Below are 144179 nucleotides of genomic sequence, written 5' to 3' on the forward strand. Positions count from 1 at the left end.
GAGGTTTGAACAATGGAAGCAAGACTTTCTGTCTTCTCAAAGCTAACTTTCTAGTAAAGAGAAAGAAATAATAAGTAAGAAATAAGTAAAATATGTAGATACTAGATAGTAATGAGCATCTGGGGGAAAATAAAACAGGAAAGAGATGGGCATAAATTTAGTGTAATGTAATTAGGACAAGCCATCTGAGAATGTGACATTTGGGGGAGAAAAAAGATGAGGAGGAAGTGAGCCATGAAGATATCCAGGGGTAGAGGGCACATTAGGAAGAGGTTCCAGCAATACAAAGGCTCTGAGGCAGAAGCATGAATATATGTCAGAAGAACAGCAAGGAGTCCAGTATGGCTGGAGTGAAGGGAAAGGCAGGAATCAGAATTTGTGAGTGGGTTAGTGTTGTCGATTTTATAGGTTCACTGTTAAGACTGACTTTATGTTTAAGTGATATGGGAAGGTTAATAATTTCATCCCAAAATTTTTACTTCTTGGATATATTAACCTTATTTTAGCAGTAAGATTCATTTGATGGTTACTGTTTTTTTTTGGGGGGGGAAGAGACAGAGAGAGAGACAGAGAGAGGGACAGACAGACAGGAGGGAAGATAGATGAGAACATCAATTCTTTGTTGCAGCTCCTTAGTCTCTTTTGTAGTTCATTGATTGCTTTCTTATATGTGCCTTGACTGTGGGGCTACAGCAGAGCAAGTGACCCTGTGCTCAAGCCAGTGACCTTGAGCTCAAGCCAGTGACCTTGGGCTTCAAGCCAGCGACCTTTGAGCTCAAGCCAGCAACCATGGGGTCATGTCTATGATCCCATGCTCAAGCCAACAACCCTGTGCTCAGGCTGGTTAGGCCATGCTCAAACCTGATGAATCCATGCTTAAGCCAGTGACCTCAGGATTTTGAACCTGGTCCTCCTCGTCTCAGTCTGATGGTCTATCCACTGTAGCACCTCCTGGTCAGGCAATAGTTATTCTTTCAACTGTGAGTTCAAAACAAGGTTATTCCCCATGACTTCAGCTTTCTCTGAGTCAGGAAGAAGGATTTTATTATATTTTGTCACATAGCTATCCATACTGTCAAAACCTATATGAGTATGAACATTTGATGAAGGAGACTAGAAGTAAAACAATGTAGTTGAGGTCTAAATTGGACCCAGAAAACCGAGATGTAGTTCTCATCTTGAAAATCTCTAGATGGGTTCCTTGGTGAAGTAAGTTGATCAAAAGGGTGAGGTAAAGAAGAGAGTGAGAGCCAATGTCTCCATGTCCAGACCTTTAGCACAGAGCCAGAATGAGGGATGAACACCTACTGTCTGACTCTTTAAGAAAATATGGACTCAGGCCCTGGCCGGCTGGCTCAGTGGTAGAGGGTCGGCCTGGCATGCAGAAGTCCCAGGTTTGATTCCTGGCCAGGGCACACAGGAGAAGCACCCATCTGCTTCTCCACCCCTCCCCCTCTCCTTCCTCTCTGTCTCTCTCTTCCCCTCCCGCAGCGAGGCACCATTGGAGCAAAGATGGCCCGGGCGCTGGGGATGGCTCCTTGGCCTCTGCCCCAGGCGCTAGAGTGGCTCTGGTCGCAACAGAGTGACACCCCTGAGGGGCAGAGCATTGCCCCCTGGTGGGCAGAGCGTCGCCCCCTGGTGGGTGTGCCGGGTGGATCCCGGTCGGGCGCATGCGGGAGTCTGTCTGACTGCCTTTCCCCATTTCCAGCTTCAGAAAAATAAATTTAAAAAAAAAAAAGAAAGAAAATATGGACTCAAAAAAAGGAGCACTTGCTCACCAGTGACAATTTAGAACAAGGGGACCATTATTTCCTGCTTGCTGAATTCTAGAGGTCTAGATTTTAGAACAAGGTTTTGCCATTTGTCCTATATCTTAGTGCAACTGTTATGTCAATATGGACAATCAGTATTTTGCTCTAAAAGGAGTCCTCAGCATGCCTCTTCAGATGAAATGCTATCTATTCTGGATCATTGGCTAGTGGTTTCTATTTTTTTTATCTCATAATTGCAAATAAAGGAGCTTAGATTTAAATACATGATGAAATGTTTTCTGTCTTTTTACACAATGTTTGTGGCCTGACTGTGTGGCCAATGCTAGATTACTCAATAGCAAGACAACCAGCTTGATAGGGAAACAAATTTATTTTTTAAGAATTTAATAATTGACTCAAAAAACATATAAACCTATCTTAGGGACTTATTTACTTTTTATAGTTATTTTTCTACATAACAACAGTTCTTCCATTTTTGATTACATATGGAAGGACCATATAATTTTCTTTTTTTTTTTTATTCAGTGAGAGGAGGGAAGGCAGAGACAGACTCCCATATATGCCCTGACCAGGATCCACAGGTAAGCCCACTAGGGGCATTGCTCCATTGCTTAGCAACCAAGCTTTTCTTAGCACCTGAAGTGTAGGCCATGAAGCCATTTTCAGTGCCTGGGGCCAACTTTCTCCAACCAAGCTATGGCTGCAGGAGGAGAAGAGAGAGAGAGAGAGGAGAGTTCTTAGCCCCAGACCTGGTGCCCCAGCCTAGAGCCCCAGAGCCTAGAAGAGGTACCCAATAGCATTTGGTGGTGATAAGAACCAAAGTTTCTGTCTGCTAGGAAGAGACAGGAGCTCTCAGAGATGCAGGCTCCATCTTAAAGGGTCAGCCCAGAAAATCTCATTCACAGCTACTTACCTTGGGCTCCAGCAGAGTTAGGGCTGAGAGGACTAGAGTTGTATGAGGAGAGTGTGAAGTTATTGGCCCAGGGAGAGACACCGTGGGGGATGGCCACTGAAATCCTTGTGCTGGGCCATCTTTCTTCAGTGGAGCAGTCCCCTCAGAGTGGCATCAGCCTGGGGGAAAGCAACTGCCCTGCCCTTGGGAGTCTCCTGCCCCACCCTATGGAGACTGGGCCATTCTGAGAAGTAAGCCAAGAAGTGTGTGTGTGGGGGTGTCAGTGACTCATTTTCCTGACATTAAGGTCAAGTATCACCTTGCCCTCTTATCTCTTCCCACCCCCTCAACCCCTCCACTCTCCTGAGACTATGACTTTGGCTTTCACAGGAATCTCAGTAGAAATTGTCTGGACTGCAGGCAGACCAGATCACACCTCTGGGTTTCAGAGGCCACATCTATTGGACTCCTGGGGATCACACACTAGTGTGAAAAATTTCTGGACAGACTGACACCTGGGGCCAAAGGGCAGGAATCACACCCACCACCCTTCTTTATTCCTGAATTGCTGCAGGCTCTAGTCTCTACCAGAGGTTTTATTTCAGTGGCTAAGCCCAACAAGCAGCCAGTAGACAGAGGCTGCAAGAGGCAGAACTTAGGGAACCTTGGCCTTTTTAAGATCTTCCCTTGGTTAGTGTGGGTAAAAGCCAGTCTAGGTGTGCGGCTTGGTATTTGCATGTGCACCTGCACCCAGCAGAAGCTTGCTGAGGGCCTATTGGGCAAATAAGTGTGTTAGGCTTGCTTGCTTGCACTTTGCCTGATCGGTGCATAAGCATGGGGCATCATGTATATACATAAGTCTATGTAAGGCTGAAGATGCTTGCCCTCAGGGTGGCAGATTGTAAATTGCAGATTTCTGGCTGCCATTCAGCGGGGCCATTTTTTGCTATTGTTTGCCAGAGAAGAGGTTTCTCCCCTGTTCTGTTTTTGCCTATGAGCCCAGAGAAAAAGGAAAGCAGTTTTCCCTGCCTGATTGCTCATCTGTGATTGTAAGACTCTAATAAATGGAATGGTCCACAATCCTCTGGATCCACAGTTCCTTTACCATCTGTCCGAATCCAATGTGAACCTGCATGGCCATGGTCACCAGCCTTACAGGGCCAGTCAATGATGGTGTTCTGCACTGGTCTGTGCCAGGTTACCTCCAGGGAGGACCAGGGCTGGCACATTCAGAGGCCAGAGAACATCAGTTCAGGACCTAATGACTTTTGCCAGTGGCGTGACAAGCCCAAGTGCAGTGGCTCACACGCATTGGATAGGAGAGAGCTTCACAGTCAGCCAGCACCTGGATACCCTGCCCTGCTGGGCTAGCTTCCACAGGGGGAAAGGAGAGAGACTTGGAACATGGACATTCAAGGTGGGGGTTCCCTGAAGCCTACTGTTGGGATCAGTCGAGGAGCTTAGTCACTTTCTGGGAGGGGCACTGTCAGCCCCAGTGGAAGAGTCCCTCAGTCTTTCTTCCTGAGACCAGGGGCTCCCCAGCTGGAAGTACTTGTGCAGAGCAAGCTGTTGGCCCTACCCAGTCCAAACATGCTGCTCACCTCAATGGGGAGAAATAAAAGTGGAGTATCTAGTAGTGTGTGAGAGATTAGGCTCTGGACTATGGGACACTTTCCTTGTACTAAATGTTGGAATGAGATGGCACTCAAACACCAGGTGTGCAGGCTTTATTAGAGGAGAAAGATCTGCTGGGGCACTCCTCCGGGAGAAGTGCACTGAAACAGACTCTAAGGCAAACATTTATTAAGGTGGGGAGAGCTTTGAGCAAGTGTGCGTTGAGTCAGCAATTCTGGTATGCTCCCTTCTGCAGTCCTACAATTTCAGCTTCCTGGAACGCTTCTCCTTGGGGCAGCTGACCAGCTTCCTAGAACTTTTCTGTTTCAGGGGTGATAGTAAGTAAGCAAGGGTGAGGTCAGATAGACAAGTGGAACAGCAAAAGTTGGAAGTTCTGGTGAATTCATATATCTGTCACTAAACTCCTGACCAAGAGACTCCTGAAATAGGGGTTCCCACTAACGTTGCCATCCTGACCTCAGCTGACCTAGCCCACTAAGTTTGCCACCTGTAGAGGGGTTGGTGGGATAAGGCCAGTTTGAGCCCATACTACTTTATTTCTATAGAAGACCCTATGAGAAGATAAGACAGCAGCAAGAGGAGATAGAATAGTTGAAAAGTGTAGGCAAATCTTATGGAACTTGGATCCTTTTATGGAGCTGTTGTTAGCTTTAAGCAGGAAAAAGCTGATCTTTATACATAGGTTGCCTCTTCCCAAATTACCAAGGCATAAAAAATGGAGACATAATTAGTGAATAGAGAGGTAGCTCCAGACAGATAGTCCACTGCAGGTTACAAACAATGGTTGATGTCAACCCATACCAGAACCCTACCCAAGAGAATCCAGAACCAACACAACCAGTAGTGGGTGGCAACCATACCAATGCTAGACTCAAGAGAAAGAGGACTATAGGTTCAAAGAATACAATGGCAATAAATGAGTACATATCAATAATAACCTTAAATTTAAATGGAATAAATGCTCCAATTAAAGACAGGGTAGCTGCATGTATGAGAAAACAAGACCCACATATATGTTCTGTCTACTAGAAACCCACCCAGAACAAAAGATATACAAAGACTGAAAGTAAAGAAATGGAAAGATATATTTCATGTAAATGAAAATTAAAAACTAAACAAAACACCTTTGGTAGCAATACTTATATCTGACAAAATGGCCTTTAAACAAAGGCTGTATAGTAAGGGACAAAAAAGGTAACTACATAATGATAAAGGGAGCAATCCAACAAAAGAATATAACTATTTTAAACAGTTATGTAGCCTATATAGGAGCACCTAAATATATAAAGTAGATTATGATGGACATAAAGGGCAAGATTGACAACAAAACTATAATAGTAGAACATTTTAATACCCCACTAACACCAATGGATAGATCTTCCAGACAAAATAACAACAAGGAAACAGTGGCTTTAAATTACACACTAAATACATTGAATTTAATTGATATCTTCAGAACATTTCACCCCAAAGCAGCAGAATATACATTCTTTAGTGTTCACGGTACATTTTCTAGGATAGATCATGTATTAGGACACAAAACAAGTCTCAGTAAATTTAAGAAGATTGAAATCATATCAAGCATCTTCTCTGATCACAATGACATGAGACTTGAAAACACCTACAATACATAAACTGAAAAACATATAAAAACTTGGAAGCTAAAGAGCATGTTATTAAATAATGAATGGGCTAACAACAGGATCAAGGAATAAATAAAAAGTTTCCTTGAAACAAATTAAAATAAGCATACAACAACCCCAAATCTATGGGATAGAGCAAAAGCAGTTCTGAGATGAAAGTTCATGGCATTACAGGCATACCTTAAGACAAAGCTCTTATGACAACCTAACCCTGCACCTAAAAGAACTAGGAAAAGAACAACAAATAAAGTTCAGAGGAAGTTGAAGGCAGAAAATAATAAATATCAGAGCAGAAATAAATGACATAGAGGCTAAAAAGACAATACAAAAGATCAATGAAACCAAGAGCTGATTCTTTGAAAAGGTAATCACGATGAACAAATCTTTAATTAGACTCATCAAGAAAAAAAGAGACAGGACCAAAATAAATAAAATTAGAAGTGAAAAAAAGTAACAACTGACATCGCAGAAATACAAGGGATTGTAAAGAAACACTGTGGAAAACTATATGCCAATTAATTGAACAACTTTTGTGAAATGGATGTAAATTCCTAGAAACAAATAATCTTCCATAACTGAATCTAGAAGAATCAGCAAACTTGAGCAGATTGATTACAATAAATGAAATTAAAACAGCAAAAAACTTGCAGGAAACAAGAGTCCTGGACCAAATGGCTTCACAAGCAAATTCTATCAAATACTCAAAGAAGAACAAACACCTATTCTTCTCAAGTTATTCCAAAAAATTCAAGAGGAGGGAAGATTTCTTCCCAACTCATTTTATGAGGCAAGAATTATCCTCATGCCAAAACTAGGTAAAGATACTACAAAAAAGAAAGCTGTAGGCCAATATTGCAGATGAACATAGATGCTAAAATTCTCAACACAATATTAGCAAACCAGATCCAGCAATACATTAAAAAGATTGTACATCATTATTAAATGGGATTTATTCCAGGGAGGCAATTCTGGTACAATATTTGCAAATCAATAAACATGATTCATTGCACAAACAAAATGAAGGATAAAAATAACATGATCCTATCCATAAATGCAGAAAAAGCATTGAATAAAATTCAGCACCCATTTAAGATAAAAACTCTCAGCAAAGTGGGAATACAGGCAACATATCTCAATATAATAAATACCATATATGCCAAACCTACAGCCAACATTATACTGAATGGGCAAAAATTAAAAGCAATCCCCTTAAGATTAGGAACAATATAGGGTGTCCCTTTTCACCACTCTTATTCAATATAGTTCTGGAAGTCCTAGCCACAGCAATTAGAAAAGAAGAAATAAAAGGCATCCAAATTGGAAAGGAAGTAGTAAAATTTCCATTATTTGCTGATGACATGATACTATACACAGAAAAACCTAAAGTTTCAGTCAGAAAACTCCTCTTAGACCTGATAAATAAATTTGGTGAGGTAGCAGGATTTAAATTAAAATTCAGAAATCAGAGGCATTTTTATACACCAATAATAAACTGTCAGAAAAAGGAATTAAGGAAACAATTAGGAAATCCCCTTCATATTACAAAAAAATAAAGTGTTTAGGAATATATTTAACTTATGCAGTAATCAACCAATAAGTTTTATACCCACTTGGCACCATCCATATCTACTACAATATTATTGGCTGTATTTTACATCCTGTCCTGTGCATCTTCATGACTATTTAGTAACTGCCAATTTCTACTTCTTAATCTCTTTACATTTTCATTCAACCATCCAGTGCCCCCATTTGACAACCATCAGTTTGTTCTCTGTATTATATTGCTTTTCAATATTGCCTTTTAATTAGCAATAACTTTTTATATATTTTTCTAGGACATCAGTTATGATGCTTAACAATAGCCATTCAATCCAATTTTCCTTGTTTCTCTTATACTGGTTATGTGGCACCAGTATACCATCTAAATTCTCTGGGTGACAATGAGGTCTATGTCATTCTAGGATGCACATAAGTTACACAATTATGTGGTCCAAATTCCATGCCAATCACTAATATTGGACCATTGTTTATCCATTAGCTCACATCTATGACCTCTCAGGGGGAGGTCATCTACTACCAAGTGACAGAAGGAAAATTTAGGTTTGGTTCTCAAATGGGTCAGCTTAATGGATTGATGTAAGTTGAAAATGTTCACCTGTTGTACTTTCGCCTAATTCAGGTATGGTCCTATAGGACTGTAGTGAGCAGAGTTGGAAGTAGTCTCTTTGGTCATTCACTTTGTATCAAACTGGCAAATGATTTGACTAGTTGAATAGGGAACTAAAAAGACAAAGATTGGAAGCGAGAAAAAAGAAAGTCTGGAGTATTATATGCAAACTGATTTTGGAGGAGGCACAGTTTGTGGATTATTGTGCCTCACATTAAGGTCTGAAAGAGACAGAAATCCTCTATTACAAAAGAGAATTTCAACAACCTAAGGGAACAAGATCACTTTTACTACTGATGTCAGTAAGCTTACTTCTCAGCAAGCACAAGCTGTTTCACAAGAAGCTCGTGAACAGGTTATCCATGGAGGCTAAATGGAACTATTCATAGACCTAACAATGTGAGTTCCCTTTCACCAAGGCTGGATTAGGTATTGCCATAGCTGAATGTGCAATCTGTCAATGACAGCAACCAATGTGGGCCCTCAAAATGGTACCAATTCAAGTTGAACAATTTGGAAGCATGATAGAAAGTAAAATTCTTTGACCTTTTCCAATTAGACATTTTCAACCCTGGCAAAGGCTGCCATTTAATCTTACCAGAACTGACATAATTCTGGACATATATTTTCTTTCCTATACATAATACTTTTGCCAGCCTCACCATCAGATTCTTACAAAATCCCTAATTCACTGGAATGGGATCCCGCCAATTTCCTCAGACTAATAAGACAATTTTATGGCAAACAAAGTGAGGCAATAAATGCATTACTATAACTATGGAGTGAATCTACTTGTCTCATTACACACCTTATCACCACAAAGTGTTAACATAATGTGGTAAAGGAATGACTCCTTAACTACTCAGTAAAAAAAACAGCTCAGAGTCATGGCACCATGCATCTGTGTGCTGGCCTTTATGGTGTGTAATATTCATTAAAGTAATGGCCAATACACCATGCTATGTTCCTAATATCTAGAATACTAGTTTCATAACCAAGTAACAATAGTACCATTGGCTTCTCTTCCCATTTTTCCTGTCAATCCATTTTGAAAATTTGTGTTTCCTATACTTACAATTTAGACTCTGTTAGATAACAAGTCCTGGGGAAATGTTTCTTCGAAGAGACACAATAAAGATTTCACTGAACTTGAAGCTAAGATTACTACCTTATCAAATTGGGCTGCTTATACCAGGAAGCCAATAGGCAAGGAAAAGAGTTACTCCTGGTAGGAGTAAACAAATTAGAGTTGGTGATACACTATGGGGAAAAGAAGAGTATGGCTGAGTCTCAAAACCTTCACTAGGTGTCTCTTGGTGCTCAAGTGTCCAGAAATAAATCTGAGTGGACAATTGTAGGAATAAGATCCACCACAGACAAGTCAACTAAGTGCTCACACTTCTTGAGAATTTGGGTTACTCTTAGGCAGGAAATCCATACTAGCCGAAGTGAGGGGTCTCTGTAAAAGGAGGTGCTGAATAACAATTTATGACTCGAAATGATTCACAGTTGAAAGGGCTATAGTTGCCAAACTAATCCTCTTATACAAATTCTCCTGTAAAGTTATAACAATCTAATAATTTAGAGAGTTTGTTATAGATTGGAATTATGGAGGCCACAAACCTATGCAAATGGTGCACTAAAATGACCATATTAAACATGTGCACTACCTCCGTTTTTTCTGCTTCACTTCTAATTCCAGTCAGCAAACAAAATTCAGCAAACAAAATGCTGACAGTGTCCCTGTCAATCTGCCTTGTCTGTCTTACATACTGCTTGGGTGCTTTTCTGGGCTATGCTTTGAAATACCTGTGGGGGCTAGTTTAGAAGTCAGAAGAAGTTCTGGGAATTTATGACTCATAAAGAAACTCTCACTGAGGAAAGGATCTGATGTATAATTGCTTCCTCTTTACAACCTTTGAACCCTGAGATCCCTAATAAAAATTTGCTCAGTCCAAGTGGGATTGGGCACCCAGGGTCCACAGAGCAAGTCAATTAAAAAAAATCTTTATTTAGGTTTTCTCTCCTTTCCTATTATAGTTCTCCTATGTCTTAGTCCATTCAGTCTGCTATAACAAAATATAATAGACTAGGTGGCTAAACAGTAAGTTCTGGATGCTGTGAAGAGCAAAATTTGAGCCACCTGCAGATTTGGTGTCTGGAGAGAGCCTGCTTCCTGGTTCAAAGTCAGTTATCTTCCTGCTATGTCTTCAGATAGTGAAGGGGGCAAAGCAGCAATTTGGGGTTCTTTATAAATGCACTAATCTCATTTAAGAGGGCTCCATTTTCTTGACCTAACTGGCTCACAAAAGTCCTACTTCCAAATACCATCACTTTGGGGATCAAGTTTCAACATGAATTTTGGAGGAACCCAGATATTCAATCTATGGGTACCTTAGTTCCTCACTTATGCTTCCTAGAAGCATTTGCCTAGTAGACTATGTGCATTAAAATGTTTGAGCTGTGTTTTTAAGGGACACTGAATTATGTATATGACATATATGTGTGCATTCTTCTATGAATAGATTCCTTAATTTTATTATTATCTTTGCTTATCCAGGTGTCTGCCAGTTTGCAAAGCATCAGAATAGATAAGATCTCTAGAGTGGAGATAAAAGAAGACTAAAGAAAATCTTAAAGATATATATTTTAGATAATATAAAAGAAGGAGCTGGTGCCCTGGCTGGTTGGCTCTGTGGTAGAGCATCGGCCCACAGTGTTGATGTCCTGATTTCATTCCCAGTCAGGGCACACAGGAAAAGCACCCATCTGCTTCTCCACCTCTCCCCTCTCTCAATTTTCTCTCTTTCTTTCCCTCCTGCAGCCATGGCTCAGTTGGAGCAAATTGGCCCTGGGCTCCGAGGATGGCTCCATGGCCTCTGCCTCAGGTGCTAAAAAGAGCTCTGTTGCTAAGCAACCGAGCAACACCCCAGATGGGCAGAGCATTGCCTTGTAGTGGGCTTGCAGGGTGGAATTCCTGGAGTGCATGCAGGAGTCTTTCTCTCCCTCCCCTCCTCTCATTGAATATTAAAATAATGAATTAATTAATAAAAGTTATAAAAAAAGAGTTGGCAAAGGAGAGAGAAGTTGTAATTGTTGAATGAAAAATAATATCAGAAGGTTCATATTCTCTATCTTAGAAAGTTTGGGTAGGTAAATTTTCAGATTCCGGGTCATCTCAAAATCAAATATAAAAGTTATGAAAATTTGGTTACATGTATTGAAGTGACAGAAGTAGGTCAGTTTTAAAAGTCATTACTTGTAAGCGAGTACAGAAAAATATTTTTATGGTGCATTTCTTTTAGCTGGAAGCACAAAGTAAATACTAAGACCGATATTTGGAAAAAGAGTCTTGTGCCATGGATAATTTCAATAGGTCTGCAATTACGTGGTCTTGATGGTAAGCACTTGGTTTAGGGTGGACTTCAGTTTTATTTAAACTTATAATTCAACAGTGATTCAGGAGAAGTATGGTCAGGAGCAGGGGTAAAAACTGTGTAATTTTATAAGCAAGGATTGTTGGCTATTTCAGTTTTTGAAGATAATGGTTTCTCATACCTTAGTGATTAGATTATTACAAAATAATCAAAATCTCAATAGTGTTATTAGGGTCTTCACTCTTAATGGAGTGCTTGCTACCTGAACACAAGCCATGCTCAGTGTAGCCTGTGTCCTCTGGCTGGCTTCCTGTATGTTCCCCTGACTCTCTATGCTCCCCTAGCACTCTAGAAATAGAATATTGTCACCAAACGATACGATTATTTATTTTCTTGCATGCCTTTCTATCTAAATTTTGATAACCATGAGGAAAGGTATTTCTCATGTAATTGAAAGCTTAGTAGGTAGGATTACTTTATAAATGCTAAGTAAATGTAACCATTTGTAAGATAAAGTGTTTTTAAATTTTATATACCATCAGGAAATTTCAAATATATTCATATTAAATGAGCTGATAAACTTACATAAGAAAAACATTCCATCAGTATTTTTAGAATTAAATCAAATTATCCCATAAATAAATGCTTAGTATATTGATATAAAGTATGATTGAGAACTATGAATACAGATAACTATTAAAACAACTCACAAGAACACTAACCATTGCAATAATGACCATAGAAAATCAGAGAGTACATTTATTTATTTTTTAAGCCCATGTTTTACCTTTGAAGTGCTCAGCAAAAAATTCTTATAAAGGCTCATATATATTTTTTTAAATTATGATTTATTAGGAGAGTTTTCAGAGGCATTTCTGCATATATCACATAGTTAATACCGAACAGTTGAGCCTGCATCTACCCTGTTATGTTCTGTACCTGAGAGACAAATGATCTATTTGAACACAGTGACCTTATGCGCAATCATGGAGATCAGCTAACATAGAATCCAAAGCAGAACAACTCCAGTGATAGCAATCTCTCCTGGAAAACATCTGCTACCAGCTGAGCATGTTTACACTGTGGCAGCGCTGGCAGATGTGCTCGTAGACAGCCCATCTGTGTGGTGATGGGAGGTTGGAGGTAAGGAAGCTAGGCTGGACGGAGAGCAGAGAGAAAGCTTACTGTAATATACTGAGTTGTTCTAGAAATGAAAATTAGCACGTCATTGTATGTGTTTCCTTCCTGTGTTGTTAATGTTTTAATGCTATCAAATTTGTGCTATCGCTTACAATAAGCAATAAAATGTAGCTTTGGGAGGAACTGCTCTTAGGAATTTAGCCATGGTATGATTAACATTTTAGAATAATTATTAGTGTAAAATAATATAAAAAGTTTAGAGAATAAGCATTAGTTTAAATTAGTTTCATATTTGAAAAAATATTAAGAAAATATTTTGGTCTATGCAAAAAGACAACACTGAATAAAGTCAGCTTCAGCCTTTCTAAATGCAGCTCTTACTTTATCTCGTATTGTTTGTTATATTCAGAAGTGTTTTTCCAAGTAGGGTCTGTAGAACATAATTTTATACTCCACAGAAGTTACGTACAAAATTATGACTTTTTAAAAACAATAATTTTTTTCTTTATTGCTAAAGTTCTCATATATGTTTCTTATGCTAATGCATTTTCTGAATATCTAAATGAGACATACAAGATTGTTATTCAAGAATTATTAAATGTTATTCAAAATTGTTATTTTTGTAGAGCATGTTCTGGACACTATTATCTCGTGTTTACTTGAGAAATTTTACTTTGATGATTGAATAAGAAATTAGCAATCTGAAAGCAAGAAAAAAAGGGGGAAGATATTAATATTGGCATTCAATTTTTTCACATACATATTTATTGAGATGTCAGATATGAAGCAACAAAGTGACAGAAATCTATCTTTTGGGAATGGATTGAATTATACTTTTATTTCCATATCTGAGTTTTTGTTTGTTTGTTTGTTTGTTTTACTTTCATAGGCTTGTGCACAATGAAGGTAGTATATAAGGGAGTCATTAAGCTGTCTCCTTTCTTTGGAGATAAAGTTATATACATTTCTGAAAAGATAGGGAAATTAGTTTTTTTAAAAATTGATATAAAACTGATCAGTTTAGCTATCTATAGAAGTTCAACCTTAAGATATTTCTGTAAAAAGCTGCTAAAAGAGGTGAACAAACACCCAAATTCAATCAAAATATTTCTATAGGAATCTCACAATTAGACTTTAAAATAGCTGTAATGTAATAAATTTGTGATACAAAACATCAGATTCTTTTTTTTTTCCAGGTGATACTGCTCTTTGTTTAATTTTTTTTAAATCTACACAACATATAAATTATTATTTTTTAATTTTAAAAAGTTTAAATAAAATTTAAACCTAGAGTTAGAAGCAAAAACCTCACCCTTCCTTTACCCTTACCCCAACCACAATCTTATTCCCCCTATTCTAGTCCCATGAATATATATACTTGCTCTCTATTTGCAGGAAAAGAGTTAGAAGTGAAATTGCTGGGCTGAAGGGTATGTATACGTTCATTTCAGTAGAAACTGCTAAATAATACTCTCAGAAGGGCACACCACCAACAGTAGAGTCTGAGTGCTCCGGGGTGAGATAGGAAATACACTGAACACCAGTCAGTACAGTTGTCGGCCATCAGCCTGGAGTCCGAAGCAGGTCCTGGGGAGAGGAGACGACCCGAGAGAGGGCAGGGTGGCCGGGTCAGCAGGGCACACTGAGGAAGTGTGAGTCGGTAGGTGGTCATCGGCTGTCATGGAAGTCCTCGACCACCTTGTTGCCTATGTCCGTTTCTGCACCAGGACAGGAACATCAAAACATCAGATTCTAACATAAGTGCAATTCAGCTTGTATAAAAAACATAAAAAAAAATTTGAATCAGTAATTAGCAGTGTTTATGCAGCACCATCAAGGGGGAGAGCCACTGAACTAGAGGCGCACAGCTTGTCATTACAGTTGATTGTTCTACTTAGGGAAGGGATCACCTATTACGTTGCCCTAAAGCTTAAATTATATATCCCTCCTCCTATATGTATGTACCTATATTTTGATCTGTGTTCATTAAAACATACTTTATTTGTAAACTTAAGGAATTTTTTTCCCAGGGAACTCCTTGCCAGTTTTAAAAGGCAGCATCAAAACATGATGGGTAAGACAGTGAACACTGAAGTCGGGCTGACCACTGGGGTTCAAATCCTGATTCTCTTGCTTCTGAACTATGTGACCTTCAAAAGTCACACAGCCTCTCATTTAATCTAATGTGTATTACCTGGATATTTTCAATATCAATTTCATAAATTTATAGTAAGATTTGTTTAAATCCCCAGAATAGATAGAAATGACCCTTAGTATATGAATCTTTTAAATTGGAAGGTAATTATGTAAATATGAGTAAGATATATATTGATTAACCCTTGTCAATGGTTTTCTGTTGGTGTCCATCAAATGTTTCAAAATTGCAGAATATTAAAAGGGAACTTATGTAATAATTTCTGGGAAAAATAGTGAAAGTATGAAAACATAGACTAACCAGTTATAGAAAGCCATGAAAGGAGATTTAAACATGTAGTTTTCCAGAATCATCTCCTGGAAGGTGAACTGCAAACAGTAGCAAGTGAATGTACTAGCAATTGAAATCCCAAATCAAAGAGCATCCTTAAGAATATGCAGTGTAGGCCCTGGCCGGTTGGCTCAGCGGTAGAGCGTCGGCCTGGCGTGCGGGAGTCCTGGGTTCGATTCCCGGCCAGGGCACACAGGAGAAGCGCCCATCTGCTTCTCCACCTCTCCTTCCTCTCTGTCTCTCTCTTCCCCTCCCGCAGCCAAGACTCCATTGGAGCAAAGATGGCCCGGGCGCTGGGGATGGCTCTGTGGCCTCTGCCTCAGGCGCTAGAATGGCTCTGGTTGCAGCAGAGCAACGCCCCAGAGGGGCAGAACATCGCCTCCTGGTGGGCATGCCAGGTGGATCCCGGTTGGGCGCCTGTGGGAGTCTGTCTGACTGCCTCCCTGTTTCCAGCTTTGGAAAAATGAAAAAAAAAAAAAAAGAATATGCGGTGTATAAAAAGCCTTTAGCCTCTCCAGCCATGAAGCTGTAGTGACTAACAGCAGTCAGAAGGACTATAAATTGAAAAGAAATGACTATAACTTGTGTAACATTTCATTCATTCAACTATAAACAGAACACACCACACATAAAATTGTTAAAGATTTCCTGATATTCATGGGACTTTTGATTTTGTTCATAGTCTCACACATACACTTTAGAATAAATTTCAGATTGCCAATGGCTGAGAAACAGGAAAAGCAAAAACAACAACTAAAGCTTGTTAAAAACTATTGCCTGGCCCTAGCCAGTTGGCTCAGTGGTGGAGCATCAGCCTGGCATGTGGATGTCCTGGGTTTGATTCCCAGTCATGGCACACAGGAGAAGCAACCATCTGTTTCTCTCCCCCTCTCCCTCTCACTTCTTTCTCTCTTTCTTTTCTCTTGCTGCAGCCATGGCTTGACTAGAGTGAGTTGGTCCCAGGTGCTGAGGATGGCTCCATGGCCTCTGCTTCAGGTGCTTAGAAGGGCTTGCTTGCTGAGCAACAAAGTAATAACCCCAGATGGGCAGAGTATCACTCCCTAGTGGGTTTGCTGGGTGGATCCTGGGAGGGCTGCATGTGAGAATCTATCCCTGCCTCCCCTCCTCTCACTGAATAGAAAAAAAAAAAAAAGGTATGGCCTAATAGTGATGTGCAAAGTAAAACTGAGAGCTTGGATATAAGAAATACGAGAAAAATTGAAAAAACAGATTTAATTTATTTTACAATTTTACAAATGATAAAACTGGAACACCAAATTGCTTACATAAACAATAGGGAAACAGTGTTGAACAGAATGAATTTGACAGAATAAACCTCATCTTTCAATTCCACAAATTATGTAAGAAATATCCAGTAGCAATTATTCTGTGCAGCAATGCTATATCTCTGTAAACTTCTCTTGCTATATACATTTGAACCACTTGTGCTTTTGCCTACACAAAGAAACAGTGTCTATTAAAAGGTGCTATTTAAATAGGTGACTCGGGGTGCAGGGGGCTGAAGCCACAATCTGAAAACTGCAATTCAAATACACTGCCAGCTTGAAGACTTTATTTTTTTTTTAATTTTTAATTTTTGTTTGTTTTTTTAAAAGATTTGGACAGACTAGACCCTTACTGTAACTGTAGGTATGAACAACATAGAATTAAGTTATAAAGTAGATAAAGCAGATTAGTAACTGAAGTCTCAAAAGAACTTCTTTACTCTAACGTGGTCTTATCTCTAGAGTGCTTCACAGTGCTGCCCCTGATGACATTAGCGCGTAACACGAATCTAATGTGTGTATATTACAGACCCAGTGCATATACACACGAACACACATATATAGCATTTTATATATGCATCACACATGTCTATTTGTACTATATAGATATATTATAGCACATATATAATAAAATATCTATTTCTAGGTGGTCTTTATTTGGATTTCTTTTCATTAAATACAAACAATAACCTCCTCTCATTCAACTTTTAAAACATTGGTATATTGATTAAAGTCTGATAGGGAAATTTTAAAATTGTAGAGGTAACAACTAACTCTATTTATTCTTCCTACACCCCTTCCACAATTATAGCTACTCCCAACAATAACCAGGTAAAAACAAAGCTTTTATGAACCAAATACCACATTGTGTGCACTGTGACTAACTGGCTCAAATAGAAATAAATTATTTTGTTACTACGTGAAAACAAAGCTTTGATGAGCCAAATACCACAGTGTATGCATTGTGACTAACTGGCTCAAATAGAAATAAATTATTTTGTTTACCCTTTTCCTGCGTAGTACCTTAACAACTAGTTGGTATGTACACTACCCATAGCATATAGAAGGCAGCTATGTTCACCACTAGACCACCAATGCAAGCATAGCATTACTGAAATAAATTGCTTCTGAAAGCATCTAGGTAGAAATTCCCACTAGCAATTGATATACATTCCATATGATACACTTGAATGCCCAGCACCTTCTTTCAGATAGAAAAACTTCCACAGTAATTTTGTCAGTCCTGTGGTCTGAATAAGTAGATTTGTCCAGAAAAGCTAGGCAATAGGTTTTCTGTAACTGACTCATTCTTTTTTTTTTTTATTCCAACAACTTAATATCAAGTATAAAAAAGGATGGGGAATAATGGTGAAAATGTTTCCAGCCTATTTATGTCAACAGCACAGTAACAACCATGTTCTCTAAAGCACAGAAATATTTTATAATCACCTACTTGAGCATTGCCAGGTACATGGTTAAATTGTGAAAAAGAAATAAAACTAAAGTTGTGAACACATAATAGTACAAAAGAAAAAGAATCCTCAAGATACTTCAAGTTTGTAATTATAATTTGATTTTATCATGATCCTTTTTGCTCCCTTGTTAGCTAAATCTCAATTTTTTTTCTTATTCTTGCTGTTAGCCTTCAGTGATCTTGCCTAACCCTGTAGGAAGGTCACAGTAGATCTTGAAGTATGTGTATGGCAGGGGGGATGGAATGTTATACGATAAGGAATGAGATGATCATGTTCAGTTTGCATTCTTTGAATACTAAATGCCTTTAATTGAATTCATTCTTGAGTATTGAAAGTTCCCTGAGATGAACAAAAGTAGTCTCAGTTGATACTGAAGCCCTTTTTATATGCTGAACATTTTCAAAACTGGGCAACGTATTTAGTGAACACAAAGCCTACAGTAACAAAGCAATGTGAAGCTGAAAAGGCACTACTCAATGCATCTATGAGATCAACTTCAATGCACAGAACAGTGAGTGGCTGGGATGCTTTTGTGTGGCCTTAAAATTGTTTAAACACATTTGTTGAAAATGTAGTAAGGATGGCAAGTTACCTTGCTGCTGCTTTTTAAGACAAATTTTGCATGAGTTCTGAAATGAATTTTATCTATAAGAATTTACCTGTGACTTCAAAATTTCTATTGAATTTAAATTAAAGGCTACTCAAACAACTTATTTGCAAATAGTCAAAATTAAGGTTCAGTAAACAAATCACCTCTTACCTTTGATTTATAGAGTCAATCAGATTTTTCAAATTTATATTCAAAACATGTCTAATTCTTCTTAAATTTCCAATAGATAAGAGGTTAAGGATAAAAGTACATTATATTCTACCCATTTTTATCTTTGCATCTTTTATGCATTCTACTTTGTTTTCTAAGAGACATATGAACTCTCAGAAAAACACTCTCTATATGACACAGTTCAACCATATTTTTAAAACAATACCACATACATTAATATATTGAGAACTGTACTTCTGTGGATATCCTTTTTCATGATAACAAACATATACATTCTCCATGCTATTTATCCTTTTCTCAGACTGTCTTCCCTAAAAAACCAAACATACATAGTCTGCATGCTACAGACCACCTTGCCCAAGAAACAGGAAGTCATCTAAGTTGTTTCAGGCCAAGAGTAGAAGTGGGAAAACAGCACTTCTGCTTTCAAAAGAAACAATTTACAATCAGAATTACCTAGAATAAGTTCCCAGCAAATAGGCCTATTGGTCAAATCTGTTATATGCTAAAACATTTTAAATCACTTTATTACTATTTCATGTGCTTCTTTGAAAACACATTATATGACAACATGAATAAATTTAACCACAGTAAAAATATTGGTCAATTTAATTCATTCAAAGTGCAAAATACTGACATAGTTTCATTGTTAAACTCTTAAAATGAATCATCTCTGTTATGAAAACAACACTCTGTTAGTCATGTTATTTTTGAACCAAGAAAATTTAACTATGATATAAAGAGCATGCCAATATTTCCATTTGAATAAGGGGGATATCAAAGAATTGAAAGTCACATTTCAGCCCTATTCAGTCAAACATTTATTCTAAATGGGAAAATGCTTCCACAAAATTATTATAAATTGTAAAACCTGTGGAAGTCTTCCTTCAAATAAAAATAAATTTTGAGTTTGGTAAATTTAAAATATCTAAAGATAACTTTCAGATTAGTAGAATAACACACTGTTATTTTCATGAAATAAGAATGGTTTGTTGTGTAGAAACATCAGTATTTTCTTTGGTACCAAAAGTTTTTTGTGTTTTTTTCAGCTAATGTTACCATCTCCGGTGACATAGAATATCTTTGCTTTAGAATGGTCAAGATTACTGCACGGTTCAGATTAGCAGGTACCTTCTACACCACTGGAAAACAATTCTGGAGGTTTAGAGTTGTGTAAAATTAAACTTTTTTATGAAGTCATTGTGTGAGTGCTCTTAAAAATTTAAGAACCTTAAAAATAATTACTTGAAGGTTACTTATCTCATTCAAATTGGTCTTAGAAAAGATTTCTAAGCACCCTAATACCCAAAACAAAAGATTTAAGATAAACAAAACAGAAATGTAAGATTAATGATCAGACTCAGAGTCCTGACTGAAGGCATTTACTTGAGTTGTTTAATCTTATGAATCTCACTGCTTAGTTTCCATCTCCATATCTGCTGACAAGGATGGTTAATTTCCCCAAGGGCTCAGTTGTGTTCCTGGGTTCCTCCTTTCATGTGCTTGGCATTGCTGGGGCAGCCCGACAGTGATGAACGAACGTCTCTGCTTTAGTAACTAATGACAAGTGCATTGTTGGATCTTGTAAACACTACTGATTATACATTCAAACTGTGTTCTTTGTGGAAGTGGCACTTACAAGGACCCTTGAAGTCAAAATATTTAATTTTTAGAGCACTTTGCAGGTATTTCATCAGCTAGTAGTAGAGTTCTCATGAATGTTCTTTATCACCTTTCAGGTAATTGGTCGATGCTGAAACCCAGTCTTGTTTTGGATCCTACTTTCAAATCTTAGGAAGCATCTTCAGAAAAGAAGTGCATATTCAGTTTGTTTGTCTGTTTTCAAATGTACTTCATTGCTTTACACACTTTCCTGTTGTCAGTTTCAGAGCGCCTCTATTATGCAGCACATTTAATGTTTTGAATTCTAATGGCATTCTGTGAGGACTTGCATTAGAAAAGTATCTATATTTTAAGTCATCATAGTAATGATATTTGACGGCTTTTCCATTCAAATCCTTAGGGAATGGCCAGAATCCATACAAGTGAATTTCATCACAGAATCTTGTGGCGAGTGTATACATGAGGAGACCTGTACTGGGTCTTTTGATGGGAACTTTGTTTGTCAGCCAGTAACTGGAAAAAACACATACAAACAAAGAGAAAAAGAATTTAGAGAAACATGTAACACCATCTATAGCAAGTTTAATATGTAGAAATAAAGTAAATAAAATTTAAAAAGTATTTTTATGAATAACTCTCAAAAGATTACTGAAAACACTTTGTAAGCATTTAGAATATTAATGCACTTTTTCTTTATCTTCTATTTTCTTGCATTTTTTTGGATGGCATATAATTAGTCAGGGGACTTGAAATGTAGGTAAATATTGCTGTGTAATCTTGTATCCAAAGTAAATTACTAGCAAACATTTATATACTGTACAGAGCAGAAACTTCCCAGAAAGTGTTAAGTATGCTGTGAAAGGCACAGTAATTGGGCAATGACTAAGTAATTCTGGAAAAAGAGAATTTGAAACTATGCCTACAGTTTTTAAAATCTTATTCTAACAGATTTATTCAAACTTCACTTGTCCAAGTCAGAAGTTATTAAGGCTAATTAAAAATACTGCCTCAATTCATAGAAGAACAACAAGATAAACAATGTATTTATAACAAGTTCACCATTTATGCAGTTTAACACTTTGCAAAATTGTACAATGTATTTCAGTGCTGATAAGCATTTTGTACTATTCATTTTAAAAGGCAATAGGATACTCCAAAATGTTCAGACCTATCATTGTTGCCACACTTTGTTCACCTGACAAACATATATACAAATTGAGAAGTTAATTATCACTTCCGGTGTGGAAGGGGTTTCTAATAGTTCTTCAGATACTCATTATCTTATGTGGAAAATGCTTTCAAAGTTGTCTAATAATAAATGTCTGAGCTTTACTTTTGTTTTTATTAATTTTATTAATTTCAGGAAAATACATTCCCTGCTATCAAATGTAAAGGGAAGATAATATGATTCTGGTTGTTGCTGTATTTAAATACTTGTCTTAGATTTTACATATTAATTCCTTTTAAAAATAATACTTTATGAAGCTTTTTAGAGGGGCACCAATAGACCTAGATGATTGAATATGAAAACAAACTAAAAAACTTTTATTTTAATTCATTTGACAGAAAAATATTGGACTTTCAATATGCATCTGAAATAAAAAATATATATACTTTGTCATTATCAATCCCTTTTTATTTCCTTTGTCCCACTCCTTCAAACAGGATTGACCTTTTATATATTTTATTTTTCTTGGGGTTCTGAAGGCCACAGGCTGAAATGTCAGAGCAACAATGTGAAATGCATTATTGACCTTTTGTTATCACAAGTTTTAAGAAAGCCTATTCTCAGTAAAGAAGGTTCATAAGGAATTATCAGAGAACATCAAAGAACTTTTTCACAACCCAAAGGTAGCTGAACGAGCGAAAAGCATACCACACGTATTGCTAACATCATGATGAGAAGACAACGATAGATTTCATGACTATAGTTTGAAAACTGAAGATTCTCACAGCTTTGAGAAAATAGGTGTTCTTAATGTGAAATGATTATTATAAGAAAGTCTTGTGAGTGTTATCTGTGTGTGGTTACAAATGTCAGTTAATGCAGTTGGTTAGTTTTATTTATTTATTTGGTGACAGAGATGGGGGGGCAGGTAGAAACAGACAGGAAGGGAGAGAGATGAGAAGCATCAATTCTTTGTTGTGGCATCTTACTTGTTCGTTGATTGCTTTCTCATATGTGCCTTGAATGGGGGGTTACAGCTGACCGAGTGACCCCTTGCTCAAGCCAGTGAACTTGGGTTCAAGCCGGTGAGCTGTGCTCAAACCAGATGAGCCCATGCTCAAGCCAATGACCTTGGAGTTTTGAACCTGGGTCCTCAGCGTCCCAGTCCGATGCTCTATCCTCTGCTCCACCATCTGGCCAGGCTGCAGTTGGTTAGTTTTTTAAAAAATGCATGTTAACCAGTGTCACCCACCTAATAAATTCAACCAAAATAAATGCATTTCTCTAAAAAGTTTTAAAGTGGGTGAATTTCAAACTCACTCAAAAATGTGTGTTTCCATCAGGGAGTGTCAATGATTGAAAACAGTTTGGCAGTCAGAGGTTTTGCTAAATTATGTGTGTTAATCTTATTGTAAGATGACAAAAAAAACTAGTAGGCAATAATATAATGTTACTTGTAAGGGAATAAAGATCACATTAAATGTAACTCCTTGATCACATTATAAATAAATGCTTTCCATTTCTTATTTCTGATGAAATTTGCTGGAATTCACTTAACTATAGTGGGTTATAGACAAAATAACAAAGCAGTTTCTATATGTGGTACAAATACACAACTCTAACGTTAGAAAGAAGTGCTTAGGCAAAATTATTGGCTTAAATATTTCAAAAAGGTGTCAGAGATGTATAATTACTCAGCATTTTTAGATCCAGGCGCCTTATGAGATACCACAGACAATTAGTGAGGCTGTCTTCTTACCTGAAGTACCTGACATCTAAATGCAGAGCAGGCAAATGAGTATTATGGAAACATCAGCACATTCAGAAACTACGTAATAGAAAAATTTAATTCTTGTGACAATTCTCAATTTATTGTGATGTCAGTGAGAATTTTTGTGGAGGAAATAAATATTTGAATTTTTAATTCTAGGATTTTCCTAGAATATTAATTAATATTAATAAAAATTGTGTTTTAAACACTAAATTCTGATCACAAAGAATTTTACTGGAAAATAATAGGTAGAAATACTTTAGAAACTTGCTGTGTTTTATTTAATATAATTAATTAAGTTATTTACTTTTAGAGAGAGGAGAAAGAGTGAGAAAGGAGGGAGTGGAAGAAGAAGGAAGCATCAACTCATAGTTGATTCTCATATGTACCTTAACCAGGCAAACCCAAGGTTTTGAACTGGTGACCTCAGCGTTCCAATTGGAAGCTTTACCCACTGCACCAACACAGATCAGGCAACTGTGTATTCATCTGTGCAATTAAAATATTGGTGTCAACAAACTTACCTTTGGAAATGCTAACAGAAAAAAAAATAAGTTTTATGATGTTTGGCTTGTAAAAATTTGAATTATTGCAAAGGAAAATACCTTTGCAAGACATTTTTGGAAAAAAGGCACAAAATAAATGCCTCTTATCCTGTTGAATTCTAAAAATAATCACAAGAAAACAGATCTTAATAAATGGCATCAGCATGTAACAAATAGATTAAAAAAATAACACTTTTTGAAATTAAAAAATCATAGGAGCTATTCCAAATACAGTCAGTAAGAGTTTAATATATATATATATATATTTATTATAAATCTAGTGTCATGCTTGAAATTGTATAGGCCTGAGTTACCAGGATTCATTATTTTCCCAAAAACAAATTCCACATGTGAAAAAGACAAAAATGAATATTCTTTTTAAATTCCATTAGCATAATCAGGTAATATCAGTCAACTTTACAAGCCAAACCCCAGAGTACAATTTTAAAAGCCACATTTGAAAGTATCTGCTTATATACAAGCTGACATATGAAAACTGTAAGTTTGTTGTGAGGAAGTTATTTAAAAAGATAGACTATTAACTTTTTAATATGAATTAGGACAAAATTGAATTGAAAAGATTGCATTGATAAAATAATGAATTACTCATACTGTAATTCAGTGCAAGCTGGCCTAATTTTATCTCAAATTCTTATCTGTTGTAGCTTAAAATTTAGTAATATTTTCAAGTCAGGAAATAATCTAGTTTCCATGTATGTATTTATTTTTATAAGTAAATTAATTTATAAAGTTATAAAATAAATGCAGGTTTCTGGTAGAAAACTCAAAGGAAAAAAATAAGTGAAAAAAATATATAACCTATAATATATCATATAGAGATAATTATTGTCATAATGTGCAGCATCTTTTTATTTCCCTGACCATTTTGGATATTAAAATATATTACCATTATTTATAGACACAGAATATTTTTTGTCAGCTAGGTTGTTTTACTGCAGATATTATTAATTTCCTCTCAACCTCCTTTCCTTTCTTTCTTCTTTAATATTGTAATACTCTATCTTGTATGAAACAAACTCATTCTGAATTTTATGTTAAATTAAACGTATATATATATATTTTAAATAAATACAATCAACTCACTACTTTCTAGTATGGAAGCTCTGTTCTTGCTGAGCAAGGTGTCTTATCTATTATTACTCCAATTCATCAGTCCCATTTTTTATTTCTGATGAACTCAACACCAGGGATGCCTTTACTCACTGAATCAGGGTGCTATCAAAGGCCACATTATGGTATGAATATGTGTTATAATGCTTTTGCATCCTTGGGAAACTTATTTTATTTCCCCAGACATAGGTTAATAATATTTAACATATGAGTTTGTTATGATCACGTAGAAGAGAATATTAAGTGTGGAAAAATACAGCATAAAACTTGCCACATAGTAGTAGTAGCAGTTGAATTTCAACATATCCCACAACAACTCATCCTTCAATCCTACTCACACATCTCACCTCTCTCTTCGCACCTTCTGTAACTACATACTGATGGACAAGTGAGGCCATGTCATTTAACCTCAATGAGCATATTTTCTTATTTAAGAAACAAAAGCATTTCATTGTCTGGCTTTGGGGTTTTCTCCATTGATAAGATTCTACTGCTGTTTTAAATCTTCTCTCCTGGCGAAACTGCATGTTTCCTGATACACTTTTGGACCTGTTCTGCTCTTTCCTTCTTATTCTGTTCCATTTATTTTCTTTCAGGCTTTAATATATTGCAAAGCAAAGAAGTTACTCAAAATTACTTGATTTTAAAGCCAGTAGTATGTTAGCTTTTATCTCATTATAAAGTTAGATAATAACCACCTGATGAGTCAAAATATACAATTATTTCAAGCAACTGACATTTTAGAAATAAAAGCAAAAAATGTTATATTCAACAAAATTTAATACACTAGGGAGAGTTCACACTCAACATATTGGCAAGTAAGAAATATTAATTTGTGTTTATATTTAAAAAAAAGTCTAAAATATAATTTTTAAAATATTACTTATGATAATTAAACATGAAAATTTACAGAAGAATTTGAATAAAGAGTATGAAATCTTATTGTGCCAATAGTTTTTTCCCTCCAACAGTTTTTAACTTAATATTATTTGCATTAAAAGTTTCCATTTATGAGCCCAGAAATTCTTTTATCTGGAATATGAGATGAAGGACACAGCATAGTGCACTCTTGGTTCAGAAGTCTTTTCTATTTCTCCTCATATATTTAACCTTTCCATAACTGAGCTTTGTGCTTGGTTCTACAGGAAGATTCTGCTTAGGGTATCACATGGCTTCTGGTTCTAAAAGTCTACAAAAATTAGGGATATTATAACAAAATTAGCTTTCTATAATTTATCATCCAAATTCTAAACCCTATCCCCAATACTAATTCTTTTATAATATCTAAATAATATGTATAAACTTTCAGAGGTTCTGTCTTACATATTTGTCAATATGTTGGTTCATTTTTCGGCAGAGTATATATGTAGAGGATATATAATGTAAAACATAAAGATGTCATACCCGGGCATATTAAACCAGAACATCTCTGGCATTTTTCTTTCAAGTGTTTAAATAATCTTTTCATTGAAGTCCCAGTCTGTAGTATGCTACATAACATGCATTGATTTTTTTAAAGTGCATAAAACTTAATTTTCTTTTAAAATTGTTTTGGTAAATAAAGTTCATGACATTTTTTAAGACTATGAGATAATTTGTCTTGCCACAAAATTAAGGTTGGGGATCATTTATTAAAAAACAAAAAAACAAAAAACTAACAAAAAAAAAAAACTTCCAGCACAGTACTTATTGAGAATAATTTTGTCTACCATGAATTAATTAATCCTTATATTATTCCAGGGAAGCAAAAAGTTACAATCTTAAATCTGCTTCTTGTATGGGGAAACAAAGAGATAGAATGATATATTTTATGTGATTTAGCAAATGAGGTAAACCCAGGAGTAAAAGCAGAAGCAATTTATTAAAAGGTAACAATTATAATAATAAGTTACTGAGTATTCATAATGGCCAGAGACAGTGTTAAGAGTTTCAGGTTTCCTGTTTGTTTCTTTGTATGTTTTCATTTAATCCTCACCACAAACCTATGAACAGATGTTATTTCACAGAGGAAGAAACCAAGGATAGGAAAGGTTAACCAGTTTAAGATTGTGGAGATTGTAAATGATGGAACCAAATTTAAGCCCATATCTATCTGATTATGACTTTATTTATTTATTTATTTATTTTTGTATTTCTCTGAAGTGAGAAGTGGGGAGGCAGAAAGACAGATTTCCACATGTGCCTGACCAGGACCCACCCAGCATGCCCATTAGGGGGTGATGCTCTGCTCATCTGGGGCATTGTTCTGTTGGAATTGAAATCTTTCTAGCACCTGAGGCGGAGACCATGGAGCCATCCTCAGCACCTGGGGTCAACTTTTACTCCAATGGAATCTTGGCTGCGGGAGGGGAAGACAGACAGTGAAAGGAGAGGGTGAAGCTTGGAAAAGCAGATGGGCGCTTCTCCTGTGTGCCCTGGCCGGGAATTGAACCTTGGACTTCCATATATCAGGCCAACACTTTACCACTGAGCCCCCCTGCCAGAGCCTGATTTTATTTTTATCTAAAAAGGAACTGATTTATTTAACTTCTTAAGAGCATTCAGCTTGAAATGGCAAATCTTTGGGACTATTTTCAATATTGAGTTCACATGGGGCAAAATAAAAGATTTGTCTAGTTTTTTGGTGATTAATAGTCTGGTGTTGATGATGTGTTCTATACAGAAAGTTTCTGGCATTTTTGTTTTATTCAAAGGTAAATAAGAGCTGACCTATATACAGGACTCACTTTTCCCAAGTACACTCTCAATAGTCTTTGAAATCAGAAGAGGATTTTGTAGTTTCAATATATAACTTACTTAACCACATTGCAAATGCCAAAGGCAGTGACACTATATCAAAGGGTAGGGATTTCCATACAAATTTGAATAAGATTTCTTAGAGAAGCATTTTGAAGTGTCAAGAAAATGAAATCAGAAACTTGTAACCTCAACAGGTCAATGTGTCAATAATATTTTTCTATGAACCCTTTGTATGCAGAGGTCTGTATTAAGTAGTTTCGAAAAAGAAAATAGAAAAATCTTTTCTACAGAGGCCTAGATAGCCTACATACAGAAAATGTTTTTATCCATCTCTTAACTCTAATACATCAGAAGCATAAAGGAATAATGACAAGGGGAAAGGAGTGGGAACACTACTCTAGGTTCAATAATCTCTATATTTTATTAGATAAATATATATGTGATTTGATGTCCAGTATAGGAAACAGACTTTGACCTTAACTCTGATATTCATCCTTTATCTTTTTATCTGATCAGGTCCATAGTCCATATGTATAGATGTATTGTTAATTCATTACTGTGATATTAATCATCCTACACAAAACTCAGTTTCAAAGTACTGTCATATAAACTTCATAAAAACCTGTGATATATGCTATAGAATATATTATCATCCCTATTTCACTGAAGGAGCAATTAATAGCTCAAGAAGTAAAATAGATTGCTCAATTTTACTCAACCAATTCATTGTACATTGGTATGTCGGTAAATGATTAATAGCAGACACTGACTAGGGAGACAATTACTGACTTGCAGCATTTGCCACTTTCTGTGGTGTAAATGTTCCCATTATGGCTAATTTCAAGGTTCTAATGTGACATCAGTGAACTGTGAGATGGAAGAAGCTGGCACAATTAGTTCTTGTAAGCCACTACAAGCCAGCTTCAGTACACCAATGACTTCAGAAAAGATAAAAGAAATATTAGTTTGTACAAGGAAATTCAGTTAAAGGAACTTGATTCCAAAAAATTTCCAGGAAGTTGTCTATTTTTACCCCATTTGTAAAGAGTGAAGAGGGGGAAATAACTTGCATCTCTGTGAAGATAGCTCCACTACATACTAATAGAAAAGTTTAACATTATTTTATAATAAAAACAGGTACATCTATTTTATCTCATGACATTCTAGCACAGTGCTGGATACACAATCTGTACTTAATGATTGTTTATTTAATTTCTTCTTGCTGGCATTTTAGAGTGTAGTATTAATAAAATGGAGCACAGTCATGGCTTGGAAACCTCTAAGTAACAATACTCAATGGTAAGAAATCCCTGGAAAAGCTGTAGTCCTAGATTTGCTTTGCCTTTAGCTAACTCTGTGATCTTGGGAACACCCAATAAACTTATTCAGCTTCAAATTACCAACAAATAAAATGAGTTTCTTAATATGGTTTCCACCACATCTAAAACTCTCATTTATTAAAAGTCACAAGTAATCTGAGTTCAGATTGAGGAATGTCAAAGTTCATCCAGTTGTAGCAGTAATCTTTATGTTTTGCTTCTAGTTATTAACTTCTAATACTTTTATAATGTATGATCTGAGTTAACATGCAGCATTTCCCTTCAATGACATTATAGAGCTATTTGATAAAGTCATCCTTGCTGAGAAATCTAATATTATTTCTAGTTTTCTGTAATACTTATAACTACAGGTCATAAAATGTACTTATAAATTCATAATAAATTAATTTTTGATTATCTAAAATAATTAAACTATCCACTATAATTTTAAAAATAAAGCTGATGAAAGAGAATGATATCATATAGGAAAGATAAGTACCATATAATTTCACTTATATGCCTGATCTAATGAATAAAATAAGCTAACAAAATAGAAACAGACTCACAGTTACAGAGAATAGACTGACAGCTATCAGAGGGGAAGGGGGTTGGAGGTTGGATGGAAAAGGTGAAGGGATTAAGCAAAGAAAAAAAAGCTCACAGACAACAGTGTGATGATTATGGGAGAGAAAGGGGGATAAAGAATGTAGAAGAAGGTAAAGGGGGAATTAATAATAAGGGAAGGAGACTTGAATTGAGGTGGTGAACAAACACTACAATATACAGATGATGTATTATAGGATTGTGGAATTGAGATCTATATAATTTTATTAACCAATATCACCCCAATAAATTCAGTAAAAATAAGAAAAAGAAAACGTTGCTGAAAAAATAAAATAAACAGATGAATCTTTTAGACTTTATTTGCTATGTCAGAAAACTAAGTGAAATTTAAGTGGATCACATAAAAACATGATCATATGTAGTTAGATTTTGATGAAGAAGAATTTAAAAATAATTATAAAATAATTATAGTATAAAAATGGATTTTAACTGTATTTTGGGACATTTCAAAGATAATGCTTAAAAACTTGAACTGGTACATGGAGGTTATGGAAAAAAATAATGTGGTTGTAATGCCATAGTTCTTAATTAACCCAAAAGAATTCTGAAGGACAATTCAAATCGATAATCTACACTGTCAGTATGAGGAAGTGGTGACGTTCAAATGGTGAATTACTGGCAACACAGAAAGGGAGTTTTTTGAACCATGATGGAGGAGTTAAATGAGGTTAATGCTGAACTTCTTTTTGTATGATTTTTCTTATGAAATCAGATTGCTTTCTGAACATCAACAATTATGAAAACCTTAAAATTTTCTAATTAAGATTAAAAAGTAGTAAAACTATTGATCATAAGACACAGATTCTTATAAAAAAATAAAATGGGGGTTGGTAATCCCAAAGCCTAGCAAAAATTGGTTGGATATTGGAAGCTAAAAATGATAGTGGTACTTTTTCCATTCAAAATTTTCCTTTACATAAACATATATTCCTAGCAGGCATTTAGAGATTACACTTCCACATTCCCCAGCCAACATAACAGTTTCCCAATAAAAGCCCACTTTACTATGGTAGCAAAATATAGAGAATTCTTCTAATGGTCTGATGGTCATATTTAAGCTTGATTTGAGCCATTTTCAAATGTATATGCTTAGGTTACATCAATAAGTCAGGTTACATTAACCTTACAGATAGAATTTGTGCTAAAATCTATTTCAGGAAGAATAAGGACCAACAAAATGAAATTTATAATCCATTTTTGTAAAAATGCTTATTAGCAAAGTATACAATTGTCAGCCGATAATCAGAGTTCTTCTCAAAGCCTAGTGAAGTAACAGAATCAAGATAGCCATAAGCAAGTTCAGGGTAGTTCCTTAAAGCTTTCCCAGCAAGCATCAAAATTACAGCAGATATGGAGGCTAGTCAAACTTAGGTCATTATTTTCTATTTTAATTCCTGTCATAAAGGATGTAATGCTGAAGAGACTGAGCATTAGACAATCGCCTTGTCTTTGGCATAAACTTATCACTTAGTATAGGACATTCTATGTTGAGAAAGGGGTTACCAGATAAAATGAACAAACAAAAACAAATATATAAAAAAACACCCAGAATACTTGCTGAGGCGATCCCAGGGATGCAGGCTTTGGTCTCTGAATTAACTCCAAACCTACTTGCCACTAGAAATACTACTGTTGTAATTCTGCTCCACAAGATTAATTAGAAGATAATTTTAATTTTTTATACTTTGAAGAGTTATAAGGTGATATAAACTATTTTTTACCAAATGAAATGTTAGTAAATTCTTGTTTGTTTTTCCCTCCAGATGTCAATCTTTATTTGATACAAGTTCTATCTAATGGAATCAATGCAATGTTCCTCTCTTTTATCTTTGTTACTTTTAATTAATGTTGGTCACTTCAACACATTTTTAAGCAGAATGAAAATATAAATCACATTTATAAAGTAGCTGCTAAATGGAAAAACATTAGTAGAGATTTTTAAAAAATGAATGGTCTTGTACTTCTGAATAAATAAAACAATCAGAAATAGAGTCGTTAAGACAATTACCTTATGTAATATACTAATCTTTTCAATGGAAGGGTATGAAAGTGAAAACAGTACTACAAAATCAAGCTGTTGTTTAACAAACTGCACTTTGCCTGAGACTAGCCCCTTATGATATTTACCATAATATTCAGTCAAAATTCAATGTTGAAAGAATTAAATTGGGTCCCTTTATTTTTTCTTTGCAAATAATAACTCAAGGGCCCTGGCCAGTTGGCTCAGCTGTAGAGCGTCGGCCTGGCGTGTGGAGGTCCCAGGTTTGATTCCTGGCTAGGGTAAATAGGAGAAGAGCCCATCTGCTTCTCCACCTTTCCTCCTCTTCTTTATCTCTCTCTTCCCCTCCCACAGCCAAGGCTCCATTGGAGCAAAGATGGCCTGGGAGCTGATGATGGCTCCATGGCCTCTGCTCAGGCACTAAAATAGCTCCATCTGCAACGGGAGCAATGCCCTAGATGGGCAGAGCATCGCCCCCTGGTGGGCATGCCAGGTGAATCCTGGTCGGGCTCATATGGGAGTCTGTTTGACTGCCTCCCTGCTTCTAACTTCGGGAAAATACCAACAAAACAACAATAACAAAAAACAAACCCTCAAAAATGAATCATAGACATAAATGAAAAGCTAAAACTCTTAGAAGAAATAAAGAAATAATATAACATGACCCTAAGCAAAGTGTTCTTAATATGACAGCAAATGCACAAACAATAATAGAAAAAATAAATGGAGCTTCATCAAAATTAAAAATGTTGTGTTTCACCCTGGCCGGTTGGCTCAGCGGTAGAGCGTCGGCCTAGTGTGTGGAGGACCCGGGTTCGATTCCCGGCCAGGGCACACAGGAGAAGCGCCCATTTGCTTCTCCACCCCTCCACCGCGCTTTCCTCCCTGTCTCTCTCTTCCCCTTCCGCAGCCAAGGCTCCATTGGAGCAAAGATGGCCCGGGCGCTGGGGATGGCTCTGTGGCCTCTGCCTCAGGCGCTAGAGTGGCTCTGGTTGCAACATGGCGACGCCCCGGAGGGGCAGAGCATCGCCCCCTGGTGGGCAGAGCGTCGCCCCTGGTGGGCGTGCCGGGTGGATCCCGGTCGGGCGCATGCGGGAGTCTGTCTGTCTCTCCCTATTTCCAGCTTCAGAAAAATGAAAAAAAAAAAAAAAGTTGTGTTTCAAAGGATATCATTAAAAAATGGAGAAAACCTCCCATAAGATACATGGAAATATTTGCAAATCACATATCTGATAAGGGACTAGCATCTACCACACATAATAATATATACACAAATAATACTTTGTTTGAAAAAGGAGCAAAGGAATAGTCATTTTTCCAAAGAAGATATAAATTGTCAATGTGCACATGAAAACATGGTGAACATCATTAGCCATCAAGGAAATGTGAGTCAAAACAACAACGAGATATTTTTTTCACACCAACTAAAATGGTTATAATAAAATAGACAATTAATGTGTTGGTGAGGAGATGATGCAGTTGAAATCCTCATACATTGCTAATGCTTGTATATGAGGGTAAAGTGATGTATTCTCTTTGCTACAAGGTCTGGAAGTTTCTTAAAGGTTAAACCTTGAAATATCATATGATGCAGCACTTGTATTCCTAGGTACAAGATTCTTTCCTCAATCAAACTTTAGACTCCATTGTACCCTCTTGTCAACTAAGCCATTTTGTCTTGTGTGTCCATCCAGTTTTAGAAAGATTCCTGCCAAGTTAGTTTTGGAAGACTCCCTCAACTTTTGGTATCAGATCACCCTTGCCATCTGATCAAATCCTCGTTCCCCACATTTTTCCAGTTTACTGTGAAATATAAATTTATAGACAAGTAAATTTAGTATATTATGCTTATGCAATTGTATTAGGAAAGGTCAGTCACATTACTTATAGACATAGCTACATAATATTCAACTAGTGAATTCAAGTTCAATTTAGTTCTTGTTTAAAGAATTTGATGAAGTATTGCTTCAGGGGTCCCCAAACTTTTTACACAAGGGGGCAGTTCACTGTCCCTCAGACCGTTGGAGGGCCGCCACATACAGTGCTCCTCTCACTGGCCACCATTGAAAGAGGTGCCCCTTCCGGAAGTGCGGTGGGGGGCCCAGATAAATGGTTTTAGGGGGCTGCTTGCGGCCCGCGGGCCATAATTTGGGGATGCCTGTCAGGGCTTAGAAAACATCCAATCAAATGAAACAAAATAAACAAAAAAAAACTTAGAGTTTCTTCTTTTAAACTTGATAAATTTTGAAAGGCAGAAAGAAATAATCATTAGGTTTCCATCTAGAATGTGAATTATACAGTTCAATTGAATCAGCAATCATGAAACACATAGATTTAGAAACAGTGGCCTACAACAACCATTTATTTCATACTGTTTGGTTTTTTTTAGCTATACTGATGTAATAGAAATTCCAGGAATGAGAGGAACAAAACTTTTTTTCCAGACACTTTGAATAAGAATATAAGTTGATGGAGATAATTAGCTCAGACTTCATAACAATAAACTTATCAAGAGGGTGAAACATAACTTTCTTTAAAATGAAAATGTAATTGAAATGGTTTTTTGTTGTTATTGTTGTTGTTCAAGAGAAATATTTCCATAATAAAGCACCTCCAATCACTTGTTTAATAACTGATTCTACTTTGAAAACAATTTGAAGACAGGCAATCTGTTAGAGCTAGCTCACATAGTGTGTGTACAGTATTCGGGACCATCTGTTTTACTTGGTGTTAAGACATTCACATAATATTGTTTTGTATGCTGACTCAAATTTCATTTGGAAACTTCCTGAATACACAAAACACCCATAGAGGTAGAAAGCGAGAGATAAAACTGGGGAATATACAGGTTTAAAAAAAGAGTATACACTGCTGAAAAATAAATTACATTTAAATTTTGGAATAAGAGTAATTAGGTTTAAAATATTAAGAAATCTCATACTGATTCTCCTATGTATTTCTTAACTAATAAAGACACCTCTAAAATGTCTCAGTTGCTATCTCTATAGTCATTCTTTCAGGTAAAGAGGATAAATAAAATGTAACACCCAAAAGGTTACAAATCATTAAAAGTCACAGGGAATCTGTAAGAGCTGACTGAAGTGTCCTTTACTTTGTATTGGCATGAAAGCAAGCTCTTTTGTCTTTGGCCCGGCAATTATGTATGAAAGCAAACTTAGGAACTCATGGACTGAGCTCTAGGTCAGAGGGACATTAACTTAGAGAATCTAAGAGACAAAAAGGCCAACCTGTAGACTTCCATACTAAATAAGAAAATATTCCTATTATAAGTTTCTTCAAATGGCTGCCTACATCAGAGACTTTGGTAAGTTAAATCTTTAATCACCTTATTAGACCAGTGATTATTCACAGAAGAAGTGAATTTCTGGAGTGGAATTAGAAGAAGTATAATAAATATTCTAATTGTTTTGATTGGGTTTAAGTCATCCGATTTAATTTATTGTGAAATTCCAAAGGAAGTGTAAGGTTGGTGGATAATGGGGGATGGTCATGTGGGGAAACCAGACCCCGAACTTTGGATAGGACCGCCCACAACCAAGCGCACCTAAAGAAACTTCCGAGGAACCCTTTGGAAAACAGCGACTGTCTGCCAGCCAGTGAGATTTCACCACGTCATATTAGCTTGACCACCCTAGGGACCCTCTAAATATCTCCCATGCGGGTCACCCCTTGCGACTTCCTTGGCGTCCATCTTTCCTCGGGGCCAGGGAACCTTGTCAGGAGGAATACGTGCTGTACTCAATAAAGCCTTTTATTATCCACACTTTGTGGCTCTGGCCCCTTCCTTCCTTCTCAGCGGGGAAAAATACCTTACCGGAAGTGTGTGAAATTTCATAATTTTCTAAAGGAGCAAGTTTAAAAAATTTGGGCGATGCTCTATAAATTCTACTTAAGAAAATTTCACAATATTACATTAAACTTTCTATGTAGTTGGTGTTGAAGAAATGTACCTTATAAGCAGGGAAATAAGTGCACTAGTGGTTATTTCATACTTTGCTTATTCTGTCTGCAGCAAATTATTAAGTGTTCAAGATTCAGTGCTATTTCATCAACTCTGGCCATTAGGTGGCCTTTTAGGCCTGGCAACTGATTATTATAAGAAAAATAAATTATACTGTATTCAAATGGAATATTAATACAAAAAATAAATGTGCATTTTATTTCCATGAAATTAATGTCTGTCTTAGGTAGTTAGCACTGCAATGAATGTAGTTCCAATTTCTTTAGTAAACATGTAATGCATATGTAAATATGCCTCTAGTTTGCTATGCAAACTAGATATTTTAAATAACTTTTTAAAAGAAAAGATTATTTAATTTATAGATTGAGAAAGCTTTCCCTGAAATTGAATTGCCACTAGGCTCAATTTAAGTTGAGTATCTTAAAGTCAAAAATATAATTGTAAGTTGTATAATTTGTATAAAGTTAATTTGGCAGAATAAACAAATCTTTTCCTTCTCTCTTAGCATTTCAGCAGCACTTTCTGCATTTTCAGAACTCAAGTCCTTTGAAGAGTCTCTGACCAGAAAGGACATGGGCACTCTGATATATACACTACTTCAAAACCCTCTTTTCAAAATATGACAGAAGTCTGGTTGGTTTGGGATGACCTAAGACTATTTTTTTTTTATATGTGGTTCTGTAGACTAAAGAAATTGGAACTACACTGCAGTGCTAAGTGAGGATCTTCATTTGTCTTGTCACACAGTCTGGTCAGTGGCTCTGTTCCCTTACCATATTTAAGAGCTGACTACATATTCCAATGTGAGAAAACACTGCTCCTTTTCAAACAGAACTTGTACATAAGTTTCAATTTCCAGTTGATTCATCAAAACAAAGCTTGTTCAGAAAGGGGGAAAATTACAAATTACTTACATCTGTTCAACCTAAAACATTATTCATACTCTGCCAGTGATGACTGCTAAACCATCTGGGGAATATGATAGGTGTTCGGGGAAAAAATCCTGTCACAGTGCAATGAAGTAATGACACGTGTGAAAGCCTCAGTGTTATCTCATAGTGCTGTGATGGCTTTTGGGTCTTTTGGGATAGACAAGTTCTGGATTTATATGCACACAAATGGGAAGCACTTACCTACTAAACAATGTTACATAGAAAGCATGATCATAGTTGTTAAATTAATGAGTAATTGGAATCAAGAGATTCTGAAATAAATGAAATTATTACATGTTATTGGAAATAGAACATTTCATTCTAATTAATAAAATAAATATATAAGTATACTATCAAGTATATCTATATAATGTACATAGTTATATGTCACATATTATGTTTATATATACAAGTATACCTATGTAAACATAATATGTAGAAAAACACACGGAAATAAACATGTAATGCATATGTAAATATGCCTCTAGTTTGCTATGCAAATATATATATATATACACACACATACACATAAACAAACATGTAATAATTATCTAAATATCAATACATAGTTGATGATATTGCCTTATAAATAGTTTGGTATAGCAAGCCTTTTTTTAAAATCTAATGTAAGCTAAATCAAAGTTCAATTTCCTTTTAACAATGAAGATGTGTTGATAAAACTCTGCCTAAGATGAGACATTTTTGTTATAAGACTTATTTCAGCCAGTTTTTTCAAGAATGTGCCAAATATGAATCTGATACTTGACCCTGTTTCCTACTTTTCAGAAACTTTTAATAGTAACTTAAAAAAATAAATTTGCTCTAAAATTGATTTATTGCCAGCTATTTGGACACACCTGAGGGAATATACATTTTAACTTCCTATTAGGAAAATGCTTACATAATCACTAATCTATTCACTAACCTTCTCTTGACATTTGTGTTACAAGTTAGAAATTCCTGAATTATATTATAAATTTTGTTGTGAGTGCCATAGATAAAAATGTCGAATAGAATAAGTTCAGTGTCAAGAAATAAATATGAACTAAGTCTCTTAAATCTGAATTGTGAAACTATCTGTTTTTAAAACTTTTTTACAGAAACATCTTTGGGAATTTATAGCAATTTTGTTTAAATGAGGAAAGAGAAGAACAAAAATGCATATTTTAATTTGTATGACATTCAAATACTCCATGTCTCTGTCAACTATAGATCAAGAGAAATATTGAACCAGTTTGCCTCCAGAAAATGCCCAGCTATCAAAAATGAGAAGAGGTATGGGATTAGTTTCCTTAACGTGCATGTTTAGTGTAGGTCATCCTGTTGGAAAGAAATCACATTTACATGTGACTGGAGCTGTGTATTTATATTCACTCCACCACGGAGACAGTTGGAATGCTGTCCTCTGGAGACCTGTGTATCTCAGTGACAGCTGCACTGCCACAATGTGCTGACGGGGCTCATCTTGATAGGTCATATTCTAGATTTCACATTGTGAATGGTGGCTGGGACGCCAGAGAGTTTTTCACAGTGGGTGGGCCCTGTATTTAATCAGGCCCTCCTTGGCTTCAGAGACAGAGACAAAATGCACGTGGGCTACGGGCCATTCTGTGAAGTCCAATATGTACCTTTGTCACTCCTTACATAGCAGTGACATTCATGGCAGCAATTTCTGTGGTTCTATTAGAACACTGCAAAGTGCCTTTTAAGATCACTGATTTCCTGTCTCATTGCAGCACTTTTCCCGGATGCCACATTCAGCATCAGCGCCGTGTACACTGTTGGTAGACACTGGTTAAATGATTCAAGTTTCAAACCGAAATCTATATGGACATCATGTATCTATATGCATATACAGATATATAAACTGAAGAAAAATAATACACCATAATTTACAATTCTGGAGCATGCTCACCAATTAGAGCAAATGTGTGATTGTCACAACAAAACATAAGTCCACTTCCATTCACTGGAAAGGAGATTACCTAGATTATCTTTGCTTCTTTACAATTTTGTAAGAATTACAAAATTTACAAATCTGTAAATTTGCTAGGTGAGTTTTTACTTCTCAGGTTCATTGCCAACTGTGGCCTTCACAAACCAACTGTTGTGCAAAACCCTAATGAGCTTATGTGCAGTGAATTAAAACCTGCTGGCATAAGGAGTATTTCCCTCAGCCTTCAGAGTGCCTTCCTCATGCCAGGCATTCACCCAGAGCATCTGAGAGAGCAACTTCATGCTACACCTTTCACAAGCTTAGACGCTCCACTTTTCACCCCCAGACCTCAAAAACCCATCTAAAAACTGTTCGTAATGGAATAAAAATGTTTGTGGTAGATGGGAACACAGGTTGAGTTTAAGATTCCCACACACATCTGTGCAAAAAAAACTTCTTTCAGGCCAAAAAAATAAATTATGCCTTACATATTCTCACCTGGGGGACATCAGAGACGTCTAGGGCCACGTTTCATGATTAAACCTGTGGTTTGCTTGTTGAAAATCTCAGAAAAGCCTGTAGAAAGCTCCAAAGTTCTAAGAGGAGGATCGGCAGTTTGGATGACGTGTGGGAGGTACTCCGGCTGCAGTTGTTGATTGAATAAAAGAGGTAATATTTCTTCAGGTAATACTACTACTCCCTAATTGAGCAAAGGAAGAGTTCGGTTTTTTCCAAGGCCCAGATTCCTATGAAATGTTCTTAGCAAGTCTGAGACTAAGGGGAAGTGTCATTAGCTTAATTATTAATGTCAAGAAAAGAACCAATGATGGCAAGGGACTTCCTGTGAAATGCAGATGAATTCTGACTCAGACAGTGTTTGTGCCCCAAACACAGATCTTTACCTATGAACTGTGAACATCCGTATGTAGAAATATCAGCGTATGTACTCCCATTCACCCTGCAGCCCGTGTGCTCTGCCTTCTTAGGAGAATTGCAAGGCTCCCAGCAAACAACAGAACCTGAGAACCCCGAGAGCTGTGTGAACCAAGGACTCTGCCAGCACTGCCTCTCTCCCCTTACAAAGCACAGCCATCTTTAGGCCCAATGTCCACCTTCCCTGTCTTTTTCTCCACTCACAGATTAGAAATTTAATTTTAATTCTTTTTCAAACATAAACATATATTCCTCTTTGATCCATTTACTTTGACTCCTCCCAAATACTGTCCCAAAGATTTATTTGATAAATCTTTTTTTTACACAAAGGAGTTTTTTTTTTTGTCTTAATTCTACTTTAGAGTAACAAAAAAGAGAGTTAAAACATAAAGGTTTTGGACAGTGATAGAATCTCTACTAGGAAAAGAAATGTCATAAATTGGACAGAAAATGGATATAATAAATTACTTATGTCCTTAACCTCTAAAATGTTTGACCATATCCTTTAGAATTATCACAATGTTTCTATCTAGTGACATATTTTTCTCTAAATAAAACTGATTTTTCTGAATACAATGAAACAAGATAAAGAGATATAAAGTCTTTATATATATATTATCTGTTCTCTACTATTAAGAGTGATTTTTTTTACAATTTTTGGCCATGAATATGCAACATTAAAGTTAAGAGTCTTGTGTAACATAATAAGAGTTAGTTCTTTATAAAAATTATTAAAAAGTTAACCTGGCCGGTTGGCTCAGCGGTAGGGCGTGTGGAAGTCACGGGTTCCAGGGCACACAGGAAGGAGAGGCGCCCATCTGTTTCTCTACCCTTCCCACTCTCCTTTCTCTCAGTCTCTCTCTTCCCCTCCCGCTGCCAAGGCTTCATTAGAGCAAGGTTAGCCCGGGCGTTTGGGATGGCTCCATGGCCTCACTTCTGGTGCTAGAATGGCTCTAATTGCAGCGGAGCAATGCCCCAGGGGCCGAGCATCACCCCCTGGTGGGCATGCCAGGTGGATCCCAGATGGGTGCATGTAGGAGTCTGTCTGTCTGCCCCCCCTGCTTCTCACTTCTGAAAAATACAAAAAATAAAAATAAAATAAAACAAAAATTATTAAAAAGTTGTATGAGAAGACCTGTTCCAAGGGGCAAGCAAGTGATAGGCAGCAGAGTTTAGCAAGATGTGCTACTATGCAGTAGTTATGGGCACATGGGAGTCAGTGATGGAATCAAGGCCCAGTGTTACCATTTACTATACAAGCTTGTATAGATATTTAAATTTGTTGTGCCTCACTCCATCATCAATAAAATGAGATGATATCTACGTTATGAGATTGTTATAGAAACTATACACATTAAAATTTGTAAAGTACTGTCAACAATGCCTGGCACAGTTAGCACTATACTGGTTATTGTTGAATAATAAATCCAATAAAAAAGAAAATTTTTTAAGTTTACTCCATTTTTCAGTTACAACTGTGAAAATGAAACAAATATCCATATGGAACAAAGATTTTATTTTTTTTGAATTTAGGATACCCTTCAAGCCCTCAGTAGGCTTTTTTTATGTCTTTTTATATAGTATCTCTGGATGGTATCATTTTGTAATAACACTTGTGAGTTTAAGCTAAGCTGTAAAGGACATGTCTTCAAGCATGTCACCGCTGTGTTATTTAGACAAAGATATCCTTTCGATTGGTTGCATTATATTTGTCTATAGGGGTGTGCATTTGTATGTATATGTATATCAACATGCAAAAACATATATGTGAAAATGCAACTAAAATTAATTAAAATAACAAGTTTCTTATTTCTCTTTGGTCTCAACTGTTCTTATCTTAAAAAGAGCATTACAAAACCTGTTTTTTATGAGGATTAAATGAGAAAATAAGTGTTCAGTAAATGGAGCTATTCTTATTGCTATCATCCTTCCTCTCAAGAAGAGACACACAACTGTGCTCCAGGATATCATCCCTTCCCAGCCTGCTTCATCATATTTGTGTTTCCTCCACACTCCACTACTTCTCCTCCACTGCTTAACCTTCCACTGGAATTGAAGTCCAGATCTTAGGTGGATGACATGTTCCTCAATGGTTTGACCTGATCATCTCTTAGGGAGCCCCAAACAAATCATTTTTAAAAACGTTTTCTCATCTGATTTCTGATCTAACCTTTTACAGTTTTTATTTTTGGAAGAGGGGATAGATGGGTGACATGTGATTGAGACATGATTGTAATCTACATATGCAAGTGAATTATATTTGAGTACTGCTGTCAGAATCTAGAACTGTAACTTTGTTCAAAAGACTTAAAATTCATCTCTGAGTTCTAAACAGAATCCAGTTTCATTTGAACACAACACTATTCAACTTTGCTAAGTAGATACTGCATAGCAATAACAGAGACTTCATAACTGGATAAAATAAATGTGTTGTTTCCATTTTATACTTAAAGCAAGAACTTTGATACAAAAGCCCCAACTTTGGGTTTTATCTTTTTTTTTTTTAAACTTAATTCGACATGAATTAGTTTTTCTTTTTGGGTCTCTGTTGGGCACCACAGTTTTTGCAATTAGACCTAACAGGTAATACTGTATATCTGGGACATTTGGTTGAGGGAAGCCTGCCCAATTCTTACACAATATTGAGAATATATTTCAGTATCACAGGTGTTTCACTATTGAAGATATTTCAGTTTCATAGGCAGTTCATTTTCAAAGATGCTTTGGACCTGAGCAACTATAATAGTAAGAAGAAAGGTTTGCTATTTTCATCAATGAAATGAAGAAATTGTTCTTACTTTCAAAGTGTGTCTCTCTTTCAGTTAATGTAGGTTAGTGCAGTGAAACCTACATTCTAACAACATTCAACATTCTAATAACTCAATAGACCTTCAGCTAAATCTACAGCTTTCTGTTTCCTTACTTCTTGCTTTAAGTGGCCTGCCTTAGACCATCATTAATTTGCACACATTTTAACAAATTAGCCTCTAAAATATTTTTATAGGCTCCAGTTACCCATTAAAATGCTAATTTTATGAAAGTGCAGCTCTGGTCTTTTAACACTTCTTGCTCACAAACCTCTATATCTTCTCCCCTTTCAAAAAAATTAAGTTCCTTGTTAAATCATTCAAGGCTTTTTAGAATCTTATACTGGGCAGATTCTTTAGTAAATTTTGTATGTCCTTACTTAGTTATTTACTTTTCTACTGTAATGATTTTGTTCATTCTTTACATATTAAGCAAGTTTCATTCACCTGGCAACTCTACCTAACAGCTTCCACTCAGAAACTCCAGTTCACTCTACAGGGTCCCAAATGCCTCTTTTAAATGAACTATCTCGTGATTTATGTTGATGAAAAAAAATTTTCTCTTTTCAGCCTATTGTTGCATTCATTCATTCATTCCACATACAATAAGGTGTCAGACACGGTGTGCTCTATATTCAAAGGCAAATAAGAAAAATTCTAAAATATTGTATAAAATGTATATGCATATATAATATTGAGGTTCATTTTTAATTACATTAAAAAGTAAAAAAAGGACACAATAATCAAAGGAAATAAAACATTAAATCCTATAATGACATAAGGAGCAATTGCTACACTGTGGGGAATGAAAAAAGAGTACAACAGTTTAAGATTTAGCATTTCTTAAAACTTCCCCTGGATATTAAATACAAAAATCTCACGGTCATCTATCTCACACACACCAAAGAAAATGTACTTATTTGTAAAAATGTTTATAATTTGGTATTTAACAAGCACATTAAAAATAATTGCTGCAAGAAATTATTGTGTGATTGTATTTTAATTTGATGATTTTGAACTTTTAAATACTTAAAATGCATTTAGGATTTTTCCTCATTTTCAAGTTGTCACTCTTCATGAAATTGACCCATCCTTCTTGGATTAATTTTATTCAATACTATAAAATATGAAAGAAATTGGAAGAAGTCTTCCAATTTATATTCCTACATTTATAGCTAATCCACTTTTGCATCCCAGACACGATAATAATTTGGTCTTTTCAACTTGTACACAAAGTTATCAATCACAAATTCTGAAGAGACTTATAGGTTTAGATATATTAACAAATAGTCATTTCATTAACTATACCAAAGGACATTCTTCTCTTTGATTACATATGTGTTACAATAAAAAATATTTTTGGATTTTGTCCTTACTTCCTGGCACAGAGATCCTAAAACCTTTGGAATTTCCTTGAGTGTCTCTTTTGTTATTCATAAAGGGTCATTTTCAATTACACTAGAGTTTATACTGAGGAACTGACACAGGATGGGGAACTGACACTGATACCTCAGACCTGGGATTGGTGATCAGAAAGAGGCCAACTAATAAGTGGGTGAGAACTTTCAGGCCCACTGCTGACCCCCCAAAAGGGAAAGGGACTGGAGATATAAAAGCTCTTGAGCAAAGAGATCAATAAACCTGGAAACTCCAAGCCATCCATCTTCTTTATCTTTATCATCTTTATCTTTAGTCTATCTTTATCTTTATCTATTCTATACTTATCTTTATCTTATCTTTATCCTTTATTTCCACCATACATTGCCATATGTATCTATTCCTATTGGCAGTTTCTGAGTTACAAACCTTATAATAAACTAGTTATAGTAAGTTAAGTGCTGTCCTGAGTTTGCAAGTTGTTCTAGAAAATTAACAAACTCAAAGAAGAGGTTGTGCACACCCTTGATTTATAGCCAGTCCATCAGAAATATAGGTGACAGGAACTTGTGTTTTATTTCTGATGTGTGGGCAGGCAGATGGCATTAACTCTTTCACTTACAATGTGCTAGGAACTGTTCTATATGCTTTACAAATAAGTAAAATGATTCTCTCAGCAACCCTGTAAAGTAGGTACTGTTAATAACTTTGTTTTACAGTTCAGAACCCTAAGGAATGATGAGAATAAAGAACTGGCCCAAAGACATGGAGTTGGTAAACTGTGAAACATGGAATTAAAAAACAAATCTCTCTTCAGAGTCTGTGTCCTAACGTTATGCTGAGTTGAATCCCAGTAGTGATATTAATTTGGCCATGTCATTTTAGTTGACATTACATTAATTTCAGAATCAATAACTAAATTACTAAAATGTAAAATGTGACTGAGGGTCCAATACCTCATTTTATAACTTTCTTTGGTATAATTCTGAGATTAGTCATTAGGTGTGTTGCATTAACTGATTAAATACACACACGCATACAGAAGTAAAAGCCCTTCTAAAATATAATGTAAAAAAGAAGGTTAACATGCTTTTTATCCTCAGCAAAATATATGATATTCCTTACTAAGTGTAACCTGAAATTCAAAAACTTTTACTTTTTCTATGGCAAATGTTAAATCACATGTTTGACTTTTTCAATGTGTCAAATAAGAGTCATTCCATTTCACTGAGGGAGATGAATACACTATAGAACTAAAAAATAATTTAAAACAATCTATTTGAACTATGTATAATTAGAAAAGCATTTTATAATCTCAAGATTCTATTTTTATGCATGTTTGTAATAAATAATGCTGATACTTGGAAAAAGAAATAAGATCCATCAGAGAAAATTGCTACTGTTCTGTGCTGACATTAAAATGGAATACCTTGGAGATCTACTACCCAATTTTCAGGTGAAAATATTCCTGTGCCAGTTATTGTCACCACCGGGTTTACTTATAGGAGCCTCTAAAAGAAGTCTGGGGAGTTTCCTCATTAGTGCTAACACACACGCTAACACACACACACACACACACACACACACACACACAGCACAATACCTGAAGAAAATAAGAGGCCATTTTGATTATTAGCTCTATTTTTCATTTGCAAAATCTGAGTTATCTATCATAAGTATAAGAGATATTATGAGGCGTTAGTGTTAAGTTGGTTTACAAAATAAAAAAAGAAGAAAGGAAGTGATAGATGATGATGATAGGTGATAGATAGATAGATAGATAGATAGATAGATAGATGATAGATAGATAGATAGATAGATAGATAGATAGATAGATAGATAGACAGATAGATAGATGATAGATAGATGCTAGATAGATGCTAGGTAGATGATAAATTCCACATTCTTATTTTCCATACCACATTCTTTCTCTAAATACGGAAAAAAACATAACCTAATAAGCCAATTTATATCTTAGTCATTTCAACCCTCAAATTCTCTCTAGAAGATTATTGTGTAATACTAGAACACAGGCTATTTTACTTTTCCTTTATACCCTACTGACCCCAAACTCAAAGTCCTAATCATCTCCAAACCATTTAGCAAAAGAAATAATTTCCTTTATGTTATGAGTTAAGAACTTTGATTAATAGAAGATAGAATTCTACTATTCTAAGCGATTTTTCCATCACAACACACACAGACATACAGATACAGTTTCTTCTACTTTATTGTCTTTCACAGACAAAATAAAGTAAATGGGGCTCATAAGTTCTATGAGCAGGACGAACCTTTTACTAGTTTGTGAATGTTCATCTTAAAATTTTATCTTTCTTTGTTTTTTCCTAAATAAAATGTTATACTCTCCTGTTTTCTTACTATTTTTAATAGTAAAATTTTCATTTATTTATTTATAATTGACTTTATAGGGGTACAGGTTCAGCTGTAAAACTCAATAAGACATCAGCTGCAGGCATCATGTATCCATTGTCCCAAGCAAAGTCTCTTTTCTCCCCATTTGTCCACCATTGCCCACTACCACTTACTCCCCACCCCCTTCCCTTTGACTATCACCACATTGTTGTCTGTATCTAACATATACATACACATGTTATATATAATTACATGTATATGTATTTTTTTGCTTAATTCCTTTACCTTATATGATCCAGTCCAACCATTTCCCCCTTCCATAAAATAAAATGAGTGTAAAAAAATGGTGCATATTCATAATTTGTAACTTTTAATAATTTTGGTACACTGAGCAAGTCATCTTCCTACAAAAAGTGTAAAATATGTTAAATGCAACAGTTAAATTGAAACTATGTTCAACTTTGGGGGTAAATATAAGATGTTTTAGATGACAAAATTATTCCTGATAAAATCATTCTCTTTACATAAAATAATAAAACTGCTATAAAATAGAGTAATAATGAACTACAAATGATTTCAAGCATTTCAAGCATGATTTTGTTCTAATTTGTTTCATTGATGAAATACTTTTTACTATGAAAAGAGGAAGAAATAATATTTCAGTTTTTTAGCCTAAAACATCTCTGAAATAGATAACTTAGTTAATGTAAAACATTGCAAATGAAATGTTTTTTTCTTGAAAATATGAACTGCTTCTTTGAACTTATACATTATTTTCTTTTTTATTTAGAAATGAATCCTAATATATATATAAAAATTTAGTTCAATAAGTTCACTAAAATAATGCATTAAAGTTCTGGAATTAGATATAGAATTGGATGCACATTAACTAGAATGCACATACATGCACATATATAAAACATATATATTTCTTATAATATTTTAATATTTAAATATCTTATAGTATTTATATTATAAGATAATATATTTATATTATAATAATTATAATTTAATATTATTAAATATTAAAATTTACTTCCATTTTTCATATAAAAATTTACCCCAAAATATTTTTTATTTTCATATATTTAGTTATGACTAAAAATAATGACAATGTAATTTTACTTTTTCAAGTAATTTATCATTTTGACTAATATCATCTTGGGTTTTAGGCTAATTGTTTAAAAATATCAAATTTTTCCAAATACATAAGCCAACATATTGCATAACTGTGAGAATCAATGTCAAAACTACCAAGTTTCTAGATTAAAATGGAAAATTTTAACTCATGTAAAATGTTTTCAATCATTTATAATAGAGAAATTAGAATACAAGAATTTTTCCATATAATAACTACTAATAATATTAATAAGATTAGGAGTTCTCACATTTTTGGGAAAAAGTGAACATGTAGGTAAAGAATAGGTTTTGAATGATATTCATTTCTGACAAACATCATATAATTTGAGTGCTGTTCTCAAGCATTTAGCTAGGCCAGACTCAAAAGCAGTATGAAGAGTGTGAGTACTTTTTCTTTAGTCAATAACATTTAGAGACTCCACTTTAAGGATTATTATATAAAATATCCATCATTTGTGTTTATATTTGATTAGTATAATAAATCAAGGAGATGCATTATATAAAAGTTACTGATTTTTCTTTTATATATATCACTGTAGTCAGAGAGTTTGCATTAGCCAATCTAAACTATGGTGACAGGTATGATAAAAATAAAGTATTATCATAAATGAGATAGACATTTCTTATAGATTTGCAAGTTTCAGAGAAAGAGTTTTATTTAATAAGTTTATAGATTAATGGCTTAATGTCTGTAATATACACAAGAGTCTCCCTGAATTATATATTTATTTTTGTCAGCTATTATTGATTTACAAGAGCCATTGTTAATTTTTCTTGGAATTTATAAACTGGTTGACATCTCAACAGTAGCTTAAAATTGGATATTGGGACATGGAGATAGACTAGAAATCAGCATATGCTACAATCCAGATTTCTTTGTTTTTCCAGATTGCTAATTGTAAACATTCATTAGTACACACTGCCTGAAAAGAACTTCTACTGATGAAAGGCTTCATAATTTTCTGTAACTGTTTCACAATCAGCTTTTTAAACTAGTGAAAAGAGCATGACAATTTGTGGTAAAAAGATATATGTTTGAGACCAAGTTATTATAAATTAATTCTTAGGCACTCAAATTGTTCAAATATAAGTTGTCATTAATTAATTAATTAAATAGAGGGCGGGGGAGACAGAGAGACAGACAGACAAACAGGAAGGGAGAGAGATGAGAAGCATCAACTTATAGTTGTAACACTTTAGTTGTTCATTGATTGCTTTCTCATATGTGCCTTGACTGGAGGGTTCCAGGCAAGCCAGTGACCCCTTGCTCAACCAGCAACCTTGGGCTCAAGTCAGTGACCTTGGGCTTCAAGCCAGCGACCATGGTATCATGTCCTGAGCTCAAGTTGGTGAGTCTGCGCTCAGGCTAGGTGAGGCCACACTCAAGCCAGCAACCTCAGGTTATAAACCTGGATCCTCAGCATCCCAGGCCGGTGATCTATCCACTGCATCACCACCTTGTCAGGCAAATGTCATTGGTTTTAATCAGTTCTTTTATTATGTTATATGCAGTCTTCTCTAGTTCTAAGACTATCTTAATCTATTACCATATATGTTTATACCTCATTCCTCCAAAAGGTTGAATAATAAAACTAATAGTTAAAAGCTAATGGCGAAAATCAAGATGAGCAGATGAGAAAACCAGAATGAGAGACAAAGGTGTATGTGGAATGTGACAATCTGGATAACAATTCCCACATTATAGAAAGAAAAATTCAGCTCTAGCTCACAGTTACCAAGAAGAGATAAAGTTCTAGCATTGTCAGATCTTCTGATTTTTAAAAAATCTACAAAAACAGAAATTTTATTTAAAACCTCATGGATTTTAAATATTGGCCACAAATTTTCTTTTCTTTTTTAAAAAAAAATTTTTTAAAGACTTTATTTATTCAATTTTCAGAGAGGAGAGAGGAGAGAGAGAAGGAGGAGGAGGAGGAGGAGGAGGAGGAGGAGGAGGAGGAGGAGGAAGCATCAACTTCCCATATGTACCTTGACCAGTCAAGCCCAGAGTTTCAAACCGGCGACCTCAGTGTTCCAGATCGATGCTTTATCCCACTGCGCCACCCCAGGTCAGGCCCACAAATTTTATTTTCAAATAAGTATGGCTCATACAAATCAGTAAACTGGCATCAAATTGTTACTCATGAGTTTGTTACCCCTATTCTACAATAAGGAAGAGGAACTAAAAAGAAATAGGGCGTTTCTACAGGAGAAATGAAAGAAAACATGAAGACCAACATGATATTACTTATACTGCTATCAGATAAGTGCCAAAGAGACACTGAAAACAATTTCTTTTAAATGTCTGTCTTGACCAAAAATAATATCTAAAGTACATTTTTCTTATTGTAGTTCAAACATTAGTAAATAATTATGTTTGGAACACTACATGGAACACAAGAAAAAAAAAAACCTATTAAATTAAATATTAAAAGTCACAATACCACAAGTCATTTGCTTTATTTATCTATAGGAATATGATTACTAGTTAAAGCTAAATATAATATAAGGACTTGAGTCTAGAGACTCAAGTGCAAGTCATCAACATTGTGATTACAGCCTGACCAGGCAGTGGCGCAGGGGATAGAGTGTTGAACTGGGATGCCGAGGACCCAGGTTCGAGACCCCAAGGTCACCAGTTTGAGCGCGGGCTCATCTGGTTTGAGCAAAGCTCACCAGCTTGGACCCAAGGTTGCTGGCTTGAGCAGGGGGTTACTCGGTCTGCTGAAGGCCCGCGGTCAAGGCACATATTGAGAAAGCAATCAATGAACAACTAAGGTATCTCAACAAAAAACTGATGATTGATGCTTCTCATCTCTCTCCATTCCTATCTGTCTGTCCCTATCTGTACCTCTCTCCGACTTTCTGTCTCTGTAAAAAAACAAACAAACAAAAAAACCCAAAAAACATTGTGATTACATAGAATACATTCCCTGGCACATTTCTCAGATATACCCTCAAGAATATTTGCTTTGCATAGAAAAATACATGTATACAACAGAAAACAAAATTGTTACTATGCAATTTCAGCAAATTGTGAAACTGAAATTCTGATTGTATCACATAGTCATCCACATTCAACTTCTCAGCAAAATTATTTAAACTCTTTTGATAAAGCTTGATGTAAAAATAATTTTTTTTTATTTCTATGCCCTTTCATCAACTTAGAATGTGTAAGAATTGATATTTTGTTATGATACAAAAGCAATTGTTCTTTTGGTAAATACATATCTTAAAGTTCTATATTTTGTATCAAATTTCATTTATAAGAAAATATTTCAAACTTAACTGTTTTGAGCTTTACAAATAATATGGTATACCATCAATCAATTTTCTAGAAGAGATCCTGATTTTGCTCTGCCGATGTCAGAGGAAAGCTTGAGATAAATAAATGTAATGTAATGCTTCAAAACCCAACTATAGGATTTGTGTTATCTCTTTTAGAGTAGAAAAAAATAGAATTTCTATTTTAGAATTACTTGTGTCTGAAGTTTGGGATATAAATCCTTAGCTATATAGACAGTTTATTTAGTTGTTTCCTATTTTTGTATATGGAAAATAATCTTTTTATCTCTGGCTAGGAAACACAAGCCAGTAAGAGTTCAAGTTCTGTGATAACTTATATAAAGAAAATGTGCTCATTTTCTGAATATCATTTTGTCAAAGAGTGGAAAGCTATATAAATTAATAGGTTTTATTATATTAAAAATAAACATCAAGTAGGAATGATAAAAGGGCACAAATAATGTTCTACTAATATAACTCTACATTCTTATATAGGAGTATTTGTGGAAAGTGAGCTGCTCCTGAAATCACCAAGTTTGGCTCTGCCACTGATCGTCTAGTCTTAGACAAAGCTAAACGATATCCTGCTGTGTAAAATGAGAGGTTTAGATGTGTCAAAGGAGCACTAAAATCTCTTTGTTAGATATTAATTAACTATGTATAGTACATTTAGATATTAATGATACTGTGATATTATTTTAATATTTCCACCATACCTAAAATCTTTTTATAACTATTCTTGGTCCTGAACTTTTTACATTATATATGGTTTTATCTATGAGACACAACAAAATTGTTTGATGCATGAAATGAGAATCCTTATTGTTTTTCAAATGGGTTTAGATTTTTTAAATCAGTTATAGAATTCCTCACTCTTCTTTCAACATTTTCAAATAGTTTTTACTTATTTCAAAGAGGATTATAGTGCTATATAACATTTTTTTTTTAAATTCAAAGCAGAGATACATTAGAGTTTAAGGTAAAAGATCGGGGATTTTCAGAGAAACTATAAAATCTGTTTTTAGTGCAGTACTATAATGAAATTAAAAAAAAGAAACACGCTATGAAAATGTTCCCTAATATCATCAACCATCAGCTTTGTTAAAAAGTCCCCAATCCAACTTAAGTGTAAATGTTCAGAACATAGAGAGGAGATGCCAGATTCCCCAATGAATTCATTTCGTCATGAGTCACAATACTTAAGCAACGCAGTCATTTGATGACATACTAACTTTCAGAGGGGAAACCACATGCCTCCCTCAGCACAGGCCAGAAGGGGAGCACCCATTTGAATAGGTTAATTTGTCTGAGTTTCTTTCACAGTAAGCTTCTATTCGCTCTTGTAAGCCTGTCCCAGGTTACTTAAAAGTATGAGAAAATCAATCTTTTACATGTAGATGCAAAAGAATTTTTAAAATGCTCATCATTTATGAGGCCTGTGTCTCCTTTTTCTTTTGCAATTGCTTCTCTCTGTTATATTTTCCAGTAAGTCCCTGCCCTCCTTCTAATCGAGTGGCAGTCAGAGTGTGCCTCCTTACTGTCACAGTCAGAGTCTCGCAGGAGGGAGACAGCCAAGGACACAGTTCCTGTTCACACTAAGTTAAATGAGAAAACCAGAATAAGGGAAATGTCAACCCACTGCATATCAGTTAGAGAAAGAAGAGAGATTCATAAACCTATCTAGACATAATTTGTTCTGTAACCTTGTATTAGTTCTAAACTCATTTCTTTAGTTATAGAAATGCTTCCTTTTATCACCTTCTATACCTTTCTAGAATAAATATTAGCATTGAAAAGTCATTGTTTGGATCCTGAATCTTTTTGTAAGTAGGGACTCTGATTAATATTATTTTCTTTCTTTTTAATCAAGCAATAAAGTTTTGGAGTTATTATATTTAGTTCTTCCAAAAGAGGACTGCCATGCAGTATACAGGTGATATGAGTTGTGAGTAAGGTCTAGGTAAATTCTTGGTTTATACGCTTTGCTGCCATTTAATCCTGCTTGGAAACTCTTCTGTCCATCTTTATTCAATGACCCTGCTCACATATCCCACCACAGGGATCCCAAGCTTTTGCTTAATCCTGTGGGTTATCATTCTAAAATGACCTTGTCCTTTCTTTAGGTAAATATCTAGACTATGAAAGTAGAGATTCCATCACTTGCAGAAGCTCATGCTTTTGTTATCTTTTTACAACTTCAGACCTAGCCCAAATGCTGGCACAAAATACACTCTGTAAATGTTGTTGAAGGAATGATTGTGATATTTTACAATGATGGAATTACATGATTTAAAAGTATTTTGCTGTTTCAGTATAAACTTTTTAAATGAAAAATTCTGTATTTTATATGTTATGCAGTCTGCTAGAAACACCATGCTTTGTGCACTACTAAAATATTTGTATGAACATATTCTATGTTAATTATTTCCTATAAAATAATCAGCTTACTGATTTTGAAAATAACAACAATTCTGTTGCAGGCATCTGTTCTAGGAAAAAAAAGAAAAGAAAATGAAAATATTTGCCAGCTGCATAAACTATAAAATGTGCTGAGCAGCCCTGATTCTTCCTGGTAGTGACTTTTTTTGAATAGAAACCTGCTGATGGATTATTTGACTCTAACACATATGGAGTCTACAAAGTCTCAAATTCTTTATTTTTTAAATAATGTCTATTTAGAAGCAAAACAAAGACAGAAATTTTTAAAAAGTGTTCAGATCCCACCCAAACAGTTTCTTTAATTATGATTATTTTAAAATAGGTACTGTCAAACGTTTATAATGACTACAATTTTCTCAAGCAATACTGAGAAACCAATAATACAATGTAAGATCAGTGTGTCAATATTGTGAAAAATTTATATATGGCTATAAAATAATTTCTGCAAGAAGTTTACAGAATTCTACTGAGAAGAGTACGAAGCAAATCTGTAACTTTAGCTGCAAATAATAATTTTACTTTAAGTAAGATCCAATGGAGCCAAAGGAAAAGAAAAAAAGAAGTTGGTTCTTGTTAGACTAAATTATCAAAAATATTAATAATGTTATATAGAATTTTTTGCAAGATTACATATGAATATCCAGATGTTGCACAATTGTTTTAGCTATTTAATTCCATCTAAGATTGTAACTGGTGTAAGTATCGCTGGATATCTGAACTAAGTTGCTAGGTGCTATCATTTAATTTTGGCATAGTTCTCCTAAATTGTTATAAAGACAAAGGAAACTCAGTCCATATAATTCATTCAATAAAATCTATACAAGCTAAATACCTACGATTTCCCAATTATTGTATTAAACTATCACTGTTTATTTTTTTACAGAAGGAAAAATGAATTCTTTCACTGATTTGACCATCTCCAAAGACACATTAAAGGGCAACATTTTCTTCAAGAATGTGCTTTAGGCCCTGGCCGGTTGGCTCAGTGGTAGAGCGTCGGCCTGGCGTGCAGGAGTTTCGGGTTCGATTCCCGGCCAGGGCACACAGGAGAGGCGCCCATCTGCTTCTCCGCCCCTCCCCCTCTCCTTCCTCTCTGTCTCTCTTCCCCTCCCGCAGCCAAGGCTCTTCTGGAGCAAAGTTGGCTCTGGGCGCTGAGGATGGCTCTATGGCCTCTGCCTCAGGCACTAGAATGGCTCTGGTTGCAACAGAGCGAAGCCCCAGATGGACAGAGCATCGCCCCCTGGTGGCATGCCGGTGGATCCCGGTGGGCTCATGCGGAAGTCTGTCTGACTGCCTCCCCGTTTCCAACTTCGAAAAAATACAAAAAAAAAAAGAATGTGCTTTAAATGAATTACAGAATGGGACAGGCACTATGGACCACACTTTTATTTAAAAAAAAAAGTTGGTGTTGACTGTAAAAATGTATCCTGCCTAAAACAAAACCAGTTTATTCTTGGTAAGGGGCTAATAATAAGACAGTAACTGCTGCCACAGTCTCTTCCTGCAACAAACTCCATTTGACCACCAACATGGTATTGGGTGTTGTTTTCGAGAAGAAAAGTGTAACAGGGTAGACTTGAATGTGACTAAGTTCTTAAAATGCTAACATTCGACTATTTTCTCCAGGAAAATTTAATCAAGGAATATAACTAAAAATACCATTGCTGAGGTATGAGGCCTTGTGTTTAAACTCACATAAAAATAAGAAAGCAGCATTTACCCAGTACAGAGCAGGGACTTGTCATCCACAGTTGTTTGGTACTGACCTTGGCCGTGGTGCCTAAGTTTATGATCCAGACTGGTAACAATGCTAGGGTAAGAAGCAACATGAGCACAGAAATCAGCAGCACTGCTGTTCCCACATTTTGTCCACTTATTTCTCAATCCTTGAATTCAATTCATTGGGTCCTTATAGATACTTTTCTTTAATTCCCCAAATGTATTTGTTGTTAAATAAGAGTTAGCTATTCAGTTATGTATGCCTTCCTGTTTAAATTATTTTCTCTGTCTCCTGCATATTTAAAGTTTAGGTGGTCATTTTTCATTGAATCTAAAATCTGTTCAAATGACATTGAAGGTCTTTTGAAGGAAAAGGAAGCTTTCGTGGCACATACAAAAATTCTACCACATAGCAGAACCTTAGTTTATCAACAAGTAGTAACAATAACAATAGTGTATTAGAAGGCTAAAATTTTTAAGATATGATAAAAACTATCATTTCTTAAAAACTGAAAAAAATACTTTGGGGTTTTACTTTCACTAAGGCACCTGAAGTGACAGTCCCACAATAATACCGTTTGGAGAAAATGATTGTGACAATGAACACTGTTCTGAAGAAAAAAAATTAAGAATTTGCAACTTATATATCATAATGTAACTTCTTTGGTTCTCAAACTACTGAACAATATTTCCCACACACATTAAAAAACATATTGTGCTTAAATATACTCTTCAGAAAACCATATTGAACCACAAATGCCCTCACTTGAAAGAAGAGCACACTTATCAATACATAAAAAGAACATCATTCTGTATTTGAGTGGGGAACAGAGAATAGCATGGCTTATTGGGATGTCCATTGATGAGGGCAAGCTGGCAGAGGTATTAGACTCAGCTGCAATGGTCCCCACCACCAGTGAGTACTGTTTTTTACTAGTACTTTTCAATTTTGATTTCTTCTTTTGTCTTTGTAAATATTCTTCTAAACTTATTTCATTTGTAAATGTGAAAATATAAATATGACTAAACTGGAACCTATAAGAAACAGAGCTTTGAACCTGCCCATGGCCAATGTGCTTTTCCATTGTTGTTTTTAAAATAAACACAGATCCAAAATAAATTGTTAAAGGGACTTTTAAAATACTTAATAGTCAAAGTCTTTATTCTTGTACAATATGCTTATTTACCCTGATAGTCAAATGATTTAGGGATAAGGATGTCAAAAGAGAGAAAAAAGAAGGAAGATGGCTTTTTTCTTTGAACTCTAGGCAATAGGAACCATGGTGTGCTGGTATACAGGAATATGCCAAAGTCTCTATCAATGACGTGTTTCCTACATGAAAAAGCTGTGGGAAAGCTATAACCTTTCGCCTTATTTTCTTCTAATATATTGCCTTGAGTTGGCATTTCAAATATGTAAAGTTGTACTTTAGAAGTTGTATCCAGAGGCTATGATGATCTTATCAACAATATTAAAAGCCAGAGTTTTCTGAGTGACTATAATCAATCATATAAAAACACCTAATCTAATTATTGTCTTTACACTAAATTAAAACTAAATTTTCTAAGGTGATAAGAAACTGTAAATTTTTAAAGATTTTTGGGAATCTTGACTCAATAACCTTCCTCAGAAAATTCAATACCTAGTCATACTCACTTCTTAAGACTCAATATTATATATTTGCCTTTTGTTTTAAATTCATAAGTAATTATTTTAATGTTTATAAGAAATCTCTGAATACAATAATTGTCCAGTCACTTGGACTTAAATTAGAACAGTTTTATGCAGATTAATTCAATCCCTATTTTGCTTATTGATCAGTGTTCCTCTTTTTGTCTGAAATGTCAGAGAAACAAGGGTATTTCTAAGGTTATTTATGTACTTTCTATCACCACTCATTACAAGATTGGGTCTTGAAAGCAGAAAGGCAATAAAACAACCAAAAGCATGTAAAGAATAAAACATTAAATAAATGCATAAATTTTGCCTATAGCTCTTAAATTTAGCACTATAAACTGTTATTCTGAATACTAAATTTCAGTATTGTAACTTTAAAAAAATGATAAAAATTAATTTCTTTCCCCAGCTAAAGTATTTAAATAACAATTTTTCTTCTCAAAAACACCATAATAAATTATTTTTAAAATACTAATAAATTTTTCTCTCTTCTCTCTCTCTTTATATATATACATACACATATATATAACATATATATATATATATACATACATGTGTGTGTCTATTTTGAAAGATAATACTCAAGATAATATTCAAGAGAGAACACAAAGTTATTAAATTATAAAACTATGGTAATTTTCTCATATGGCCAGGATGAATTTGCAAATGTGCAGTCTGGATATTTCCAGGTGTCACATTTCATTATTATGATTCATTTATTTTTTAATCAGAAGGTAATCTCTTATATTTTCATTCTAACAGCACCTAGAGCAGGTAAAATTTACTAACCATTGATTTCCTGATTTTGTGTCTACTGGGCACAAGTTGGTTCTTAATATATCTCAGCTGATATATTAATAAATTGCTGGGAAGACAAGCTATCCAGGGTTTGTCCTATTATTTGAGATTCAAACATTCCTTTTTGGCCTGATTTCCCTGTTTCAACATAAGCTAGACCTGGTAGCAAGACTGATGAAAAAAGTTTTTTTCCAACCTACTTACTACTCTACTTCTTTGATTGCTGTAAAGAAGTAACTCTAAACCAAAGTTCAACACAACTTTGCCCTTTTTCATGACTCCAATTTCCACCCCTGTGCACTTGTGCCTCAGCATAACAAGTACATAGTTTTCATGCCTCTGAAGGAAAAAGATAAATAAATCAATCTTTGCTTTCTTAAAGCTTATGATATAAACAAAGAACAACATGAATAATGATTATATATTCTAATGAATGTTCTGTTACAGACATACATCCCTTGTAAAGAAAATGCAGAGAAAAGACACCCAGATCTATTTCAGAGAAAGGGACAAGAGTGAGAAATTGTGCCCAACTGGAACTTACCTTTTAAATGAGACCTGAAGAAGTAAAAAATATCCAAGTGGAGAAGAGAGAAAAATGCACACCAGTGAGAAAAACCAGGAAAGTGTGCCGTGAAAACTCTCCACTCTTCAAAAGACATTCTACATACTTTGCTGATCCTGTTAGTGTCAATGAGAGAAAACCAAGCATGGAAAGCACATTGGCAACGGGCATCCTAGCAGCTCTGTTTCCCACAGGTTCCTGTGTGAGGCATACACCTGTGAAAAGCTTCTCAGGTATAAAATATTTATATTTTCACATTCCAGGGTGAAATATGAATGATGAGAGCTGTTAGAAATAATATTGTGACCCAAGAGTGAGAAAATTAAGATATCAGGAAATGAGGCAATCCCAGAAAGGTAAATATCAGAGTCCCAGTAAAACACCATAAAAATATTTTTAAAATGCCATAAGGCTTAAAATACCTATAATGCAGTGTCTAACTCTCAAAAATATTAAAGAATACATGTTTTATAAAGAAATACTACAGCTGTGTTGTCCATTGGTCAAAATAGAAACCATATGGAAATGCTTTTGGCATAAGATTAAATTGAGAGCTAGTAAGACATTTTCAGAAAGCATTTAGAGTGAATGAATCCATTTTCAGAGTTGTTTTTCTCTTTATTGCTTTTACTTGTATGACTTTGAGTAGATTTAATGTTACAAAAACGATTCATTTGAACAATGATGAACTTAAATTTCCTGAAGTCTGGTAGCATTCTATTTCAACCTACACTTTTACTGGGGGCTCAATAAGGAGCCTGGTCTGATTCAAATTCTTGTGCAAACACATGTCATTCTCATAAATTTAGCCTGCAAGGGATAACCCTAAATTTATATATCCTTTTGTTTGTTCATTCATTTAAAATTGCCAAATTTTCATATCTGAAAGAGGAGTGCAGTAACTAAAGTCTAAGAAACAGTATTTTCATATTAATCTTAAAACTAGAAACATAGTTGATGCTGGCAGATACAATCTGTTTATTTATATGAGTCACAAAATCACACATTAGCACGTAATGCATGCTACTTTTAGTAGATATACTGGACCAATGAAATATTTTACAACAGACTGATAATTACATAGATAAGAAGTGAACTAAGACAGTCACTTGATTTGATATCTGTAAGGCTTATTTCTGCCTACATTTAAACCAACAAGCTAGAAATTATGATCTTGATCATTAAATTGTGAATACACTAAGTGTAATAGTAGCATGCCACAGAAAAAATCTATGGTCAAACAAAACCCTGGGACATTTGGAGTGTATATTAAGTGATAGTCCATCGTTCAACATAATTTTATTTAATGACAAAAATGAAGGAATAAGTATACTATTTATAAAATACGTAGGTTATTAGGATATTATCTTATATTTTGAATAAAAATAATTAACTTAAAGGTTATCTAAAAATTAATTAAAAGTTATTAGTCACAATAATAGTATAAAATACTTATCCTCCTAACACAAGACGATATTATTGGAAATAAATTCAAAAAATTCAAAATAGTATATCAAATAACAACAAAATAAAGTATGAGATATTTGTTATATATTCATTATGACAAAATCAACTTTTGAAAATTTCAAGTGGTAAGTTTAATAAGAATCAACAATGAATCACAATTATAAGATAAGTTAATGTATCATTGATACTGTGTCTGACCTACAAAAGGTCTAGCAAATAAATTGTTTTACATATACATTTATACACACTGTTAGTATAAGATATTATATATTTTATAATTATATATAGGTACATTCTATTATATAATCTTTAAGTATGTATAAAATATTAATAGTATATTAAATATTATTATATATTATTTGTGCATATATATAGCATATATGTATACTACTTTTATTTTTCTATATGCAACATACTACTCCAAAAATAATTTTCCATAGTTTACATTTATAAACAGAGCTATAAGTTTTTAGAAAATTAATAATTGTGGCAATCCAAACAAAGAATAAATTTAATAGACTAAATGGCACCATTAAAAACATATACACCTATATCATTTTTTTTGTGACAGAGACAGAGAGAGACAAATAAGGACAGATAGGCAGAAAGAGAGAGAGATGAGAAACATCAATTCTTCATTGCGGCACCTTAGTTGTTCATTGATTGCATTCTCATATGTGCTTTGACCAGAGTGGGGGGCTACAGCAGAGCGAGTGACCCCTTGCTCAAGCTAGCGACCTGGGGTTCAAGCCAGCAACACTGCACTCAAGCTGGATGAGCCCATGCTCAAGCTGGTGACCTCAGGGTTTCAAACCTGGGTCCTCTGCATCCCAGTCTGACATGCTATCTACTGCGCCACTGTTGGGTCAGACACTTATATCTTCTATACCTATTTAAACACACACATATATACACATATGTACCTATACATATTTGGGTGTGTATGTGTGCATGTGTATGTGTCTGTCTGTGTGTATTTTACTATAAACATGAAATATTTAGGTAAGGGTAGGTTAGTTAAATTATGGTGTGGAAGAATATGAAGAATATTTAAATTCCAAGAGGAAGAACATTAAAGCAGAAATATTTTAGTAAACTACCTCCATGATCATGATGATCAAAAGTTGAATGAACCTCTTTTAGGTTATAGAGAAGACATTCTTGAGGATGTTTATGAAAAACAAATATAAATGATTATTGCAGTTGTTTGAATATTCATGTTAGTAAAAACAAAGTACAGAACCAATAAAACTTGAAGCCCAAAGAACTCCAAATGATTATGTCAATACCTACATTTTGAAGGATATGTAAACCTGTGACTCAAGACTGAAAATTATCTTGTCTACACTCTAAATAAAAGAGGGTTTTTCTGACCTTCTTTGGAAGTCAAACTCCTAAATAATTATTAAAAATTCTATAAGTAAGTATTTTCAGTTTGGATCAATGTAAAAACTTGTTTTAAATGGAATAAAGACATTGTCTTACACTCTGCAATATGTATCTATAAACTCAAATTTGAGAAGCACTGCTGTGGGTCCTGAGGGTATATCAAATATTTCAAATGAAAATTTTTAATTTCAAGTAAATTAAAATTAAAGCAGTCATGTGGTCAATTTATCATAACTTTGTACATTTTTTGTAGTCATTAAATTATCCTTCAAGTAAAAAAAACATCTGGAATGTTTGTCAAACATAAGGAGAGAACAAAAATAAAGTCACAAGTGGAACTCGTATCAAAATTTTAAAAGTCTATATGACCTGAATTTATCTTTCCTTTAAAACATCATTTTGTTGAAGATGTTATTATAAAATTGTTGAATAATTTTATTCTTATTTTTAATTTTTTATTTATTGATTGATTTTAGAAAGAGAAGAAGGTAAAGAGAGAGAGAAGAAAACATTGATTTGTTTTCTATTTATTTATGCATTCATTGGTTGATTCTTGTCTGTGCTCTGAAGGAGAATATACCGCACAAGCTTGACATATCAGGAGGATGCTCTAACCAACTGGCCTACCTGTCTAAGGCAGATAACTTTAGAATTTGTAAAAGTGATATCACAGAACATATTTACTTCTAGCAATCACAATAATCACCAGTGAATTTTCAATTTGATGTTTATTTCAATTAATATAAAGTATAATCTTCTTAATTTAATAAGAGTGCAACAACTATTATAGGAAAGTGGATGTTTAAATAAATTAACAATTAGAATATGGTGACAAAATGGGACAAATAGATTATTTTTGTTAAAATAAAATTAAAGTAATAAAACTAATGGGTCATGTATTATAAAATAATTTATTTTTGGTTTAAATACTTTAACGATAGTTCATAATAATAGCTAGACAACACAAAAGATTCTAACATGAATGTTTGAATATTTTTCAATAGTGATTATAAAAAATTTTAAAGTTCAAATTAATTAAGTTTTAAGAATAAATATCTGAATAGATATGAGAACGGTAATAAAAAGTGAAAGAATGGAGATAAGAACAATAAGAGCAAAGTGCAAACTTAAAAACATGCACAAGAGTACATATGATTCTAGTCTAGAACTCAGAATTTATTTGGTTATATAAATGTAATTTTTTAAATATGCACATTTATCTATCTCCTGGGAGAATACTTAAAAAATTATCTATGATTGTTGGTAGTTGAACTGAGAATCTACTTTTTTTGTTTTTTAAGTGAGAAACAGGGAGGCAGAGACAGACTCCCTCACAGGCCCCTATCAGGATCCACCCAGCAAACCCCATGTGGTGTGATGCTCTGCCTATTTAGGGCCGTTGCTCTGCTGCTTGGTAACTGAGCTATTTTAGCCCCTGAGGGGAGGCCATTTAGCCATTCTCAGGGCTTAGGGCCAACTTGCTCCAACTGAGGCATTGCTGCAGAGATAGAAGAAGAAGAAGGAGAAGGGGAGGGAAGGGGTGGAGAAGCAGATGGTTGCTTCTCCTGTGTGCCCTGACCTGAAAACGAACCAGAGACTTCCATTCGCCAAGCTGATGTTCTAGCACTGAGCAAACAGGCCAGAGCCTGAGGATCTACTTTTTAAATTGTTTTTTATTTGTTTGTTTGTTTGGTTGTTGTTGTTACCACGTTAAAAGATAAGAAATTAAGTATAATCATCCTCCTGTAAAAAGGATTGCTGTACAGAACTATTATAAATCAAATTGTATTAATTATAAAAATTAGATTTTTTTGCCTAACACTGAATATTTTATAAAAATATTTTTAAATGTCCTATATAATAATTTTAAATTGTATTCTAAGTTACATATTTGGGTTAAATAGTTCCTTCAGGTGGTTTTAGATTGTGTTTTGGTAATATTTTTTTAAATGTATAAAAAAAATCTTTGATTTTTGATAATTGTAGTAATATTTTTAAAGTTTCAATAAGTAATTTTATAGTTTCAAAATCCCTTCAATCTAATGTCTTATGAAAATTGTTTCATTTTTCACAAGAAATATTATAATATAAAAATAAAAATATGTGGACATGTAAGGCTTTGGAAGAATACCAATGAAAAAATTGTAATCTCAAACCACATGAGTATATTTAGATTTGTAATCATATCTTTTATTTGACCCTATTAAATTAGCCTTTCAATATTTTGTAAAATTGTTTTAAAATTAGAATATAGCTATATTTTTCTTCTTGTTTTAGTTAATATAGCTTGGGAAGAATGACCATACATTTAAAAAGCCCCACAAATAAATGTGTATTTAAAATCAGCAAGTTATCATAATTTTCAGAGAGAAAATGTTTAAATCATGAAGCTTGACAAAATGAAAACTATCTAAATAGTTCTCTTTGTTCAAGAAACTTTCCTTTCCAGATCATTTCAACTTTCTGCTTATAACTGCAGTACTTGAAAAGGTCTCCACATTTTAACAATGTGATTATGTGCACCCTAAATGCATGATCTTAACTTGCATGAGAGACAACAAATTCCAGTGATCAACAGAGGATATGAGTTGTATTAACCACAGGGTTTCAGAGAGATGTATAACATATACGTAAGGAACAAGTTTTGGGAACTTTGCTCTTATTTTGTTTTCATGTGAATCTTGTTTCATTACTTCCTTATTTTCTTTCAACATTTTAGTAGCTGCATAGAATACAAACATTATGTCAAAATGTTACATTATATGCATTAATGTGTTAATTTTAGTAATTCTATAAGTGAAATGACCTTTCACATACACCATGTGTACAAATTTCCAAAGTATTTGAAATTACTTTTTGTATCCTAGACCACAGTTTAGAACTAACTCACTTGAAATTTCAGAAGAATGTGTAGATAGATATACAACCAGGAAAGTGGCAAGATAAGTTGTTTCTGAAGAATTCAAGATAAGTCTAGTCAAAACCATCTAAAGCACAGTAAACAGGAACAACAAAAAAATGTACCAGTAATATCACCAATGGTCAGAAGTTTGATCTTGTCACTCTTTGGAATAAAATGTTTAGGAATTAGTGAAGTAGCTTATATTGATAATGATTATGGAAGAAAAGTAGACAAAACATAAAATGAAAGTATTAATGAACTAATTATTAAGAGTTGTATACTTTCTATGTTTATATCTGTAAAAGGCCCATATAAATTCATTGTTGTTAATAACATAGTTTTATCCAGATTCTGATTACTTGAAAATGCCCTATTTGAACCATGCCTCTTATTTTGTGTTTTGCTGTTGGTGATAAAGTGAGGGATATAAACCTGAATATAAGGAACAAAAACACTAATTATAAGGATTATATGAAAAAGCAGAAGACCCATAATAGTCAATATAATATTGATAGATTAAAAATCTCAATGGACTAACATTACCTGACTTTAAGAATTACTATGAAGCTATAGTATTCAGAACTATTGGTTGTCATTGAACAAATAGACAAATAGATCAACAGAACAGATAAAGAGCTCAGAAACAGATCCATGTAAATATAGTCAAATACTGTTTAATAGAGAATAAAGGAAGTGCAACGAAGAAGAGGTAGTCTTTTCAACAAATGGTCAAATGATGTTGAAACTACTAGGCATCCACCTATAAAAAACAAACAAACAAAAAACCTACGCACAGATCTTACATGCTACATAAAAAACTAACTCAAAATAGAACACAAATATAAATTTAATATGCAAAATTATAAAACTCTTAAAAGATAATACAGATAACTTTGGGTTTGGTGATGACTTTTTAGATATAACACTAAGGGATGATCCATGAAAGAAATAATTGATAATCTGGACTTCACTAAAAATAATAATTCATCGTTTATAAAAGTCAAGACAATGAGAAGACAAGTCACAGGCTGGAAAAAAGGTATTTGCAAAAGATATATCTGGTAGAAAAAAACAGTTATCTAAAATATGCAAAACTCTTAAAACTTTAACAATAAGAAAACTAATAATCTGACTAAAAATGTGTCAAGACTATTAAATTTTAAAAAATCAGCCAAACACCTTAAAAAAATCTTACTAAAGATACAGATGGCCAATAATAACATTAAATGATGCTCCACATCATGTCATCAGAGAAAGGCGAACTAAAATAACTACAAAATATCACTGCAGACCTATTAGAATGGCCAGGATCTAGAATACTGGAAACACAAAAAACCGGTGAGAATGTAGAGCTACGAGAATTCACTTTCATTACTGGTGGGGATATAAAATGGTACACCCACTTTGGAAGACAGATTGGAAATTTCTTACAAAACTAAAATATACTTTTATCATAAGATCAAGCCATTGTACTCCTTGGCATTTATCCAAATGAGTTGAAAACTATGTATACCTCAAAACATGCACAGAGATGTTTATAGAAGCTTATACATAATTGCCAAAACCTGGAATGAACAGATGAATGAATTAAATAGAATATTATTCAACACTAAAAAGAAATGAGCTATCAACTTATGAAAAGACATGGAGGAATCTTTAAAGCATATTGTTTGTAAAAGAAGCCAAAATAAAAGGGTTACATACTGTATAATTCCAATTATATAACATTATAGGAAAGGCTAAACTATGGAGACAGTCAAAAAAGATCAGTGCTTGCCATGTATTAATGGGGAAGGAGGGATGAATAGGCTGAGCAGGGAGGAATTTTACAGCTGTTGAACTACTTTGTATGATACTGTAATGATGACTACATGTCATATACATCTGTCAAAGCCCAAGCCTACAGAACGTGCAAACTAGGAGTGAACTGTAGTGTAAACTGTGGACTTTGGGCGATAATAATGCATCAATGTAAACTCATCAATTATAACAAATGTATGATTCTGTGGAAGGTGTTGATAATGCGGGGATGCTATGCATGAGTTATGGGCACAGGATATATTAAAAATCTCTGTACATTTGTCTAGATTTTGCAGGGAACATAAAACTACTCCAAAAATAATCTATTAAAAAGTACTAATTCAGAGTAATGAATATGCCAATTAGTTTCCTATACTCAAGGAGTATTTCAAAACAATTGTTTTTGACTCTTAATAAGCTATGAATGGAGTGTATGTATTTGTATGCTCGTGTCAAAGCTTGTGACTGTGTAAGACTAGCTGGAGTAGTATCTTTGGTTTTCTCTGAATCAAAAGATACTCAACACTGACATCTCAAAAAGTAGAATGTATTCTTAGCACAATGCATTATAATGTTACTCTGTGTTGAGAACACATTATTTAAAAAAAAGAAAACATTTTTTCAAATTTTAATTAACAGAATCTTTGTAACTTAAAAAAAAGTTATCCTCCAAGTGCACATATTTTATATCATTTTGTTGAAACTATGTTGAAATTGTGCACAAAATAACACAATCCAAGAGACTATCTCCAGATGTAACAAGGAAATGGTAAGCCTTTGAGGAAAGTATCTCAATAACAAAACACTGCCCAGTCTCAATTACAGTATGTTAAGCAAACTATTTTTAACTCTGGGCTTTGGAAACCATATTTTAGGGCTTCTAGCCACTATATTCACTTGGTCCCTTCCCTTCCCTTGCCTTGCCTTGCCTTGCCTTGCCTTGCCTTGCCTTGCCTTGCCTTGCCTTGCCTTGCCTTCCCTTCCCTTCCCTTCCCTTCCCTTCTTTTCCCTTCCCTTCCCTTCCCTTCCCTTGCTTTGCCTTCCCTTCCCTTCCCTTCCCTTCCCTTCCCTTCCCTTCCCTTCCCTTCCCTTCCCTTCCCTTCCCTTCTCTTCCCTTCTTTTCCCTTCCCTTCCCTTCCCTTCCCTTCCCTTCCCTTGCCTTCCCTTGCCTTCCCTTCCCTTCCCTTTCCTTCCCTTCCCTTCCCTTCCCTTCCCTTCCCTTCCCTTCCCTTCCCTTCTTTTCCCTTCCCTTCCCTTCCCTTCCCTTCCCTTCCCTTCCCTTCCCTTCCCTTCCCTTCCCTTCCCTTCCCTTCCCTTCCCTTGCTTTTCCTTCCCTTCCCTTCCCTTCCCTTCCCTTCCCTTCCCTTCTCTTCCCTTCTTTTCCCTTCCCTTCCCTTCCCTTGCCTTGCCTTCCCTTCCCTTGCCTTGCCTTGCCTTCCCTTCCCTTCCCTTCCCTTCCCTTCCCTTCTCTTCCCTTCTTTTCCCTTCCCTTCCCTTCCCTTCCCTTGCCTTGCCTTCCCTTCCCTTGCCTTGCCTTGCCTTCCCTTCCCTTCCCTTCTTTTCCCTTCCCTTCCCTTCCCTTCCCTTCCCTTCCCTTGCCTTGCCTTCCCTTCCCTTCCCTTCCTTTCCCTTTCCTTTCTTTCCTCTTCAACTGATTTGCCCTACAGTTTTATCATTTTATGAGAAAATAAGTCAAAAAGCCTAATTATTCTTCATTCCGCTAGCACCTTTCCTTGGCAAGTCAGAGTCTACAATTAAAGATTTACTTTCCTAAGTTCACACAGCTAACTGTGTTTAATGCAGGATAAAATTGATTCTCTTTCCAGTCTGATCACAAGTAATTTTTCCAACTTTATATTACAATGCTCCACAATTGACTCCATTATTCCACAAGTTTACTGTGTGCTTAATAATTTCCTGCTTCAGTTTGCTTTACTGATATAATAGCATTTCTTTGTTTGGTTGTCTCTTTTTCTCTCCCAACAACTGTTATTCTATTGTTAATGTCAGTTCAAATATTAGACTTGTAAGTCTTCTTTGTTAAACAGAGGGACAAATTCTATGCTCTTGACATCCTACCTGCTTACCATTTGTTTATGACTCAGCTAGTAGTGCCTGCCTCTTTCTACCAGAACGTCTATGCATCCCTCCAAAGCAATAAATGATCAGATCTTTTTTGTTTTTGTATCTACAGCATCTGTTGTTTTCTTACCCCAAATTCACCAACTTTACTGTGAATTCCTATTACTCTTTAGGATAGAAAAATATAAAAATAATTTGTTCATTAGCAGACATATATAAGTGCCAAGTTCAAAGATTTGCTATTCAAGAAAAAGAATGAGCTAAAATATTATAACACATAAACAAAATTCAAGTTGGTGAATAGAGTAGCCATTATAAAATAATGGAAACATACAACCGTTGAGAGATTTTATCGAGGCTCCTTCCTGTCCAGAGAAAATGTTTAGTTATGTGTTCCATTGTGCAAAGGACAGACTGGTCTTTTCCAGACACTTACCCTCTGACAGCATGAATAAGTCTCAGTGATGGATAGGCAGTTTGCACTTTCAGTTTATTCTTAAGGATTAATGCATTAACCCACTCCACGTGCTTCTCTCCTCCTTTGACCATGAAAGCAGGGATCCAAAGGACACTGTCATTCAGCATGGAAAGTCTATGCACAAATTTTTCTCTGTCACTCTCATTCCGAAAGCCTCCAAATGCTCTTTGTACAACTGATGGATTCATAGTAATAAAATCTGATTTAGTTCCCACATCTGCAGCAAACTCCACCACAGGAGCTAGGTTACACCTGAAGAGGAAAAAAATTAATGGACAAATGAAAAATAAATATGAAGCATTTACTCTTAAAATAGTGTGCATGAAAAAAATAAGAAATGCATAGTTATTTTAACTACAGTGAGAAAAAATAATCTAGTAAAATTAACATTTTCAATAAATCACCATGCATCAGGTATAACATCATCAATAAAGATGTGCACTCCTAGTGTAAGGTTCAAGTTATCATTTATATTAAATCAACCTGTTGTCTAAGAATATCTTTTGCTATTATTTTTATAATACCATAAGATATGAATTTTTAACAAATGAATTAATGATGGTAAATATGGCTGATGTCTTGCAGTAGGGAATCTAAACCACATGCTGTTCTATAAGGAAGTAAAACACATTAGACTGAGATCCCAATTTTCACCACTTTTCAAGCTTAAGTTATTTTAATAACTTTATAAACATAAGTAAGTGACAATGGGATTTTTGTGTGTGTGTGTTCTGAGGTTAAGGAAAAGCTATAATTTCTAGTAGCATTTTCCACAGACATATTTATAATTGCCTACTAGAGGCCTAACTGGGAAATAAAAGTAGGAAAAATGGCGTTATCACTTTTAATATGCCTTTTTGAGACGTTCAATAATGCAGAAAAGTCCTCACAATAGGGTCAAACAAATATATATCTGTTCCTTTGAGGACATTTTCAACATGCTTGTTTTCCCTGGTAACACGCCATGTGCCCTCTGAGGAGGAGGACACAGCTGACTGTCCTGTTCTCACAAGTGAAGTTCTAGGACCTTGCAAAATGCTTGGCCCTGATGTTGTTCTTGTAAAGTGATTTCATTCTTGAACTACAAGAAAGCTTTGGAAAACACCTTGAATTTTTTTTTCAACCAATTTGTGATGCTTTTTTTTATTCTGTCACATAAATTTTTGGATACTAAAAAAAATATTCTCTTATTTTAAAAATATTTTAGCTTAAAAATATTTTAGCTTGCTAAAATAACCAAATTTAATTGATTGGTGAAACATTAGATTTTTAGCAAACAAGTGTTGGCTAATTCAGAAAAATATTATTTGAATCTATTAGGTCTACACCTTCATTAAGACACACACACAGGGGTACACACATAGAATTTCTTCTTCTTTGCATTTTGTTTCCTTATATCATCCTTTCAGGGGAAAGGAGAATACACTCATTTCCTCTCCCTGAAGTTTACAGATTTTACTGCATTATGAAAGTTTCTCACATTTCTATTCTTTGTGCATTTGCCATATTAATTAAATTCTCAAGCAAGATAAATTTAATTAAAAAGTAAAGGGTGTGCTCTGCTATGAAAATATCCTTACTTATCTCTTTTAATTAATATACATTATTACTTTTTAGATTGCTGAAAACGTTTAGCTACCACAACAAATATCTTTCTTCTCACACAATTAAGCAAAGTCTATCTTATCCAGAATGAGTACTGAGAGAAAAACAAAAATTAACACATCATATTATTTAAAAATGATATTTTCAAATGATACAAATTTAATTACAGCCACTATTCTGTATGAGATAGTATTTTTTGTCTCTACCATCAGTATACTATTTGATATTAAATATTATTCATTCCCACCACAGTCAGAAAATTATGAATGGAATTGCTCTGGAAAAGAGCTACATGAGAGGAGAAGCCAAAGGAAACATCACATGGTGTAACTCAGGGAAGACTGAGAACATGATAATTTTTGAAGTCCCAAGATGCACTCCACACCAGGTTTAAAAATAGTCTAAAATTCTAACCAATCAGATTATAAGATGAATTTGGATACTGTAAGGGAAATGCATTCCGAATAATTCTATTACAGACACTTGTACCTTCTTAGGTAAAAAATAGACAAAACTTGTTAATATTACAATTAACATGTTTGTGTCAAGAGAGATGGCTTTAGATACATCTCTGTGCTATAAGAATTCCTCAGCAATTTTTTTCACAGGACTTTCATTATAGAAAAACAATAGTTGGTCCTGGCTGGATGCTCAATGGTTAGAGTGTTGGCCTGGCGTATGGACATCCCAAGTTTGATTCAGGGTCAAGGCATGCAAGAGAAGCAACCATCAGCTTCTCTTTTCCTCTATCTCACTCTTCTCTCCCTCTTCTCCTTCCATAGCCAGTGGCTTAGTTGGTTTGAGCATCAGCCTCAGGCACTGAGGATGGCTCTGTTGACTTAAGCATTGGCCCCAGACAGGGATTGCCGATGGATCCTAGTCTGGGTACTTGCAGGAATCTGTCTCTCTATATCTCCTCTTCTCATTAAGAAAGAAAAAAAATTGCTATCTTTTATTTTCTCTAAACTTGTAAAAATAATCTAAACCAACCCAGTTTAAGAGAAGACAAATAACATTCTACTGAATTATTTTTTCAGGAAATGAATCACTTAATTACTTTATGCTTTTCATTACTTTTTCTTATCACATATTTAAAAGTTACTTCACCTCCATTGAACATCTATTCTTTGCTAATATCTATTCTTTTAGGAATGAATCAGCATGTTTCTGAAACATGATTTTCTGGCTATGTGTCATTTCAGAGCTAAAAGACATTCATCAATAAAGCTGGGTATTGAAAAGCAGGTACTTTCCACGTTGGAAGCAAAATGAAATTAACAGAAGAGGAACATTTCTGGAAAACAGGGTTGATCTAAGAGACAAAACAACCTATTTGATGCAATCAAACCATGCTAAATGACTGTGGTGCTGAAGGGAACCAGAAGAACAAGAAGTAAATAAGCCACATGAGCTTTATTGTAAAATTTCTATGACCTATGCATAGCCCAACAGGGCTTTGTGAGGAAGGAAATAGTGGTACTGAAAATAGCATGACAGAAGGACATATAGTAAAATATAATCTGCACTGGCTCCAGGAGTCCGGCTGGTTCATTTTTCTTGGAGTGACTATGTTTAAATTTTCATTGGAAGAAAAGATTAAAGTCATGCCCACTTGTGGTCAAAAAATTAACTACTCTGTGGTTGAGTCAGATATTTAGTCATATATACATAATTAGCTGAATGCCACAAAATCAGGGTAAGCATTAAGTAAGCCAAAATAACCTACAAGTTGTGTTGCACTCCAGCAATTCAACAGACTTGTGACGCTCATAGTGTCACTAGTAATAATACTGCTGACTGAGCAAGACTATTAATAGATTTCCAATCACACGTTCTTAATCTCCCGTTCTTTAAATCTTCTTAGGGATTATGATATTCAAAAGTAGCCAGAACATGTAGTAGGCATTTATAAAGTAACAGTATTTTAGGTGTTATTTTTAATCTCATAAAGTTGAAGTATGGGCAATATTTAAGTGATGAATTTTGTGAGTCAAAACTACTGAGTGCATAAAAATATTAAATATATGTAAACTCTATTTCTTAAGCCAAATTAGTTTTTTGGCATATTAAAAAACTGAAGACCAATACGCAGAACTGGTTTGTTGGCCAAACTTTGTGTTTTCTCTAACCTACCCAATTTTCAACTTATTTGTGCTTATTTTCCATCATTGCTGAAAAACCTGAAGAATTGTAGCTAGACCTCTGAACTGTCTTTTGTGATCTCACACTGGGTGTGATTGCCTTTTAACATTCTTTTTATGCAGAATTGTAGGTATTTTCATTTATTTCAAGGTTATATAATCTTTAAAAAATTTGCTTTAATATTGTTATTTAATTTTTTAAGGAAACAGTCATTTCATATATGACATCTCAAGATCACAGAACTTTCTAGGAAGACATAGTTCTTAAATTTGTCAATATTTTCTACATTTCCCATCAGTTATAGCTCAATAGGTTAAGCATTTAAAAGGTCTTTCTTTCAATAGTTCAATAGTTCTCCTGAGAGTTCATTGTGTACCATGTGCTCAGAACTCTTTTTCCAGCTATATTATTATTTGATAGTAATTTTTTACACTGATATAATCTGGCTAAAATATAATCTTAATAGTTATCACTAGTAATATCAATAAGATAATACTCATTCACTTAGCCACGACATTCTTCATCTCAGGGTATATCTTATACATTTGTACTAATTGTAGGGTTAGTCATCTACAATACTGAAGTAAAATGTATTGTGATATAGGGGATTCCTAATTACTTCTTTATACATATAACATAGATTAAATGAGAAAAAAACAATATTGAGTGGATTATTGGCTAAACTATTCTTTATCTCTATTATTTAATGTTAGAGAAGTTCCAAACACATGACTATCATCTTTTTTCTCCTTTGGCCAATCCCTGTGCGTGTTTCTCTGTACTGGCACTGAAATCCCTTACCCAAACCATTTTTACCAACAGAACCACATTTGTCAATCAACCATGAAAAGGGAGCTAGCCTCCTCTTTTCTGCCCCCAAAGAAAGCTTATGATTCCTATCTCTTCTCATTTGCTTTTGAGCTTGAAGAGCCAAGAGAACAAATTTCCTCTGACATGTGGGTGTTTTAGGTTTTGTGGTCACCCTCTCAGACCTGCTAGGGGAAGTTAAAACATGCAATCTATCAATCTCTCTGACTTTCTTGAGGTAGAGGTAGTAGGTCCCAAATAGACATAAAACCAATAATATTTGCACTAATTTCAGGTAAGGAGTAGTATTATCTACACTTTAAAGTTGAGGAACTAAGGTCAAAGTGGATAAGAAACAAGGTCAAGGACATAATGCATAGCTCTTTTAGAATGACTCCAGGACAGACATTTTAAATGATGTTATTCACACACGTAATGTCTTTCAGTGTCACAGGAAATGTCTCTATGTTCCTCCTGCACCCCAACTTCCTGTAGAAGACAGAGTACTTTACCATTTAGTCTCAGGTTATCGTTCAAACTCCCAGGACTTAAGCATATTATATAAAGCCACTCAGCCATAATACTCCACAAATCCTGAGCAGTTATTAAATGAAGGACTTTAAGTATATTAAATATGAAAATAATACTCATACCTCAGATCTCTTGAGGCAAAAGATTTTGAAAATGCTGGTGAATGGATTAACTCTAATTAAGGTGACCTTTTGAAATATGAAGCACAGAATTGAGAGTTGACTTATATGCGGTATACCATTCTTTAGTAAACAAATATAAGAAACAGAGATAAAAATTTGCGTTTTTAGTATGGTAGATAAACACAAAAATATACACATCACATTTTAGGCTTGCTGTTAAAATAAAAAGGAAATCCTAAACTTAATAGAAATAAATACTAATGACATATATCATGAAAAAAACTGAATAAACAGAAGAGGAAATTTCTCACAAATCCAGATTTGTTTACATTACTAGCAAAGTTGGGAAGAACAGTGTCATATTATTTCTAGGTAAATCACAGAATGAAAAAAAAAATCAAACTCAGTCTAAAAGACAAACATTTGAACGCTGAGAAATATGTTAGACTGTGTCATTCCCACAATTCAAAACCAAATTGTAGTCATTGGGCAAATCTGTTACAAATAAACAGATATTTATTTAATAACTTAGTTTCTGGGAGGTCTGAAGGAGAAGGTATGTTAAGAAATGGATATATTATGCCTAATCAAATAAAATATTAAATATGTATCTAAAAATTCCAATTTTAGCTTACACTTGAAGGAATAAAAGGTATTCAGCTTAGTTTCTGCCCTCAGCCATCTTTTAAATAGTAGCTGTATGGGCATTGGTGTTAACATTCTACTCTATATGACCTCAAGCAAGTTAAGTAACATCTCTAAGACCTAACTTTTCCTATAATTGAGCCTATTACCCTGGCCAGTTGGCTCAGTGATAGAGTGTCGACCTGATGTGTGGAAGTCCCAGCTTCAATTCTCAGTCAGGACACACAGAAGTGCCCATTTGTTTCTCCACTTCTCCCCTTTCTGTCTCTCTCTCTCTCCGCCTCCCGCAGCCATGGTTCATTCAAGCAAGTTGGCCCTGGTTGCTGAGGATTGCATTGTGGCCTCACCTCAGGCACTAAAATAGCTTGGTTGCTGAGCAATGAAGCAAAGGACTCAGATGTGCAGAGAGCATCTCCCCATAGAGGCTTGCTGGGTGCATCTCGGTTAGGGCACACGCTGAAGTCTGTTTCTCTGTCTTTCTGCCTCTCACTTAATAATAAAAAATAAAAACAATAATTAAGCTTATTAACACTAATTGGAACGCTATTGGAAAAAATGGAAAGTATCTAAATATCTCACAGAATTGTTTGCTTACAGTTAGTAATAAATATCAGCTTATGTTCATCATTTTTACATGTCCTTTCCTCTTATAATGCACTGTAAGAGTCAAAAGAAATATATGCAGGCGACTTAAAGAGCCTATCAAATAGGAAGAACTTACTGAGCAAGAGGGTAAAAAAAAAAGATTTATTATAGACCATTTAATAACCATTTTTTATGGAATTTAGATACTCTGAAACTGGGGCTAGAATGGTTGATTGAAAACATCTTGAATATTAGACAGAACATATCTGACACATAGGCAATGTGAAAATTTTAGAAACTCATAGACTTGGCCAAATGTTTCATGACAAAAGTATGAGAAAAAATAAGGCTCTATGGTTAGAATTTAGAAATAAATTACATATAAGGTAGTGAAGGTCTCATTATATAATCCAGAAGAATAACAACTAGGTTTTATTGAGCACATATTGTGTGCCAGAAACTGTTATATTTTCTTTGCATGTAATATTATATGCAATTATCCTAACAAAGTATAAAATAATGATAGAATACTAAAACTATCTTAAATATAAGAGAGTACTGAAGGGTTCCTAGTAATGTAAATGAATTTAAATGTGATAAAAACTACACTCATCTCAACTGATATAAAGAAATGGATTAATAATAAAGCCAAAAAGCACAGAATTATTCCAATAATTAAACTAAAGATAAAAATTTGAATGCATAGGGCTCTACCTTAGCCTCTATGATTAACTCTAAGATATAAAACCATAAGAGTTGGAGAAGTTGGGAAAGGTGGTTATGGTCAGTTTTCCACTGTGAGTCATTATTTTATTATTTTATTTTATTTTATTTATTTATTTTACAGAGACAGAGAGTCAGAGAGAGGGATAGATAGGAACAGACAGACAGGAATGGAGAGAGAAGAGAAGCATCAATCATCAGTTTTTCGTTGTGACACCTTAGTTGTTCATTGATTGCTTTCTCATTTGTGCCCTGACCATGGGCCTTCAGCAGACCGAGTAACCCCTTGCTAGAGCCAGCAACATTGGGTCCCAGCTGGTGAACTTTGCTCGAAGCAGATGAACCCGCGCTCAAGCTGGCGACCTTGGGGTCTCGAACCTGGGCCCTCCGCATTCTAGTCCGACGCTCTATTCACTGTGCCACTGTCTGGTCAGGCATGAGCCATCATTTTAAATCAAGCTCAAACTTGGCATTTATTATCCATCTCTTTGGAGCCCACTTTATTTTGAGTGGTATGACTACTTATAAGTAATCGCCTATTTTTCAAGAAATAAAAAATACAGAGGGTGTAAAAGAAATAATAAGAGAAGTAAAGAAAAAATAAGACATTAGAAGGTTAAAGATTTGCAAATATATTTATCTCAATTAAAAATAAAGTCTACTGGCCCGGGCACTGGGGATGGCTCCTTGGCCTCTGCCCCAGGCGCTAGAGTGGCGCCGGAAGGGGCAGAGCATAGCCCCTGGTGGGCGTGCCGGGTGGATCCCGGTCGGGCGCATGCAGGAGTCTGTGTGACTGTCTCTCCCCGTTTCCAGCTTCAGAAAAATACAAAAAAATAAAAATAAATAAATAAAGTCTACTGCCTGACCAAGCAGTGGTGCAGTGAATAGAGCATTATACTGGGATGTGGAGGACCCAGATTCGAAACCCAGAGGTCCCCAGCTTGAGTACAGGCTCATCCAGCTTGAGTGCAGGGTCTCTGGCTGAGTGTGGGATCATAGACATGAACCCATGGTCGCTGGCTTGAGCCCAAAGGTTGCTGACTTGAACCAAAGGTTGCTAGTTTGAGCAAGGGGTCACTCACTCTGCTGTAACTCCCCAGTCAAGGCACATATGAGAAAGCAATCAATGAACAACTAACATGCCGCAACAAAGAATTGATGCTTCTCATCTCTCTCCTTTCCTGTCTGTCTGTCCATCCCTGTCTGTCCCTCTCTCTGACTCTTTGTTTCTGTTAAACAAATTAAATAAATAAATAAATAAATATATAAATAAATAAAGTCTACTGTTTCTGGCTGTGCACCAATTGGTTGCTTTTCATATGTGCCCTGACTGGGGATTGAAAATACAACCAAAGGTAGTGGGAAAAGCCAGGATGATGCTATATACATTGAGCCAGCTGGCCAGGGTGGGCTAAGCAATTTTTAAATAAAGAGCTTTAACTGATGTTCTCTATCTGGAGCTTGACAATATATTATATTTTTTAAAGAGTTGAAGCTTTGTTTGCCTGGCTTAGTGAGAATCTGCCCAGCATGTGGATGTCCCATGTTTGATTTCTGGTCAGGGAACAGAGTAGAAGCGCCCATCTGCTTTTCCACCGCTCCTCCTCTCACTTCTCTCTCTCCCTCTCTCTCTCTCTCTCTCTCCCTCTCTCCTCTTCTGCTCCTTCAGCCATAGCTTGATTGGAGCAAGTTGGCCCCAGAAGCCGAACATGGCCCCATGGCCTCTGCCTCAAGCACTAAAAAATAGCTCCTTTGCAAAGGCTGCAGAAGGGCAGAGCATTGCCTCCTAGTGGGCTTGCTGGGCGCATCCCAATTGAGACGCAGACAGGAATCTGTCTCTTTGCCTCCCTTCCTCTCACTAAAAATAAAAATTTTTTTTTAAAAAAGTTGATAAACTTCATGAGCATTGTGGAAAACTTATTGTTATTCTACATGAATTTTTAAAGCAATTTAAATATGACCTATTTATTTCACCTTTTATTATAATTAAGAACTTGAATGTGATTATTTTATTTTTCACAAAAATGAATTATGAATTATTATAACTGTCATGTTCCTTGAAATTGCATATAGAATGAATACTAAACATATTCTCTTAATCTTTTATTTATAATAAAAATAGGATTATTTTAATTTTTCTGAAGGGAAATTTCTAACAGTTGTTGAAAAATGTCTTGCTCATTGTTTTGGTGAAAATTCATGATTGGGATAGGAAACCAAATAAGAATTCTTAGAATGCATTTTTTAGGCTCTCTTGTCATAATCAAGGCACTGGAAAACTCCATTTAACAGTAGTTTCTGAGTAGTTTCTCTGTTTTACAGAAACTGATTCATTATGGGTTTATGTTCTTTTTTTGTGTGTGACCAAGACAGAGAGAGAGACAGATAGAGACAGACAGACAGGAAGAAAGAGAGATGAGAAACATCAATTCTTCATTGTGGCTCCTTAGTCTCCTTAATTGTTCATTGATTGCTTTCTCCTATGTGCCTTGACTGGGGCTGCAACAGAGTGAGTGACCCTTTGTTCAAGCCAGTGACCTTGGGCTCAAGCCAGCAAACCCGTGCTCTAGTTGGTGAACCCATGCTCAAGCTGGATGAGCCCAAGCTCAAGCCAGAGACCTCAGGATTTCGAACATGGTTCCTCCACATCCCAGCCCAATGCTCTATCCACTGTGCCACTGCCTGGTCAGGCAGCATGAGTTCATGTTCTTAAAAAGTATAAAGTAAATTAAAAAGAAGAAAACAGAATTCTTGAAATATTATGGCCGATACTTTAATCATCCATGCCAGAAAACCAAGGAAGAGAAACCATAATTTTTTCTGTTTGTACTTTATAGTGTTAATAAACTATGTACAACAGGATCATTCTAGTGTCTGCATGAAACATATCTTAGTTTTCTAACTTTTAAGTGATTACGCATCAATCTTATCTCAGTACCATTGCCTTCATATTTAATTTTCTTGTTTGTCAAATTATAAATATATTTTTCTCTTCACCTTTTTTATTTTTTATTAAATTTACTTGTGTGACATTGGTCAACAAAATTATACAGGTTCAGAGTCACAATTCCACAGCACATTATCTGTACACTGCATTATATGTTCATTACCCACCGCCCCATTTAAAGTTGAGAAACTTAGTACATGATTTATTCAACACTTGGTCCTAGAAAGAAAGTTGGTATAATGCCCAGGAGATTTAGGCATTCTGATGCCAATCAAGCATTCAGAAAAGTATCATATCATGTGTAGTGAATAAAAATGAATGTTTTATTTTCTAATATCATAAGGGAGGCCAAGGCAACTTCACATTAATTACATTATATTTATTCTAAGTAGATTTTTCTCATGCTGTTTTAGTAAAAAGTCACATTTTTGAGTTGGCTGAAAGCTCTTGATCTCTATAATTACTTTATCTTTCCATATTGGATTTATTACAAAGCTCTAAAAATTTCTCTCAGAAAATTTCTCCTTAGTGTATTTTCTATTTCTATTGGTATTTTCTCAGCTTATGCACCACTATGCTTTTCTGAACTATAATTACAATAATTTCCTAATTATTTTTTAAACTATTAGCTAGACTTATTGGTGACCTATAATTAAATTTGGGGTCATCAAGCAGAAATTTTTAACAAACAGTAAAGATTAAATGAATTATAATAGAAAATGCCAGGTTTTCCTGCACATAATTTTCCTACTCACAATCTTATGATACATTTTTGTTAAACAATATTAGAAAAGATATTGCTCTAACCAGTGCTTTAACACAAGGACTCCAACATTATCATTCTCTGTTTCAAGGATAGTATTACCTAATTAAAATCCACATTTGATCATGTTGCTATCCTAACCAAAAATCTTTAGTAATATCAGTCCACGGCTTCATACTTTGTCCCTACCTTACTTTCCAGAATTTTCTCTCTACACATTCATTGCCTACTTTAAGTATAAATGTCATCGGACTACTCCACGTACTTTTTTGTGTCCCTTTACTTATGATGATATATTTGCCTGAAAAGACAACCCTTTCTAAGACACTCTAGCTTCTAATCTGAAAAAAATCATAGCTGTTATTAAAACTCAGAGGTTATTATTTATTGTAATGATTTCTGTGGCAGAACTCAATGCTTCCATTGCAGTGTTCTAAAATATTTACTTATATCTTTATTCTACCATGTATTAAATTCTGTCATATTTAGTTGCTTGTAGAGAGTTTATATCTTCAATAAAGTTTGTAGAACCAACAATAATAATAACGTTACTCTGTGTATTCTCTGTATGTGAAATGAGAACCATTTAAAATGGTATCTAATCTCTCAGTTTTCCAGGAGCACCACTGGTGCTCTAAACCAGACCCTGAACATGTACAGGCCCTCGGAGCAGAGATTAACTCTGAAATATGGGCAATTTTGCTTATATATATGTATCGCTTTTTAAAGGGGGCAGACTCTCCTGGGCCAGTGATGATAAATGCCAAACAACAGCAACAACAAAAAATTGACCACCTATATTGGACCCCCCAGGCTATCAGTTTGGGAGCTCTGCACTAAATCTTCTGAGTCCCTATACAATAATTTCAACCTTTATTTTTCAGTATTAATTCTGTTAAACATGTTAAAGATGTCCCATTAGAAAGTTGACATACTGTTTTGGGAGGTGAGCTAAAGAAAACAAATGGTAAACTGAAAACTGCATTTTAACTAGAGTTGTTACAAGGTTTAACTCTCAGAAACTGTGCTAAAATAGATGAAAAACTGTTTTTAAAAATCATCATTTCAAGTTTTAGTTATCTAAACTTAAACAATAAATATGATCTATATCACCGATAAACCTATTTTAGGTTACTAGTGTTTTATGTAAGCAGAATTATCATTCAAAATAAATTAGGAAACCAAAGAAGTTCTAAAGTCTGATTAAATAAAAAAAAACACCCTGATTTTTCAAAAACACTTGAGTCAAAATTTACCCATAAGAAAAGTTGGTAGAAAACAATGGTAAGAGAAAAAAATACTATGGTATTTAGCATTCTTCCAATTGTTGGTATCTCTCCCACCTTTACTTTATTAAAACATAAGAGTTTCAGTTTGTGCTTTGTTGAAATGAAATTCCCAGTTCTAGCTGAATCCAGATAGTCTTCTGCTTTATGTTGAACATCACATCAAATATTGAAATATGCTTTAAAGTCTATTGTAAATTATAATTTTCCAATATAAACCGATGTCACCCCATTAAATTTAACTTCTGAATAAAAAATAACTTAGATAATTAAAAATTATATCTTAAACATCTATAATATAAAAAGCACAAAATTAAGTTTCTCAAACATTAATAGTTTTCTTAAATTAAACACAGAAAATCATGTCTGGAGAATTTGAAAAATTAACATGAAAGGAAAGGCATGCTAAGAATGGGGTAGGATTATTATTAATGATCTCAGTCATCAAAGTTAACGTGCAGGAAAAGCACACCCATACAATCTTCTGATGAGATGATGTATGCTAAGCATAAGGGTAAGGTTGTCCATGACATTATGACATTTCTCAAAAGAAAAGTATTCTTCCTGTTCCAAATGGAACTACCTTAAAACTTAGATTTATTCATTTTATAATTAATTTGTTTCCCTGGTTGTAATACTTTGTTTCTAGCTTTATATTACTGTTATAGTATTATTTTGTTATTTTTCTCTAAGTGTTTGTCTCTTCCATCAGACTTAAAACACATAATTTATCTTTATATCCCTAATACTTTTTGATGTCCTTTAGAACTTGGAATCTAGTGGCTGCTTAATGATTGTTGAATAAAGAAATACCTCTTGGCCTTGCCAGTGGTTCAGTGGATTGAGCATCTGCCTGGCATACGGATGTCCCAGGTTTGATTCCCAAGTGACCATTTGCCTTTTCCTCCCTCCAACACCCCCTTCTCTCCTTCTTCCCCTTTTGCAGCCAGTGGCTGGATTGGTTTAAGTGTGGCCCTGGGCACTGAGAATGGCTCCATTGGAGCACATCAGCCTCAGGTGCTAAAAATAGCTTGGTACGAGAGTAGCGGTACTCAACCTGTGGGTTGCAACCCGGCGGGGGTCGGGTCGAACGACCAAAACACAGGGGTTGCCTAAAGCCATCGGAAATACATATTTTATTTAAAAGTGTACTCAAGTATGCACCCAAGACAGGGTTGCCAGCTGGATCTCAATCAGGGTCATGCAGGAGTCTGCCTCACTATCTACCCTCCTCTCATCTAAAAAAAAAAAGAAATACCTGTTGAATAATTTGACAACAGGTTAATGAGATTACTGCTTCCTTTTTTTAAATTTTAAATAAATAGTTTTTTTTCTTTAGTTTTGTAATCATATTTAAGAGCCACACATTTAATACCAAGGGTCAAAGCAAATACTTAAAAAATAATAATGGGATTCTGATTTTGAACATTTTTCCTAAACAACTTATGAATCACAGCAGAAAAATCAGTCCCAGTTCTTTACTGGATCACTAAGTTTCTATTCAAGACTGTATTGCCCAGTCCAATTATTTATATGATTCACTAACCATGATAAGAGCTGGTAGTTACTACCTACCTTATTTCAGATACTACATAAACCTAAGTTATTTGAACCTAAAAAGCAGCCATATAATTATCAGTAATCATATTTTACAAATAAGAAGGAAAAAAGCTCTAGTTTACAAATCTTCAAAACTGGGAGTTGAACCTAACTTTGAATCTGAAGACTTAAAAATCCAAAATTTATTGCACAATCCTACAGATTCAAATTATTTTGATTATCCAAAACACATTTGTTTTCTCTCTTTCACTCTCCGCCCCCTCACATACTCACCACGCAAAGAAGACACTTGATACTGAGAGAATACTCAAAACTGCAGTCCATAAAACTCTATATGTTGATTTCTTATGTTAAAAAATCATATTTAATGCTTAAGTATCATTCAGGTAGTGTTGCAGTTGAAATTGAATCTTATGAAACCAACTCTCCTAACTCCTAGTGCATCACCCTACCCATCTATATTCATTTTAACATAATTTTTAAAATTAAAGTTATTTTCATTCTCAATTTAAAAACATTGTGTTCATTGCATGAGGAAACACACACACACACAAACATCAGTATTAAAAGCAGAAGTTAAGCTAGTTTCAAATACAAAGCATTTGTAAATTTCCCTCTAAAGGACAATCACTGTTAACATTTTTTACAATATTGACTTCTATTGTTCTAAAACAATATCCAATAATGTTATAAGTCAAATTATATACTGTGAAGATTGTTTTTTGTGGTTCCAAGAATTCCTGCGGTTTCCAGTGAAGTATGTATGAGAAGTGGAAGATTTTATCTTTCAGAAAAATGTCAGAGTACCTTTCCCAAAACTACGAAATGATGTTGATGTAAAATAACTTCTCTATCTTTGTAATGATAGTTGTATTAACCGGTTTTTCTTCTTCTTCTTTTTTTTAAAACATATTTTGTACCTACCATGACTTTCTAAGTCCCTGACCAAATCACATTTTCAATAATCTCTATGAATTATTGAAAATTATCCTTGTTTTTCTTTAGCTAAGAAGTCATAATCTCTTGATTTTAAGTCTTACCGTTTGCTTGCATACATCAAAAGAAAATACAATACCTCTGGATCAAAGGAAAAAACAGCCAGATCAGAGGATACAGTATTAAGTGGAAAATGTTATTTCCACAAGTTGACTGATGAGGAGGAAATTTATTTTAAACATGGCAATCAGAAGAAAAAAAATCCAAACAACAATACAAGTTGAGCGGATCTATTCCAAAGGTATCTGTTAAATCATACAAAAATAGAGTCATGGAGTTTTCGATACAGAAAAGAATTATACAAGTTCTTCTAGTTCAACTGCCTCGTGTGGCATTATCGGGAAATTGAAACCCAAAGTTATTTACATTACTTGTTCAAAATCACACACCTATATTTTTAGCAGTAATGCCAGCAAGGGGACCTAGGTTTCTGAACTTTCAAATAGTATCATTTCAATTATACTTCATGAAAGAATACATACTGCTTAGCAGCCATGGTCACTTAACTGCAAATATTTACATCTTCTGTGTACGTAGGTGACAGATACAATTTTCTTCACCAGGAATATTAATCCTCTGCCATCAAAGGAAGAACTTACATTTCTTCAATAACTAATTTATACTTGACTCATACCATCTAAGCTTGGTTTATCATCTTACTTTATCTTATGACTTGGATTTTATTGTATTTTGTCTCCTCTAGTATCTTCTTTATTGAGTCCTCTTTCTTCCCTTTGATTTATTTATTATCATGGTCCTTCCATTTGTAAATATGCTCATGCTTCTCTACCCCTAAGTATGTTCCTCTCCTGCTTATAGCAACAGCAAGAAAACATCAATGAGAACAAACAAACCAACAAACCAATAAACTCTAAGGGTCCTTCTTGGAACGAAAGCTACCATGTAAATCCTTAACATGGAGTAATTATCCTTTATTGTTTAAGCCCCAAATTCCTTGCAATTTCCCCTTTCACATGTTGCTCATTATGAACATAATAATAGAATGGTCACACTCTTGTTTCATCCAAAAACCACAGAAAGCATTGTCTTGTTCTTACTGGCTCCTTGCCCCTAGATTCCTCTTTTCCATTTGTTGAATGACTAATCATCCAAATGTATAATGTTTTACTTGCCTTTTCTTGTCAGGCATTATAAAATGCCTTTCTACTATTGTTTACATTTGCATATATTCTTGGAATGGAAATAGTGAATAAAGAAATACTCTATTTTAAAGGTTTGGTAGACATTATCAACTTGATTTTTAGAAAATGTTTTATCAATTTACATTTTTAGAAGCATTTTACAGAAATGCCAATATCACTGTAACTTTGCACTAAATACTAAAAATTGCTAAAGTTCTTGCTAGATTGATAGATGAGTAATTGTACCTGCTTATATATTGTATTTTTAGAAATAGAATAAGTATTTTAAGAAAATATTTTTAAAATTTAAATAATTTATCAGTCTTTGTCATTTCTATTTAAAAAAAATATCTGTTATAAATAAAATCTTTTTATTCAAGGAGTGACATGATTGGAAGAAAAATGTTAGAGCCTTACCTCACATCACAAGATACAAAAAATTTCATTTTTGGTTTTAAGCTAAATTTTAAAAATCATAAATTAGAATAAAATAAAAATTCTGACTTCCAATCAGAATGTACATTTTATTATTAAAATCAATAGATATCACAAAGAAAGTTAGTTTAACCATAAAATTTCATTGATCAAAAATAAGAATAAAACATTATGTAAAAATATGGTAGAAAATATATGTAGCAATTATCACATAGTCAATGTTGCTGTTCTTAAAATATAAAGTAGCTATTTTAATCAATAAGAATATTTAAAAATCTTTATAATTTCTTAGACCTAAATTCATACCAGAAATTTAGTTGTCTGCAGTTAAAACATATAAGTAAAAGACAAACATATTCTCTGTGACAGTGGCTGGGAAAGAATTAAAGAATGAAAACCATTTTTTGAACACAGACATTTTTTTCTCTCCCAGAAAAGAATCTATTCTGCTATAAAACAGTAGGCATTCATGGAAGGTCCAGAAGATGATTTAAAGTTTGCTGCAAATTATCTACCAGTGGAGAATGAGAAATTGATTGAGTTATAAAAATGCATTGTATCAGTCAAGGCAAGTCAATTTCTCCATCTTTTCTTTTTGTAAAACGTATCATCCCTTCTCTTAGGAAGCTAGAACATCATAAGGTAAAACATTTTTATCTTATTACTTTAGTTTCCCAAAGAAATAAATACATTCACCACAATTTTTTTCTAACTTTATGTGCTCAGATTTTATAGGTACTCATATATTTATGCAGTGTTCCTATACCTGTTTTTCATTTGATCTAATATTTTATTCAATGTCAACTATATACATATTTAATAATCTGGGGAAAGTTTGTCTTTTTACTTATATCAGACAACAAGAATTTCTATTTCTAGTCAGTGGACATTGCTATTAAAAAATGCAGTGACACAGTGGCCAGGACATGGAAACAACCAAAAAGCCCATCAATAGATGACTGGATAAAGAAGATGTGGCACATATACACTATGGAATACTACTCAGCCATAAGAAATGATGACATCGGAACATTTACAGCAAAATGGTGGGATCTTGATAACATGATACGAAGCGAAATAAGTAAATCAGAAAAAAACAGGAACTGTATTATTCCATACGTAGGTGGGACATAATAGTGAAACTAAGAGACATTGATAAGAGTGTGGTGGTTACGGGGGGGAGGGGGGAATGGGAGAGGGATAGGGGGTGGGAGGGGCACAAAGAAAACAAGATAGAAGGTGACAGAGGACAATCTGACTTTGGGTGGTGGGTATGCAACATAATTGAACGACAAGATAACCTGGACTTGTTATCTTTGAATATATGTATCCTGATTTATTGATGTCACCCCATTAAAAAAATAAAATTATAAAAAAAAAAAAAATGCAGTGACAAATTGAATTTTCAATTGCAACATTTAATTCAAACAAGATGTACTTCAGTATAATTCATTATTAATTTAGCTTTACAGTTTATGCATTCCTTTACTATTTTTTTATCTGATATTTAGAAAAACACTTTGAAATAATAGGCCTACTATTATTAAAATCACCAAACAGTGCAAATAATGTGGTTCAGAACCTTGCAACATGTATAAAATTTTATGTTTATAAAGTAATTGTCAGGAACTGAACTTTCTGATCCCTGATATCTAAGACATTACATTAACTACTTTACATATTCCCTTATCTTCTTTTTAATTGTAAGGGTTTAAATGGCCTTTACCTATATATGAGTCCTCTGATATATTAATTTTGGAATTTAGTGTTTTCTAAATTCTAAGACAACAATACATGAACAGAAATTGAAACATTCTCAAATCTTACATTAATTCTTTGTTTCAATAAATAAATATATACCTCAATATACCAATTTTGTTACTAGATCATAAAAACACAGGATAGATAAATCAGATTTGGTGAAGAGTTAAGCTTGCGTAGAGCTTATTGTCTGGTCGTATTGAGCCGATCAGTACATCTCAAAATATAATGCCCATAAAAATCACCTGAGCATTCTGATCAAATGCTCAGTCTGACTCAGCAGCTCTAGTGTAAGTTCTGAGATTCTGTATTTCTAAAAAGCTTCCAAGTGATATTAATGCTGATAGTTTAGAACTGTGATTTGAGGAGCAAAGATTTACTTATAGAAATACGGATATTTTTAAAAAGGATATTTTAACTGTCTTTCATTGTTGTTTTTATATTTTTAGAAAAAGATATTAAAGAGGATTGAATTAGGAGGGAATTGCTCAAGCATGGCAGGAACTGAAGAATAAAGAAAAAATGGAAACAATTAGAAGAAAGTGCTCCAGGACAAAGAGAAGATGGGGACAAAAGCACATGAAGAAACGCTATGAAAAGAATAAATAAACAAAACTAACTTTAAAATTTCAACTAGTTTTAACAGAACAAAAAGTGTTTGTGTATTTCTTAGGTAACCTTTTATGAATTACTTAAGTCATGCTCACTATTTCTAGTACCCGTTTAAGCACAGTAAGGGTGGCATTTGAGGGCAAAAAGTTATCAGTTGCCAATTGTAACTTAATTAACTCTTCCCACAGGACCCTCCATATAACATCAGAGAGTGCAGAGCGGGATCAGGTTTACTTGTTATCAGGCTAAAACTCCCTTCTATGGAAAACCAGTACTGACAGGTTGGCCTGACATTTTATACAATCTGCAGGTAGCCCAGAGAATGAAAAGAGAGCACCATCACTTTTTATGTACCAAGATGGTGGGGGAGAAGAATAAGAAAAATGAAGTATTTGTCCTTGAGCATCTCTCAGCATCAATATTAGGAAATATTTGAAAAATATTTTTGTTCTCTTTAGAAAACCACTATTGTTATTCTTATAAAATTCTTAAATATAAAAAGTACAAATATTAGAATGTCCTTTTTTTATAGATATACATGGGAATAAATTATCTTTTAAAACTTGAAAAGTAACTGAGAGAAATTTAAATCCATGTTAAACATTGTTTTGCAAAATACAAAACAATTTTCATGACAAAATAGTTGTATTATTTTTTAATTTTTTCAATAGTTGTATTATTTAATGTAAGATATATACTATTCCTATAATTTTACAATGCCATGAAGTAAAATAAATAAATAAATAATCCAAGAAAATATTCAAAAGTCACCTTTAAACAGAGTGCACGAAGGTAGCTTTCTAAACCTGTTTTTATTTATTTATTTATTTTTGCCTATGGTGATATATATATATATGATATATATATGATATATATGATATATTTGATATTCTAAACTCTAACTTCTTGAAGTTTTTTGCATACCTTTAGACAAATAAGTACACATGTGGTGAATTTAGGGCAGAGATTTTTGGAGAGGAAATTCTATCATTTTGTGAGTTAACACCCTAGATAGAGAAATAGCTTACAATAATTTTAGTTTCTAAATTAGAAAACTAAAGTAAAAATGGTGTAAATTCCATCCAGTGTCATTTACAATGAACTCTACTTGGACACGTGGACTCTATATTAGGTGATAGTTTTCTTGTGCAGCATTGATATTCACATTCTTTCTGTCTCTCTCTTTGATATCTTCTTAAAATGTATTGTGTGTGATTTTAAAGAGTAGTTATCTATTTAGGGTCATTCTGGAATATTTTACAGACATCAGGTTATTTTCTGAGTTTGAACAGTCTTATTCAGTGTTGGAAGCATACCTTACCATCCTTTAAAAATATTTTGCAAGTCATTCTGCACTAAAATAATAGATCTTACCATAGAAAATATTTTAAATTTATTATGTGTTTTCAGAGACTTCTTGGCTAAAAGATTTTTTCTTACCACACACAACCCCAGGCCTCCTTAAGAAAGGAATGCACAAATAATCATTTCTATAACTGTGCTCCTCCCCTCATGACTAGTCCAAGGATGGCATTCATAAAGGTTTGCTGTATAAATAAATTGTAAGTCATTATACCTTTACAATAATAACTTAATGTTTATCTTTTAACAGATTATTTTCATTTTAAATGAACATAAGAATAATGCCAATGAAATGCGATTCAGTAAATAGAATTGTAGTTAATGTGGAACCTGGGTGGGAGAAGAATTCTAGGGAATTATTTGTGGAGGCTTCTAAATTTATCAGTTCTATTAAGACTGGTGTAAAGGAGTATTTTCCAATTTTAAAATTATATATGTTTTCTATTCTTTTGTCTATACATATTATTATAGTTGATTTTAAAGTGTAACTCTAGTCAACTGAATATTTAGAATGTCTTTTTATTAATTAACAAAACAAAGCTATTGTTTGACCTAAAATTGCATTTTTCTTTTCTTAATAGCACCATAGACAAAGATGTTATTTGAAGAAAAAAAGAGCTTATCCCAGAGGAAAAAGAAGAATATTGGAAATTAAACTATACATCTGTGAGAACATTCTTTGGTAGAGTTCCTGGCCTGTGCCTCCCCTTTGGGTGCAGAGCACAGAAAGGAAGGTTACTGTGTCCTCCTGTCTCCAGGCAGCACTTCTAGAGAATTCAAAATGCCTATCCATACTTGAAGAAGTAGGTTTAATGAATAATATTAAAATATTATTTCTTCTCTTGATATGACTAGAACTTGAGGAATTATGCTAAATGAAAAAGTCAGACAGAAAGATAAATATACTGTACAGAGTCACTTATCTGTTGGAATCTGAAAAAGCCAAACTTGTAGAAATGAGAGTAGAATGATAGGTAACAGGGGCTGGAGTGTGTGTGTGTGAGGGGAATGTGTAGATATTGGTCAAAATCTACAGACTTCCAGTTAGAAGATGAATAATTTCTGGGAATATAATGCATGGCATTGTGACTATAGTTAACAATGCTGTATTAAATCATTTAAAGTTGCAATGAGAATAGATCTTTAATGTTCTCATAAAAAAAAATGGCAAATATGTGACCTGAAGGAAATGTTCATACTGCAGTGTATCAAATCAACACATTGTACACTTTAAAATTGCAAAATGTCATATGTCAATGATATTTCCATAAAGATAGAAAAATAAAAGAGTTATCCTTTTATGCATTCATTTCATTTTCTTCTCAAGCATGTAGAACAAAGTATAGTATATAACTAACATATCAATGCCAGATTAAATTACATCAAATTAAATTAAACAACAACACAAATGCTTTATCATTCTTCATTAATCTTTCCTATCAGAGAGGATTGCAGGACAAGAGAAGTAAGGATTTTCAACTTGAGTGGTTGACCACCCGTGAATCTCAGTCTTGGCTGAACTTCCTTCCCTACAACATGGCATTCATTAATTGAGGAACTGTGTGCTAGGAATCTTGAGGTTTGCACGTTTAAAAACCACTGACTAGGTAGATATAACACTATTATTTGAATTATGATTTCAGACATTTTTTATTAAGAAATAAAAGTATTTCTCTTATTTATTTTTTTGTTATTTAGGTATATATGTATATAAGTCCTAGATTTTAAAAATCAGTTTACTATTTAGTCAGTGTTTAGAGAATTAAAACTATGTTTTGGTTTGCATTTATTTATTTAACATTAAACACCATGTAATGATATTGATCAGAGCTTCTATTTTGTGTAGTACCCCACTAAAACCAGCACTTAATTAATAGCCATTGAAAGAATATCCCTTCTTTTTTTTTTTTTTTTCCTTTCATTTTTCCGAAGCTGGAAACCGGGAGGCAGTCAGACAGACTCCCGCATGTGCCCGACCGGGATCCACCCGGCATGCCCACCAGGGGGCGATGTTCTGCCCCTCTGGGGCGTCGCTCTGTTGCATCCAGAGCCATTCTAGAGCCTGAGGCAGAGGCCACAGAGCCATCCCCAGCGCCCAGGCCATCTTTGCTCCAATGGAGCCTCGGCTGCGGGAGGAGAAGAGAGAGACAGAGAGGAAGGAGATGGGAAGGAGAGGAGGAGGGGTGGAGAAGCAGATGGGTGCTTCTCCTGTGTGCCCTGGCTGGGAATCGAACCCAGGACTCCTGCACGCCAGACCGACGCTCTACCGCTGAGCCAACCGGCCAGGGCCAAGAATATCCCTTCTAAGAAAGGAAATGCATTACAAAGTATGTGTGTGTCTGTATTTATATAGAGTTACTATTATATATCAAACATACAATATGGGCACTTTTCACAGACTTATTGTAAATATTTGTGTGAGATATTAATAATAATGTTTCAAAAACTACACCTTATAGTCCAATAATGCCATCTATATACCCCTTAGCCTCATCCACCAATAGAAAAACTATTTGGAACAAGAAATTCCTTTTGCATTTGAAAATACACTCTGGTTTACCATTAGAAAAAAAAAAGTCAGCATTTTATTTCTTTAAAGCCTTTTTACAAAAAATAAAGGTAAAGTTTAAAATCTAATTAATAATGAACTGAATGAAGATTTTATCTAAAAAGTATGCTTTGGTTTATAAAGTTAGAGGTCAACTTGAATATAATAAATGGTTAATCTGATCCAATGGATCATTGAACTATTTAGCGTCCTCTGCAAGCCAACCAGGCACGATTTATCTCTCTCCTAACAAGTTTACTATCTAACAGGGAAAGTGGGAAACAAACATACTGAGAACATGGGTTATACATGCAAACAACCAACCAAAACTGTCCATGGCTAAACAGATACACATGCAGTACATCTCCAGGAAGGTGAAAAATTTGAAAGACTCTATAGATTGTTAATAAAATTTTAACAATTTTAATCAGTTTTATATGGATGGGAAACTATTTCAAGGAATGAGGCTCTGAGTGAACTTTCAAACAAACAAACAAAATCTTGGTGTTCTAAGGTAGAAGGGACATCTGTAAAATAACAAAAGGCCACAATACTTGGGGAAGGAAATGGTTTCTGGCACACACTGACCAAACTGCCAGGGAAAAGAAGAGCTTTAGAAGATGGAGGAGTGATCTTCAATGTTGTGTCAGTGAAGATGCCTGTGTCCGTGAGACTGAAAAATAATGAATTCCCTACTTAGCTACTGTATAACAAAGATAGTTTTTCTGCATACATATTACTTTTTATGATAAGTGCACTCTTGATAAAGGTTTGTGTGTGTGCATGTGTGTGTATTTTGTCAGAAACCCAATCCTGAGCTTCCTTTTCTAATACATACTTTAAAGCATTCCAAGTTCTATTTTTGTAGACTAGTAATTATAAGGAGAAAAGAAAAATAATTATGGTGATAATTTACATGCCTTCATTACATGCTTTTCTTCATTTTTTTTGTTTTTTGTTTTTTGTTTTTTTCTTTTTTTGTATTTCTCTGAAGTTGGAAACGGGGAGGCAGTCAGACAGACTCCCCCGCATGTGCCCGACTGGGATCCACCCGGCATGCCCACCAGGGGGCGATACTCTGCCCATCTTGGGGCATCGCTCTGCCGCAATCAGAGCCACTCTAGCGCCTGAGGCAGAGCCCACAGAGCCATCCTCAGCGCTCGGGCAATCGCTGCTCCAATGGAGCCTTGGCTGTGGGAGGGGAAGAGAGAGACAGAGAGGAAGGAGGAGGGGAGAGGTGGAGAAGCAGATGGGCGCTTCTCCTGTGTGCCCTGGCTGGGAATCGCTCTACCACTGAGCCAACTGGCCAGGGCTGCTTTTCTTCATTTTTTTAAATAATTCTTTGTAAGACTATAACACAGTTATAGACTCATAAGATTGGTCACCATTGTGTTCTTGTTAAATAAGTTTTTAAATACCATAGCTTAGAAAAGTATACTTCTTGAAGGTCTATTTTGAAGAGGACTCTACCATTTGCAAATGCTCACATACTAGTAAAGGACTTAAAACAAGTAGATAACTTATGGAGCTCTAATGCAGAGCATAGTGATTATACTCAACAATATTATATTATAAATTTCACAGTTGCTGAAATACTATATCTTAATTGTTTCCATCACAAGAAAGAAGCGATAATTATGTAATCTGATGGAGGTGTCAGTGAATACTTACAGTCTTAATTTCAGAGTCAGACATGGGGCTGAATTCAAGTTATATATGTCCCAATGCTAAAGCAGAGGGATGGAAGAACAAGGATTCAGTCACACTTGGCTCCTATATTCTCCAGTATTAATCAAGTTAGAAATTCTCTTTATACTGAAACAATTTCTAGGATGGTCCAAAACCTTTACTTCTTTATCTTACCTACCCTCAGAGTTTGGTATTTTCAGAAATTCTAGTTTTGCTTTTTCTTTAGAACCATACTTTACACTGACTTCAATGTTTGAAGCTCATTACTTCTACTTCCCCATCAAAAAATTTTACCCTCTATTTGGATACAATTTTGTTAGTATATTTATATTTTGTTAGGGTTTTTTCTCAGTCTAATCACTTTAAAAGTTCAAGTTTTAAAGGTCCAACTGATTTTAAATGAATCTCTGGCTCTGCATTCATCTGAGAAAAAGTAAGATAATAAGACAAAATGTTTATAGTTATACTCATTGTTGTGAATTAAGTTCAACTGATAGTCTTCTGTTATGATTTTTTTGGCTATTATTTTATGAAAAATTATTTCCTATGTATGACTAATGTATGTAGCTATTTATATTTATTTTTAATACTATATTTCGAAAATATTATTTCAAGATCTATACTTTCACAGGCTGGATTTCAGCATATTCAAGAATTCATGGTATTTGTGAATATGACAAATCAGCATATTTTGAATCTATTTTTATATTGTGATATTTCATATTTCATTCAGAAAATTTTCCTGAAGAACTAAAAGAAGCCAAATATCTGTTCAGATATATAAATTGAGGCTTAAAAATTGCTAATATTTATGATGTCATCACAATCCCATTTCTACTGGTACTTTTTATTAGTTAACTAAAAGTTAACCAAGCACATGACTTATCAAATATCTGACCATCAGTGAAAATCAGACAGGTATATTTAACTATGTGCAAAAAGTAAAATATGTTAACATATACAAGTACCACATATAAAGAATAATGAAGATAATTTGGCCTAATATATCAAATATAAACTTGTTAAGTTATGTTTTTAGAATCTGCTAAATAATTATCATTAAAAAGTAAATTGACATGTCTAGTACTCATTGCATTTTTTTGTGACATAGAGAGAGAGAGAGAAACAGAGAAAGAGACAAATAGGGACAGACAGGAAGGGAGAGAGATGAGAAGCATCAATTCTTTGTTGCAGCTCCTTCAGTTGCACATTGACTGCTTTCTCATATGTGCCTTGATGGGGGGGGGGGTGCTACAGTAGAGTGAGTGACCCCTTGCTCAAGCCAGCAACCTTGGACTCAAGCTAGCAACCTTGGGCTTCAAGCCAGTGACCTTGGGTTCAAGCCAGCAACCATAGGGTCATTTCTATGATCCCACGCTCAAGCCAGCGACCCCGCACTCAAACTGATGAGCTCACGCTCAAGCCCACGACCTTGGGGTTTTGAACCTGGGTCCACTGTGTCCCAGTTTGACATACTATCCACTGTGCCACTGCCTGGTCATGCTATTTTTTTTCATTACATATTAATATTCATAAATAAATGAATATAATGTATTTAATAGAAATATAATTATGAATATAATTAGGTGAATTATTTCATTCACAAATATAATTATTTTTCATACTCATGAATACATTAATAATAAATTAATGAATATAAAGAATAAATATTAAGTAAAGAATTTCCTATGTAATATTTGTTGACTGAATTTATTGGGGTGACACCAGTTAACAAAATAATACAGGTTTCAGGTGCATATTTCTAATACACATTCTATGTAATATTAAATCTAATAAAAGTGTCATTTGGCAAAAGTATTCTGGTATGCATCTTTTCTTTAACTGATAAAATATTTTAAATTTTAGATTTTAGGGTATATGTAAATTTGGATACTACATAGAAAAAGATATCATAAGTAAATACTTGTTTGAGCTTTCATAGTCCTTAGTATTAATGTTAAGTTTAAACATTTCTGCCAGTTTTGTACTTCTAAATTAAATATCTTTGAAGAAATTACAATCCTTAGGAAAAGAAGAAAGCTTACCTTATTACAAAATTGTGACTGTCAATTTCCTTTCCACATGCACTATCTAGCAGAATGCCAGAATTTCCAACAACTGCACAAGTCTTAAATCGGCGATTTTTCATTGGTGATACTTCAGGCAGAAGGCTATGCAGATCTTGAGAAATATTGAGTGTCCGGCGCCTGTCAAGCACATAGTGGATGACATCTCCAGGCTTAAAACTGCTCTTGACCACTGAGACATCTCGTTCTGCATCTAGGAAACGAAGAATGTTCTTCCTGTATTTAAAATACAAAGTTTTCCATTGTGACAACAAATCAAAGAACTGGTGTTAACATTTTCAAAGTACTGTATGATGAAATGTAAATTGGTAAATTACTAATTTTAAATTGTGAGTTGGTAATTAGAGCAACCAATTAAGTAGATTCTATAGTAAAGAATTTATGTTTAAAAAATCATTTGCATATAGTTTCTCTATGATTTCCTAAGTAAATACAATATATAAACCTATTTTTGGAGTGAAAAAGGCCCCTTCATCTATCAAAATAACTAGAGGCCTATAGACATATGAACAGATGCTTAACAACATTAATAATCAGAGAAATGCAAAATTAAAACAAGAGCAGTTTTCAGTTATAACCTCACACCTGTCAGAATGGCTATCATCAATAATTCCACAAACAACAAGCGTTGGTGAGGATGTGGAGTAAAGGGAAACCTTGTGCTCTGTTGGTGAGAATGCAGATTGGTGCAGCCACTGTGTAAAATAGAATGGAATTGTAATGCTGATGCTGTGTCCAGGCAGGTCACACTGGTTCAGGCAGACGGCAGAAGAACTGTGGTGCCAGAAAGCGTTTATCAGTCTCTCCCAATAGCGGCGATGAGCAAACAGGGTAAAACCACCTCACCTTACAACAGCAGGCAGATGAACAGCAAAACTGCCCTTTGGAGTGGTGGGCAAGCAATCGGCGAGGAAGAAAAGCACCTTATAGAAGCTATGCATATGTGGCTCTGCTACATGCTCACTCACTAATCATGCAAAGTGCAAGTGAGCAAGCCTAACACAGCTATTTTCCCAACAGGAATTACCTCAAAACTTTAAAAATGGAACTGCCTTATTCTACTTCTGAGAATTTATCCAATGGAACCTGAAACACTAATTGGACAAAATAAATGCACCTCTATGTTCTCTATACCAAGATTTAGAAGCAGCCCAAATGTCCATCAGTAGATGAGTGGATAAAGAAGCTGCGGTACATTTACACAATACAATACTACTCAGCCATAGAAAAAGAAAAGGAAAACTTATGTTTGTGACAGCATGGACCTGAAGATCATTAGGTTTAGTAAAATTAGTCAGTCAGACAAAGATACATATGGATTTTGCTATTATGTGAAATCTAATGAACACAATGAACTATGAAGCAAAATACAGACTTATAAATAGAAAGCAGGCTGACAGCTGTCAGGGGAAGTTTTGAGTGAAAAGATTGATCAAAAAAGAAAAGAAAAGAGAAAAAACTCATGGACATGGACAACAGTGTGGTGATTGTCAAGGGGGAGGGAAGGAAGGGTGGAGTGAGACGGAAGAGGGTAGAAGGGGGATAAATGGTGATGGATAGAGACTTGACTTGGGTGGCAAACACGCAATGCAGTGTACAGATGATGCTTTGTGGAATTGGGCACCTGAAATCTGTATCATTTTGTTGACTAGTGTCACCCAAATAAATTCAATAGAAAAAGAAAGAAATTTTTAATAAGCTTAGAAAAATGTATTGACTGTGTGAGACCCTAGTAATCGGAACCTTCTAAATGTTTCTAATTCCTTGATAAGCAAGAGGTGTAACTATAAATCAGAGCCATCCCAGCAGCAAGAGAAATATTGCCTTCCCGGCATTCAAATGATTTCAGAGCAACTGCTGTTAAATTGAGGGAGCCAGAGACTAAAGAGCCACGTTCAGAAGAAATTTTTGGGTGGGGTTAATAATTATAGAAGGAACTAAAGACAATGAAGTAGCCCAGGAGCCTAATAAATTCTTGAAGGAATTGCATTGCCAAAGAAACTATGAATCTGGCCTACAAATTCTGGGAATTACTTGATCCTTAAGCTACCAAACTTATATCAGCTAGAAGCAATCTGAGAAAGCTCTTTTCTGGGTTGAAAGTTAGATATTATTTATTAACATACATTTATTGAAGATTGTAGTTTTAGAGCTAAAAACAATACCATTATTATAACATTCAAAATATGATATGAGAGAAATATTTTTCCTCTAGGACTATTATTGTTTAAGCAGCATCATAATTCATATGCTTTATTACTGAGCACAAAATATGGTCTCTTCCCATCACTCCACCCAAGGGGCAACTCTCCAAATCACACTTATAAGTCAGAAGCATGACTAGCAAAGAGATGAAAAATAACTAATATAGTTTTTCTTTTGTTTTCTTTACTTTGGCTTGCTTTAAATAAGTTACAGTTTAATGTGTGGTATAATTAAAAAATCAGGTAATTACAACCTTTATTTCATCAGATATTATAAGGGATATGTCCATCATTTCTCTGAAAAAGAAAGTGTTTTCTGAAAAAATTTTCTCAAATGTTTGGAATAACACATTCATAAGTGAAATTTATGTTGGAAAACCTGAATAAGGGCCCTACAAATGAAATTTGATAATTAATAGAAATACTATCAGACATTATAATAGTTCATCTTAATAAAATACAGTTTATATGAGAAGAGAATTGCCAGTGAATAAAGCACCTATAGAGCATATAAATTGAGAAGCCTTTCCTAAATTAAGTAAATATGATTCTTATACAAGTTATGAACTCGCACCAAGAGCAGCAATTCACAGAAACTTTTATACATACTTATTAACTATAATTTATTTGTTTTGGGGGAAAAAAGTAATGCCTCGAACTTGTCTTTCAACCAAAAATTTTCACTTCCTGTGAAAATGACAAGGCTTGCTCTAAAACAAAGACTACACGGATGTGGTCAAATCACCGAATGAGATGGTATTGTCATTTCCCTTTGAACATAATTTAAAGGTGGCAGTCGATACCTGAAGATATAACTCGCAAGTAGTGGCATGTTTGCAAGCATGAAGTAAATAGATTTCAGGTCCAAAGTTAAAAAAATATTCTTCAGAGTTTGGAAATCCCTTTTACTCATGAACAAAGTTAACATTTAAATGCTTGTCAACTGATTGCAAGAGGGACTTTCCGATAACATAAATTTTGTTGTGCAATAGAGAGCTACAAAAATATTTTCAAGCATTAAGTCTTAAAAATTCTGTTTATCAATGGATATCTTTCATTTTTTCAGGGAAAATTGATGTAAAAAAGTGGACTCTTAAAGTTCCAAAAACTTTAGAATGACTTCATATTGCCCTACCCTTAGAAGAAAATAATGCTTAAAGAGATAATTATTAACTGCAGATAATGCTTAATGAGATAAATAATTAATAAGTGCAGATGACACTATTCTGTATGTGTTGTTCCAATGCTGTTATAGGCAATTTTTAGTTTATTTTTTAAAATGGCAGCAGTAAAAATAATAAAAGTGCTTTCCAAGACAGAATAAAAATATCAATTCACATAGACTAATCAAAATATTAAAATGTAAGTTTTTAGGCAAAACTCAGAATAATTATTAGTGTAGTATTTGCTTTTTAAAACTGAAGGAAGGGGAAAAAAACCTTAAATGTCTCCTGTATGTTTTATTTATATTAAATCAAACTTTTAATTACATTTTAGGGCTTTAATCTATGCATAGAAAATTATCTGAGCTAAGATTCCTGACATAGGATGCAAGAAAGACTAAAAATAATTATTAAATGAATAATATTTTGACTTTGATGGTTAATATTTTTTTTGAAAACAGAAAAGGTTAGTTCTTCCCCTTCAACCCCTAGCAGGCTGCAGGCATTTTTTTTTAAATTATAGATGTAATGGACTATAACAAGTTCTTTGGATTTGTTAAGTCTAGTTGTTTGGACTGTAGAAAAAAGTAGAAAACTAGTGCTTAAGTATAATTATTAACTAAATGTCATTGTCAAGCATGAAAACTTCTTGAACTTACACTTGGAACTGAAACAACACTAGGTATCACCAAGGAGAACAGACATGCTTTTGCTCAGAAGATAACTGAATGAAAAGAGCAGGTTAAACAACATTACTTCAAAATTAAAGGAATAGAAAGAAAATTTAATTTAATTTCTGGCTTTAAAGAAACATAAATTGACACAAGCTAATGTTTAATATGCAGATTGAACTACAGTATGTCCTCAGTTAAAGTCATGGATATATGTTCTTGGAAACCATGACTTTCAAGGGAAAGGAGACATATAACAAAATCAATTTTGCTAAAGATAATTAATATATATATAAATTAAGTTTCTACAATATATGTCTGGTCACAAAAACATCACCAAGCTTCTAAATAAACCTCAAAAATTTTCAAGTATTAATCACTCAAATAAGTGTGAGCTCTACAAACATTTAAGAGGGATGAGTAAAAATAAATAGAATTTTTTTCCAACCCACCTACTCTAGATTAGAGTCTTAGGTGGCTGGAGCCATCCTGCTGCTCAGGGCACAAGGCATGCACTACCCTGGACAGGTCATCCTTCCATCTTAGGCCCACTCACATGCACATACACCACTCTGGGAAAATGTACACACACCAGTTCACCTAACGTGCATGTCTCTTACATGGGAAGAAACTGAAGGACCCAGAGAAAACCCACGCAGGCATGAGATGAACATAAAAACAAACATGAAAACTCCACACAGACAGTGGTCCCGGCTGGGAATTGATTTTTTTTTTCTTATCAATGTCATAACTGAATGATATAGAATAAAACCATGTTATTCAAGGACATGCTGTACAAATTTTCCTATGTGTGGTCAACTTATTACCAGATATTTAAAGCAGGGGTTGTCTTTTCTGAGTGTAATTTAACATCCACAAAGAGTCCTTATATGCCTTTGTCATTTTGTGAGCATAATGTAACTTTTGAAACTCCATTAGGTAAGCACACTCCTAAATTCAAAAACTGTTTTAATGTTAAAGATAACTGAAAGAAGCTGAAAATATGTGTTTCACTTTCAGTGAGACTAAAGAATCATAAAGATCTGTTTTTGTTAGGCAACACTGACTTAAACTGAAAGGTTAGTTTAGATGGTTTAACTGACAGAAATAGATTCTAAACAGAAACTTTTCAACTGACTCTTAAACTAGAACTTCCCTTTCAACATCACCCTTCACTTGAAATAGCAGCTGCAGTTTTGGAGAATTAATTGTTTCAGAGAAAACATTGTTTTCACCTGTGAAATGTTAACTGCAGCTAACCTATCACCAGGTGCCACTCTCTCCCCTGTAGGTTTCTTATCAAAAACAAACATACGTGCCATGGTAACTAAATTTAATCTAAATGACATTGTTGACTCCATCATCAAATACCGTAAGCAAATCTTACAGTTGGAATGCATCACAAGTTGAGAAGTAAATTAGGTTATGACACATATATTAGAAATCAGTTTTTGCAAACTTTTGACTCCAGACCAAAAACTGCTTAATCAATTCAATTGTTATTTACATGGTTTACTAATAAAAAAAAATTAAATGCCAAGCGTTTTATTATGTCTACAGAAGGCAAAAAGAACCCACATTGTTTTCATTGTCTCAAAAAGATTATCTCCATGAGCAATGTGTTTTCGAATTTTGAATGGACATAACCTATCGTTTGTTCAGGTTTCTGAGTTTAGGGTCCTCTATGGCAGTTGTCCCCAACCTTTTTTGAGCCACGGACCAGTTAATGTCAGAAAATATTTTCACAGACCGGCCTTTAGGGTGGGCTGGATAAATGTACCACGTGACCAAGACAAGCATCAAGAGTCTTAGACGGATGTAACAGAGGGAATCTGGTCAGTTTTTAAAAATAAAACATCGTTCAGACTTAAATATAAATAAAACAGAAATAATGTAAATTATTTATTCTTTCTCTGTGGACCGGTACCAAATGGCCCACGGACCAGTACCGGTCCGCGGTCTGGGGTTTGGGGACCACTGCTTTATGGTATCAGAAGAAAAATCCTAAAAACAATCAAATAAAATGGCAAAATTGTCTCAAAATGCTTAAAGAAAAGCATTTTTTTTAGTTTAATTTACACTTCAGATGGCCATTTAATGTTAGACCCAGCATTTGGTAATATTGGATGCATATTACCTTATATATTTTTATTTTGTTATTTTAGAGCATAAAAATTATTGTGTACTTTATAAAGATGTATTTAATAGTATACAAGTTCGGTATTAAAATATAGTTTTCCAATTAGACAGGCTGGGCTAAGAAGCTTGACTCTACCACTATGAAGCTGTGTGATCAAAGATTTGTTCTACTGGTCACTTACAAAACAAATTATTTGGGGACCTTTTTATAAAGTAAATCAATGAAGGCAACAGCAAATTCCTTTTTACCAGTAAGCACATATAAATTTGGAGTTATATTTAGTTGACCTGCCAGCCTTTTCTTTTTAGGACCTTTGATATCTGGTAATTCTAAAAGCTGAAAACATTTCTTCTCTGATGTGCTTAATCTGTCCTGATGAGTAACTGAGCTTGTACATTCCCATACATCTATATTTGATATTGTAATACTTTAGGTTTCTATTCAACATTAAAAACACACAAGAAGCAACTTAAAGATGAAAAAAAGAAAGGCAAGTCACAAGTGTTGGACATAACCAAATGATATCTCAGTATAATGTTCACAGATTTACTCACTTCTTAAATGTGTCATTTCTTATTTTACAATGATAAAGAATAAACTAGTGCCAATAAAATCAAGCCTATAACCAAGCTAATAATTTAAATTATGAAGTTATCTATAGAATAAATAAATTCCTCTAAATTATAATAAATCTTCAAAATACAGTGAGCTAATACATTAAACCATCTCTCTTAGACAACTCCCTGAAGGTACAGTTATTTGATGAATACATATGAATTAATTCTTGATATGCTTAAAAAGTAGCAGAGTGCATACAAGGCTGAAAGAATTAGCAACAAAAAAGAAAAGCATATCTATAAATGTAAGGTATAACAATTTATCAATTTATCTTCAGTGATTGTTACATTTTAAAAAGAAAAATGATTAATTAGAAATGTCACAAGAACATTATTAGTTCAATGATATTTTTAAACTGAAAACGTTTGTAAGCATGATTTATTCATGCAAGATAAAAAATGGTTAGTTTTAATGTCTTAAAAACTTCAAAGAAGAAATTTAAAAACACTTGTAAAATATGCTCACACCCACTAACAGACACTAAGTCTTCTATAAATATAATACTATAGATGTGGAGAATAAACAAAGAAAAAAATCCAAAATACAATTATTTTCCAGTATGACTTTTAAAAAGCTAACAATTTTTGTATTCTCAATATTTTATTACAGGTGTCCAATGGATAAATAATGATTACTCACTACTGCTATAAATAATTATAAATTTAATGAACTGTTTGCATGTTTTGCAATAATGGTTTTACAAATTATTATTTCCTTTTAAGAGACAATTTTGTATATATTATTCAATACTTGCTTAATGTTTTATTGTTTACTTCTTTATCTGTTAAGGAGAACCCTATGAAAAGAATACTAATATTTCACTCAGATAATCAGCTGTTATAACTGAAAATAGATCTCCTCAATGATATGAATAAAACCCTCATTAATTTATAAAATTGCAACAATTCACTGCTTGGGTTAATTTATATTTAATACCTTTAGCTTGAATATCTTAAAAATAGGAAAAACATACTTCTGTAGCCTCATGAACACCTGCAGTATTTATTTTTGTATAACTACTAGGAAGGCATGGCCAGATACATTAATTAAGCTATTGCCAATTAACCTATTTTATTTACTTATTAGATTTCACTTTATCTAATTTTTACTTAGCATGTCTAGATACATTCAATAAACTATTAAAATTTTTTTACTTTGCTTTCTTATATTACACAGCTTTACCTGATCTCTATAGCCTTAACTAATTGCCCCCTTTCTTGCCAAATCATTCCATTTGTAAGTTTTCTCTCAAGGCATCCTTATAGAGGAAATATTACCTATTTATTTATTTATTTATTTATTGTTAGACTTTTTGGGTTAACATTGGTTAATAAAATTATAAAAATTCAAATATACAACTCTATGATATTGCCACTTGTTTACCATCCAAAGTCAAATCCTCCATCAGCCACCACATGTTTGACCCTTTTTTTTTATTACATTCCCCTGTGGTAACCACCATACTCTTGGCTGTGTCTATCAGTTTTTGTTTGTTTGTTTGTGTTATTTGTTCATTTTTTGCTTTCCACATATGAGCCAAACCATATCGTTCTTGACTCTCTAACTTTCACTTAGCAGATATTCTCAAGATCTATCCATGTTTTTGCAAATGGCAATATTTTATCTTTTCTTATGGCTGAGTAGTATTCCATGGTATATTTGTACTACATCTTCTTCATCAAATCACTCACTGAGAGACACTTTAGTTATTTCTAAGTCTTGGCCAACATCAAGAATGCTACAAATATTTTCTTTTATAATGACTCTCCAATCTACCTCCAAGAAATGTGAATTTTTACTCTGTTCTAAACTAAACCACATCTGTATTGATGACCTCATCTAGTCCTACGTCTTGTGGCTTTTTTTTCATAATTATCTCGTATAGGGTTTTCAAATTCAAATATGGGTATTAAGTGTGGGATAATGAAAATACTGGGTAGGTATTATGAGAGAAGGGTGCCTCAGCGGTACAAGTGTCGAACTGGAAACATCAGTGTCTCTAGATTAGTGCTGGCTTCAGCCAAATAGTTCCTAAGGGGAACCTAGAGTTGTCAAAAATTTTTATTTTTCAAAAATAATAAAAATCTTTACTTTTAGAAGGAGCCTCCTAATTTTTAAAATTGGCTTTAATTTTTTCCTATCCAGTTGAAATAAATCTTGTTTGCTGACCACATTCTATGCAAAAGACACCAATTTAAAAACTGTCATCAGACTCTACTTATCTTCACATTGTTGTACTCTACCTACAAATATACACTATTCTCCCTGAATTAAAATATAAATTAAAATAGTTTACATATAAATGATTATATATATAACATCACTTGACACTGCTGTGATTTGATTCTGGTTTCCCTTTCCAGTCACTACCAAAGTTTTAAAACAAAGTATACAAACAAGTCTTACACTTGCCTGACCCATCTCCAGACATTCTTTCAAATATATTTCAACATGTAGGGAGTGCTTTTGCTGTTACTAATTCTATAAATTGTTATGCATACTCAAAAGATGAATGTAGTTAATTCTTCTTTTAATTCTTTAATACTCTACATTATATATAGGTATGATCTAAGAAGTGATTAGGTAGAAACCCAAACAGATTAGCAGATTATTCTCTTAACCACTAACTACAATTAAAAAAAAAACTGTGTTAATATACAATAATTGAATAATTAGCATTTTCCCAATACTAGAATTATTCAATGACTTTATTATGTAATGAATGGTCATTCTCTCAAACTTTTTTTTTCATAACATTTTTTAAATTAATTTATTAAATTTAATGCAGTGACATTGATAAATCAGGGTACATATGTTGAAAGAAAACATCTCTAGATTATTTTGACATTTGATTGTGCTGTGTACCCCTCCCCCAAAGTTAAATTGTCTTCTGTCACCTTCTATCTGGTTTTCTTGTGCCCTTCCCCTCCCCCAACCCCTCTCTCCTTCTTTGCCCCATCTCCCCTCCCCTCACCCCCCACCCCTGTTGCCATCACATTCTTATTCATGTCTCTGAGTCTCATTTTTATGTCCCTTCTATGTATGGATTCATATAGTTCTTAGTTTTTTTTCTGATTTACTTATTTCACTCTGTATAATGTTATCAAGGTCCATCCATGTTATTGTAAATGATCCGATGTCATCATTTCTTATGGCTGAGTAGTATTCCATAGTATATATGTACCAAAGCTTTTTAATCCACTCGTCCTCTGACGGACACTTGGGCTGTTTCCAGATCTTTGCTATTGAAGGAGACAACCTAAGAAAGCTAACTTCTCTCAAACTTTTAAAAAGAGTTCTGATTTACTAAAATGTTCTTATTAAAACCTACCAACCAATACAGCAATATAACTATATAGAAAAATTATCAGCTTGCTTTTCCCATAATTAGGAAGCGCTGGCTCTACTGTTTTTATTACTAATAAGATTATAACTGAAGAAAATAAGATATAATGGATATAAATAGACACCACATTTGATTTCAAAAGTTTATTTCAACTAAAACATTGTAAAGAATAAACCAGTACTCTTATTTATGATATAATTATTGAGTGTTTTATTATAGGAGCTCACATAGATAAAGTAAGTCATATTTATTTATAATTGTCAGCAAAATAGTTGAATAGGCTCGCCCTATTTTCATATAGTTTGAGACAACTCAAGATCAATATGAAGTCTTAAAAAGAAAGTTATAGATAATTCTCAAAATATATGGCTATCCTGAGAAACCAAGTAAAGAAAATAAAAGTATGTTAAATATTAGAACTCATTTAAATATCTTATTCTGTTAGTAAAAAGACAATATATTCAAACTTACATATTCATCCTTACATTTCTGACTGTATAAGATTTCAGTTTTGTGGTTTTATATTCTTCAGTGAGTACATTTAGTGAGCTGGTTCACTCTCATATTAAATTATTCATACTTAAACTATAAATTAATCATTTAATATAATTTTGCCAAGCCCAACATATTTAATGACGTGATGTGAAATGTATTCTTCCTTATTAAAGAAACTCACCTTATCTCCAGGACCAAGGAAGAATTGATTTTCCAACCTTCTACAGAGTGCTGGAAGATTGAAGAGCCAGCCTTTCGAATGACTTTGTCAGAACTATTGACAAGGGATCGACTTAAACACAGTTCACCATCTCTGAAACAAAATAAAAATGCCAGCTTTGTGAAAGTAAGAAGCATTTTGTTTAAGTAGCATAATACATAATCTGATTTAGATTAATACTGACAAATTGTAAATACAACTTTTTCTACATGTTAGAAGAAGAGATATGACCATGACAAAAAGTATTATTAAAGATTAAGTGGATATGATTTTCTCAGGACAATTATTTACACTTATTCTTTTTGAAATAAAGCCAATTTCATATAAAGAAAAAGCTTTTGACAATAAAACCATCAACAAAACAAAAATGGCAACTTACCAAATCATACACTCTTTTTTTTTTTTTTTTTTTTTACAGAGACAGAGATAGATAGGGACAGACAGGAATGGAGAGAAATGAGAAGCACCAATCATTAGTGTTTTGTTGTAACACTTTAGTTGTTCATTGATTGCTTTCTCATATGTGCCTTGACCATGAGGCTACAGTAGACCGAGTAACCCCTTGCTCAAGCCAGCGACCTTGGATCCAAGCTGATGAGCTTTGCTCAAACCAGATGAGCCCACACTCAAGACGGCGACCTCGGGGTCTCAAACCTGGGTCCTCCAATCCCACTCCAACGCTCTATCCACTGCACCATCACTTCATCAAGTCAAATCATACATTCAATAAAGAATTAATATCTAAAATATATGTAGAACTCATACAACTCAACAACAACAAAAAACAAACAACCCAACTAAAAAATAGGCAGAAGATCTGAATAGACATTTTGTAAAGAAGACATACAGATGACTAATATATGAAAAGATGCTGAATATTACTAATTTTTAGAGGAATGAAAATCAGAACCATAATGAGATACCACCTCACACCTGTCAGAATGGCGCCTATTAACAAAACAACACATAACAGGTGTTGGTGAGGGTGTGGAGAAAAGGGAACCCTCCTGCACTGCTGGTGGGAATGCAGACTGGTGCAGCCACTGTGGAAAACAGTATGGAGATTCCTCAAGAAATTAAAAATGAAACTGCCCTTTGACCCAGCCATCCCACTTTTAGGAATATATCCTATGAATACCAAATCACTTGTTCAAAAGAAGAAATGCACCTCCATGTTTATTGCCATATGTTTACAATAACCAAGATCTGGAAACAGCCCAAGTGTCCATCAGTGGAGGAGTGGATTAAAAAGCAGTGGTACATATACACAATGGAATACTATGCGGCCATGAGGATGAAGGAAATCTTATCTTTTGCTACAACATGGATGGACCTGGAGACTATTATGCTAGGTGAAATAAGCCAGGCAGAGAAAGAAAAATTCCATATGACCTCACTCATTTGAGGAATCCAATGAACAATGTGAAATGAGCAACGGAACAGAGGCAGAGGCAGAATCAAAGGGACCAGAGGGAAAGTGGTCAGAGGGAAAGTAGAAGAGAAGATGAGATCTGGGAAGGGAAAGAGATTATTGAAATTATATATACATAACAGCATTGTAGAGAATAGGACAGCAAATCCTGGAGAGAAGAGAGGAAGGCATTGGGGGGAGGAGGCATGGAGGGGGCAAGGGGGAATAAGGGGGTGGGGAGATATATTCGGTGGGACACTTGAATCTATGTAAACACAAATTAAAATCATAAGTAAAAAAATAACAAGAGTTGGAGATGTTGTAAAATGTGACTCTTTGTATACTGTTGGTGGGATTGTAAATTGGTATAACTATTACGGAAAATAGTATAAAGATTCCTCAGAAATTAAAACTTGAACTGCCATATAATCCAGCTTTTCCAATTCTGTGTGTTTATACAAGAAAAATTAAAACACTAATTTTAAAAAGATATATGCACCACTATGTTCACAGCAGCATTATTTAAAACAGACAAGAAACAAAAACAGCTTAATTATTTGTCCATAATGAATGGATAAGAAAGATATAATTGAGATACACACACATACACACACACACACACACAATAGAATAGTACTCAGCCACAAAAACAGATTAAATCTTGCCATTTGTGACAACATGGATAGATTCTGAAGCTATTATGCTAAGTAAAATAGTTCAGAGGGAGAAAGTTAATACAGTATGATTGTGATTTCACTCATATGTGGAAAGAAAGAAAACAAAACAAACCAAGCAAAATAACAAACTCATAGATACAGACAACAGATTGGTGGTTAAGAAATGGGAAGGGGGTGGGAGTAGAGTGAAATGGCCAAGAGGGGTCAATTGTATCTTTGCTAGTGAGCATGCTGTAGTGTACACAGATATTAAGTTATGTTGTACATCTGAAACTTATATAATGTTATAAACCAATATAAACCCTTCTAAAACAATATAAACCAACATTACTTAGATGAAAAAATAAGAATTCCAAAATAATTTTTTAAAAGACCTTTGTGATATTTAAAGAAAAAAAATCTCATTAAAGCTGTTCTAGTTTAGCCCATCCCTCCCCATTGTGTTTAGACAATAGACACAGGATGTTTGGCCAATTCTTCTGCATCTGTATACTTGTGACTCCCAAGATTGTACTTTTCTTTATAACTTTTTTTAGATTTTATTTATTCACTTTTATAGAGAGAGGAGAGAGAGAGAGAAGAGAGGGAGGAGCAGGAAGTGTCAACTCCTATATGTGCCTTGACCAGGCAAGTCCAGGGTTTTCAACTGGTGAACTCGGTGTTCCAGGTTGATGCTTTATCCACTGAGCCACCACAGGTCAGGCAAGTACTTTTATTTTCACAGAAGGCATATATGCATAATGGGAAAAGCTCTTTTCTTAAAGTAGACCTTGAAATATCAGGTAATCTGGACATATTGGTGATTCTATCACTTTTAAGCTTTGTGATAGTATGTCCTAGTATAACCCTGGAAAACATTATTTTTCTAGGCCACTAAGTCCTCATCTTACCTTGAAAGTAGCAATAACATTCTCTAATTTGCAATGACTTTGTGAGGAATCCGAATGTGAAAGTGATTTATAAAGCACTATTGACATGTTAACATCTAAAATTACATTGAGTCATCTCAACAAGAAATACTTTCCTGAGAGATGGTGGTGGGGAGGAGATAAATTGTAGTAGGTAGAAAAGCTATTGAGTAGACATTATTACTGGCATTTTCTATTCCATCAAATAAATAAACTGTGCTATTCTCTTTAATCTACAGTGTCAGTCAATTCAACGCTATTTTCTTGGAATTTCATAAATGTAAAACCAAATTTAGGGAATCTAAAACCCACCTGTTTGTGGCATAGACCTTTCAACACCTGCATTTATTCCTTTTAAATTTTAGAAACTCAAAAATATAATTAAAAAGTAACATGACTAAAAAAAAAGGTAACATGACTATTTGCTCAATTAGAAGTCTAAATCTCTGTTTATTATGTAGGCAATCCACTCCTACTATCAATGGAAACACTGCTGTGTAACAGCTGTTAGATGAATTTTGTAATTTGCGGCTTATTGTTTGGTATTTTGGCCTGCATTCTTTTTTAAACATGTACTTATAATTTGAAGCAATTCAAAGAATCATATGCAACTACTCCCTGTAGAATTTAGAACTCTGTAACAATTAATATTTAAACTATCCCACTGATGAAAATGATACATTGGCATGCCTATGCATGGATAATAATAATCATTTTATAGAGGTCATTTGGGATGCCAGAAAACATAGGGAGCAATTTACTACTCAGTGGCCCAGAAGTCAATTATTTATATTACATATCTAATGATTATAACTGCATATGAATGAAAATGTGGATATACACAGAAGTTAATCTTTACACTATTGGATATATGCCTTTAACATTACTAGGGGTAGGACTCTTTCCAATCTTCATCTTATTAATAACTGACCTGTGAATATCATCTTTTTCTAACCACAGATTTCTATGATTACTTTCACCACCAATAAACTTTTATGGGAGAAGTAAAAATATACACAGGCTGACATTTTTAAATATCCATGGAAGACTGCTTTATTCCTGTAGATACTGATACATTTTTACATGGCAGAATGATTGTTATTATGTACCCAGCTCTATGGAGCCTTTTCAGAACCCCTTAAATTTAAAACAAACAAAAAAGTGGTTTAAATTGCTACTATGCTGCTCTGCTGTTTTAATTCTTTACATTGAACTGGTAACAAGTCAAATTTCAGACTTTTATCACTGGAAAGGACTTTGAAGAAAAAGTTACAACTAGTTAACTTCTCAGGAAGAGTCAATATGTACTTCTACAGGGTAAATTACATGACACATCAAGAAGATAATGTAGCATAAAGTAATACATATTGTAAAGTATTCCTGCTTATTTAGAGTTAGGAGAAAACCCTCTTTGATGGTCACCTATGCAATACTAGTGACAGAAACTAATCATTTGTAATGTTACTACTGTATACAAATTTTATTAATTTTACAGTATGTAACAAATACGAGTAATTATTATTATTATTTTTTTACAGGGACAGAGAGATTCAGAGAGAGGGACAGATAGGGACAGACAGACAGGAACGGAGAGAGATGAGAAGCATCAATCATCAGTTTTTTGTTGCGACACCTTAGTTTTTCATTGATTGCTTTCTCATATGTGCCTTGACCGTGGGCCTTCAGCAGACCGAGTAATCCTTTGCTTAAGCTAGCGACCTTAGGTCCAAGCGAGTGAGCTTTTTCTTTTTTTGCTCAAGCCAGATGAGCCCGCGCTCAAGCTGGCGACCTCGAGGTCTTAAACCTGGTTCCTCTGCATCCCAGTCCAACGCTCTATCCATTGTGCCACCACCTGGTCAGGCCAAATACTACTAATTTTGCTTCATACAATTAGGTCCCAAAAGACCTGCATTCACCCCCACTGAAAAACGCTTCATGACTTGCTTTGGGCATGAATGTGTTTACTCTGGACTAGGTTAAATCTCCTTAATATAAAATTTTTTGGAGTCATTTAAAAGAAAAGAACTTGCATCCAAATAAGCTCAAACACAAACAGCAGGCAATTTTCTGTTTTTATTACCTAAGTGCCAAACAATTAACAATAAAGATGAGACATGTACTACCTGAACTTACTGCTTTATGGTTTTTAGCAGAATTCCAAGTGTAATGTGTGAAATGAAGTGCAAATTCTGGATTTCCTGATCTACAAAAGTGTGTTCTACTCTAGAATGATCTGGAAGTAACACTGCTAACAATGAGAATACTCTAAGTGTGAATGAATGCTTATCTCCACAGTCAATTGTGTCATAAGTTTCAGAACTAATCTAGGTAAGACAACATAACGTACACAGTGAAAATAAAAAGGTCTCTAGGCTCTGGCCGGTTTGCTCAGTGGTAGAACGTCGGCCTGGCGTGCGGGAGTCCCGGGGTTTGATTCCCGGCCAGGGCACACAGGAGAAGTGCCCATCTGCTTCTCCACCCCTCCTCCTCTCCTTCCTCTCTGTCTCTCTACCCCTCCCACAGCCAGGGCTTCACTGGAGCAAAGTTGGCCTGGGTGCTGAGGATGGCTCTGTGGCCTCGTCCTCAGGTGCTTGAACGGCTCTGATTGCGGCAGAGGGCAGAGCGACGCCCCAAGATGGGCAGAGCATCACCCCCTGGTGGGCATGCTGGGTGGATCCCGGTCGGGCGCATGCGGGAGTCTGTCTGACTGCCACCCCGTTTCCAACTTCAGAAAAAGAAAAAAAGAAAAGAAAAAAAAAGCATACACAGAACCAATAAAATCCTGGGCCAATTTTGAGACAAGTGTCATTTTTTCCCATTAAGAAAAAATATCAGTCAAGAATAGATCACTTCATATGCCTAATGCCTTTTGAGTTCAACTTTATTAACTAGTTATCATGCCAGGCAATTAATAGGTTTGCATGGAAGGCAATTCCAGTTTTAAGTGCTCAATAATCAGTTTACCTATTCTAAAGTACTCCTTTATAAAAATCATGCTGTTAGTATTCCTGTGGACATAAGAGAATGTGGATGGTTGTTGAAAGTTGTGTTAGTGTTCTTTTTCCGCACGGAATGACTGCTCAACACTGTGTGTAAAAGTAATACTGCACTGATTCTAGATGGGACCTCAGTTAGGAGAAGCAGAAGTTTAATAGACAAAGAAACTGCCTGCCTATTGAAAAATGGTAGCAGGGAAATCAAATATGAAATTTGGGGAGGGGGGTTCTAAAATATGAGGAATATGGAAGGCCCTTCATCGAATCTATCACCCACTCAGAAGGCACGCAGTGCCCCCCAAAGGCCAGAGACTGCTTCTTTTACCTCATTTCAGAATTCTGTCGCGGGCACGGGAGCCAAACCTCCCCTCTAGTTTACTCATCCAGAAACTAGACCCTCCACGTGGCTTGGGTAGAGAACGAAGTGACCGTTTGATGAGTCAACTCCACCGCCAGAAGCGCTATTTGGGGACTGAAACGAAATCATGAACTAATATCATGAGCTTTTCCGTTGAGCGTTTCATCTTGAAGGAAAAGGCAAGGGCTGCGTCGGGGACTGGCTGTCCTCGCGTCGCCCCGGCAGCGCCGGGTCCCCGGTCTCAGGGCAGAGCGGTGGCGGCCCAGGCGGCTCCGCGAGCCGAGGAGCGGCGCCGTCAGCCGGCTCGCCGCGCCGCGTGCACCTGTCACTGTGGGTTTTAATCGAGGAGGAGGAGCGCTGGCCGGCCGAACAGGAAAGTGATGTTCTTTTAAGTGGGCCAGATTCCTGCAATGAAGGCTTCCCCCTGTTTTCTCCCTCATTCTAACACCCTCGCCTCCAGCCCCGGAGCGGAGGGGCAGACCCGGGGCGCACCTGGCGCGCAGGCGAGGAACCAGCGCCCGCCCCAGGCTCTCTCCGCGGAGCAGGGGAGAAACTGCGGCTCAGCCGCGCAGGGCGAGAGCGGAACCCGCCGGGCCAGCCTGACGCCGCGCCCGTCCCCGTCCCCGCGTTCACAACGCCCCGGGCAGCGCCCCCCGGCCGGCGGTGACCAAGGAAGGGCCACAGGAGCGGTGTCGCCCCTGAAATGCGGGGCGCTCCACGTCTGCTATTTCCCTGGAGAGACTCGGCCCGGGTGCGCGCCTCCTTCCTGCCGGCGGTTTGGGAGGCCCGGAGAGGGCGTTTCGGCAGCGTGGGGCGCCTCCTGTCGCCTCGTCCGTCCCTCCCACTGCTGCTCTCTAGGGCGGGCGAGCCGTGAGCCCGAACCTTGAGAGTCCTGGCGAGGCTGGGCCGCTTTGTCTGGGCTCAGGCTTGTCTTCGGAGCCCACCAGCCCAGAAGGGAACAAAGAGACTCGACCTCCGCGCCACAGCCTCCGCCTGTCTCCCACACGCCGGTTCATCACCTTCGCAAAGACCCTTTGTCTGACTGGGAAGCACAGGTCTGCCTGGGACGCCCACACCCCCGCCCAAAGTCCTTCTTTCCTGACAATTGAGCTAGGTCACATTTACAACCCACCCCCTCCCTGTGTAAAGAACCCCATAGAGTTTGATACCCCATCTCCATCCCAGAATAGACCATTGATACATTTGCTGGTGCATAACAACCATCCAGGCCATTCCTTACTAGCCTCTCCATTCTCTTCCAGTTCCTTTCAGCTGTACTTCTGGCTATCTTAGTTTTCTATAAAATAGCAATTGCTTTCCTAAGGATAAGCCCGTGTCTTGTTCACTTAAATGCTCATTACTTAGGGTGGAGCAGAAATATTAACAAATGGAGTGCATGAAGTTCGTGTGCGTGTGCACGTTTTAGCAGCCTATGCCACACACACACCCGCGCGCGCGCGCGCGCGAGGATTCTAACTTAGTTGTAATACATGCCAAGGAGAATAAAAAATCAACCGGGCATCTCTGCCAGTGTGGAGTTTCCGATAACGAACGCCTCCGGATGAGGGAGGATTTCCGAAACAGGACTTTGAACACGGTTGACAACCAGGTTCACATCCTCAGAAAACGCTTCCAAGCCATGTAAGCAACACAAAAGTTGCAGCCACCCTCGCCCCACCCCCCGGGTAAACTTCAAAGACACAGAGGCCGGGGACAAGGAGGAAGGAAGTGTGATATTTAGAGAACTAACTGGGGTGTAAGAAGACGTTGAATTTATCTAGAACATCAACAACAACAAAAAATGCTGAAATAAAGTCTGTGTGAAACTATTGATACATTACTCAGTTTATAAAAACTATAACCGTGACGCCCATGCGTTTTTTCCACGGAAGTGCAAATAAGAAAGTATTTTTGGTGTACTGTATTTTCTAATTCAAACTAAGATAGACAAATCTACCCCACGCCAGAGAAGAGTAAAGATGGGGGGTGAGACACATTTCCTGCTTTCTGGACTTGAACTTCAGCCTTTGGGAAAGCCGGGTTTCTCTATAATTTCCTAGAGCGATAAGGTAGAGAAAGAACGAAGGGCAGCCAGATGGTGAATAAAGACATCTCGCTTGAGTTCTGCCCACGAATTAAAAGAACAAGAGGACACGCTCTTTGTTGACACTTCTGCAGTGACTTCCCCTTTGGCATGCGAACCCCGGCTCCTACACAACTGTCACTGCCACCAAACAGCAGCAAGTTGAACGCTTCTCACTGAGAACACGCCTAGGGAAGCACACACACCTTAACAATCGCCTTTGTTATTTAATTCACGAGACTAAACACATACAAGCTCATAGGAACACATATACTAGATCCTAACCTTCACTCTATTGTCTATATTCACATTTAATTTATGGCTTGACTTTTTGTCATATCCTGAAATGAAGCTTTGCATTTACCCGATGAGTTGCGTCTCCTGGTGCTCCTCAGTTCTCGCTATTTCTTTTGTCTTATAAAAGATCAGAAGCAGACTTATGGTGCAGATCGTCCACCTCTTCCTAATGGAGCGCATCTTGGGTGCCGGGGAAAGTAGTGGTTGCCCCAGTTCCCGCACCTTCTCTGGATGTAAAAGCTCCGTTTTGGGAGACAGAGTCGCGGGAGGTGTGGGGCGGAATCTGTAAAACGCGAGGAGAGCGTGGAGCCAGGATCTCAGGAACAAGTCGCGAGGGTCCTCGGCGGCCGCGCTCCGGCGGGGCTCGCGCGCTGCCCAGCGCCTCCCTCGCGGTTCACCCCGGCCCTGCCGGGCCGCGCCGCGCCGCCTCTCTGGGGCTCAGATTTCTTTGAAGACAAGACACCTTGTGCTTTAGAGGTGACGGCCGCTTTTGCAGCTGGGTTCGGGGTCCTCACTGGCCCTTCCCTTTTCCTAGCAGGGAAATGATGAGCAAAACCAGCCAATCACCGGACTGAGGAGGCGGAGGCTGCCGTTGCCTCGCGTTGCTGGCGGCTGCTAGGAGCGTAGTGTTGCCGGCTCTGCCTGCACTGTGCTCAGAGAGGAAGTCTACAAGCTCTAGGCGTCCACGCACACGCACACGCACACACTCTCACTCCCACAGGAACCAGCATTCCTACACACCCGGGAGAGCTCAGGGCGACCAGCAAGGAATCGGGCGGCTTTCCCAGAACACCGAAGCATCAGCTCCCTAGCACTTAGATAGCCTCTCCGCATCGGCGTGGAGGGGGCACTTCGGCTGCGGACGGATCAGAGACGCTCCTTGTTGGAGAGATGCTCCGTATAGAGCTGGGAGCGCGTTGCAAGAAGGGTCGCTTCTTCCAAGAGCTTTTGCTCAACACAGAGGCGCGCACAAACGCATCCGCATGCCTTCCAAGTGGTGAAGGAGGGTGAGAGGGCGAAGGAGCAGGAAGGGGACGTGCTCAGCTCAATCTGGAAAATAGAAACGCACACGTGTACCGATTAGCCTATCTCCCACACAGGGTGCGTGGTGGATGACGACCTTGCAGGAAACAAGTGATGACGGAGGTGTCATTAGGTTTGTATGTGACTCCCCTTCTTTGTCATTTGGAAACTCTTCACGCAGAAGTCAAGAAAACTTCAATCTCACTTAAACTTCACTGAGGAGAAACAGAATTTTGAGAAAAAAGCAACCACTAAGGAGTTTCTTTTTAAATACAGGTACACCCACACACGTGCGTGAAAACAGGAAAGAAGGAGGGAAAGAAAGAACAAAGGAAGAAAGAAAAGAAGGAAGGGGAAAAGGAAGAAAGCAGGGAGGAAAAGAAGGAAAAGCTCTTCTCCAAAAGTCTCAATGGTTGTTCTCTGGTTTTCCCCATCTCTTCCCTATTTCCTCATTTCTATTGTCTCACGTGGCAGGGACACTTTTCCAGTCCTGGTCCAGTCTTCAGACTGAGTCTTTCCCCACTGCCGTTTGATTCTGTCCATCACCCAGAAGAAAGCTTGCTGCTCTGTTTGTCCCATACCGTGGTTTTGCTTTTCACTACCAGGCAGGTGCAGTGGATCTGGGAGACACCCCCAGCATGAGACAGTGCCTGGAGGCCAGGATTTTCCCTGATTCCACTTTCTTCTCCCCCTACCCTACCCTTAACTTTTCAATTGCATTTCTTATTTCTTCAAGTTAAGCAGTGGCCCTAGTGGTCATTGGTCACCAACTCTTGGCCCTTGTAGTTTATACCTTCATAAAGTTGGAAATGGTGAGGTCCACCACCAATCCTAGGCTGGAGAACAGCAGGAAAAAGAGTTATGAGTTACCAATCCCATGATGGTTTATCACAATGATAAAATCTAGCTCCTTTACTTAAAATGAAACCAGGTCCCGCCTGACTTGCAGTGGCGCAGTGGATAAAGTGTCTACCTGGAACGCTGAGGTCGAGAGTTGGAAACCCTGGGCTTGCCTGGTCAAGGCACATATGGGAGTTGAGGCTTCCTGCTCCTCCACCCTTCTCTCTCTCTCCTCTCTTTAAAAATGAATACAAATATTGATTGATTATGCAACTTATGACCATTTGACTTTACGACCACAATCACTAGTCACTACTGCTCCGTGTCTGGCAGCACAAGCATCGCCCAGCTGGGTGTAAGACAGTGCGGACCAGCTTCCGGCAGCACTACCATCTCCGCATGCACCATTTCAACTGTTATCCCAGACTCGCTACAGCAATTTGTGTTTTGTGTCTTGGATATTTTTCATCAAACCCCTCCCAAGATATCTACCAAGAGGAAATTGTCTGCAAATATTAAGCCAGTTGTACTGGTAATGCAGTGTTTTACTTAAATCGGATGAATGTAAAAATAAGAAACAAAATGGCGTAGAGATGATACAAATGGCATAAAATGAACAAAGAAAATTATGATATATAACAATAATGAAAGAAAATTATGATAAAATATGACAAAGATTTTTATAACATCATTTCACAGTACTACTGTACATATAGTCTACTCAACTTACGACCAAATCGTGTTACGAACAGTAATCGGAACCAATTGTGGTTGTAAGTCAAGCACTAGCTGTAAATAAAATCTAATGAAAAAGAAACAAAAAAGAAAGAAACCAGGTCCCTGCCAATATTAGAAATTCTTTGCCTTAAGGTTTAGGAAGTTTAGACTTCTCAATTCCGGAGCCTAATGTTCACAGTAGAGGAGCCAGGGGGCTGGGGCTAAAATGCTCAAAGGAGCAAGTAATTGTGAGCCTTTATTGACACTACAAGTGGCCCGCTGGGAGGCTTTCAAGTTTATTGATGTCTAGGCAAATCCCACATGCATTAATGCATCTCTATCACACTGACTTCTCAAGTTGGAAAAACTGCAAAATCAAAACAGCTTATTTAAAGTTAAAAGGGAAGTTAGAAGAGGAAGACATGGGCAAAGTATGATTAGGATGTTAAATTCTCTAGGTTAACTTTTGATTTTTAAACAAAAGAATCCCCTATATTTTGGATTTTAAATGAAGGAGGACTCACTGAGGGTGATGGTGTAATATGCATCACTTAAATTTATCCAACATATCTTGAGTGGTTATTCTGGGCCAGGCAATGTGGAAGACATGTGAACATACAGATGATTAAAATATACATCTAACCAGATATGAAGTGCAATCACTCAAAGTGGGCAGACTGTGAAAGAAATAAGTTGCAATATAGCACCATAACTAACAGAAGTATTTGAAGCATGTACTTGGTATCTCAGTAAGCAGATAGAGTGTTTAAGTTTTGTGCAACAGAAAAGGTGAGCTTCTTGGGGGAGGGCACACATAAATTGGGATTTGCAAAGCTAAGGAGTAAGCCAGATGGAGGCAAAATAGAACATTGCAAGCAGAAGAGAGTATGTGTGACTTCTGAGAATGATAGTACACTGGTGCTTTGGGGACTTTGAAGTAGTTCAGCATTGTGGGAACAGAAAGTGGAAAGGATTAGTAGTGGGACAAAGTTTTCAGGGTGATCATAATATTCTACAGCTCCACAATGTTGAGCTGTCTCCTCTAATGGAAAATTTGCAACAAGAAAACCTTCAAGAGGAAAGCAGGTTTAATTCTCATATTAAGCTTTAAGTTAAATTAGGGAGAACTGTTCATCTGGTGTTAACTGAACAAAACAAACTCACCAACAGTAGAAGAAAAGCACATCAGATACTAGTTATAGAAGCACAGAAGATGTATTTAAACATCTAGAAGAGAAAAAAAAGTGAACGCCCCAATTATGTAATGCTGCTGTTTCAAAATTCATTAGGCATGGCACTTTTTATATTGAGGTAAATACTTCTGAATGATTGATAATGGTTCAGTGAGACTCAAGAGCTTTGCCTTCCCATATTTGAACAATTTAGTGTTTAAACTGTATTTAAGTATCATTTGTTTAATATTATTAGATTCATGAAATATGCATCCATATTTGCCAAGTTAACAAAAAAGTCTACAGGCTAACACTTGGACCAATCTGAGGACTAATTCTTCTCAATATGCAATTAGGTATGAGCCATAAATATAAATATTGTGTGAAAAGTCTAATCCACACAAGAGTCTTTTGGATTCACTTCTTTCCATTAGAATGCCTGAGGAATTAAAGCTGTTCTTAAATTTCCATTCTATCTTTGGACTGTAAGCGCTTCAATAAAGGGAACACATTTGTCTTTATTCAGCAGAATTCTGCAATTACACCGTACCCTATGAATAAATAATACAAGTAATGGCAGCTGCTTTTAAAATGCTACTTCATCCTTTCACTTAATGTAAATCATGTTTTAATTGCTGGCTGTTCTCTCAACTTCAGCTAGAAATAAGTGGACAGGTACTTGGAGTTTCATAGTGAGGTTTTTAATAGCCCATGGAAGTTTTTTTTAATAAACTATTTTCTAGAGTAGTTTTAAATTTACAAAAATATTGAACAAAAAGTACTGAGGCTTCTCATATACTCTCACCTCCAAACATGTACAGCCTCTCCCACTATCAACATTTCACACCAGAGCAGTACATTTGTTAAAATCAATAAAGCTACATTGACATCTCATTGTCACTTACAGTCCATAGTTTATATTAGACTTCACTCTTGGTGCTGTACATTCTATGGACTTTACTAAATGTGTAATGACATATAAATATCATATAAAGTAGTTACACTGTCTTAAAAAATGCTCTGTGCTCAGCCTATTCACTCCTTCTTCCCCCTCTAACTCATAAAAAACACTGACCTTCTTACTGTCTCCTTAGTTTTACCTTTTTCAGAAGCCATATAGTTGGAATTATGCAGTATGTAGCTCTTTTATAATGACTTCTTTTATTTATTTATTTTTTACAGAGACAGAGAGAGAGTCAGAGAGAGGGATAGATAGGGACAGACAGGAACGGAGAGAGATGAAAGCATCAATCATTAGTTTTTCATTGCGCGTTGCAACACCTTAGTTGTTCATTGATTGCTTTCTCATATGTGCCTTGACTGCGGGCCTTCAGCAGACCGAGTAACCCCTTGCTGGAGCCAGTGACCTTGGGTTTAAGCTGGTGGGCTTTTCCTCAAACCAGATGAGCCCGCACTCAAGCTGGCGACCTCGGGGTCCTGAACCCGGGTGCTCTGCATCCCAGTCCGATGCTCTATCCACTGCGCCACTGCCTGGTCAGGTTATAATGACTTCTTTTACTTAGTAATATGCTTTAAATATCCCTCCATATTTTTTCATAGGTTAAATGCTCACTTCTTTTTAACACTGAATAATATCCCATTGTCTACATATACTGCAGTATTTATACAAATAACTACCAAAAAGCTTTCTGATTACTTCCAATTTTTGGAAATCATAAAACTGTTATAAACATTCATGTAAAGTTTTTCTGTATGTAAACACAAATTATCAAATCATTTGGGTAAATACCAGAGTGTAGTTGCTGGCGAGATTGATAGGAAGACTACGGTTAGCTTGGTAAGAAAACTGGACTGTCTTCCAAGTGGCTGTGTTGTTTTCCATCCTACCAGCAATGATTGAGAGTTTGTGTTGCTCCACATCCCCACTAGCTTTTGTGTTTTGGGTGTTTTGAATTTTGACCATTAAATAGATATGTAGTGGTATCTTATTCTTTTAATTTGAATTTTCCTGATGAGATAAGATATGTGATGTACTTTCATATGCTTATTTTTAATTTGTGTATTTTCTTTGGTCAGATGTTTGTTGAGATCTTTTTCCAACTTTAAATTGGATTTTCATTTTTATACTGCTGAATTTAAAAGTTCTTTGCATATTTTGGATAACAGTCCTTTATCACATATGTTTTACAAATGTCTTCCAGCCCATGGTTTGTCTTCCCATTCTTTTGCCAGTTGTTTTCACAGAGCAGAAATTTTAAATTTGATTAAGATCAGCTTATCAATTGTTCTTACATTCATTAAACCTTTGATAAATCTAAAATGTCATTGTCAAACCCAAGGTCATCTAGACTTTTTTTTTTTTTTTTTGTATTTTTCTGAAGCTGGAAACGGGGAGAGACAGACAGACTCCCGCATGCGCCCGACCGGGATCCACCCGGCACGCCCACCAGCGGCGACGCTCTGCCCACGAGGGGGCGATGCTCTGCCCCTCCGGGACGTCGCTCTGCCATGACCAGAGCCACTCTAGCGCCTGGGGCAGAGGCCAAGGAGCCATCCCCAGCGCCCAGGGCCATCTTTGCTCCAATGGAGCCTTGGCTGCGGGAGGGGAAGAGAGAGACAGAGAGGAAGGAGGGGGAGAGGGGTAGAGAAGCAAATGGGCGCTTCTCCTATGTGCCCTGGCCGGGAATCAAACCCAGGTCCCCCGCACGCCAGGCCGACGCTCTACCGCTGAGCTAACCGGCCAGGGCCTAGATTTTTTTTATCTTTTATCTTCCGGGAGTTTTATAATTTCTCACTTTATATTAGGTCTACTATCTATTTTGAGGTTTTTTTTTATGAAAAGTATAGTAAATGTCCAGATTCTTTGTTGTTGTTGTTGCATGTGAATATCTACTTGTTTATAGACTTTTTGTTGAAAAGACTTTATATTCAGCATTGTGCTACTTTTGTTTTTTGTCAAAGATTAGTTAAATATGCTTGAATGAGTCTATTTCTGAAACTTTATTTCTTCCAGTGATCTATTTGTCTATTCTTTTACAATAATCACATTGTCTTTATTATTGTAACTGTTTGGCAAATAAGTTTGTAAAATTTGTGTTATTTGGGTTTTGCTCATTTTTACTGTTAAAAATGGCCACTGACCACGTGATTGTGTTGCCCAAGTGATATAGCTAATTACCTTCATGTTTGGGAAGGGGCTTGGTTATGCTAATGTGTACTGGAGGAGGGCCTGTTCCACAAAAAAGTTTTAAGAAGAAAGACTTAAGAGGCCATTTTGGCAGAGGCCACGTGGTTGCAGGGAAGAAGTTAGCCAAGAAGGAGGCGTGCAGATGGGGAAAAGGAGGTGACTGAGTGAGCTGATGGGGGCTTTTGATTCTAGGAAAACTAGGATGTGTCAGTAGCTTTGTGAGTGCTGAGTGAGTGGGTTTTGAGCCCAATATGTTTGTGTTTACTCGCCTGCTGAGTGCGAGCTAGAATAAAAGGTAATGGTCCACTAGTTTTTGGCTCCGTTGTTTTTATACCATCTTTCTGAATCTAATGGGAACCTGCATGTGCCAGGTGGCCACAATGGAGGCCACAACTACTGGGCTTACAGTAACTTTATAGTAAGTCTTGAAATCTGGTATTTTCAGTCCTCCAACTTTGTTCTCCTTCAAAATTGTGTTGGCTATTTTGTACCTTTTTTGTCTCTCACTATAAACTTTAATTTTTATTTATTCATTTTAGAGAGGAGAGACAGAGAGAGAGAAAGAGAGAAGGGGGAGGTGCAGGAAGCATCAATTCCTATATGTGCCTTGACCAGGCAAGTCCAAGACTTCGAACTGGCCACCTCAGCATTCCAGGTCGATGCTTGATTCACTGCGCCACCACATGTCAGACCTCAATATAATCTTTAGAATCAGTTGGTCAATATCCTCAGAGTAATTTGATGTTTTGATTGGAATTTGTTGAATCTGTAGATCAAGTTGGGACAAACCGACATCTTGGTAATATTGTCTTCTTATCATGAACATGAGTAATCTTTTTATTTATTAGTTATTCTTTGATTCATTTCATCAGACTTTACTAGGTATCATCATATAGACCTTGTACTTATTTAGATTTATATCTAAGTATTTTATTTTTTGAGTGCTAACATAAATGTTTTCTTTTTTTTATTTCAAGTTCTAATTATTTGTTTCTAGTATTCATGGCATTTTAATAATGCACATGTTGGTGGATTGGTCAAGAATCTCCAGAAAAACAGAATTCATAAGATGTGTGTATATATAGAAAGAAAGATTTATTTTAAGGAACCGATCATGTGATATGGAGGCTGGCACTTCCCAGTTTCTCAGTGTGAAGGCATAGGCTGGAGGAGGGAGATGTTAATGCTGCAGCTCAAGTCTGAGGACATCTGGAGGCAGATATTCTCCATTCTTAGGGAACCTCAACCTGTTTTTTCTTTAAGGATTTCAGTTTACTGGATGAGGCTCATCTACATTATGGAAGATAATTTACTTTATTCAACTTTTTAAAATTTAAATGTTATTTTGATGTAAGAAATACGTTCACAGAAAATTCCAACTGGTGTTTAGCTAAATATTTAGAAATCATGGACTAATCAAGTTAGCACATAAAATCATCACAGAGGGGCTGGTAAAAATACCTGTTAATGACCTTACAACATAGTTAGAATTATTCATGCAAAGCCTTTTACCTATGAACCAATGATCAGGAAAAACAAGAAGCATGTTAATGAGAAAATTCAGTTACACTAGGCAACTCAGTTTCTTTTTTTTTTTCTGGAAAAACTATCTAATTAATAAAATTATTCTAAATTAATTCATTTGCCCATATAAATATGCATAAAAGCTTCACTGATTTTGTTCAGTATGTATATTCATTGCCCTTCCGTTACTTTTGTTTTTTTAATCCATAATAAGCAAATGTAATAACAAGAGAAAGGTGATCCTGACTTTGGGAATATACAATTATAATCTAATATAATTTATGGAAAAACAGTAAAAATCACGTCATTTCAATTCTCTATACTTCCCTGATATCTAACCCACATCACTTACAGTATTGTTTGTATTTATTACTTGATCTATATTACAAAAGAAAAGAAAAGAAAAGAAATATGCCTTTAGAAAAGAAAATTTATATGCACTATTAGTCAACTATTCTTTAATTCATAGTAACCATTTAAAATGATCTCAGACATCTTTTAACTACTGCTAGTCAAATATACATCAATTTGGAAGGGGACTTCAATTGCTCATAGTCCGCATTTTAATTTTTTTTACAAACTCTTATCTCCTTGGGTTTTATAGACCTATCTCTTGCTGTTTTATTTCCTACTGCAGAGACCCCCTGTACAAACAGATACACTATCCCTCCCATGTTTGAGAGAGTCCTTGAAGTCCCAACTTACTAGCTAGCAATACAGGTATATATTTTTGTGTCCTACTTTTACTGTGTTTCTGCTCAGTGGTGATGGGAGAAATTGTCTGGTAGAAATAGAGTAACTATCAGGCTAAATATTACCCCAAATTGCTCTCCTGTTGAATAGTGGACACTTACAAGGCAATTTTCGGTGTCACTATCTAGGGAGTTTATTGTTTAGGGTTGTAATTTTTAAATCTTAGAGTACTTTCTAAATTTTTTATATCTGATTTAGCCAATTTCTTTCTGCTATTTTATTATCTTTCTTTTCTCATATTGCCTAGTCCCATCATCCATTTAATATCTTCTTTAACATAACTCACTTTCTTTTTATATTATCTTTAATCCATCATAAAAGAAGCAAAGAGAAATAATATAAATTGTTCAAAGCTAAACCAATTTGTGTAGGTCTATCTCTTTTTAGATGTATATATCTATATAATTGCTTTTATAGTTATAATAGTATACAGTGAGCATATCTGAGAAATATTGCTTTGATGCATATATTATATATAACATAAAACAGTTTTATCTAAATTGAACTTTGTGAAGCAGACATTTTGAATGATTTATTAATTATTTAAGTATTTTATTATTATTTAAGTATTTTAATGAAAATAATATTAAGGTCATTACTGGCACACTAGTGATGGATATAGCCTCCAGAAGACATTTGTTTATCAACAAAAATGGATTGAAATTAAATAGCCTGACCTGTGGTGATGCAGTGGATAAAGCATTGACCTGGAAATGCTGAGGTCGCCAGTTCAAAACCCTGGGCTTGCCTGGTCAAGGCACATATGGGAGTTGATGCTTCCAGATCCTCCCCCCTTCTCTCTCTCTCTCTCTCTCTCTCTCTCTCTCCCCCTCCTCTCTAAAATGAATAAATAAAAAATAAAAAAATATATAAAAAAAGAAAAATGTTTAAAAAAAAAGAAATTAAATACATACACATGCACACACACAATTAAGTGCTAGTACTATAAATTTATTTTTTAAGATATCATAAAACTTATTAATACCAGACACACCTGCTCTGATATTAATTATTAGGAGGAATTAATAAAAATTATTTTATCTCTTTTTACAATTTTTGTTTATTCCAAAATTTTAAATTCATTTATTTTATCTACTTGGTTTGTATTAGAATTTACAGTTCTTTTATTAAAGGACACACAATTCATAATTTACTTGTTCAATGGATTGAGATTTTGATAATCTTGAGTTTTACAAAATGAACAGTTGAACAAATAACTAAATAAAGTTCTTATGAATTAAACTTTTGAATGCTAAGTATAGAAATGTCTAATTTGTCAGCAAGAGAAAGTTGCTGTAGGAAAATGAATTAATAGGTACTTAATGGAGGGAGACTGTGAGAATAAAAAGAGTTATAATGAATCTAATTCACATCTGACCTGTTCCTCACAATATGAATAATTGACCTGTCTTCTGCATGAACACAATCATATTTTTCTACATTTCACCACAAAACTTTACTATGTAAATACCTATGTCTAACATAGGTATTGTGGTTAAATATTATACATGCTTACAAATTTACAGTTCATGTAAATTGTCAGTTTATATGTCATATTTGTGCTCTTATTATTAGAAAAACAAAAAAATACATCTTAAAATTCTATTAAGAAGATCCAAATTATTTAGGCATTTTAATACCTCTTGTGTAATCTAAATGAAAAACAAGTTAGTTTTTGGTCATATGTGTTAAATGGAGATATGACGAAGAAGGTAGATTGGCTTTATCTATTTATAATCTTTAGATTGAGCAATACATTTACGTAAAATTCTCAGAAGTGAATGGATATTATAATATTTATGATGTGTAGAATTCCTGTGGAGACTAATTTAGAACCCATGAAGATTTTAATGTGTGACCTTGGGATTACAGACACCTGTGAAGTGAAGTGAACAGACATGTTTAGGCAGTTGATGATTCTTACCCATGGGTACTAAGATTTCTTTGAAGATGTAGTCATCTTATAAGAAGCATAGAAATTAGTCTTATATTATTCATTGTCTGATGACATAACAAGTGCAAAAAGACACTTCAAAGTATGAGTTGATTCAAGTACCCAATTAATTCTATGATACAGTTACTCACAATCTGTAGATAAGAAGTTAAAGATGGGGTGAGAATCCCACAGAAGACTTTGGAAACCGTGTATTATCACCTTTTTACTCTACAGATTAAACAAATGAATTGAAGTGTTATCTAGTGATTACATATGGTATTCTTTCATTTATTAATTAGTCAAAAATATTTCTCAAGTTCATACTCTTTGCCAGACATTATAGTTTGCACTGAAGATAAGTAAGAGTACAAAGCATACAAATGTCCTATTCTTAAAGAGTTTAGTTTTTAGATGTAGAAAGATATGATAAAATGAAAAAATGTAGCTAATTACACATTGTGATTAGAGCTATGAAGGACTCAACAGGGCACTATAACAGAGGGCATTAAAGAAGTTCTCTGAATAAAATGGTCAGGGAAGGACTCTCTGAGGAGGTGACATTTGAAGAAAGACCTACAGAATAAGAGGGAGCCAGCAATGCACAGAACCAGGCAAGACCATTATAGGCTGAGAGAATAGCAAATGCCACGGCAAGGAAGTAAGAAATGGCTAGGTGGAAATGTCAGAAAATAAAGAATATAGGGGGTTCTCAGGTTATGACAGTCTTGACCTACAACCTTTGAGCTTATGATGCGCACTCCCATAAAAACTTAAAAAAAATTGAGATGTGAGTGTTTTGGCTTACGCCATTAGCATTGTACTTATGGACTACATGGGCAAACTAGTTTGGCTGTACACAGTGGAAAAATGCACAGTATTTGTTTTCTGTGGCTTAGTTAAATTTTTATGTACTAGATTATGATTTTACAACTGTGTTAGAATAGGTAAGTAACTTAAGTTAGGGTGTGTTTTGACTTACAAAAAAATTCAGGTTATGTCACTGTCACAGGAATGGAACTGTGTTGTAACCCAAGATCCCGTATATATTATATTGTGCACAACCAATTACGCAAATTATAAGACCATATAATAAGATTTTGGTTAAAAACAAATTCCTGAAATATATATTCCATATCAAGGGAAATCAAATTACTTAAGATATGTAGTATTATTTTGGGGAAATGCTACTTGTCTATATAAGGCTTGAGCTCGTGTATTAAAACAGAGATTTGTCAGTATGGTTGTATATGAGTACCTCTAGTTGAGTTGAATTATACAGGTTTTATACACAGACTATATATACTTGATTTCAACCAGAGTGGAGGTTTTTCCAGACAGATATGGGAGAGGGAGAGAAATCAAGAGTTGAAAGTACTTAAAAACTCATAAAAATAATGAGATGAAGAACCTAATCTAAGATGGTAAAATGGGAGTGAAAGGGGACAGATATAAAAAGTCTACAACCCAAAAAGATGATTTTTCACTATAATGAAGTACTTTTAATGGGCTACTAGAGAAAGTGAGCTGAAAAGGTGATGGATGGTACACAGGGACTGAGGTAATTGCCACTTGGATTTCAGAGAAAAAAAAAAGTTAACGGTGATGCAAGATACAGAATTACCACAGGAATTAGAAACCTAGGGAAGATGAAACTAAGGTGAAATCAACTTTTACTGGATGTTAAAAAAAATAATAATTGAATAGAAACTAAGGTTTTGGATCATCTATATGATTATTTGAAGTTACTAAGCATTATGGACAGAAATAAGTATAGATTCTATGAGTTGAGTAGACATTTAATTACTGGAAGGTGGCTTAGGTGGTCTGTTGATGATAGCATGAGGGGTGGCAGATGGAGATCCTGCTGATGGCACAAGCTCCAGTGGGAACCAAGAGAATATAGTTTCTGTTCATGGCCACAACATAAGTAACACATCAAGGAAAATTAGCCTTAACTTGAAAAGCCTTGCTGGAGAAGAAGAGATCTCTCCTCAAATGTTCAGAATTGATCATTAAATGATAGAAGATAATCTTAAATTATTATAATCAAAAGACAAATAAATTATATATTTTTTAAAAACTCTGGATTACAGATGCCTTCTTATTTAAAATTTTTATTTTGTATTAATATGAATTTTAAATAATTTAATCTTATTTTTTACTTTTATTTAAACAATATATTTTTCACTCATTTGACAGATCACCTAAAATGAATTCAAGGCCTGACCTGTGGTAGCGCAGTGGGATAAAGCGTCGACCTGGAACACTGAGGTTGCTGGTTCGAAACCTTGGGCTTGCCTGGTCAAGACACATATGGGAGTTGATGCTTCCTGCTCCTCCCCCTTCTCTCTCTCTCTGTCTCTCTCTCTCACTCCTCTCTCTCTAAAAAAATCAATAAATAAAATATTTAAAAAAAATGAATTCAAATTTGCAATTCAAGATATTCTTTTTATTTTTTAATTCAGTAAATTAAATTTATCGCTTTATTAATTAAAAAAACACACCCTTAAATCACAGTGACTTACAACACACATTTCAATTCTTACTTATGATAGATGTCACCGGCAGAGGGACAGTTCTGTGGGTCTGCTCCACATGTCTTCTCATTCTAGATTCCAGCCTTAAGGAGCTGGCCCTATGTACCTCCATAAAGAGATTTGACAGAAACTCCTTATGTCTCCTGAAGTTTCTTCTCAGATATTTCCGTATATTATTATAATTCCTTGCATTTCTTTGGCTAAATTTTGTATTGTGGCCAAGCCCTAAATAAATGAGACAGCATGTCACACCTCTTTCATGAGGGCTCTGCATGCCACATCCACAAATGAGGCAGAGTAAGGCCTTTACTAGGAAGAGAAGATAGCAAAGATTTAGCAGAAAAAAATAAAGGCTACCACAGAATAGTAGCACTGATACCGCACATAAGATAAAAGGACCTAATAGATTAATCATTAAGAGATTAATATTGGCCCTGGCTGGTTTGCTCAGTGGTTGAGTGTCACCCGGCTTGTGAATGTCCCAGGTTCAATTCTCAGAGCACCAATCTGTTTCTCCATGCCTCTCCCTCTTGCTTCTCTCTCTCTCTCTCTCTCTCTGAAGCCATGGCTTGACTGGAGAAAGTTGGCCCTGGGCTCTGAGGATGGCTCCCTGGCCTCCACCTCAGGCATCAAGAAGAGCTCAGTTGCTGAGCAACAGAACAATGCCCCAGATGGGCAGAGCATTGTACCCTAGTGGGCTTACCTGGTGGATCCTGGTCAGGTTGCATGTGGGAGTCTGTCTCTGCCTCCCTTCCTCTCATTGAATTAGAGAAAAAATAGAGAGAGACTAATATTCAGGAGATAAATTTACACTGTGCATATATCTCACAGATAGAAATCCAAATGTTGACAAAGTCTGTAGGGTTCAAAGGGAATTTTTCATGATTCAATGTCTGGCTACCAAATTGACTGACATATATGATTTTATCATTACTCTACAAGTACTCCATGTGTCAAAGGGCAAATTTATATTATTAAACACTTGGAGCTAATAGCTTGTTTTATTCATCTCATCATAAAAATGGTTTGGCTAGTGGGCTAAATGTATGTATTTAAAGGCTTATGGCCAAAACTCTCTTTCCATAGGACTAAACTTGGCTAGGAACTGACTAAACTTATAGGTACAAGTTTCTTTCTTGTGGTCACTGGTTTAATCTTAACCCTTTCTTTTTTTTTTTTTTTTTTTTGTATTTTTCTGAAGTTGGAAATGGGGATGCAGTCAGACAGACTCCCGCATGCGCCCGACTGGGATCCACCTGGCATGCCCACCTGGGGGCGATGCTCTGCCCATCTGGGGCGTCACTCTATTGTGACCAGAGCCATTCCAATGCCTAAGGTAGAGGCCATGGAGCCATCCCCAGCACTTGGGCCAACTTTGCTTCAATGTAGCCTTGGCTGCAGGAGGGGAAGAGAGAGACAGAGAAGAAGAGAGGGGGAGGGGTGGAGAAGCAGATAGGCACTTCTCCTGTGTGCCCTGGCAGGGAATTGAACCCGGAACTCCTGCACGCCAGGCCGACGCTCTACCACTGAGCCAACCAACCAGGGCCTTTAACTCTTTCTGATTGCCTCATTTATTCTTTAGCATTGTTATCCATAAAGTCAGATTACATTTATGTATTCATGGCTATGTATCTATCCTGTTTCTTTCACATAGCATTATAGCTCTGCTTTTTCACTTTTAAATTTCTTTATCTGAAGGCAATAATTATCCCACTTCATTCTAAAAATTTAATTTTTTTTTTTTTTTTTACAGAGACAGAGAGAGTCAGAGAGAGGGATAGACAGGGACAGAAAGACAGGAACACAGAGAGATAAGAAGCATCAATCAGGATGACGTCAGAGTAATGGCGGGGTAGGAAGCGATACCGATAAATCTCCCCCAAAACTCAAGAAGATCTTCAACCAGAAACAGAAAAACCTATACTTGGAGCTTCCAGATGCTTCGAAATACACCCAAAGTTATGATTGAGTGAAAAATTGGCTAAATATATAACCAAACCCCGAAGGAAAGAGGGAGTAAGAAATGTTCCTCCTTCCTCACTAACCTAAACAGGGCGGCTTTCTCTGGTAACTGTGAATATAGAAACTGAGGCGGGCAAAGGGGGTGAATAGATCCAGGCCGCCGAGGCACAAACGGCCGAACCAGGCTGTGGCACGGAGATCCAAGCCGAGGAAAATCTGATCCTCTGGCAACCCGGGCAATACAAGCTAACACTCGCGCCAAACCCAAACAAACAAAGACAAGCGGAGCGGCCATTTTACCTGGTCTCCTGGTCGGTGCGCAGTTAGTGGGCGAGAATTTCTTCCTAGGCCCCGAGAGTGGGTGCCCGTGTTGCCCTACGGAGAGGCAGGGTCAGAGGCCTTTCTGTGGGCTGAGGGCAGAGTCTCTGGGCAGCCCCAGCGCCCTGGGAAAGCCACGCATGGGAGGGAGTGAGAACTAATTCCAACGGTGGAGATTTTCCATGCTGGAGGGTGTTTCACTCAGAGGGAACCGCGGCCGGCCTCATATCCTGGTGTGCGCGCGCAGATAAGGAGTGAGCGATTCCTCCGAGTGCCTCGGCAGTGCGCGCCCGTGTTATCGCAGAGAGGGGCAGAGTCAGGGGCCTTTGTGTGGGCCAAAGCGGAATCTCGAGCTGCCCCAGCGCCTTGCAAAAGCCGCGCACAGGGACGGAGCGAGACTCAATTCCAACGCTGCAACTTTTCCCTGCAGTTGGGGGTTTCACTCAGAGCATGAAACTGCTGGCCGGATATCCTGGTCGCAGACAGTGAGTGAGAGTTTCCTCCAAGCACCCCGGAACTGGGCGCCCGCTTGTGTTACCGGACAGAGTGGCAGAGCCAGAGGTCTTTGAGTGGGCGGAAAGCCCGCTTGATTATGCTAGCAGCTCTAACTGACTGAGCCTTACCCAGAGCCCTGTGCTGACTGGAAATAGAGTGGGGAGTTGCCAGCTCTTTGAGCCTCTTACTATCCAGGCAGAGGCAGCAGCAACCCCATAGCTGGATTATCAGGCTACTAATTGAGGAAGGAAAGACTAGGAGAAAGGCTCCAGGAACACGAACTCTCTCACTGTCGGACCCTATAAATGCTAATGAGCTTCAACTGCCAACGAGACTAAAGCACAATACATGACATTGCCATAGAGACTTATCAACTGCAAACCTCTACTTGAGCGTGCCAAAGGGGCAGAACCCGGGGTGCAGAGTCACTGACCAGGAAGAGGGAGAGAAAAGAAAAAGCAAGAAGATAACCTCTCAAAATCAATAATCTGCAGACTTTATAACCTATCCCATTTTATTATATTTGTTCGTTTGTTTCTCTTATCTTCATTCTTGATACTTTTTTTTCCTCCTCCCATTTGGCCGATTAACTCTCTACCGGTCTTACTCTCTCCTCTCCTTGAACTACACTACCCATAAGTGTTACATCTCCCATTATCTTTTCTCTTCTCTTCCTTTCTCTCTATGAGGGTTGCACTCCAAAACCCTTAACTCTCTCTCTCTCTCTCCTTTCTTTTTTCTTCTTTTAGTGGTTCCCTCTTTTTTTCTCTCTCTCTCTTTCTTTTCTCCCTCTATATTAGTTTCTTCCTTTCTCCTTTACATCTCCTCTCATTCAAACCTCAATAACAAACAAATTATCTTATCTGGGACTCAAACCTATGTTTGTGGCATTTTGGGGGGTTTGTACTTCACCTTTTTAACTCACTAGCAGTGCTCCCATCCCTGGCTCTCCATATTATCTAGTTCTTGTTCCACTAAATACAATAGTAATTTTTTAATTTGTCCCCCCATTTTTCCGTTTTCCTCTTATTCCTCTCATCATAACTCTTAGACAACCAACACCTAAAAGCAAATCATTTTATACTTGACCCAAATTTTTTCCTTATTTGCTTTTTGTGGGTCCATACGCTCTTTTTTTTTCTTTTTTCTTTTTTTTTCTTTCCTTTTTTTTTTTTCTGCCCCTTTATTACTTTTCCCCAATTCAGGCCCTCCATCACAGGCATTGTTTTTTATAATTCACAGTCCACCACAAGATTTTCTCAAAAAAGAGGGGAGAGGAGAGGAGAGGAAAAAAGGAGGGGGGGGGATAATTTCCTTTTTTTTTAAATTTTTATTTTATTTTATTTTTCTTTATTTCATTATTAATTTTTAAAAAAAACAACTCTTTTTGATTTTTTATTTTTTTTATTATTTTTTTAACTTTTTATTCTTTATTAAATCTCATTAATACTATCAACAAAACCACCCTCAGATGCCATTAAGGAAGAGAAAATCGAATATCATGGATAAAAAGAAAGAGAGGTAACAGCTAGATGAGAAAAAATCTATGGAGAAAAAATTTAATATATTGGAAACCTTGGAGCTAAATGACAGAGAATTCAAGATAGAAATCCTAAAAATCCTCTGAGATATACAAGAAAACACAGAAAGGCAATTTAGGGAGCTCAGAAAACAACTCAATGAACACAAAGAATGTATGTCCAAGGAAATTGAAACTATAAAAACAAATCAAACAGAGATGAAAAACTCAATTCACGAGCTGAAAAACGAAATAACAAGCTTAGCTAATAGAACAGGTCAGATAGAAGAGAGGATTAGTGAAATAGAAGACAAGCAACTTGAGGCACAACAGAGAGAAGAAGAAAGAGACTCAAAAATTAAAAAAAATGAGATAGCCCTACAAGAATTATCTGACTCCATCAAAAAGAATAACATAAGAATAATAGGTATATCAGAGGGAGAAGAGAGAGAAAATGGAATGGAGAACATACTCAAACAAATAATAGATGAGAACTTCCCAAGCCTGTGGAAAGAACTAAAGCCTCAAGTTCAAGAAGCAAACAGAACTCCGAGTTTTCTTAACCCCAACAAACCTACTCCAAGGCATATCATAATGAAATTGACACAAACCAACAGCAAAGAAAAAATTCTCAAGGCAGCCAGGGAAAAGAAGAATACAACACATAAAGGAAGGCCCATTAGATTATCATCAGATTTCTCAGCAGAAACTCTACAAGCTAGAAGAGAGTGGACCCCAATATTTAAAGTCCTGAAAGAGAGGAACTTTCAGCCACGAATACTATACCCATCAAAGCTTTCCTTCAAATACGAAGGAGAAATAAAAACATTCACAGATACAGAAAAGATGAGGGAATTTATCATCAGAAAACCCCACTCCAGGAATTACTAAAGGGGGTTCTCCAATCAGATACAAAGAACAAAAAAAAAAAAAAAAAACAGAGCCACAAGTAAAAGCTCCAAGAAGAACACAATAAAACCAAATTTAAACTGTGACAACAACAAAAAGAAAGAGGGGGAGAAGATGGAGATTAACAGTAGCAAAGGACAATGGAGTGCAAAAGTACTCACAAAATAGTTCACTACAATGAACAGGGTAGGGACACTTTTCATTACTCAAAGGTAACCACCATTGAAAAAACCACCACAGAAGCACATGAGATAAAAAAGATAGCAACAGAGGAAAGATGTATGGAATACAACCAAATAAAAACAAAAGATAGAAAAATGAAAGAGAAGGATCAAACAAGACACAAAACTAACAGAAAGCAAGATATAAAATGGCAATAGGGAACTCACAAGTATCAATAATTACACTAAATGTAAATGGATTAAACTCACCAATAAAAAGGCACAGAGTAGCAGAATGGATTAAAAAAGAAAATCCAACTGTATGCTGCCTACAGGAAACTCATCTAAGTAACAAGGATAAAAACAAATTCAAAGTGAAAGGCTGGAAAACAATACTCCAAGCAAATAACATCCAAAAAAAAAGCAGGTGTAGCAATACTCATATCGGATAATGCTGACTACAAGACAGGAAAAGTACTCAGAGACAAAAATGGCCATTTCATAATGGCTAAGGGGACACTGAATCAAGAAGACATAACAATTCTTAATATATATGCACCAAACCAAGGAGCACCAAAATATATAAGACAGCTACTTATTGATCTTAAAACAAAAACTGAAAAAACACAATCATACTTGGAGACCTCAATACACTGCTGACGGCTCTAGATCGGTCATCCAAACAGAGAATCAACAAAGACATAGTGGCCTTAAACAAAACACTGGAGCACCTGGATATGATAGACATCTACAGGACATTTCATCCCAAAGTGACTGAGTATACATTCTTCTCCAGTGTACATGGATCATTCTCAAGAATTGACCATATGTTGGGCCACAAAAACAACATCAGCAAATTCAGAAAAATTAAAGTTGTACCAAGCATATTTTCTGATCATAAAGCCTTGAAACTAGAATTCAACTGCAAAAAAGAGGAAAAAAATCCCACAAAAATGTGGAAACTAAACAACATACTTTTAAAAAGTGAATGGGTCAAAGAAGAAATAAGTGCAGAGATCAAAAGATATATACAGACAAATAAATGACAATACGACATATCAGAATCTATGGGATGCAGCAAAAGCAGTGATAAGAGGGAAGTTCATATCGCTTCAGGCATATATGAACAAACAAGAGAGAGCCCAAGTGAACCACTTAACTTCCCACCTTAAGGAACTAGAAAAAGAAGAACAAAGACAACCCAAAAGCAGCCGAAGAAAGGAGATAATAAAAATCAGAGCAGAAATAAATGAATTAGAGAACAGAAAAACTATAGAAAAAATTAATAGAACAAGGAGCTGGTTCTTTGAAAAGATCAACAAAATTGACAAACCCTTGGCAAGACTTACCAAGGAAAAAAGAGAAAGAACTCATATAAACAAAATCCAAAATGAAAGAGGAGAAATCACCACGGACACTGTAGATATACAAAGAATTATTGTAGAATACTATGAAAAACTTTATGCCACTAAATTCAACAACCTAGAAGAAATGGATAAATTCCTAGAAAAATACAACCTTCCTAGACTGAGTCAAGAAGAAGCAGAAAGCCTAAACAGACCAATCAGCAGGGAGGAAATAGAAAAAACTATTAAAAACCTCCCCAAAAATAAAAGTCCAGGCCCAGACGGTTATACTAATGAATTCTATCAAACATTCAAAGAAGACTTGGTTCCTATTCTACTCAAAGTCTTCCAAAAAATTGAAGAAGAAGCAATACTTCCAAACACATTCTATGAGGCCAACATACCCCTCATACCAAAACCTGGCAAGGATGGCACAAAGAAAGAAAACTACAGACCAATATCACTAATGAATACAGATGCTAAAATACTAAACAAAATACTGGCAAACCGAATACAACAACATATTAAAAAAATAATACATCATGATCAAGTGGGATTCATCCCAGAATCTCAAGGATGGTTCGACATACATAAAATGGTTAACGTAATACACCATATCAACAAAACAAAGAACAAAAACCACATGATCTTATCAATAGACGCAGAAAAGGCTTTCGATAAAATACAACACAATTTTATGTTTAAGACTCTCAACAAAATGGGTATAGAAGGAAAATATCTCAACATGATAAAGGCCATATATGATAAACCATCAGCTAACATCATATTAAATGGCACTAAACTGAAGGCTTTCCCCCTTAAATCAGGAACAAGACAGGGTTGTTCACTCTCTCCACTCTTATTTAATGTGGTACTAGAGGTTCTAGCCAGAACAATCAGACAAGACAAAAAAAGAAAAGGCATCCATATCAGAAAAGAAGAAGTAAAGGTATCACTTTTTGCAGATGATATGATCCTATACATCGAAAACCCCAAAGCATCCACAAAAAGACTACTAGAAACAATAAGCCAATACAGTAAGGTCGCAGGATACAAAATTAACATACAGAAGTCAATAGCCTTTCTATATGCCAACAATGAAACAACTGAGAACGAACTAAAAGAATAATCCCCTTCACGATTGCAACAAAAAAAATAAAATACTTAGGAATAAACATAACAAAGAATGTAAAGGACTTATATAATGAAATCTATAAACCATTGTTAAGGGAAATCGAAAAAGATATAATGAGATGGAAGAATATACCTTGTTCTTGGCTAGGAAGAATAAATATAATCAAGATGGCTATATTACCCAAAGCAATATACAAATTTAATGCAATTCCCATCAAACTTCCAATGACATTTTTTAAAGAAATAGAGCAAAAAATCATCAGATTTATATGGAACTATAAAAAATCCCGAATAGCCAAAGCAATCTTAAAGAAAAAGAATGAAGCTGGGGGCATAACAATACCTGACCTCAAACTCTATTATAGGGCCACGACAATCAAAACAGCATGGTATTGGCAGAAAAATAGACACTCAGACCAATGGAACAGAATAGAAAGTCCAGAAATAAAACCACATATATATAGTCAAATAATTTTTGATAAAGGGGCCAACAACACACAATGGAGAAAAGAAAGCCTCTTCAATAAATGGTGCTGGGAAAACTGGAAAGCCACATGCAAAAGAATGAAACTGGACTACAGTCTCTCCCCCTGTACAAAAATTAACTCAAAATGGATCAAAGATCTAAACATAAGACCTGAAACAATTAAGTACATAGAAGAAGACATAGGTACTCAACTCATGGACCTGGGTTTTAAAGAGCATTTTATGAATTTGACTCCAATGGCAAGAGAAGTGAAGGCAAAAATTAATGAATGGGACTACATCAGACTAAGAAGTTTTTGCTCAGCAAGAGAAACTGATAACAAAATAAACAGAAAGCCAACTAAATGGGAAATGATTTTTTCAAACAACAGCTCAGATAAGGGCCTAATATCCAAAATATACAAAGAACTCATAAAACTCAACAACAAACAAACAAACAATCCAATAAAAAAATGGGAAGAGGCTATGAATAGACACTTCTCCCAGGAAGAAATACAAATGGCCAACAGATATATGAAAAGATGCTCATCTTCTTTAGCTATTAGAGAAATGCAAATCAAAACGGCAATGAGATACCACCTCACACCTGTTCGATTAGCTGTTATTAGCAAGTCAGGTAATAGCAAATGTTGGAGAGGCTGTGGAGAAAAAGGAACCCTCATACACTGTTGGTGGGAATGTAAAGTAGTACAACCATTATGGAAGAAAGTATGGTGGTTCCTCAAAAAACTGAAAATAGAACTACCTTATGACCCAGCAATCCCTCTACTGGGTATATATCCCCAAAACTCAGAAACATTGATACGTAAAGACACATGCAGCCCCATGTTTATTGCAGCATTGTTCACAGTGGCCAGGACATGGAAACAACCAAAAAGCCCATCAATAGATGACTGGATAAAGAAGGTGTGGCACATATACACTATGGAATACTACTCAGCCATAAGAAATGATGACATCGGAACATTTACAGCAAAATGGTGGGATCTTGATAACATGATACGAAGCGAAATAAGTAAATCAGAAAAAAACAGGAACTGTATTATTCCATACGTAGGTGGGATATAATAGTGAAACTAAGAGACATTGATAAGAGTGTGGTGGTTACGGGGGGGAGGGGGGAATGGGAGAGGGATAGGGGGTGGGGAGGGGCACAAAGAAAACAAGATAGAAGGTGACAGAGGACAATCTGACTTTGGGTGGTGGGTATGCAACATAATTGAATGACAAGATAACCTGGACTTGTTATCTTTGAATATATGTATCCTGATTTATTGATGTCACCCCATTAAAAAAATAAAAGTATAAAAAAAAAAAAAAAAAGAAGCATCAATTATTAGTTTTTTGTTGCACGTCGCAACACCTTAGTTGTTCTTTGATCGCTTTCTCATATGTACCTTGACTGCGGGCCTTCAGCAGACTGAGTAACCCCTTGCTTGAGCCAGTGACCTTGCACTCAAGCTGGTGAGCTTTTTCCTCAGACCAGATGAGCCCGCATTCAAATTGGCGACCTTGGGGTCTAGAACCTGGGTTTTCCGCATCCCAGTCCGATGCTCTATTCACTGCGCCACTGCCTGGTCAGGCTCATACTAAAAATTTAAAGGATTTACCTCATTGTAATTCCAAAAAACCAACATGATAAACACATATTACTGAATCTTAATCTTGGGAAAAAAATTTTTTTATATTATATCATCTCAATAAATTAATGTTTATATTTGAAAGATAGGCTTCAAAAATCTGGAATATCAAAACAACAATCCAAAATATTTATCTGATCAGAACAGAAAAACTTAATTAAACAAAATATTAATTATGAGAATAGAGAGGTTCACAAAGGTATAACAATGGGTGCAGCTTTTCTTTTCATTGTTTCCTGTGGGCTTTAGCAGGAATTATTTTTGCTTTATTAATATAATAATTTACATTCAGTGAAATGTACTGTTCTTTGATGAGCTGGGAAAATCCATAAGCAATAGCTGATGCTCAGATCACAGTATAGAACATTTTCTTCGCTCTGGACATGCCCTTTGTCCTTCCTTTCAAGTCTCCATCTACACTATGCAATGAGTCTTTATTACTTATCTCACTCTAACATAGTTTCCCTTCTTTTGAGCTCCATTGAAATGAATTTATGCAGTGTGTATTATTTTTTATGTTTATTGATAATTTGCATTATTATATCCTTTTTTTACTTTTAACTTAGAAGAATTTGATAACTATTTTAAAATCAAGTTTTATAATTTTAAATGGATATTTAGCTTATCTAGTTATTTAGTCTAATTTTAATCAATTGCTAATATATATATTTTAATTTATGAATACTAATTTGGTATTGTTTTCTACTTGATCTTTTTTTTATTCTTCTTTTATTCCTTTACTGATTTTCCCATACTTTTCTTTTAGCAATCTTTTTTTGTTAATCTTTTTTTTTCTTTATTCATTTTTAGAGAGGAGAGAGAGAAGGAGAGAGAGAGAGACAGAGAGAGAGAAGGGGGGAGGAGCTGGAAGCATCAACTCCCATATGTGCCTTGACCAGGCAAGCCCAGGGTTTCGATCTGGTGACCTCAGCATGTCCAGGTCGATGCATTATCCACTGCGCCACCACAGGTCAGGCATACTTTTTTGATTATTTCAATTTTTAGTATTTTTATTCTTTCATCATTGTATTTTGTTTTCTAAATATTTAGTATATTTATATTTATTATTTTATATCACGACAGCTATATGCATTATAGTGTTCATTCTTAAAACATATAATAAATATTATGAACTTCCAAGTGTAAGAAAATTATAAGTATATAATTCAATTAATACGTCTTTACTTTGTTCTCCTGTCATATATTTTTCTTGAATATGTTATATTATAAACTGCACAATACAATGTTATAGTTTTTGCTTCACTCAGTTGACTTTAAAATTTTTTAAGATAATACAAAATAAAATATTTATTTATATTTATCTATATTTTTACAATCTACTTGGTTTTCTCTATTATTTTGTACATATCTGAATATCCAACAGGCATCATTGTTTTCCTACTTGAAACACTTCCTTTAACATTCCTTGTAATGCATGTGTACTGGTATTTTGGCTTGACGTAGACCACTGAGTAGATAAAATCTATTGTTCTTGCTCCAGCACTTTACAGATGTTTCATTATATTTATTTTTCTCCTCATTTTTTTTTTATGAGAAGACAACTGTGCTTCATATATTTGTTCCCCCATAAGTATAGGACTTTTACTCTGGCTTCCTACAACGTTCTTTGTCTTATCATTAATCTTCAGCTGTCTGCTTATCATGTGTCTTGGAGCTGTTTAAAAAGATTTCTGGAAATACATCTGGTTGATATTTTTCACAAACTTTGGGAAAGTTTTGGTCATCAATGTTTTTTGTTAAATTTATTGGAGTGACATTGGTTAATAATATTATGTAGTTTTCAAGTGTATAATTCTATTATAGATAATTATATGCATTGTGCTTTAACACCCCAAATCAAATCTCTTTCCATCACCATATATTTGATTTCTTTTACCACTTACTACCTCCTAATCACAAAAAACCCTCCTTGTAACCAAAGCTATCCTGAACAAATAGAACAAAGCTGAAGGTATCACACTTCCTGACTTCAAATTATACTACAAAGTGACAATAATCAAAAGAGCATAGTACAGTATTGGCAGAAAAACAGACACAGTGACCAGTGGAACAGAAATGAGAACCCAGAAATAAACTCACATATATATGGCAAAATGATTTTCTAGAAAGAAACTAAAAGTAGATAGTGGAGAAAAGCAAGCCTTTTCAATAAATGATGCTGGGAAAATTAGAAAGCTACATGCAGAAGAATGAAACTAGACACTGTCACCATATACAAAAATTAACCCAAAATGGATCAAAGACCTAAACTTAAGACCTGAAACAATAAATTACATAAAAGAAAACAGGTAGTAAACTTATAGACCTTGGTATTAGAGAAGAATTTCTGAATTTGACATCAAAGGCAAGGGAAGTAAGTGCCAAATTAAGTTAATGAATGGGACTACATCAAACTAAAAAGCTTCTGAACAGCAAAAGAGATTGCTAACAGAAAAAAAGCAACAAACTGAATGGGAAAGATATTTGCAAACAATACCTCTGATAAAGGGATAATATCTAAAATATATAAAGAACACATACAATGCAACACCAAAAAACAAAAAATACTATTGTCACCATTAATAAATTCAACAAAAAGGAAAATAGGCAGAGGACCTGAGCAGATAGAGATAGTTCTCCCAAGAAGACACAAATGGACAATAGATATGTAAAAAGATGTTCAACTTCTTTAGCTATTAGGGTATTGTAAGTCAAAACTACAATGAGATACTGCGTCACACCTGTTAGCATGGTTATTATAAATAAGACAAGTAATATTGACTATTGAAGAAGTTGTGGGAAAAAGGGAACTCTCATTTACTGCTAGTAAGAATGTAAATTTGTACAGCCACTATGGAAAACAGTATGGTGGTTCCTTAAAAAGTCCATTATTCTTGAACATTTTTCTCACCCATTTTTTCTTATCTCTTCTATAAAACACCTATGACATATATATCACTTAATATTTTAACATCAATTTCTGAGACGGTTTTTTCCCCCCCAACATTTCCCCTCCTCCATTCTTAGGTTTAATAATTTCTATTGGGCTGTATTTAAATTTACCAACACATTCTTATGCTATATTATATCTCCCACTAAGCTGTCCATTAAAATTTTCTTTTCAAATATTGTACTTTGTATTTTTGTGTTTCCATTTGGTTTTACTTCCATAGATTTTAAAATCAATTTTGAGAGTCCTCGTCTGCTTATTCATCATGCCCAATATTCTGTATAGCACCTTTATTACATTTATTATAGCTGTTTTTGTATAATTTTATATCTGAATTATCTTGATTATGCAATTCTTTTCTTGATTGTGGGTCATGTTTTGATTGCCTCATTTTTTAAAATGATGTGGTGGCTATTGGGGATAGGTTATACATTATAGGAAGTCTTGGATATGTTGTAATTTCAACACCCACTATCCTCACATGAACTTTGGTGTCTTCATTAGCTCTCACCTTGAAACAGTTACTCTGTTAAATCTTATAAAGACTCCCTATTCACACATGCAGCCCTGCGCTCAAGTAATAATGTAGGGGAAACACATGCAGAATTATGGGGCTTCTCCTCTGTATATATCCATCTTTTCTGTGACTTCTCCTGCAAATTCCAGTTTATTATTGGATTTAAAAAAATCTAATATGTGTTCTGCAGCTCCACATACTATATTCTATTTGGTTTCTGATTTTTTGCACTTCAATCCAGAAAGTGGCATGCATTCAGAAACTAATGTGAACATTTTGTTTTTCATAAGAACCACGTATGTATTAGTTTATTTTGTCAGAGAAACCAAGATAGGTTTAGACACACAAAGGACGTATTGGATGAAAAGATGATGAGGAAATATGAGGCGGCATCTAGGGGAGGTAGAACCATCAGTCTGTTCTACAAGTCTCACGCCTGTGAAAGAAGAAGGAAAGAAGGAAGGATGTATAGGAAAATAAATCTCAGCCTTTATTATGATTTTTAAAGAGATTCAGTAAAGCATGTGAAGAATTCTTTAGGTAAAATTGTCCTAAAAGGACACTAGTATTTCTGCCGTAATCATTTATTAGTTGGTAGTAGCTCATAGAAAGTGTGGTTTTGGCAGTAATGGGCAGTAGATTCAGAGTGCAGCCCTGGGTCTTCTATCATTTGTGCTTTCTGCAGTAGGATATGTGTAATACATTTTCATGGCCACTCTCCAATACCCATCCTCACCTAACCCCTCACCTTCACCCCAGATTTACCTCTTCACACGTACTCAAGGAGCAGTTCTTTTGTGATTCTTAAGGATCTCTATTTCTGAGGAAAATCTTAGAAGACAGTGATTGGTTGAACAAATATAATCCCTGTCACTGATGTTGGTCACAGGACCATGTTCTGTACTCATTGTCTCCCTCCAATTCTCATCTTCAGCTATCACCTTTGAAAGTCTTGATAACTCACCTGGTAATTTAACCTAAACCTTCGTTTATTATGGTCATGACCCTTTGGTAATCATAGTGTCTACTAAAGGAGTAATAGGAAGTGTCAAAGTAAGTCACATAAATTTCACATTTATTCCTTTCTGCCTCCCAATATATTTATCATCACACCTGTAAAGGTATTTTTGTTAAATGGGGCATTTTACAAGAAACCAATTGTGAGATTACGAGTTGGACCACATCTTACACTATTGTCCTACATTCTATTCAGACTTGTATCCTCTGCCTGCTGGGTAGTGAGTGAGCCAGTTCCAAATCTTGATCCTACCACACATAATTTTCAACTAATTCTGGTACAATAATAATAAAAATAATAATAATAATTATTAATACTACTATTATTGGAGAGAGAAAGAAACAGACAGGAAGGGAGAGAGATGAGAAGCATCAACTCATAGTTGCGGCAACTTAGTTGTTCATCGATTTCTTTCTCATATGTGCCTTTACCAGGGGATTGCAGACAATCCAGCAAACTTTGGGCTCAAGTGATCAACCATGAGGTCATGTCTCTAATTCCATGCTCAAACCAGCAACCCGGTGCTCAAGCTAGTGAACCCATGCTGAAGCCATATGAGCCTGCAATCAAGCTAGCAACCTCAGGATTTCAAACCTGGGTCCTTTGTATCCCAGGCCAGATGCTCTATCCACCGCACCACTGCCTGGTCAGGCCCATTTGTATTATTTTATATTGTTTGAAAAGCAGACATCAAGCCAGGATTGGGTGAACAATGGTTTAATTGAAACATTCTCATGAGGAAAATATAGGACATTTCCAGGGATGATGGGGTGATTTCTAATGAAGAAGTAAAGGATACAGAAGCCTTGGTAGAAAGAATCTCACCCTGAAGCATGGTTCTAACAATGTTTATATTAGGATAATGAGCACTCCTTGAGCCAATGTTGTTTCATAAGAGTCTTGTCTTAAGTAGGGGTCTAATTGTTTGCAGGGAGCAAATTGCTTTATATGTTTTGACTAACTTTATTGTTAGTTACTTTGATAAGGTGTCTCTGGTATCATTTATTTCATTATGGCTTGAAATTTGATTCTACTAGTGTTTGTGTTACCTAAAACATATGCTATAGCATGGTTTTAAGAAATCAGCATTGCAATGAATACAGGCCAATCATGTGTCCCTTAAAGAGGGGGATATATTCTAAAAAATGCCACCACTAAGAAATTTTGTTTTCTGCAAACATCATAAAGTACACTTCCTTACACAAACCTAGATGGTATGTATAGTCTACTATATACCTCAGCTCTATGATATAGTCTATTGCTTCCAGGTTACAAACCTGCACAGTATGTGCTGTACTGAGTACTGTAGGCAATTTTAACACAATGTTAAGTATTTATGTATCTTAACATAGAAAAAGGTACAATAAAACTATAGTTTGAAAGACAAAAAATGGTATACCTATATAAGACACAACATAAATAGAATTTGCAGAACTGAAATTTGCTTTGGGAAAGTAAGTAGTGAATAGTGAGTGAATATGAAGGCCTAGAACATTAATACACACTGCTTTAGACTTTATAAACACTGTATACATTTAGGCTACACTAAAGTTTTTTAAATATATTTTTTCTTTCTTTAATTATAAATTAACCTTAGTTACTATGACATTTTTACTTAATAAATTTTTATTTTTTTACACTTGTCTGTTGTAATTGACACATTATGCAAAATTATTTTTTATTCATATCCTTATCATATAAGCTATTTTTTATTTTTCTAATTTTTAGAACTTTTTTGTTTAAAACTAAGACACAGATGCTCACTTTTAGCAACATCTTTCATTCCACATCTTGTCCCACTGGGAAGGTCCTCAGGGGAACCAACCAGCATAGAGCTATCATCTCCAGTGACAACAATGCCTTCTTCTGAAACACCTCTTGAAAGACCTGCCCAAGGTTCTCCTTTAGAATGTGTCACTCTTTTTAGAAATATGCCCATGGTTGTTGCTTGATTTTTTTTCTTTTTTATCAAAGATTTTCTTGTAAGCAGATAATGCTGCATGAACATTTATTTCTCTCTATTACTGAAAACCTTTTGTCATTGAGGTCTAAGTTTGCAACCTTGTTAAGAATATTGTTGAGGAGATTCCAATATGGCAATGGAGTAGTCAGACATTCCAACTGTAGTTTTCCAGGACTAAATTGGATTACAACTTAACTTAAGAACAATCTTCCTGGACTAATTGAGGAAGAATCTATAACCAAGGGTCACAGAAGAAGCCATACCGAGACTCTTAGGAAGGGTGAAGAAATGGAGGGTTGCCCCACTCCCAGGAGTGAGTGGAGTGGAGGGTCCAGGGAGACTCTCACTGTGGGAAGGTTCACCCAGAGGGGAGGGTCCTAAGCCCCAGGCTGAAGCTCCAGCCTAGAGCCCCAGAGCCTAGAAGAGGTACCCACATAGCATTTGGTGGTGAAAAGAGGCATGATTTCTGTCTGTAAGAAAGAGACAGGAGTTCTCGGAGACTCAGGCTTCGTCTTAAAGGGC

General features: G+C 35.3%; 1 protein-coding gene across 1 annotated transcript; it reads right to left on the reverse strand.

Moving 5' to 3' along the window:
- Positions 1–16382: 16382 nt before the first annotated feature.
- Positions 16383–114090, reverse strand: ST8SIA4 (ST8 alpha-N-acetyl-neuraminide alpha-2,8-sialyltransferase 4). The gene is made up of 5 exons (XM_066273903.1): positions 113657–114090; positions 104821–104952; positions 93961–94218; positions 67613–67906; positions 16383–20789 (listed from the first exon to the last, which is right to left on the reverse strand). The coding sequence occupies exons 1-5, from the start codon at positions 113767–113769 to the stop codon at positions 20507–20509; spliced, it is 1080 nt and encodes a 359-aa protein (XP_066130000.1). The 5' UTR covers positions 113770–114090; the 3' UTR covers positions 16383–20506.
- Between the last annotated feature and the right edge of the window lie 30089 nt (positions 114091–144179).

The sequence above is a fragment of the Saccopteryx bilineata genome, chromosome 4 (assembly GCF_036850765.1).
Source record: "Saccopteryx bilineata isolate mSacBil1 chromosome 4, mSacBil1_pri_phased_curated, whole genome shotgun sequence".
NCBI classification, from domain to species: Eukaryota; Metazoa; Chordata; class Mammalia; order Chiroptera; family Emballonuridae; genus Saccopteryx; species Saccopteryx bilineata.

Excerpts from the sequence above, each read along its gene's own strand:
- ST8SIA4 (XM_066273903.1), bottom strand. The coding sequence starts at position 113,769 with ATGCGCTCCATTAGGAAGAGGTGGACGATCTGCACCATAAGTCTGCTT. Across the intron at positions 67,907-93,960 it reads AGTCACAATTTTGTAATAAG|GTGTAACCTAGCTCCTGTGG; the intron begins GTAAGCTTTCTT and ends TTTCCTCTTCAG. Across the intron at positions 20,790-67,612 it reads CTTATTCATGCTGTCAGAGG|TTACTGGCTGACAAACAAAG; the intron begins GTAAGTGTCTGG and ends TGTTTTTTCCAG.